The sequence below is a fragment of the Cucumis melo genome, chromosome 10 (assembly GCF_025177605.1).
Source record: "Cucumis melo cultivar AY chromosome 10, USDA_Cmelo_AY_1.0, whole genome shotgun sequence".
NCBI classification, from domain to species: domain Eukaryota; kingdom Viridiplantae; phylum Streptophyta; class Magnoliopsida; order Cucurbitales; family Cucurbitaceae; genus Cucumis; species Cucumis melo.
The window spans coordinates 17,963,609-18,107,787 of NC_066866.1; the positions used below are offsets into that span (position 1 = coordinate 17,963,609).

The 144,179-nt window shown below is 34.2% G+C and overlaps 2 protein-coding genes, 3 long non-coding RNA genes and 7 other non-coding genes across 16 annotated transcripts; 1 reads left to right on the forward strand and 11 right to left on the reverse strand.

Moving 5' to 3' along the window:
• Positions 1-13,128: 13,128 nt before the first annotated feature.
• Positions 13,129-40,987, forward strand: LOC103495102 (uncharacterized). 4 transcript variants are annotated; one of them, XM_008456561.3, is made up of 26 exons: positions 13,129-13,652; positions 14,638-14,750; positions 14,862-14,988; positions 15,224-15,322; positions 15,398-15,466; positions 15,814-15,948; positions 16,024-16,092; positions 16,774-16,829; positions 16,913-17,072; positions 18,311-18,475; positions 19,282-19,366; positions 19,617-19,844; positions 19,943-20,037; positions 20,126-20,168; positions 25,705-25,862; positions 26,162-26,272; positions 32,453-32,521; positions 32,679-32,822; positions 33,371-33,445; positions 33,523-33,699; positions 33,807-33,892; positions 38,244-38,298; positions 38,826-38,951; positions 39,445-39,555; positions 40,308-40,427; positions 40,514-40,987. In XM_008456561.3, exons 1-26 carry the CDS (start codon positions 13,539-13,541, stop codon positions 40,577-40,579), a joined length of 2,856 nt encoding a protein of 951 aa, XP_008454783.1. In that variant the 5' UTR covers positions 13,129-13,538; the 3' UTR covers positions 40,580-40,987. The 4 variants fall into 4 exon arrangements, with proteins under 4 accessions (XP_008454783.1, XP_050946573.1, XP_050946574.1 ...); XM_051090616.1 differs by having other exon boundaries at positions 13,506-13,652; positions 14,560-14,750; XM_051090617.1 differs by having other exon boundaries at positions 13,634-13,652; positions 14,867-14,988.
• Positions 40,988-61,324: 20,337 nt separating this feature from the next.
• LOC103495101 (SEC12-like protein 2) lies at positions 61,325-84,614 on the reverse strand. Of its 2 annotated transcripts, none has more exons than XM_008456560.3 (10): positions 84,201-84,614; positions 82,528-82,622; positions 81,749-81,899; positions 81,194-81,285; positions 80,964-81,057; positions 63,602-63,677; positions 63,407-63,527; positions 62,682-62,798; positions 62,529-62,596; positions 61,325-61,665 (listed from the first exon to the last, which is right to left on the reverse strand). In XM_008456560.3, exons 1-10 carry the CDS (start codon positions 84,492-84,494, stop codon positions 61,553-61,555), a joined length of 1,221 nt encoding a protein of 406 aa, XP_008454782.2. In that variant the 5' UTR covers positions 84,495-84,614; the 3' UTR covers positions 61,325-61,552. The 2 variants fall into 2 exon arrangements, with proteins under 2 accessions (XP_008454782.2, XP_050946576.1); XM_051090619.1 differs by lacking the exon at positions 61,325-61,665 and adding an exon at positions 61,837-62,243 and having other exon boundaries at positions 84,201-84,603.
• A 6,814-nt stretch (positions 84,615-91,428) lies between these two features.
• On the reverse strand, positions 91,429-92,455 carry LOC127151195 (uncharacterized). The gene is made up of 5 exons (XR_007823917.1): positions 92,312-92,455; positions 92,088-92,148; positions 91,936-92,007; positions 91,712-91,772; positions 91,429-91,619 (listed from the first exon to the last, which is right to left on the reverse strand). It is a non-coding gene; the product is annotated as an uncharacterized LOC127151195 (long non-coding RNA).
• Positions 91,691-91,772, reverse strand: TRNAS-AGA (transfer RNA serine (anticodon AGA)). The gene has a single exon. It is a non-coding gene; the product is annotated as a tRNA-Ser (tRNA).
• Positions 92,291-92,372, reverse strand: TRNAS-AGA (transfer RNA serine (anticodon AGA)). The gene has a single exon. It is a non-coding gene; the product is annotated as a tRNA-Ser (tRNA).
• A 377-nt stretch (positions 92,456-92,832) lies between the features above and the next one.
• TRNAS-AGA (transfer RNA serine (anticodon AGA)) lies at positions 92,833-92,914 on the reverse strand. Its single transcript has one exon. It is a non-coding gene; the product is annotated as a tRNA-Ser (tRNA).
• Positions 92,915-93,104: 190 nt separating this feature from the next.
• Positions 93,105-93,186, reverse strand: TRNAS-AGA (transfer RNA serine (anticodon AGA)). The gene has a single exon. It is a non-coding gene; the product is annotated as a tRNA-Ser (tRNA).
• A 459-nt stretch (positions 93,187-93,645) lies between these two features.
• TRNAS-AGA (transfer RNA serine (anticodon AGA)) lies at positions 93,646-93,727 on the reverse strand. The gene has a single exon. It is a non-coding gene; the product is annotated as a tRNA-Ser (tRNA).
• A 238-nt stretch (positions 93,728-93,965) lies between these two features.
• TRNAS-AGA (transfer RNA serine (anticodon AGA)) lies at positions 93,966-94,047 on the reverse strand. The gene has a single exon. It is a non-coding gene; the product is annotated as a tRNA-Ser (tRNA).
• Positions 94,048-94,506: 459 nt separating this feature from the next.
• Positions 94,507-94,588, reverse strand: TRNAS-AGA (transfer RNA serine (anticodon AGA)). Its single transcript has one exon. It is a non-coding gene; the product is annotated as a tRNA-Ser (tRNA).
• Positions 94,589-113,486: 18,898 nt separating this feature from the next.
• LOC127151196 (uncharacterized) lies at positions 113,487-113,821 on the reverse strand. The gene is made up of 3 exons (XR_007823918.1): positions 113,775-113,821; positions 113,598-113,669; positions 113,487-113,518 (listed from the first exon to the last, which is right to left on the reverse strand). It is a non-coding gene; the product is annotated as an uncharacterized LOC127151196 (long non-coding RNA).
• An 11,822-nt stretch (positions 113,822-125,643) lies between these two features.
• Positions 125,644-134,487, reverse strand: LOC127151197 (uncharacterized). The gene is made up of 4 exons (XR_007823919.1): positions 129,326-134,487; positions 127,438-127,518; positions 127,292-127,351; positions 125,644-126,124 (listed from the first exon to the last, which is right to left on the reverse strand). It is a non-coding gene; the product is annotated as an uncharacterized LOC127151197 (long non-coding RNA).
• Positions 134,488-144,179: the final 9,692 nt, after the last annotated feature.

Genomic DNA, 144,179 nt, shown 5'->3' on the forward strand with positions numbered 1-144,179 from the left:
ATTAAAGGGATTTAATAATACTATAAAAAAATGTCGGTTTTATACTAGTAGGGTCATAGCATGAACCAAACCAAGAGACGGCTTGATGTCGAGAAATGACATGATAAAGTTGCTTAGTCTACATGAACCAAACTGAAACCATGATGCAGGTGTCACTTTATATGTGTTTGTGTGGGACCTTCAAGAGATAGCTAAAAGAAAGTCAAAAGTCAAAGTCAAGTTATGAATAAGAAAAATTATTATAAGATAAATAAAAAAACAATTGTAAAAAAAGAAAATCATTGAAAAAGAATTAGATTGAAAGAAAAGGTAGGACAAAATGGTTAAGAAAATAAAATGAAAAAATAAAAAAGAATGACATGAAGAAGGAAAATAAAAAGAAAAAGGAAAAAAAAGAAAAGGGAAAGAAAGAAAAGAAAATTTTAAGAATTAAAAAAACAAACAAAATTTATATAAAAAAAAGTCGGGATATGGATGTGGGCCCAAGTCCCATCACATTTCACATCCTTTGCCCAAGGAGACAAAGAATCAAAAAATAAATAAATAAACAAATATATATATATAAAAAAAAAAACTTTCCCCTTCTTCAAACAATATTTCTCTCTCTCCGTCGTTCGTTTCCCTCTCACTCTCCGGCGACCATTTTAAAAAAATAGAAACCGTCGACAAAGCCATCGACCACCACCCCAACTGGAATTTTCTCATGAATTTCATCCGCCGCTGCCAGCTTCCTTTTATTATTCCAAATATGAAAAAAAATCAGTTTGAAGAGACAAACCCAGAAAGAATTGTGAAGTAAAATCAAGTTTGCTATAAATTTTTCAACCTCTTCTGATCAAATCAAGCTTCTCAACAAACATTCAATTATTTAGGGAGACTGAGTTGAGATTGAGTTAAATCGAGAGAGCTCCAACCCTTTTCCTTTTCCTATTCTTTTTCTTTATTAAAAAAAATAGACTATATATCTATATATATGTTATGAAATAAAGAATAATGAAACAAACAAAGAGAAGAATAGAGGAAGAAGAGAAGACAATTGAACTCAATTGCGGTGTGTCTTACAAATGCACTACACTCCTCTATTTATAGAACATATTATGATATAGGTTACATTATGGAATTCAATGGGATGAATGTTACAATATGGAATTGAATGTGAGAGTTATATGAAAATTGTAACCTATGTAGGTTATAGATATCTACATTTATAATATATCATTATATTTACAATACTCTCCCTTAGATATCCATATTAAATAAAAATAAATGTCTCGTTAAAACCTTACTAAGAAAAAATCCGATGAGAAAAAATCCTAGTGAAGGAAAAAGAGTACATCATTTTTTATACATTAATAATTGCCTCATTAAAAACCTTGCTAGGAAAACCCAATGAGAAAAATCATAGTCAAGGGAAAAATAGTGCAGTATTCCTATTTCTTGAGGGCAATATTTCTACTCCCCCTTATGGATACCTCACTTAAGTTCTCTAAGTCGTCGCATTCCAATATTGTGCACTAGCTTTTCAAATGTTGATGTGGGTAATGCTTTTGTGAATAAGTTCGCCAAGTTGTCTTTTGAAGAAATTTGTTTAACACTGATGTCACCATTTACTTCAAGGTCATGCGTATAGAAGAGTTTTGGTGAGATATGTTTTGTTCTATCTCCTTTTATATACCCTCCTTTGATTTGTGTTATACATGCGATATTATCTTCAAATAATATTGTTGGTAAATTTTTACTAAAAGACAAACCACATGTTTCTCGAATATGATGAGTCATTGACCTCAACCATACACATTCTCTACGAGCTTCATGAATTGCAAGAATTTCTGCTTGATTCGATGAAGTGGTCGTCATGGTTTGCTTTACAGACCGCCAAGATATAGCAGTTCCTCCACATGTAAACAAATAACTTGTTTGAGATATTGCTTTGTGTGGATCAGATAAATATCCAACATCCGCATAACCAACTAGATCAAAGTTTGATTTATTTGAATAAAACAAACTCATATCAATTGTCACTCGAAGATAACGAAGTACATGCTTAACTCCATTCCAATGTCTTTTTGTTGGAGAAGAACTATATCTTGCTAACAAATTTACTGAAAATACTATATCTGGTCTTGTGTTATTAGCAAGATACATTAGTGCACCTATTGCACTAAGGTACGGTACTTCAGGACCAAGTAATTCTTCATTATCTTCTCGAGGTCGAAAGATATCCTTTTTTACATCTAGTGATCGAACCACCATTGGAATGTTCAATGGGTGTGCTTTATCCATGTAGAATCTTTTTAAAATCTTTTCCATATATGTCGATTGATGAATAAAAATTCCATCGGCTAAATGCTCGATTTGTAAGCCAAGGCAAAATTTTGTCTTACCAAGATCTTTCATTTCAAATTCGTTTTTGAGATATTCTAATGCCTATGAAAGCTCTTCAGGAGTTCCAATTATATTTAAATCATCAACATATAATCGCAAATCCTGACCGTGATTTCTCAATAAAAACACATGAACAAATTGGATTATTTTGATAATCTTCTTTCAATAAATATTCACTTTAAGCGATTGTACCACATTCGTCCTGATTGTTTCAATCCATATAATGATTTTTGTAATTTGATTGAACATAATTCTCTAGAGTTTGAATTATATGATTCAGGTATCTTAAATCCTTCAGGGAATTTCATATAGATTTTATTTTCCAAAGATCCATACAAGTATGTTGTAACTACATCCATAAGATGCATATCAAGATTTTCACATACAGTCAGACTAAATAAATATCTTAATGTAATAGCATCCACCACAGAAGAATATGTTTCCTCATAATCAATGTCTGGTCTTTGAGAAAATACTTGTGCAACAAATCGTGTTTTATATCTAATGACCTCATTATTTTCATTTCGTTTATGCACAAATACTCATTTAAATCCCACAGGTTTTACACCTTTAGGTGTATGAACTACAGGTCCAAAAACTTCACGTTTCGCGAGTGAGTTTAGTTCTGCTTGGATGGCTTCTTTCCGCTTGGGCCAATCCTTTCTATTACGACATTCGTCAACAGATTTAGGTTCATAATCCTCATTTTCATGAATGATATTATGTGCAACATTATACGCAAAAATGTTGTCCACAACTACATTAATTATGTTCCACCTTTTTCCTGTCATGCTATAATTTATCGAGATCTCATTGTTATCTTCATATACTTGAGTCTCTTCTACATTTTTACCACTAGTCGTGTTTGTGACTTTTTCTTCAATGTTTCTATTGTCAATTAAGTCATTTCGACTATTGGTCACTTTTCTTTTTCGAGGATTTTTATCCTTTGAACCCATCGGTCTACCACGCTTTTGGTGCAGCGTTGATTCATTAATTGTATCAATTTGCTGAGTTGGGATTTCAATTCTAGAGGGAGCATTTGCAGCTGGAATATATGACTTGGTCGCTTTCTTAGTATCTGTAAATGCATCTGGCATTTGGTTTGCTATACTTTGTAAATGAATTATCTTTTGAACTTCTAGTTCACATTACTTTGTACGAGAATCTAAATGAGACAATAACGATACATTCCAGGCAATTTCATTTTCCAACTTCTTAATTCCTCCTCCTAATGTTGGAAAATTTGTCTCATTAAAATGATAATCAGCAAATCGTGCAGTAAATACATCTCCCGTCAAGGGTTCAAGATATCTAATAATTGATGATGATTCAAATCCGACATATATTCCTAACCTTCTTTGAGGTCCCATTTTAGTACATTGTGGTGAGGAAATTAGAACATATACTGCACAACCAAAAATTCGCAAATCAGAAATATATGGTTCTTGGCCAGAAGCTAATTGTGTTGGCGAATACTTATGATAAGATGTCGGTCTTATGCGTATAAGTGACGCTGCATGCAAAATAGCATGGCCCCATATAGATAATGGAAGTTTGCTCTCATAAGTAATGGTCTGGCAATCAATTGTAAACGCTTGATAAATGATTCTGCCAAACCATTTTCTGTATGAACATGAGCTACAGGATGTTCAATATTTATCCCAGTTGACATGCAATAGTTATTAAATGCTTGGGATGTAAATTCACCAGCATTATCAAGTCAAATATTTTTTATTGTATAATCCGGAAACTGTGCTCTTAATTTGATTATTTGAGCAAGTAATTGTGTAAATGCAAGGTTTCGACTTGATAATAAACAAACATGTGATCATCTACTTGATGCGTCAATTAAAACCATGAAATATCTAAATGGTCCACATATGTCACCATGAATTCGTTCTAAAAATGTAGGTGACTCAACTCCCACTTTGGTTGGTGATGGCCTAATAATTAATTTTCCTTGAGAGCAAGCAATACATGATAATTCATTGGATTGAAGAATCTTCTGGTTCTTTAGTGGATGTCCGTGAGAATTTTCAATAATTCTTCTCATCATTATTGATCCGGGATGACCCAATCAATCATGCCAAATAGTAAACGTATTTAAATTCATGAACTTCGGATTCATGGTGGCATATATTTCAATTACTTGTATATGAGTATAATATAATCCAGAAGAAAAGGCAGACAATGTTTTCAATATACGCTTCTCATGTGAAACAATAAATGTAACATAAAGATATTCTATATTATTTTTTATTGTTAGTTTCAACATGATAACCATTTTGACGTATATCTTTGAAACTCAATAAGTTTCATTAACATCATTTTTCTCTTTAGGAGACTTAAAGAAGTCCGCCACATCCAAATGGGTCATGTTGGAAGGGTCAAATACATCATCTTGATAAGTAAAGTTTACTTCCACATTCTTCCCTTTTTCCTTCAATGAGGCTTGATAGAGGTCGACTAAGTGCTTGGATGTACGACAAGTACGAGTTCAATGACCATTCATACCACAACGGAAGCATTGATTTTCACCACTTTTAATTTTCTTATTTTGTGGAGTCTTCCTTCTATGATCATCATTTGTGATTTTCTTGAAATCTAAATGATTATTACCACGTAAAGTATAATTACTTCTTCCTCCACCACGGTCACGACCTCGGCCACGATTACGACCACGACCTCGACCTCGACCATTAATATTATTTAAAAATACAACATTCGCTTCAGGGAATGGTGTTGCTCCAGTTGGTCGAGATTCATAGTTTTGCATAATAACTCATTATTTTGTTCAGTCACAAGAAGACATAATATGAGTTCCAAATACTTTTTAAAACCTTTTTCTCGATATTGCTGCTGCAGGAGCATATTCGAGACATGAAATATTGAAAATTTTTTCTCTATCATATCTTCATCAGTAACTTTTTCTCTGCATAACAATAATTTTGAACAAATTTAAATAATGTGGAATTATAATCACTTACTGATTTAAAATCTTGCAACCTTAAGTGCATCCAATCATATCGAGCTTTAGGAAGAACCACACTTTTTTTATGATCATACCTTTCTTTTAAACTTTGCCATAGTTCATAGGGATCTTTTATCGTAAGATATTCAATCTTTAGTCCCTCATTAAGATGATGTCGAAGGAAAATCATGACTTTCGTTTTTTCTTGACTTAAAGTCGTGTTTCTTTCTTTAATCGTTTCTCCAAGATTCATGGCATCCAAATGAATTTCAGCATCAAGCACTCATGATAAATAATTATCACCATTGATATCAAGAGCTAGAAATTCTAATTTGGTAAGACTTGACATGGTAAAACTTTTGCAAATAATAAAATTGTAGAGTGTCGTGCTGATAACGTGTTATGAAATAAACGATAATTAAACAAACAAAGAGAAGAATAAAGAAGAGAGGAAGAAGATAAATAATTGAACTCAATTGTGGTGTGTCTTACAGAGGCACCACACTCCTCTATTTATAGAATATATTATGATATAGGTTACATTACGGAATTCAATGGAATGAATGTTACAATATGGAATTGAATGTGAGAGTTATATGAAAATTGTAACTTATGTAGGTTATAGATATCTACATTTATAATATATCATTATATTTACAATATATATATATATATATATATATATATATATAGGAAAATTGTATTGGGTGGCACAATAAAAATCCAATTTAGCAATATTAGCACTAACATTTTCAATTTTGCAAATATAACAACTTTTTAATTTTGGTTTATATTTCTTATTTTATTCTTTTTATTATTCCAAAATTGCCCTTCTTTGGTGTTTTCTCTTCCTCTTTCATTTTTCTTTATTGCTCTCCTTCATTTTTCGTTTTCTTCTTCTCTTCTCTATTGTTCTTCTTCACCATTTCTCCTATTCACCTACTTCTCTTCTTCTCGTCTTCTTCTGCCTCTTCTCCACTGTTCTTCTCCACCTTTCTTCTCTTCTCTCTTCAGTTTCATTCTTTTAGATTTCTCCCTCTTCGTCGGCTTCTCTTTTTTTATCATCTTCTCCTCGTCGTCTTCTTCTATTCTCCTCATTTTTTCTTCAGGGAAAACAAGAATTATGTATGTATTTCTTCCCCTTTTTTGAAGCTCTAATTTTATTTCTGTAAATTGCTCATATATTATTTATTAAAATTAGGGCTACGATTAATTCTTCCTCATCTCTTTTATTTGTTCATAATATCTTTTATCGAAAGGAACTTTGTAGATCAGTTTGGTTTTATTTAGTAACGTTCGGTTCTTTTTTTTTTTTAATTTGTATCAGTTTTTTATATCAACGATATGATATACTTATATTATATGTATTAGTTGACTGATATACTTACAACGTGTTTTTTATTTTTCCAAAATTCTTGCAGTTCATTGTAGTTATGGTTAAATTGGCAGTAATTGTTTTTCAAAGTGATCAATGGGATGAGCAACATTACTACGTGGATTACAAAACAAATTGTGTTTTGGTTGATGGAGCGATATCATCATTTGATTCTTTTGTGAACTTGATTCATACTGAAATTCAGGTTGAGTCATGTATTGAACTTTCAATTTTAATTTGTTGACTATAGGTGACAATGATGTTCAACGTGTTATTAAGATTGTAAACATATCATAACAACTATATCGACAATACATAAAGTGTATCATGCTTAGTGCATCAGGTGTATTGAATTAATTGAGTGTATCAACAGTGTGTATCAACAACATATCAAGTGTTTCAAACTAATAATATGTATCAATGAAGTTTTGCAAGTGATTAAGTGTATTACATCTATCAAATGTATTAACAAACAAACAAGTGTATCAACGATATATAAAGTGTATCATTCTTAGCGCATCAAGTGTATTTAATTGATTAAGTGTATCAATAGTTAAGCAAGTGTATCAACAACATATCAAGTGTTTCAAACTAATAATATGTATCAACGAAGTTTAGCAAGTGATTAAGTGTATTAAATCTATCAAGTGTATCAGCAAACAATAACAAGTATATCAACGATATATAACATGTATCAATGATATATAAAGTGTATAATTCTTAGTGCATCAAAGTGTATTTAATTGATTGAGTATATCAACAATTGATCAACTGTATCAACAACATATCAAGTGTATCAAACTAATAATATGTATCAATAAAGTTTAGCAAGTGATTAAGTGTATTAAATCTATCGAGTGTATCAAGAAACAATAACAAGTGTATCAACGATATATAAAGTGTATCATTTTTAGTGTTTCAAGTGTATTTAATTGATTGAGTGTATCAACAACATATCAAGTGTTTTAAACTAATAATATGTATCAGTGAAGTATTAGAGAGTAAAAAAAAGTGTACAAGCAGTACATAAAATCAGGTGTATCGACGGTATATATTGGTGTATCAACAGTATATATTGGTGTATCAGCCGTATATATTGGTGTATCAACCGTATATATTGGTGTATCAACCGTATATATTGGTGTTTCAGTAATGACTGAAGGGTAACTTCGTAATTTCGTAATTTTAAAATACGGGCTGTGCTTCAATTTTGCTATTTTTGCAAATGTAAAAATAATGTGCTATGGGCCTAATTTATGATACTATAATTGTCATATTTGCAAGAGCCCCATATATATATATACCTCAAAATTAAGTCCTCGATTGAAGGGAAAAAAAACTTCTCAATTCTTGGAGAATTTTTTAAAAATATTGATGCAAAATTTTAAGAAAATCATTTAATTCTCGATTACTTTTTTTTCTTCTCTTTAATAAATTTTTAATTTATCCCGCGTCACAATTTATTTCAAATTAAGTAAAAAAATTGACAATTTATTGATTTTCTCAATTTTAAGTCTCAATTCTCCAATTAAATTCATTAAAAAAATCAATTTTATTTAAATTTATTTCTTGACCGTACTTTAAATGATTTTTATTTTTGAAAAAATAATTGTAAATTAAGTTTAAAATTCACTACAAATTAACATTGAGTTGTATTCCCAAGTTTCATTTAACATTTTGATCAAACTTTTATCAAAATGCACAATGTGATTATTTTGACATATTAACTAAGAATAGAAAATAGAAAAACAGCAAACTGTTTTTTTTATTATTATTATTTATGGCAAAACTAACTGCCTTAAATATTTTCTCACTTTTTTGGGCCAAAATTACCCCTCCACGGATGAGAACTGTCCATATACAACTACAGTGTATTTCATGAGATCGAAATATCAAATAAAATATCACATATCCGATTACAGTATATTTGTAAACACACCCACTTATGATAATTATTAACTAAATCAAAAAATTATTATATTCTTTCATAGATCCCTAAACATATTCAGTTGGTTTCAATATCCTCTAATTATTCCGATTTTTACCTTCAAAGTAATGAAAAATAACTTCAAATATTTAATTTTTTAATGCAATAATTATAGATTCAAAACTATATAATGCAGTAGTAAGAAATTAACGAAAAAGATATTCAAATCTTTATTTTTGAAATTTTGGAATTATACATTCGAAAGTGTATAAGTCCTAAAATAATGGCAAAGATAATGCAATAATTAATTATTAACAAAAACATTAAAAAAAGTAACGAAAAATCATTTAAAATATTCAAATTTCAAAGGGCACGTAAATATCAATCATTCCCTAAAATTATGGCAAATATAATGCAAATAGTTAAGTTTAGATTCAAATCTCAACCCTCCTAAAATCATGCCAAATACAATGCAAATATTAATTATCTAGGGAAAAATGCGAAATTAAGGGAAACAAAATTAAAAGATTCGCCGGAAGACTATATTGACAATCAACCGGAACGCTCATGACCTCAGAAACGTAAATTTGAACGAAGAACGTAGCAAGGATATTGTTTTCGAAATTTTAACTATAGAAATCCAACGGAAGGTTGAAGAACGAACACAATGGTACAAACGATCAGAAGGTTGAAGATCGGTGGAAAGAGATCTGGGAACGGTTCTGGTGAAAAGCAATCGGTGGTGCAAACCGATTAAAAAAGGAAGGTCGCTCATATCTGGAGCGACGATGGAAAACATTTAAAAAACAGAATAGAAAGCGATTGTATTTTAAGAAGGAAAAGGGAAGGAAAATGTAGGGTTCTCTTGGAGAAGTGGAGTGGTTGCATGTAGAAGATGTGATGTTTTACAGAAGATGATTTCTTTTTTTGGGGGAAAAAATTAAAAGATTGAAGGGAGTGCATAATATGTATTAATTATAGGGTATTTGTGTTTTTTCTAATCTATATTGTCAATTAGGTAAGAGTATTTAAGGCATAGTTGTCTCATTTATTATGTGGAAATTAATTGTTTTGCTATTTTGATAATTTAAAAATAAAATTGTCATTAATTCAAAGTAAACCTTATATTTTGTTATTTTCCTTGTCTAAGTTTTCTCATATCCAATTCAATTCAAGTCCCATATAGAAAAATTGGGCCAAAGAAGATAATAAGCCTAGTCGAAATATGGACCCAAGTCTAAGTCCAACAAGTACATGGGTCCAAGCCCAAACCCAATAAGCAAATGGGCCTAAGCCCACCTAGAGTCCATAAAAATTTTCTATAAATGAGATCTTGTCATTCATTTGAGAGATCTTTGGGTTGAAGGAATAATTGAAGATTCAAACTTCTAAAGCTTTCAATGAAAAGTTCTTACCGATCTCGAGATTACCATCTTCTAAAAGATTAAACATTCCTTGAATTCCAGAATATTAGAGTTCAAATTAATTTGCAACCACAATTTTCTGAAGATCGAAGAATAAGAAGTTCTAAGTTTCAAATATCCACTATATTATAAATCAATATACAAAAGTTGAATTTCACAAATTAGATTTATCTGAAAATCTAGAATTGATTTTAATTTAAGAAATCAAACTTCTTTCAATATTATTAAATTTTACTTCTCAAATAGAAATAGGAATCACTCCTAATTTTAGGTTAGAGTCATAATAAAATCTATATACAAATTTTTTCCAATCAACAAAAATTGAAGCTATCATGATTAAAATTAAAATCGAATATTTCACAAAATGATGAAATTAAATGCTTGGATATGGAATACTTAGCAATCTCAAAAGTTTCTTCCAACAAAAATTAAAATATATATATATTTCTTTTATTGTAAAGGGAATTATCTTCTTACCTCACTAGATGAGCACAACCCACCCTTTATCCAGGTAAAAGAGGTTGAAGGGCAGCATAACATCAATTGTGAAAGCAGTAGCAGAGGGCGGTGTCCACATTTTAAAAAAAGTCTTCAAATCCCTTCTTAAGTACAAATAATTCCAGGTATGAGAAACAGACCCATTAACATAAATAAACCATCATGTACCATAGTAAGAGTGTATAGCATTGGAATTCTTGTGTAATTTTTGAGATGTCCGAGTTTTCTTTTGCTTCACGAAGGAAGGTTTTCACAGGAATCTCCACTCCTCCGTTAAAATAAAATTTGCTTTCAAATTGTTAGAACCGAATGTCCATAGTGTTGTATCATGACAAACCACCGTCTTAAAAGTGAAATTCGGTTTGACTTACTAAATCCCATATGTTGTTGTTTTCCAAAGTTAATACAACTTTCCAACTCAAGCCTATGCCCACCAGGTAAAGAACGGGATCAAAGAAAATATTGCTAAAAAAAAGATCAAAAGTTTTGAAAAGTTTCTTCTCCCACACCAAATTTTTTTTCTCAAATTTATAGAAAAAAAAATAACAGATCTATAACGATTAGCATATTTAAAACATAACATTATAATCATAAAAATGATTACAATCTTTAGAGCCATCAAAACAACAATAATAATTATTAAGCTATTTTCAATTGTAACACCGAGTACAAGGATGACCATTCCTAATATTAAGTATGTCCAAGATTTCATTGAGAAAGCCCAAATATATAGAATTTCGTTGTTATTTTGGCTAAGACTAACAATGAGATTCATATAATTTTTTCAAATAAGAAATTTTACTTAGTGAAGGGTCGTTGTAACCATGGAATTTGCAAGAATTCTTTTTTTTTTTTTTTTGGGTGAAACAAAGGGACAAAAGTTGAAAAATTAACATCGTAGTGTGTGGTTGGATGTCGTTTGTAGTGTGACCGAATTTAGGATTTAAAAAACTTTTAAATTAGGAAGAATATTTTAAAAAATTGTAAAATTTTGATAAAAAATTTGACAGAGATAATTGTTCACACAAGATTTCAGGAGAAATGTAATTCGTGGAATTAAACTTTGTATATTGATTGATATAGAAGATACAATAATCTATAATATTTACTCCTTAGATGCTTTCTCTTGAATACAAAATAAAACTTAGATTTCTTGGTCTTCGATCTTTCAAAAGATGATGATCTCGAGATTAATAAAAAATTGCACGTCTTGAGAGCTTTTAGAAGTTTGAGTCTTCAATGCTTCAAAACTTTAGTTCTCCCTTCAATTCAAAGATCCCAACATGAATGACAAAGGTCTCCATTTCCATGTTGAGCTTGGGCTTGGGCCCATTTGCATATTGGGCTGAGGCTTGGACTCATTTACTTGGCGGCTCGGCCTCATTATTTCTTTTGCTCGACTTTTATATTTAGGGCATAAATTGAATTGGGTAGAAGAAAACTTAATTATCCAAACTCAATCAAATTATAAGTATAATTTCTTTCTCAACAATAACCAGATTCAAATAAGATTTGAAAAAATATTTAAAATTTAGGTTAATTTTCATAAATATAACAAACCACCAAAATATTTATACGTATAATAAAATCAAAAAGGCCATGAAGTCTATAAATTTTTTATAAATTCCAAATTTAGCCTTGATATTGTGGAAGATTCGTCACTTCTCTTTCTTCTTATTTTTTGTGATTTATTTATCTTCTCCTACATATTTCTTCAGCATTTTCTTCTTTTATTTTTATTATAGATTTCTTCAGCTCATCTGTTCATCTTCTTTTGGATAAATAAAATACAGGTTTCTTCCAAGATTTTTTTTCTTCTATTCTTCTTTTTCTTTCTTCATCTTCTCTTCCCTTCTTACAACTCATCTTCTAGAATATTAAGCTTTGATATGATCTAAACGATCGTTTAGATTTAAAGGACTTTCTTCACAATTGTGTATCATTTTCTAGACGATTGTGCATCATTTCCTACAAGATCATGTATCATGATCGTTTAGAAGAACTACACGAAGCAATTTTTCCATCATTAAAAAGAACTACACGATCGTGTATCATTTTCTACACGGTCGCGTATCACGATCATTTAGAAGAAGAGTTACATGAAACATTTTTTCTATCGTTTAAAAGGACTACATGACCGTGTATCATTTTCTAGATGATCGTGTATCATTTCCTATACAATTGCATATCATGATCGTTTAGAAGAAGAATTACACGCGTGCGTGTAGCCGATTAATCACATGTAGATTGGGGCCTTTTTGGTATTTCCTATTGCGGGCTTTTTTCGTTTTCAAATTTATTCTACGGTGCAAGTATTTTTGTCGATTTGTTATATTTTTTAAAAAACTCCTTAAAATTTAATATATAATTCGAAATAATTTATAAAATTACAAAGAAAGAACCTATGGATAATATTGAAAAAGTTAAAATTGAGATGTACCAAAAACAACCATTATAACGAGTTTAAAAAAGAGTGTTAGTTTTTATTTTTTTTTGAGATTGGAGTATTCCTCTAAACATCGTACTCGCTCAAGTGAATATGATAAAATTATAAATTTTGGTTGATTGTAATGACAGGGGGGGGGGGGTGTGTCTTGTTATCACGCGAAGTTTGTAAACAAAGTGGGATAAAATTGGACACTTTACCGCTTCCAAAAAGTTGATGATCATACAATAGAGGCAATATGTGCGGAAGCAAAACCCAGAATCAGAGGCGTATTCTTCCAAATGGTTTCGTAGAAAAACTGCAACTTCAAGGTGTAAAAGCTTGAAGATCATGACAAACACAGATCCCTTTTTCGTCTCTACGGTTATCCATTTCATCTTTTCTTGTCTCTCCTATTCATTCCTGTTCTTCAATTTGATTGGCTTCTTCTGCACGCAAACTCCCCTCCTATAGTCAATTGCAGACGATTTGAGAATCGGGGGTTCTTTTTTCTTTTCTTCCCTACCAAAATGGATGATGAGGTGGTTCAGCGAGTTCTCCAGGAAGGCAGAGACTTTTACCAAAAACAGCCCTCCACTTCCACCTCTTCCTCCTCCATACTTCAATCACTGCCTCTTCATGTGGTATGTTTAATTAATCCACCGAATTCTGTTTTCTTGGTTTCTTGTTTTTATATTCACTCCAACGGATTGGTTTTGAATTTTCGCGTTGCGTCTTCTTCTTCATCTCTTGAATTTCGGTATTTTTTTTTTTTTTTATGTGGGTTTTTGTACAATGGTTTAGTGATGTATTGGATTCTTGAACTGACGCTGTTTCTTATTCAAAATTTTTGTCATGCAGAAGCACATTGTGATCTTATAGCTTTGGTCTTTTTCTTTTTCTTTTTTTTCGTTCACTTGAAATGTTGTGTTTTATTTATTTGTTTGTTTTTGTTTTGAATTGAAGAATTTTGAACCTTAACGTTATTTGATAGTATAGGTTTCATCTCAAACCTAATTGGAATGATAGGTGTAGTCCATCTATTTTAATAAGGAGTCTTAATCTCTTAGGTTTTTTCATAGTGGGATTCTCATCTTCTCAACAAACGATTTAGTTGAGATATAAGATAATAGCAATTTTATCTTTTAAGGTTAGGCTTGTTTTCTTACATCTTGTTACTATGAATTTCATCTTTCATAACTGAGAACAAGTTTTTAAAAACCAAAGCTTTTTAGTTTTCAGAACTTGGATTGGTTTTTGAAAACGCTTAAAAGTGATAACAAAACAAAGAATGGAATAAATGAAAGTAATGTGTATAAGCATAATTGTCAAAGTCCAAAAACAAAAAAACTGGATGTTATCAAATGGAGCCATAGTTAATTGAGTTAGAGTTTTACTCTGTTAACATTCTGTTGAGGATTCTACATTGGAAAAATCAAGGAACGTCACAATCTTTAAAGACCGATGTGCTACTTTTCTCATTGCCAATTGGTTTTGAGATCGAACCTTGTGTTATCAAATACATTCATTTGATTTGTTCTTTGGATTTAGGCTCGAGCGTCTGTATGTGATACACTAAGAAAAAAGCTTGCGAATAAGGCTAATCATTTCCGAAATTGACATATGCAGTCTTTCGATCATGGATATTATCTATTAGTGAAATCCATTCAAGAACTTAGAGAGAAAAAATATGGTCTTGTAACGGTTGGCATTGGTGGTCCAAGCGGCTCGGGTAAAACCAGGTATAACATACATATATATTTTCTTTTTCTTCTTGATAAGAAGCAGTGGTCAGAATTTACTTGCATCCCTTTATTTGCTCTGATATATCATGCTATGTGGTTTTGTTGAAGCTTAGCAGAGAAAGTGGCCTCTGTAATTGGCTGTAATGTTGTATCAATGGAAAACTATCGTGATGGAGTTGATGAGGGGAATGATTTGGATTCAATAGACTTTGATCTTCTAATTCAGAATCTTGAGGTTATTTTAGCTGCTCCACTTGGCTTTTTAAGAGACCTTTACTTTTTTCTACTGTCAGAACTTTAAATTTCATTTCACCATCAATATCTCGGACTGTCCGTTCTTAATTTGTAAAAGCTTGCAAAGAAACACAAGCATTGATTTGGTTGAGTTGATTTTTAGTTGTAGTTCCAGTGAAACTTAATGTTTTAAAATGGCCCTTCTTTTCCACTCATTATTTATGACTGGCTTGCAGGATTTGATAAATGGAAGGGACACCATGATCCCAGTTTTTGACTTTCATCTAAAGAAACGGGTCAGTTCAAAAATAATAAAGAGTGCTTCATCTGGGGTGGTAAGTAGTGATTAATGTAGCTTCTGTGATCATTTGTGGGTTTGTGGACTGATTTCTTTGCATTTTTTTTTATAGGTAATCATTGATGGAACCTATGCATTACATGCAAAATTACGTTCTTTGCTAGATATTCGGGTGGCAGTGGTAACTTGTTATTCTGTTCTTCATGTCTAAAGTATGAGGCACATTGAATTATTGTGTGTGAGAAGTTTCCAACCTATTGGTTGTATGGTTGGATCTTATTGTCCACATGGATCTTTAATAAGAACTTTTAAATTTAAAGATGAAGTTAAGATATTAGATTCGCCAACAACAGTTTAGTTCGACTTGCATATATATGTGCTCATGACCAAGAGGTCCGTGGTTCAAGTAAAATTTAAGACGTCAAATTCACTATTTGTGCTCTAGGAATGATTGTAGCCTTTTTGTTGTTTCTTTTGCTAGGAAGATGTTGAAATAATACTTTTATTTAGTTATTTTTTGCAAATTAGGTTGGTGGGGTTCATTTTAACCTTCTTTCCAAAGTTCGACATGATATTGGAGATTCCTGTTCATTGGATTATCTTATTGATAGCATCTTTCCGTTGTTTAGAAAGCACATAGAGCCGGACCTTCATCATGCTCAGGTTGGTTTATCCCCTTATCTCTGTTTTTGTACCTGAAACTTCAGATTTACCCTTTCATGTGTTTGAATATTGCAGATAAGAATTAATAACAGCTTTGTCTCATCATTTAGGGAGGCAATATACAAGCTGAAATGTAGAAGTGAGGTCTGCACTAATTTTTTATTTGCTATCTATTTTTGTATATTAGAAACGATGTCCGAAGATTTATGTATTTATTTTTTATATATACATACAAATTAAAAGATCACTTATGGCTTGAGGCATGTCTTTCTTATAAAAGCCTTATCATGTTATTTCTCCTTACTGGTGTACCCTTTGCAAGGAAAGGCAACAACTCAAGTCAACTCTTTCACAATTGGTCCTTTGCTCGTGGTTTTTGAAAATTTGGAATATCATCCTTTACATCTTCAATTCTCATGTGGTCTTTGATAGAATAGCTTTGGCTTTCAACTTAATAAAGTTTTTTTTTTCCTTTTGGAAGATGATATAATGGAAGACCACGATGAATGTGGTAGAACTTTGAATTGTCTAGAAAAATACTCCATTTTTAAAAAATAAATTTATAATTTATCATTCTTATTTTTCTAACTTCACATGGTTGATGAAATTGTTTAGTTTTGGGTAAAATAGATTTCTTTTTCGAATTCTTCATGCTTTCTAATATCCAATAGAAAATAACACATTGAGTATTTTCTTATACCCTTTACAAGAAAATAGTTGTTAGTCATGTTTAACTCACTTGCCGTGATTTGAAGTTCTTCAATGTGGGTAACCTAACAACTAGCACATGTATGTTTACACTAAAAATGTCGTGTTTTCTGACAGTTCCCAGATGTAGATTCTGCCCATGCTTTTCAAGGAAATAAAACACATATAGACAAGTAGGTATCAGTAAATAACTATTTCAAGTAGCTACTTGTCAATATTGGGTTGGTCTCAATGGTCAATTTTGTTCAAATTTCAGTTTTATCGAGATGTATCTTAGGCCTCCATCTGCAAGTGAAGAAGCACGTATAAATGACTGGATTAAAGTGCGACAATCGGGTATTAAGTACTACCTAGCACTTGGTGACCAGAGGATAGTTGACAAAAATTTTATTATCAGACCTAAAGCTGAATTTGAGGTAATGTCTGATTTCTATTTTATGAAGCACTAGCTTATTCGTTTCAGTTCCTGATGAAGTACTAGATTGTTGGTCTAGGAATTGATGGAAGCGAGCAAATTTGTGCTACTTCAGTACATTAATATTGTTGGGAATTATTAGTGGCCATGACAATTTTAATGTAAGTCTTTTGTAATAGATATACACGGAATTTAGTACATTTTTAGGGGACTTCCTAGGTTGGGATATTTTATACAAGGAGTTGGAGGTTTGACCTTTAGGAGATTTTTGAACTCAACATCTTCCATTGGAGATGATCAGCTTTGGTGTCTCCTCTTTGAGTTTTCCACGATTCTTTTTCTTTGATTGTCAAAGATGGTCAAACTCTTTCCTTTGGTTGAACCATCTAAAAAATGCAATATGCTCTTGAAGTATTTCAAGAGTTTTGAAATACTCTTCTCTGAACAGCTTCCTTTTTGTTTCAAAGTAGTTTTTGAAAAAGGCAATTCTTTCAGTACTGTTTGCTTTAGACATAAATTCTTTTTGAAGGGATTCTTTGTCAAGCTCATACTTTGATTATGAAATAATTACATTTAATTGAGAACTAGTATCCATTTCTGTTTGGGTTGGAGAATTTGGAAGATTTTCTTCCTAAATAATAATTGGCATTTCTTGATCTAATCTAACAGATTTAATTTTTAGATTAGGTATTGTCTCACTTCTAATACTAGATGTACTTGGTCTTGAACTCATGAATTCTGGAGATCTCATGTTTTCTTTAACGACAGGGAACCTAGGCTGTTCGTTTTCAAATTTGATTTCTACTTTCCCATTAGGATGGTCAATGATATGGGAAACCTCTTTTTCTTTCTTTTGAGGGATAAAAGCATTGTCTAAAATCCAACGACGATTTTTTGTAACTTCTTTCCAAGAAAGGAGTTTTGGAACACTAACAAAGTTTGGGCGTGTTTGTTAGACCACGGTTTTGGATTTTGAGAGTTGCTAGTTCTTAAAAAGGTCCAAATAAAAGTTTGCCAAGAAATTCTTTTCTTCCTTGTAATGATGAGCTTGTAAAATGCAGATCCCTTCCTATAACTTAGTGTCATATAGTGTTTACAGTTTAGCATTTCGTTGTTTTAAAGTTATGTTATTTGACTTTGTTTTAAAGTTATCATCTTTCGATTTGCTATTTTTCTGTTATCCATTGATGGCTTTCAACTTCAGTTGATTTTACTTGTTTCCTATCTTACATGGAGCAGGTTGGACGGATGACTTTAGGTGGATTGCTGGACTTGGGCTATACAGTAGTGGTTGGTTATAAAAGGGCATCTATATCGGTAAATAAGGGCAATGTCTCTGTGTCACTTGAAACAATTGATTCTCTTGGTGAGACATTCATGGTGCTGCGAAGCTCAAATAGAAAAGTAGGCACTGATTTATCCTTCAAGTTCTATCTATTTTTTCCTTGAAGGCTATTAATTTTGGTATGCTCCCTCATTTTCCTGTGATTTTGACTGTTCCTACACTTTTCAAATTAGAACCTTGGTCTCTCTCTCTCTCTCTCGCTCTCCCTTCCTCTCCCTCAGCTCTCCCTCTACCCCTCTCTTCCAGAATAGGAAGCTCCAATAGCTCTTTGTGGCAGTGAAAGATCTTCTGTTAACAAAATATGTACAAGTCTTTTTTGTTGAGTTGATTTTTTTTTTTGTATTTTTCATTTCATATCATAAATGAAATACAAAAATTTTCTTTGTTGAGTTTATATTCTTGTCATGAACTTATTTGCTTCTTGAAGTACTTGATCTAGTGACAATGTGGTTTTTTCTTGATGGATGGGATTCGTTTCATGTTATCTTACCCTTTCCAGGCTAGTTTCTAATTGTTATCCCAAATTTCCTTTTTACAAATTCTTTTCTCACCTGTGTGTGTTCTTTCTATTTGGAAATTTTTATTTTTATTTCTTTTATTTTCTTTTCAGTTGATGCTTTCATTTCACCTTAGTCTTCTCACCTTGAATGCCTATTTTGTATTTTCTTTAAGTTGAATGCGTTTGCTAGAAATTTCATCTATCTCATTCCGTTTTCATGGCAAAATATTTTTTTGCTACATTTGTTAACTTGCTTTCTGTGGGCTGCTCTACGAAGGATTAGAGGTGGCAAGTTTACTTGTTCAATGATGGTGAACATGTTTTTCATTTCATCCCTGCTCCTTTGTCTTTTCCTTTCCTTTTTAGACAGTTGGAGAAGAAGTGTTGAGGATGGGTATCACAGGGTCTTGGATTACAAAGTCTTATCTGGAGATGATTCTGGAAAGAAAAGGTTGGGCGTCGAGCTTCAACTTTGGATCCTAGTATTTCCTTGCTCTGGTGTCCTTTTCTTTTATTTCTTCTTCTCTCTCTTTCCATCTCTTCATTTTCATATTTATCCTGCTTTCTCTGGATATTTACTTTGTGGGGCGGGGGGTTTTCTATTGGCTTGGTACTTCTTCATCTCTTTAAAATTGATTGTTTCTTGTAGTTTTCTAAATTTTGGCTCGTTGTTTACTTATAAATAGTAACCTCACCTACAGGTGTACCACGATTAAATACACCTCCACTTCTACCAAACACACCTCTGGCTAATAACCAAGAAAAGGTTGTCATTGCTCCCAGGCCCATCCGTGTTACTTCAAATCTTGTTTCCCGACTTGAGGATCTTTCTCAGCCGTGGACCAGATCTCCAACAAAATCTCAAATGGAACCAGTAGTTGCAACGTGGCAATTTATTAGCGCTCCCCAATCTGATAATTTAGCGACTGGTATATTTCCATAAGTTCTAGCATTTATATAACCAATTTTGTATGTGTGTTCTATTAGAATGTTACATTTTTAGACTACTCTCATGAAGCAACCACAGATCCCGCCTCTTTCAGGGACTCTATGAGGCTTGCTCCAATGCCTGATTCATGTGACCTGGACAGAGGTTTACTTTTAGCTGTTCAAGCGATTCAGGTAGTAATGCTATGTGAATTGATAGAGAACAGTCTGGGAATTCTGCATATAATTCTCCATAGTAAGTGCAGCTTTGTTATTGTTTCAGGCCTTATTGGAGAACAAAGGTCTTCCTATTATTGTTGGAATTGGTATGGCATGTTTACTATCTTGGTATATCTTTCATCATTCCCTTTAAATGTTTAGGCTTTGTAAGGCCGTTTCTTTTGATTATGGTTGTGTTTTTGGTCATTAGTAGTGATGTGTTATGTGCTATAACGCCCATTGAATTTTTGAAATTTATGTGAAACTCAACATACTACCTTGGGGTTTATCTTCCTTGTGGTGCTCTCTCCAAAGAGTTTAAGAATTACTCGGTGCAAGATATAAGTCTGAATTGGTTGTCGTTCTTTTTGATGGATTAGAGTTTCTCTTTGTTTTTTGTTTTTTTTCTTTATTGTTCTTTGGGCTGTTCTATGTTAGCTTAGTGGTGGTCTACTTTTGTTTGAATGTTTTGCTCTCAGACTCTGATTGTACAACTGACAAGCTACTATCTTCTTAACTTTTTTTGTATTTTGGGATGTAACGAGGGTGCTAAAGGGGTGTTAACCTTGTTGAGATGCCTGGGTGCACTACTGATCCTTACTTTTTCATTGTACCGTGTACCATCTTTTTATTATATCAATGAAATTCTTGCTTCCGCTTTTTTAAAAAAAAAACGTACTACCTTTGGGTATGGCACCATGCCCCATTTCTCTCACCACCCTTCCCTAGCCCCAACCTTAACCACCTCGGGCAGCCAACCAACCCAGTGGGTTCTACAATAGTAGACAACATTCCCTTGAAACCAACCACATGTCAAGGAGAGAGAACAAAGCTCACAGAAGTGACCAAAAGCCATTCATCCTTTATCCTAAGAACCGTACTCTTGATGATAGACTGTTTCATGGAACTTTAGCACACACCCTTGAATCAATGGTACACACAAGAATTCAAACAGAAAGTTAGGACGATGGGGAAGATATTCAATAGGAAGGGACTTATTGGCTGAAGTAGCCAAGTTTTACAGCATTGGGAGTGCCCCTTTATTAGCTAGAGAGTTTACCCAATTAGTTAGCGAGAGAGTTTACCTTCTCTTCAGCCTTCATCTACCCTAAAACCCAGCAACAACCGACTTAGATGATCTCCTTCTTAAATCTCTTAACCAATTACATAGATGATCTAATGAACCAAGGATTGAAAAAAGTTTGTGTCACGCCCCACCCCGCTACGCGTCCTAAACCTCGTGATGCAGCATGCGACATGGCTTGAGCAGCCCTGATGTCTAAAAGGAAATGCCAAACCGCTCAAATTAAGTCCTTTGATCTTGGCTTTATCGCCTAGTTTAATCTTAAGTCCTTTACCTACTAGGCGATACAGAAACATAGTACACCAGATAATTATAACAACTTCATTTTATTAATCGACAATATGCATTCCAAATACATTTTATATGCTCTCTTTACAACAATGCTTAAAACAAAACTTTTAAAACACCCACCGCAGCTTCAACGCATAGCAGCTCTACTTCCTTTTCTCAACTTGGCCTTAACGCATGGCTACCTTGGAAGGAAACTAGAACCGTAAGTCAAAACTTAGTGAGTGATATTTTGGAAAACCTTTTTGGGCATACAATAACTAAAATCATTTTCATAAACATGGCTTCAACGCTTCATTCAATAAATCACAAAACATACATTAGTCTTTCATACTCCTTTCGCCAAGAACATGAATCATTCTCATGCATAGACTACTGTAATGTCCTTTTCATCAACAGCACCCCTTGGAGAATTTCTTGGTTCATTTTCCGTTGCTCAGGCTGCTAAGCTCAATACGCTCCTTTTACGCATTGGTCAGCTTCACTTCACCATGAAGTCCTTTTCTACATAGCTGCCTTTACTCCTTATGTGCACATAATAGTTAGCTTATTGATAAGAATAAGACTAATGATTTATTCACAACATAGCATACATTCAACATGCATATCACTTAACTTAAAACATAAAACAAAAGCTTTCTTTAAGAAATCATTCTTCTCATAGCATTAATGTATAGAACAACAATACAAATTAACAAAAATTTAGAAGAAAGCTTTAGAGTCTTTAAACAACTTTAGGAAAATCATTCACTATACTAATTCCTTTCTTCAAAACGCATAGTCCCATAAAGATCTTCTCGCCTAGTGTTTCTTCTTTTTGACAGAGAAATTCTAAGAATTTCAGCATCAACTTACTTTCTATTGACTTTCACTCCTATTTATACTATTCCAAAGTCATCCATAATTTCCCTTAAGCTTGCCGGCTCCTGCTTGATGTATTACACGTGCAAGCTTATTAACTTTTCAAACCATGCTTAGCTTAAACTCTTACACGTGGCCTATTAATTAAACCCAATTAGGAAATTTTCCAACATTTTCCTTTCTCTCGACGCCTGGCCTCTTCTTGCCTTACACCTTCCTCGCGTCGCTTAGTTCTAACGCAATACCTCGGGGCTTAACTTTTGAAAACACTCTCTTAGAACGTTTTCTTCAAAACCCTTCACTCAAACTCTTCTTTTCAGATACAGGTCTCACAGTTTGAAACTCCCAATAACTCTAGATCTTCAAAGTACTCCACAAGCAAGGCAGATTACTCCGCACTTGAATGCTCCAAATAGTCATGGACTCTGTTACAAGGACACAAGATGTAGCTTAAAAGCGTTCAACGTTTGAAACCCAATATTAAAGACTTCTCACAGCTTTGAATTCCAAAAGTCTCTCTTTTATTACTCTAGGAAAATTACCCTAGTGGAATCAGTGATATAGTAAATCATGCTATTGGCCCTGATTTTCTAGATGAAATTTGTGTTCAATTATCGATTCGTGCCGAAGAACTCCTTGGAAAAACGTCCAAAATTTTTCTGTCTTTTAAGCAACAATCTTCTTTCTCCATCAAAGGCTCGAAAGTTACTTCATAAAAGAATATGTGGAACGGGTAATTGAGCATTTTTCCTATGTTCTGATATTTATGACGATGGTTCTGATAGTGTAAACAGTGATTATTATGTTGATCCTATATTGGATTTAGTGGTTGAAGAACTCCCTCGGAGGCCTATTTTGGAGAAGCGTAGAAGGTTTTATTTCAGCAACAAGAGTTAAGACTCCGGTGGCAGATAGAATTTCTACTTTATCTCCTCAAATTCCCTCAAAATTTTCCTCTTTACTCAATACCTTTGAACCTTTGGATTTCAATTTCATTAAGTTTATTCCCCTTTCGTTCTGAAGGCCAATTGGAATTTCTTATACATGAAGTTTTGAAGGTCATCTCTTGGATGACATGGGAGTTGGGAGATAGGTTTTATCATCTCATGAACTTTACTTCACTTTTCATCATAGTTTTCCTGCATTCAAGAGTAACAAGGCATCTTCACCTGATGATACTTGAAGGCATCCATGAACTCCATGTCTGAGTAACAAGGCATCTTCACCTGATGATGTAATTGGCACTTTGGCTTTGAGAAGTGTTGTTGCTAGTGTAAGGTAGAGAACCCGTCATTATCAAATGTCATTTTCCATTTAGAAGTTGGCCGCTTGGTTGCAGTTGTTGGAGGTAATGGAGAAGGAAAAACCGTCACTTATAATGGCAACACATGGGAGCTGCCTCCATTGGCAGTGACAACCGTTGAAACCAGAGGGACAGTTGCTTATGTTCCTCAGATGTCATGTGTTTTCTATGCCACTGTGCATGACAACATATTTTTTGTATAAGAGTTTAGATTGAACCGTTACTGGAAGGCCATTGAAGTCGTTTCGTTGCAGCATGATTTTGAATTGCTTCCTGGCTGTGTTTTCTCTAAGATTGGTTGAAAAGTTGTAAACATAAGTGGCGGTCAAAGACAATGAGTTTCTATGGGTAGGACTGTATATTAAATGGTTGTATACAAGAAGAGTTTCTAAGAAAACCAGGGCGCTTTGGACAAATCCATTACATTTTCTTCCCCAGGTCGACAAAATTATTCTGATTTCCAATGGTATTGTTATAGAGGAAGGATCCTCTGAGGAGCTCTTGAGAAACAACAAACATTTCAAGAAGCTAATGGAAAATGCTGGGAATTGAAAGAAAAAATGGTAGAAAATCAATACAACAAGAATCATTAACGAGGAAACCCTATGCCTGCTGAAGGTGAACTTGAGAATAAATTTCCAAAAGATGCAAGTTATGCAAGAAAAGGGAAAGGGTACTAATCAAACGAGCAAAGGGAAATATGATTCATAAGTTGGAAGGTTTTAATTAGTGTTGGCTTTGTAGTTTGAATAAAATTAGAGAATTTTTTATAAAAAATATCTTTCTTTGGATGATCAGTTTGGCTCTTCTCGTCTAAAGGCCTCTTCGTGGTGTTCTCTTTCTGAAAGCTTTGCAAGATATACCATTCAGAATGTTTGCCTCAACTGGTACTGATGTAGTCTAAGTAGCCTCAAGAAGTGATCTTCCAAGAATCAAGATTGTGAACCTTTTATGTGTTTTATACAAGAGAGAAATACTCCTTTGGAAGAGTTGTTAGAATAGGTAAAAAGGGAATTAACCTAGAATATACCTAATTACCCAATTAACCCCTATTCTTCTATTCTATCCCTTCAAAAAGAAAACTTGTTTTAAAAAGAAAAAAAAAATGGAACAATCAAGGAATAAAATAAACTCATTCAGTTGCATACGACCAAACCATCCTCCTACATTTTGAACAAAACTATTTCGATTAAAGACGTAAGTCCGATACAAAAAATCCAATATTGCCACCTAAAGATGAACTTCTCCATTGGCGATAAACTCAAAACAGATGTTTCCATGAAGCTCGTTAAAAACCATTGTCAGAGGACCAATCACAAAAGAATTAACTTCCCCTTCAAGAATCTCATCTTCATGATTTGCTTAAGTTCTTTGACGTTGTTGTAATCAATTTCAATCACAATCATTGTGTCATAAATCTCCACCTAGTGTTTTCAAAACGCACCCTCATGCTTTCTAAATTTCAAATGCACCCTAAAGGCGATGGGTGACAAGAATATGTCGTCTGAGGGAAGTGAAGCACACTCAATAAAATAATTTTAAAAAGTATTATATATAGCATTAAAATTTAAATATAATATTATATATATATTTGAATTTCTGATACATAAAATTATTAACAGAACTATTGAATAGTTTAAAGAAAAACTGAAATCTATCTTAGATATGTTAAAAATTAGCAAAGTGAGTACTAAACAATCTTATCATCAATTAGCAGAGTGCATTGTCAGTAACCACCTTGCAATAGAAACTCTAGAGAGTAAATTAATCCAGAAATGAGGTTGATAGCTTTTTGAGGGAGCTATCACCCTCGTGGATTTGAAACTTAAATATTGCCCCTTCAGTGCCCCTTTATATATAATCGTTGGCCACTACCTCCCTCTGGTAACTTTTAGTAAATGCTAACCATCTCATATAAATGACTAATTCTTATGCCAACTAAACTTCATTTTTTTGGCACTACTTCCCGCCTATAAATCACTGCTTGTTGATGGTAAATAACCCAGGGTTTAGGTTATACTATTTTCATAGAGCTTGATTTACTATTTAATCTTGTACTTTCCATAAGCCGTTTGACCACTATTGATTCTCTATGCTACTGTTGCAGGTGGTCCAAGTGGGTCAGGGAAGACTAGTTTAGCTCATAAAATGGCTAATATTGTTGGATGTGAAGTAATTTCGCTTGAAAGTTATTACAGATCAGAGCAAGTGAAGGATTTCAAGTATGATGATTTCAGCACACTTGATCTGTTGCTGCTATCCAAGGTTGAAGATGCGTGTGTTTTCAGCTTTTGTTCACAATGCTCATTTTATTTCTATTTACATCTTTTAAACAGCCAGAACTTTGTAGTCTTTTTGTCAAGGTCACATTTCTTATCCCTCCTCAAATGCATCTTTCAAAGATTGAATAAATAACTAATGGCTAGAAAAGGAAAACCTCACTGACTTTTCTCCAGGAAGAGCATTATGAGTTAGGCATGACTAAATTACATATAAAAGAGAATACGATCACAAATAATTTTGGTAGTTGTCTTACACTTTTTATTTCTATTATGCATCTTCAGAATATTGATGACATGAGAAATGGTCGAAGAACAAAAGTACCGCTTTTTGACTTGGAGACTGGTGCTCGAAGTGGTTTTAAGGAGCTTGAAGTTTCTGAAGACTGTGGAGTGGTCTGTTATTGCAGTCATTTGTTATATTTTGCTTCAACTTTAAACATATATAAAAAGTTAGAAAAACTGATGTTGTCCATACAGGGTGGGTTCCTGAGTATGGGCTTCCATTATCATGAATTTTGAGGCGTAAAAGGATAAAATAATAAAAAACAATATTTATTTATTTATTCTTTCAAGAGTGCATAGCAACTACAGAGAATTGTTATCATGAATTGTTTTTATGCTTAGTTAGTTTACCTTAATTATTTGCCTACTTCATGGATTGTTGCTTTTAAGGAAAATAAGTGTTGAAAATAAGGGGCTTTGTTGATAGTTTATAGCTTGGAGGGTATTTTAGTAATTTACTTTACTCTAAGTTTATTTCCTTTTCTGCATTAGGGCTAGCTAGAGCCTATAAAGTTGTCTTCTTTTGTATCTTTCATTGTGTGTGAAAATAATAAAAAGAGACTATCGTGGTTTTTTCTCCCTGTTCTAGGGTTTTCCACGTAAATCTTATGCTCTCTTTTTTACCTTTTAACATGGAGAGCGTGGCGTCGAAACCCTAGCCGCCATTGGCAATAACCAACCGGTGCAAGATAACTTTAGTTCTGCACCAATTGAAGGGGTTGATTTTTCCACTGTTGTCATTGCCACTGTTGTCCAAGCCATTGTTGATTGTGATCTCCAGTCCTTGCATATTCGTCCAATTCTAGTGCTGCCATAATCCTTTGGTGGAAACCATAGCCGGAACATACACCATGCAACCAAGATTAGTGAGTCCATCTACCACAGAGGTAAGTTTTTTGTTGCGGCAATGACATTCTCGCAGCAACCGAGTCTTCCTCATCATGTGTCGCCTAGTTATGAACATGAAGGTTCGGTTTGTTTATCCTCGTTAGTGGTACAACAATAGTTGGCCAATCATTAGACAAGTTTTCAGCAACGAAAGGTTGCTCTTGGAGCAGCCTTAGGTGCTTCCACAAACCTAAATTCCAGTACCAATACAGTGAATTATGACATTTCTTTTCCGATGTATAAAGAGGATCTGGTAACCTCTTTCCCTACTTCAATTATTTGCCTGGCTCCCTGGAAAATTCCATAAGGTTAATTGCAAGAGAAAAGTTGAATGGTCAGAATTATTTCTCCTAGTAGAGATCCATTAAAATGGTCCTTGAAGGTCGTCATAAATTTAGGTATCTAACTGGTGAGATACCAGGACCTAGTCCAAGGGATCCTTAAGAGCGCATTTGGAAACCTGCTGCAATCATTGCTGATTAGTAGTATGGAACCTGAGATAGGGAGACCATTGTATGCTGCGACTGCTCAAGATATCTAAGATGCAGTTCAGAAAGTATATCCTAAAAGATAGAACGTCTCATCTTTACACTGCATAAATAGGCTCATGAGTGCAAACAGAGACGATGGATGCCACTTCGTACTTAACAAATTGTCCTTAATCTGACAGAAGATGGATTTCTGTTGTGAAATTATCTGAGATTGTTTGTGTGGAGATGTCCAGTATTCCAAGATTAAGGAAAGCTAATTGTGCTTATGATTTCCTAGCTGGTTTGAACTCCAAGTTCAATGTAGTGCAGAGCCATATATTGAGAGATGCATATACCTTCTCTTATGGAAGTTTGTTCCGAGGAAGATAGAGCATCATGACTCTATTTGCTACAGATTCTGCTGCTTTCAATGCAAAATTATCTGGTTTTGAAGTGACAAGGAAGATGGGAAACAAACCCTAGTGTGTGAACATTGCAAGAAATCCTATCGTACAAAAAATAGCGTTGGAAGTTACATGGTGGATCACCAAATGGCAGAAGACGTCCTCCAAATTACAAGCCTAACCCTGGTCGGGCTCTTATAAATGAATCGATGAGTGCCCCCTAGTTACAATCTAGGTGAATTGTTTGAGAGACAATTGTTCAATAAGATACCTCTCAATCCTTAGGTCTCCTCAGCATAAATGGTAAGAAACCATAAATACTTAATTCACAAGCTATAGATCATTTGACGGGATCTCTCTATAATTTTCTATCATATCTTCCAAGTGCTAGTAATGAAAAGATTCGGATTGTAAATGGGTTCTTTGCTCCTATTGTGGGCAACATAGTTCTCCCTTTGATGATTTAACTTTACAAAATGTGTTGCACGTACCCAAGTATCTTACAATTTAATCTATTAGTAAGATAGAAATTTGAATTGCCAAGTTGCCTTCTCACTACATAATGTTTTTTTTTAGGACTTGAGCTCAGGGAAGGCAATTGACACTGCCCGACAAAATAGGGGGTCTCTTTCTCCTTGACAATGATGCTCCATCTAGGAATTGTTATAGGACTAGTTTATTGTCATCTTATTTTTTCAATTTCAGAAAAAGATTGGTTATGGCATTTTTGCCTTGGTCATCCAAATTTCTGATATATGAAATATTTATTTCCTCATCTATGTAATAAAGTTGATGTCTCTTCTTTGTCTTGTGATGTGTGCATTTGTGCAAAATAATATAGAGTTAGTCACCTTTCTGTCTCAACCTTATAAACCTTTGCGACTCTTCACCCTTATTCATAGTGATGTTTGGGGTACCTCGAGTATTACCCTTTTCAGGGAAAAGATGGTTTGTGACCTTTATTGATGATTATACCCATCTAACATGGGTTTTCCTCCCCACTAATAAACTTGAGGTTTCATCAATATTCAATAATTTACTACTATTGAGACTCAAGCTCAATACCAAAATTGCTATCTTTTGTAGTGATAATGGTCATGAGTTCCTTAATAATACCCTTTGTGTCTTTATATCTTTTAAAGACATTGTCCACCAAAGCTTGTGTGCCTATATCCCTCAACAGATTGGAGTGGTTGAAAGAAAAAACCATCACCTCCTTGAGGTTGCACGTCTGATGCTATCTACTTCACTTCCATCGTACATTCGTACTTATGGGGGGATTTAGTTCTCATTGCAACTCATCTTATTAATCAAATGTCTTCCCATGTCCTTCAACTCTAAACCTCTTTTGAATGCCTCAAGGAGTCATACTCTACCATGCAACTTATTCCTGTTGTCACTCTGGGTTTTTAGGTGCACTGCCTTTGTCCATAGTCATGGCCCTAACCAAACTAAGTTTACCCCTCGTGCTCTGGAATGTGTCTTTGATGGGTATCCCTTTTACTAGTGAGGTTATAAATGCTTCCACCCTTCTTCTTGAAAATACCTTATCTCCATGGATCAATCTTTCTTCCCCTTTAGTCATCTTTAGGGTGGAGAGTACAAGTGAAGAGACTACCTAGTCCATATCTTCAGTCCTTACTGACCTTCTTGAACCCATTCTGAGTGCCATGACACTGTTCGACCCATCGAACAAGTACTTTGGATAACTTACTACAAGAAGAATCTCAGAAAGGAAATGGTGACCCCTACTGCTCCACCAACAATGGTCCATGGATCAGAACCAACACAAGCTCGAGGTACTATTGGCCTTGATAATACTAACTTGTGTGTTGAGGGTGATATTGTTGATTTGACCGAGAATGGCAGGATTGATATGTTAGTTCCTGAGAATAATGGGGTTGCAAGCAGTGATGAAACTTTGATAGAAACACAAGCATGTGATACTCTTCCTTAGGCTGGAAAAGATAATAAAAAACCCGTTACAAATGAAGAATCAGACAAATCAAGGGATTATGATATCTATCTTAACATGCCTATTGCATTGAGAAAAGGCACTAGGTCCTGCACCAAGTACCCCATGTATAGCTTTCTATCTTACAGTAATCTATCTTCTGAGTCCAAGGCATTCACTGCCTGCCTTGATTCAGCAATAATACCAAAATACACACACATGGCTATGGAAATTCCGAGTGGGAAGACTGCCATCATGGAAGAAATGGGAACTCTTGAAAAGAATAATATGTCGGATTTTTGTGCTCTTCTTAAAGGACATAAAATAGTTGAGTGCAAGTGGATGTTTACTCTGAAGTATAAATCAGATGGAATTCTAGACAGGTACAAGGCTTAATTTGTAGCAAAAGGGTTTACTCAAACTTATGGGATAGATCATTATGAGATTTTCTCCCCTTCAACGAAGTTAGACCCTAAATTTGTAGCAAAAAGGTTTACTCAAACTTATGGGATAGATCATTCTGAGACTTTCTCCCCTTAAACGAAGTTAGACTCAACTTGGGTCCTTTCTGTTGCAGTTAATGAAGGCTGACCTCCCCATCAGCTTAACTTAGATATACACCAGTTGTGCTTCTTTTCTTGTAACCCATTGGTTTGTGGGGATATCTCATATCCCTTCCTTTTGTGTTTTTATCTTTCGACTACGGAGTTCATGTTCTTTTAAAAAAGTAATAAGTCAGTAACTGAAACAAATAACCACTTAATTACTCGTCTATAACCAACTAGTAAGTTGTTTACATGAAACTAACAACTATAGCCATATTTGGTTAATAAAAGATTAACAAGAGAAACTTTCAAACTTAATAGCCTTTGCATCGGATGTAAACTACAATCTTTGTGTTGCTCAATTTTCGTGCCATTATCGAATTGTTCTTCCAATGACCTGTATTATACATGTCATAGTTATTAATTTTGTCTTCATAAAGTACAATCTTGCGTGGGATCTAAACTACAATCTTATTTTCATAAAGTCTTTGTGGAGCTTGAAGGAATTTGATTGATCTTTTGTGCAATCTATTGGAATCTCTTGCAGTTCTTTAGTTTTGGGGATGAGAGAGTAGGAAAGACATCTTCCGTGGCTGACTTTGTCGTCTTTTTAATAAAATTGAGCAGAGCCTTGGTGCTTTGGAGGAGACCTTAATAACTTGTTGTTCTCCTGAAAGGGCATGCGGAAGTTCAACAATTTTATTGAAAAATTGGGTATTCTGGAGGTGCCACTTTCTAATGGTCGTTTTTCTTTATGGTCTTGGGGTGAAATGACTCTTCACATTCACTTCTTGAAAGAATTTTGGTTTACAAACTGTGGATATCTTGTTTGAAGATACTCAGGTTTCATGAGAAGCTTGGTTTTTCTTTTTCACCTTCTTTCATCGGTAGAAGCAGGGGTTGTCCATGTATGTGGCCTAATATGATAACTACGAAAGCTACTTTGGAAGCCCGGCACTCGACTTATAAAGAAACAAGAAAAAGAAAGGAAAAGAGTTTGCTTGCTAGTCTGGATTTCTTGATGTCAAAGCTGAAGGTTTTGATTTTTTTTATAAGATGATATATAGTTAAATTAAATTCTCCTTCACCCATCAACTTAAGCTTTGAGTCAGTCGGTGATTTAAGATGGTATTTGGGCAGGTGGTAGTCCAAGGAGACCCTGTGTTCAAGCTCTTGCATTATTTCTTCTCCAATTAATATTCATTTTCATTTGTTGAATTTTCTTAATATAACGATCCCACAAGTGAGGGAGACTGTTAGATGATATATAATTAAATTCGGTTTCACCCATCAATATAAGTTTTTGGGTCAACAGGTGATTTAAGATTCTTTACTTGAGGTTGATATCCGGTTTTTTTGCGGCTAAAAAGAGAAATTTTGTTATCAAGGGGTTTACATTGCTCCTTCTGAGATATTGAAAAGGCAATCATTGAAGGCTTGTGGTAAGATTAAAGTGTTTCATGTAGATTCACTTTTGAATTCTTTCTCAATGTTTGAGAGTATTTTTTAGAGGCTTTTCAAGGATGAGGGAATGAATCAAGAGAGTTTTTCAAGACATGTTTTTGCCTGTCAAATCGATTTGAAGTTAGGATTAATCTTCCACTTGGAGTTCTCTTCGCTCTACGCTGATTGAAATGTTTTTGTTTTTCCAGCCTAGTTTTAAGTCATTTGTCTTACCTTTGAGTATTTGTTAGACCTCCTATCAACTTCGTTTATAAAAGAAGAAATAAGAAGAAATAATTGGCATGTGTAAAATGCGGGAGGAGAGAGTCGGTGAGCTGCTTAGTATAAATAGTAGGTTTGGGCGGGAAAGTGAGTTAGTTTTTCATGTAATTTTGGTGATTGCATCTTGAGAGAAAGATCAATCAAGTGTAGCACTGCATTGATATTTCATCAATTCAGTTTGTAAATCGTTTTTACTATGAAGGTTCCCTAGACCATAAACCCTAAACCCTAATAATTTTTGCTTACTACTTTCAATTTTGGGTTCTTTTGAATGGGCGTGACTTACTTTTATTTTCTTTGTACAGATAATTTTCGAAGGAGTATATGCTTTACATCCAGACATCAGGAAATCACTTGACTTATGGATTGCTGTTGTAAGAATGGGAAACTACGTTTTTATGGTTTAGTATGATAGTTTTCATCAGCTGATTTTATTTCTACTGATTGTTGCTGCTGCTTGAAATATTCCTTTAGGCTTTAGATACACATTATATTAGTTTCCATCTCATTTTGTTTGTTTATGTGAAACAGGTTGGAGGTGTTCATTCACATCTAATTTCTCGAGTCCAAAGAGATAAATGTAAAGCAGGGTGTTTCATGTCACAAAATGACATAATGATGACAGTTTTCCCTATGTTCCAGCAGCACATCGAACCACATCTTGTCCATGCACATGTTAGTAGACGTGAATTGCCTAAGATTAATTTAATTACCGATGTTAACAATAATTTTGATGCGTCTTGCCTATTATGTTCTTCAAGTTTTTGCAACTTAAAGAAAATTGATTCCTTTTTAGATTTGAGCTGCTTTGAACAACTTTAACAAATAGATAAAAGCTAATTGTGTTGGTTAGCTTTTGGATAATAACAACTACCAAATAGGTTCTTAACCGGTTAACTTTTGCATAATAACAACTACCAAATAGGTTCTTAACTAATTGTAAACCTTACTATATTTCTTATAAGTACTAAATTGGGAGCCTCATTGGGTTTTCTTATGGGGACTTGACCTCTTGTGTCATAGAAACATTTTGCACCGGTCAGCGTTTCTGTAAAAATTCCTCTAAGATTGTAATGAATATTGTGCTGATTATGCAGCTAATATGTTCCCTTTATGAAAATACATCTGATGCAATAAGCATCTTTACGTGACATTAAAAGCATACTATTTAGTGGTGATTCATTATCTCTATAATGCCCCATTGTTAACTTGCCTTCATACAGCTGAAAATACGTAATGACTTTGATCCTGTGCTTTCACCTGAGAGCTCATTATTTGTCCTGAAGAGTAACAAGCAGGTCAGAGCTTTTCTTGACATAGATTTTGTATTTGTGAAACTTCCACCTTGATGATCGTTGTTCCTATTTAAATGCAGGTTGCTTATCAAGATATACTCAAACTTCTTGAATCATCAAAGGCTTGCAGTTCTATACAAAATTTCATTGATATATATTTGAGGCTTCCGGGAATTCCTACAAATGGACAGTTGACAGAGAGTGATTGTATACGAGTTAGAATTTGTGAAGGCCGATTTGCATTGTTAATACGGGAGGTTTGTTAGATTTTACATAATTTTCTTTTACTTAACCATTCTTTGCTCATTTATGATTTGACCTGATCTAAGTTTTTCTTTTGTCTCTTTCCTGAATATTAATGTAGCCTATAAGAGAAGGGAATTTCATTATTCAACCTAAGGTGGACTTTGACATTAGTATTAGTACAGTCGCTGGCCTTCTCAATCTTGGGTAAGCTAGAGAACCATGAGTCATACTCTTAAATTCTTGCACCAAATCTTTAAATTAGGATGTTATTAGATTGATTTCATGTGAAGATCTTATGCATACAGCATATTGCATTTAAGAATATTTTGATTTTCATGCAGTAGTTTGTTTTTCACTTTGTTTAACGAATTGGTTGACCTTTTATTTGAAGGGCTAAAGTTGGGTCTGGTTTCTACCGTTATCCCGTTCTTGTCTCACAAAATAATTTTTAGGTTTGTGAGTGTATATTAGATCCTTATGAATCAGTTATTGGAAAATAGCAAATGACAATATTGCACTTTTGTAGGTGTGCTAAATCCTAATTGTTCATTTTGTCTTTATACTTTGAAATTTGGAAATAACTTTTGTTGTGGTACGACAAAATGTTGTTGATATTATGCATGATGCTTATGTTCTACACGATTGGGTCTTTAACGGTGTTTTTAAAGGCTCAAGGCGCAATGGTCCTCTGGAGCCTAGGTGCAAGGCGCACAAAACGGCGTGGACTTTTTTTCATGAGGCGCACTATATATAAAAAAGAAATATATATATATATATATATATATATATACAAAATTGAAAGGAGCAACAATGTATAAAATATAAGTAAATAACCAATGTGGAAATAAGAATTAACTCTAATGTATAAAATATTATAATATTAGTTTTCTGCCCACAAAAACAAAACACAACAGAAAACTAGTCAGAATTCAACACGTAATAGGTTCAGTTTAAAAAACAAATATAATAACTTTTTTTTTAAAATTAAAGCCCAGCCCAAATATTATACAAAAGCCCGCGCCTATTGCGCTTGGAGGAAGGCGTGCGCCTCAGCAGTGCCTCATCATCAGCACCTCGCCTCTCCATAAATAATCCCGAGCTGTGTGCCTTGCGCCTAGGCGCGTGCCTTGGAGCGCCTTTTAAAACACTGGTCTTTAATTTATTCTAATTTGCTCAATCATGTCCAGTTCAAGATCCTCACCTTAGACATAGTGGCTTGCTTATTTATTTATTTCTTTTAAAATTAAATTTATTTTATGGATACCAAACTTTACATTAATCAAGGGGGTGACTGCTCTCACGAAAAGGAAGGTCTTGAAACACACTCCCAATGTTGGAACCCTAGTCTTTTCTCCTCCACTCCCCCCGGACTCCTCCAATCTGTTTCCTTCGTCCTTCCCTCTCCTTTTTGGTCCCTTCATTTGTGATTGTTTCTCACTGTATGTTTTTTCAGCCTTAATCACTTAAGTCACATGTTATATGGAGGTTCAAAGTTGTTGCATCAGTAGTACTTTCATATTTGGTACGATGAAAGTGGATTTTTTGTGGAAGGCATGAGCTACAAAGAGAGGATATCTTTTTCTCTTTTCCTTTTTCGGTGGTTTGAAGTAGTTTTGTGTTAGGATACTAACAAGTAAGGACTATTCTATTCAACTATAATGGCAAAAATAGAAGCAGCACTATGTAACTTATATATTTATAATGCCAAAAGATACATCCACAGACTTAACAAGAAGGAAAAAGAACAATATCCCAAACAAACAAGTAAAAAGAAAACATACCACCCTTGCACCCTATAGCTAGGGTATGTCTACGGCTACAGCAGCCGCCCTACCAAGTAATACCCAAATTTAACCTACTTCTCCCATTCCCAATACATCCTATATATAGGCCCTCCAACATTCTCTTCTGTGGGCCCCACAGTGCACGATCATTCTCTTCCTTTTTCTTTATCCTTGCTGTCATGTTTGTTTACCATTCTGCCCCTTGTTTTATATGTATGTATTATGGGAGGCCTCACGTTTTGTTGAGGTTTTGCATCATTCAAATCAGTCATTTTTTCATAAGACCGAGGAGATTCAGGTGTCACTCCATTATGTAAGTTTAGATCTTCTTTTGGTTGGTTTTCTGAATATGTAGTTTGGCCTAGCACTGGAGAAAGAATGAATATTCATGTTCCAGCTGGTTTTAGCAAGAAAGGATTGTTAGACTGTTGGGAAATGGTTAGACTCATTAACTTTGATGAGTTGAATCCGAATGCAGCAGCTGTGGTTGAACCAATTTATCAGTTAGGAAAATTTAGGATGAAAGGAACAGTCAAGAGTTATGTGGAGGCCTTGGTGCAAAATCAGGATGATCCTTTCTCTGTTCTTGGAAAGATAATTTTAGACTCAGAGTAATGCTTAGAACTCTTATTAGGTCAGAAAAGTGCATGAGATGTTTCAATCTGATTTCATCTATTTATGGGTGATTTCAAGACTCATGCATAATAATTGGATGAAAATTCCAGTGGTTTTAGAAGATCGTTTCAAAACCAATGTTCTAACCAATCTGTTCTCGGAAGACAAAATGCTAACTAATTAAAACTTTCATGGGAGATTTAGCCAACTTAATTGTTTCTTCAGGGAAGTAGACATCATTTGAGGATTTTCATTTGCATTTTGAAAAATGGAATAGCACAAGCCATAGTCAGTCGAGATTTATGAAGGGTTTCAGAGGTTGGATTTCAATTAAAATTCTACTCTTAGATTTCAATTAAAGAAAATTGCCAGACCATTATTTGTCTCCATCCATTTGTCCTTTGTGCAAGGTTGATAGTGAAGACCTACAGCACCTATTCTTTGATTGCAGCTACTCCTTAGCATGCTGGCAGAAGCTAATGTCCATCTTTCATTTTAATTGGGTCTTCTGCAACTCCTTCAAATGTAATGTCCAAGTTCTTTATGGACTATCCTTCAAGAAGAAGTCCCAACAGCTTATTAATGGAGTTGAAGCTCTACTTGTTGACTTATGGTTTGAAAGAAATCAGAGAGTTTTCCATGAAAAGCATCTTCAGAGGTCTTATGTTTTGAAGTAGCAAGGTTCAACATTTCCAATTGGTGTTTGTTTTTTTCATTTGAAACTAAAAAGAGCCTCTTTATTAATATTTTTGACTTCGTGTTCTCTATCTAAATATTTTCGAATTTTTCCATTCAAGATATTCATTTGAACTGGGGAGCTTTTACTTTTTCAGATTGACCTGTCTTTGCATCATATTGCTAGATGCTTTTGTGCTATTTTTGTTTTTTTTTCATCCCTTTTATACTTTCTTTCACTGAACTTTTTAGCATTAGGCTTTTTTCACTATATCAATTAAAAGTTTTCTTTTCTTTAAAGAACTAACTCTTAGATTTCTGGTGCTATGAGACTCTCAGGCTATTGGGTTGGTTGTCTTGTTAGCATTGCAGTCGATACTCTGAATATGATAAATTGCTCAGTGGCTCCTTTTGAAGTCAAACTTAGTCTGTGTGGTTTCATGCCAATAACAGTTGAAATTCTAAACTGACTCCAGAGGAAATATCTCCTCATTTTTTGTGATGTTGAAGTTTTGGATCCTCCAATTATAGTACATTCCACTTTATTCTTGAGTGACTTTTTTCGATGTAGTTGTTCTTTTTCGCTTAAAGCATGTTATGGAAGGTGAATGCTGAATCAACTCAAGTTCCAAAACTTAACTTTTATGAATCAATTTATTTAGAAACTTCTATTAATTTTATGGGATCCCTATGAACCATCAAAGAATTTGATTCTCTCCAAGAGTTATTCGGTTGATGATGAAATTGTGATATCAGATTCGTTTTTGCAAACAACTTACATTTTGGCCTTCATGTTTTTGGCATTTTGTTTGGTTTATTATTTTTGGTTTTTCACGAGGAGGTTTTAACTTGGTTTAATTTCTTCTTTTTCTTGCTGTATTTTTTTAGCATGAGCCTCTTTTCAGCATTTCAATGAAATTTTCTTGTTTCTTGTTTCGGAAGGGAACACGCTAGGAACAATTATATGTTCGATATGATCTATATATATATTGAACATACGTTTATGTATTGTTATTTTAATATTTCATAATCAGTAAAAAATGTAAATTTAACATAATATATATTACACATTTCACTGATAACCTGGGAAGTTAAGTAAATTAACCATTTGGAGAGCTTGACGTTATAAAAGGGTTTATGGTGTAACCCAAGAGATTGAAGGAGAATTTTTTCCGTGAAGTCTACCTAAATTCTTTATTATTAATCAAAGGTTGAGTACACGAGAGACTATTTATAGAGAATTTAAAGCAAAGGAAAACGAATGAATTAACCAATGCTACCAAGAGTAACCACTAATCCTACTTCATGAAATACTATTGAACTCTGGAATGTCTATTTACTATTTCATGGGTTTCTTCTTTGATAGTTTGTTACGATAGCAGTTGCTATTGTTGTTTCTTACAAAGTTTTGCAACTGTTTATGAAAAATGAATTCTATTATCGATAGAATAATTCTGTGAGTGTATTCTTTTTGCGGCTAGGTATCAAGCCATGGCTTATATTGAAGCATCTGCGTATATTTACCAAGATGGAAAGGTAATCTTGTTTATTGATTTTCTTTTTCTTTATAGATTTTTCATACATGTTTATTTTTTATTTTTTTCATTCTTAACTTATTTTACAAGTCCCTCAACAGTAATATTTTAATTTTATTCGAAATATAATTTTTTTCCTTTCAAATTTGTATTAGAAATAATTTGACTTTCCAGTAAATTTTGTTTAATCATTTAACAAAACTTTGAATTCCTTTCCAAACTTGTTGACCTCTGACCTGTTGCCATGTCGCTTGAAATACTTGTTTGCCATAGAAATCCACATATCAAATATATAAATAATGTTTAATAGGATGACATTTTATGAAAGGTTCAAAAACCAACAAATATTTGATAGTTTAGAGATCAAAATAGATGAATTCAAAAGTTCATAGACTATGTGATAGAGTTTCTTAATTCTTACAAAAGATGCAGTTGAGTATCATGATTGATTACTTCTGTCTTTTAAGATATAATGTCTGCAAACCATTTCCAATTTTATCGTAAATTTGACCTTTTTGTCCTTTTTAGATCTTAATTGAGGTTGACCATTTACAAGATGCTCCTTGTCCCTATCTCCAAATAAAAGGGGTTGATAAAGAAGCTGTTGCAGCAGCTGGTTCCATGCTCGAACTGAATGATTCTTACACTACAAAGGTTATCCTTTACTACTTGAATACGACATTGTTCCTTTATTTAGAGGATTCCTTCATTTGTCGTAACTTGATTTTCTAATTTTAGGAAGATCGTAGAATTATAACTAATATTTGTTTTTGGTTTCCATGAAAGTACTTTATAGAAAGTTACATTTACTAATAAGTTCCGGAATTTGCCAGTGTGGTGTTAAAGAATAATAAGAGATCTTAATCCAGTGCTATGCCAAATAATAAAATTATGTTGATATCTATTGGATCTACTTAGACTATAGGTTTAGAGAGTTTAAAAGGGAGAAGTTAAGCTGGGAATCCTTCTAGGATCATGTTTGGTTTTTATCTACATGGTGTACAATCACTATTGCCATCTATAATTATGATTTTGTGCAAATCTGTTTTCTTACAAATCATGTATTTAAGTTCCAATGAATTCAAGTATGAAAATGGAACATTCTTCTTTGTACTTCTAATTGACATTTGGCCTTCTTTATTTGTAGAGCTATCTTCAAATAATTTTGGAAAGTTTGCCACCAAATCGGAGTTCTGGCCTAATCCATAATCATCAAGCTGCAAGGCTGCAAGAACTTGTGGAATTTATTCAATCTCAGGTATGTTGAATTTAATGGATAAATTCAATCCTTAATATACCCAGAAAATTAAAACACTACGATGGTTATTTAGTAAATTTCAGTATGAATGATGTTCTTTAGAAATGTTGTATTTTTTTGGTGTGTTCTCCTTGGGTACTTGTTAACTTCTGTAATCTCTTTGTGGTTGAGCTCTGAGTGTTTATTGTCCTTTTTAAATTTTTTCGTGTCATTGTTAAACAATGAAGAACACTTCGTTTCCTGATGAAGGGTTTGTTTGCAAATGTTGATTTATTTTAGATGATATTGTATTAAATTTACGCTGCTTAAGTTTTTCTTCGATCAATGAACATGATATTTATCCTTAACGTGAGCTTAGTTGAATGGTAATTGACTTGGCCTTTCTCCCTAGGAATATAAGTTTGATTCTCATCCCTATAGCTAGCAATTAGCCCAACTAGAGAAGGACCCAGAAGAGAAAGAAGAAGAACAATAGTTAGTTCTAGATTCAGATGCTCCAAAAATGCTTCGAAAAAAGGATGTACCTACAAAAAAAAAAAAAAAAGGGAAAAGAATCTACTTGTTTGGAGATCCTATGTTCAAATGACTGCTATGCTATTTCCTCTACAATTAATATTGACATCCACTTGTTAGGTTTTTTACATATTTTAAGCCAACAAGTGTGGGGGAGTCTTAGACTTCATAATATTAAATTTATCTTTATCCATCAACTCAAGATTTTGGGTCAATTTATGGAAACATGATTGAAACAGGGAAGTAGTACAGCTTCAGAATCCTCCCCTAGTAGAGAAGCATCATCTCCATTGGAAGGGATCATTGAAGACATGCAGTCCAGAATTAGAAGACTTGAACGATGGCTTGCAATTAATACAGTGAGGACCCTTCCATTTCTCCCAATATTTTCATTTACACCAACACTACTATTCCTTTCTTTAGCCTAACTTTATGCTTTTGGTAGATTTTGTGGACCTTTTTTGTTTCCGCCTTTGTTGGTTATTCACTCTACCGGACCAAGCGTCAGTGATTGTGTCATCTGCTGAGTGACTCACTCGTCAAGCTTACTTCCTCCTTTTTTATGCACGGTTCTGGTGAAGCTTCCGACCTGCGTATACAGAAGTAACAAAAGAAAATAGATGATAGAAACAAAGCTAACCACAACTATTGGAAGGGTTTTATCATTTGAAGCATAAAATATATGCTATCCATTGAAGATAGTGTATAATATTTTTCATTTGTGATATAAATGAGGCACCATTGAGTTCAGCCAGTGCCACATTTAACCTACATCATTCTTTACTTCCCCATTATATCGATGTGATTTTGTTTATACTTGTTGGCTCGATCATTCTACCAACATCTCTAGTCACATCTTTTCATCAAGTGATTTCATGATTTGAGATGAACTATGTGAATGCCAAAGGTCTATTAATGAGCTTTTTTTTTTTTTTTTTTTTTTTTTTTTTTTTTTTATAATTATTATTATTTCAAGTTAGTGCACGCTCTTCCCCGGCGATTTGATTATCAAGGATACACAATTTCAAGAGGCGTGGCTTCCAGGTAGACTCGTCCTCCTTCCACCTCAATTGGAGTTCATTCCTTTTCTTCTTTTACCGCAATTGAAGTTCAAACAAGTGAACAAGTACCTTTCTGTATTCAATTTACAAATAGTAATACAAAAAAAAAAAAAAAAAAAAAAAAATCTTAATAATCAATACTGTGTAATAAACTATTTTGTTTATTGTTATTGTTTTCTATCTCTATCTTTGATAGATGTTGATAGAATTCTTTCGGTGTTTATCATTGTCTAATAACAAATACCAAAACTATGTAAAATCAACAAAAAATGTCATAAACTCTCTAAAAGAAAAAAAAATACCAACAAAATGATTTTCTATTAACAGACAAGCGATAGTAGAATGTCTATCTATGATAGATAGTGATAACAATGTCTGTTCACAATAATCTTAAATCATAAAAAATTTCAAATTCTATAACAATAATGTCTATTATATAGTTGATAACAAAATTTCAACAAAATCATTATCTATTGATGATAGAAAGTGATAGAAAACTATCGATGTCTATCACTTGGTCTACCAATTGTCATTCCATTGTTTAGGATTATTATTTTAACTATTATTTTGGTAACAATGAAACTATCAATTACTAACATTTATCATACTATCACTTTGTCTATCACGGTAGTGATAAGTGTATAACTTTCTATTGTTCATAGACAATAAGAATTCAGGGCGTGGAGTGAGCATTAAAAAAAAAAATCACATAAGAAAAGAAAAGGAGGGATTTTCAAGTGGTGGCCTTGGTTGTGGTTGTGTAAGACTTGTGCCTAAATAGAAGGTTTTGAAAAGCATTTTGCTAAACAATCATGTAAGAAAGAAAACGATTGTGTAGGTAGTTAAACGATTGTGTAAGAAATTAACAATAATATAAGAAGTAAACGATCATTTGAAAAGCAAAACGATCGTATAAAAAAGGTTAAATTATTGTGTAAGAGATTGAATGATTGGAGAAAAGCTCTAAACAAAGAAGAGAACTTAATACAGTGAGTGATTTTTCTAAATGATTATAGTTTTCAAAAAAAATTTCTCTAAGACTCATGTTTCATGTGTCATGTAATGCATGTTTATGTTTATAGAAAAGCATGATTTGAAATAAAGCTTTAGTGTCATGTTTTCAAGTTAAAGTCCCATGTTGATCTATTGTATTGTATGCTTGATTGAATGAGGCAGGATAACAAGGAATGAACCGAAAAATTCTTAGGGATGCTGTTGATGAAAAGGACATCACCATGCATGGGAATGGTTCATGTCCTTGGTGGAAAGGAATGTGGATGACCAATGTGTGTTTTATTGATTGTTATTTTTTAAAATGAAGCATTGTGCTTGTGTTTAATTGAAAATAATTTATTGAATTGTATTCCCAAAAGGTTTTAAAAGCATCATTCTAAGTCCTTTGACTTACATTTTAAGTTTTTCCTTTCCAAGTTGTAAGAGGTAAGCGATCGTTTAGAAGGTAAGCGATCATTTGGGATGTTAAGCGATCGTGTTTGAAAGGATAGACGATCAGGACTAAGTGATCGGTCAAGGATCTAAATGATCGGATTGGAAGCCTAAATGTTCTTTGAAAGTTGAAGACTTTGAAGACTTTGACATTTCTTTGTTTTACTTTTGTTATGAGCAATTATATCATGTCCAGTACTATAGTTGAAACTTTCGGGTTTGAGTTAATAAGAGAAGATTTCTGATGTTATTTTCGCTGCATGGTTTTTACTTAAGTATAATTTAAGGTGTGATAAGTAATTTGGTACAAGGCGTGACAGGTTGTTTCAGTTTTATTTTCTTTTATTTATCTAACAAAAGTTCGTGTTGTTGTTTTACTACCCTTTAAGTAAAATAGAAAGAAGGCTGAGTGATGAAAAACTCGGAAGGTTTAAGGCATCACCTTTCGGTGCTTTCTTAGAACTTAAAATCACAAAATTTGCAAGCCAGCTCCTTTACCATATAATGGAAAGGCAATGCAACATAACAAAAGAAGTAAACTTTGGTTTAATTTTGATGGAAAGATAGTACACCTTGAGTTTCAGAGAATAACATGGTTAAATTGTGGGCCATTACCAACTTTAGACATGGACAGTCTTAGGGGTAGGTTCTTAAATATATAATTTAATACTAAAGATTCTATACCAAGGTCCATTGTGTCTTTCTCATTTAAACTTTTTTCAGGATAACAAGTAATGACAGGGGTAGATATAGATCATATTAAACTATTGGATTATGAAGAACAATTTGATAAATTATCTCATCACATTACTATACAGGGATCATTTCGTTTCATCATTTTAGTTAATATCAAAACTTTTACATTTCTAAATCACATGCATATGAAAAGCATAATAGAAATCATATATTCTAATGTTTAAGTGGAAACATATTGAAGTATTTAAACACATTGAAAACCATTTTTGGTTTTGAAAACAATTTTAAAAAAAATCACCCATAATCACAATCAACTAGCTTCTTCACCTAGGTCTTTAACCAAGAACTTCTTTGTCAGATTCAAGCATGTTTTGGATTTTTAAAAATCTTGGAAATTTCTTAATTCTTTCTTATGTAAGCTTAGGGTATAAGTAGCTTCAAATTGATCGGATTTCATCTATTTATAGGCCTCTCTGGTGAAGTCCTCCATGCCAAAATGATTATTTCTATCCGGTGGTGAGAATGGTCTAATACCATAATGCTATGTGTCATTACCACTTCCTTACCCTAAATTTTGATTGGGCAGCAAAGTCAAATCAATCGTTGATTTACTTACATAAGGATGACATCACTATTTCCATGTGAAGTAAGCTTAAAACGCTTAACAAGTCCTCGTGTAGTCTCCATCATATAAATGTGTTATCGCTTAGTTAGTTCTTTCTCGTGTGCATTCTTATTGCATAAGGCAGAATGTGATCAAGGCCTCACATTCCTCAACGTCCAAGCAGATTTTTTCCTTCTTCTGGACCTTCTTGTTCTTTGGTCCAAATAGGAACTTCCATAGTTGCTTACGTTTATAATCTTTCTCAACTGTTACATCGAATGACCAAAAACCATAAAAATAAACAATCATCCTAAAAACATTGATTATAGAATATTTTAGTAATGTGCACGGTCATTTAGAAAACCCTAAACCATAAAAGTGATGAAAAAAACAAAGCATTAGAAACATGCAGCAGCGGAATTTAAAGGATCATGCTTTACTCTATATGCATCTTAAACGATTTAGAAGTTAACATGCATCTACCATGCGATGAACCTAAACGAAGAGAGAGGAGGGTAAACGATACACTTACCTCTGTAGTTCTCAACTTCTTCTTTGGTCCAAAACTTCTTCTTTTCCTATAAAATCACGAGCAAGGACAACCACCAAGCTGACCTACTATGCTCAGGACCAAGAACGGAGTTGTGGGACTTGGTTATGCGAAGAGAATTTTGGAGAGAGATGGGAGTCAATCGTTTAGGTGTTTTTTCAGAGAAAACCTCATCCTTTTCTCATTCGGTAATGTAAATTATTTCATATCTTATTAACACCTAATAAATTCATTAACTCTTTAATGAAATTAGTGGCTTCAAATTCATAATAATTTGTCACATTTTCCATTAACCGTTAATTAATAAAGTAATCAGCCAAAGAGGCATTTTGGTCATTTGACCAACTTAAGTCAAAGTCAAACTTTGACTTTTCTTAGTCAAAAGTCAACTTGTTGACTTTTTACTATTTTTCCTGTCTTGACTAATTCTAACCTCCCGAGTATAAATCCGTATTAATTTTTATAAAATTCAAATCATATTTGAATATAAATTCGGTCAAAGTTCAAAATCAACATGTTGACCTTTGACCTTTTTCTAAACTCTTCAAGCTTTTAAATATGAATCTATATTCATATTTATTTAAATCATATTTAAATACAGGACTTAAAGTTTATTTCTACCGACTTATATCTTATATAATTGTCGGTTTCTCTCTCTTATCTTTATTCGAACAATTCGAATTACTTCAACATACTTGTTTTTAGTTGAATCCATATGAACTAGTAAGGGAACCTAATGGACCTATAGATCATGGGCTCCAATGGTTCGAGATTAACTGACTAAACTCTTTTAGACCAAAGTTAATCAACATTCGTTAACTAAAGAGTCATTCCACTAAAGACTCTTAGCTACACTTCCCTCACTATAGACATATTTCTATCCACCTGATATAACCATAATGGGTAAGTCGATCCTTCACAAGTTGTTCGTAATCTTGGCTAGGTCAAAATACCGTTTTACCCTCGATATTACATCTTGCTCCTTAAGACCCACTGATCCACTATTGAACAATTGGTTTAAGATCCAACCTATAAACCAGAATCTTTCTCGGGCCAATGAGAAGGTGGGACCCCTTGTTCAAGACTTGGATTCAGTCCTTAAGGGAACAACCTATCTACTATCTCAGAAGTGGGTAGGAGCGAATTCCATCTTGCACCCTATGTTCCTAGCTATCCACTCAGTCTTACCCCTGAAATGGGAGGCTTATTGGACCAGCGATGTTGAGCTGCCCTCACCTATGCAGATCTAAGGATACTACCGAATGAATAAAAATTCATAGTTAGATCAGGATTAAGATCAAGTTACCTAGGTCATCATAAATGAAATAATCAATTTATAGCTTACGATGTTATAACTAAAAGTGACTACTCCGTGATTCCAGTCTTATGCAAACCATTTACATAGGATGCCCCCACTTCCATGTCTCTACATCAACGATTCAGGATTACATCCTTTGTACTAACTACGGAGCGGGCCGCATCCATAGTGTTTATCCGGAATAAGGCGCCCAACCTTATTCATACACTATAGACAATTTGGGCTATTAACTTGAACTTAATCCATGTTTATGTCTCCACATAAAGTTCAAGTATATATGACAAACTAGTAAATAGCCTCGGGACCTTAAAAATATTGGTTTTAAGATTATAGCATTCAATAATAAATTTTATTGAATCAAAACAAAGTATGAGTTTTAGGACTCAAATTCCAACAAAAAGTACACTGTAAATCTCAAACCCTAGAATATGTGCAAGATTGTTTATAGGCACATCTAAACGATCGCTTAGTCTAGGTTAAGATATTGTTTACGTGGGATAACAGATCGTTTTATCCAAACAGTAACCACATGTGACATATATTTAAACATACATGCGCAGATAAGAAGTCAACGAAAAAAATCTATTTTTAGCTTATTTTAACACGAAAATGAAGAAAACGAAGATATAAATGTTTAATATATAAAAAAGACAAAAAATCAACGTTGCACAAACATACCTTTAATATTGAAGAAAGAAAAGGAAACATTTATGAATTTGAGAGGAAAAATTTAAGGGAATTGGGAACCTAAACCCTATATGTTTGAGAGTACGGGTTTGAAATAAAGTGAGCAAAAATGAAAAAAATTGTAAGAATTTGGGTCTTTTATATCAAAGAGGGAAAATGGTCAATTCTCGTGTTTTTAAACTATCAAATCACTTTCATTAACTTGTCAGTGTGTTTTTATAAACGATTAGTGTAGATGAACTTTTAATAACCTAAAGAATAATTTAATATATGTTAAATGATCGTGTAGTTAAGTCAAAACGATCTTTGATTACATCTAAACGATCTTGTCATTACATGTGAACAATCTTTGAATAACATCTAAACAATCGTGTAGTTAATTCAAAACGATCTTATAATGACATCTTAACAATCTTCTAATTAAATCTAAATGATCTTCCAACCAAATCTAAACAATCATGTTATTAAATCTAAACGATCTTGTTATACATTCTACACGATCCTGTAAGATATCAAAGGATAGACAATGATAGTATTCTATCTCTGTGCATCTGAGACTCTAAAATTAAAATTGGAAATAGTTTGTAAGCATAAAAATCATATTTAATAAGAAACTTACAAACTAGAGTAGAAAGAAACTTACAAATTACTAAAGTAGAAAACAAAAGAAATGTTCAAAAGTTAAAATTTAAGCTTTACAAACACTACAGATTGTTTCTACAACTATTGAGAAATGTGTAAGTCAAATAATGGAGCAGTATCAAAGTATTCTTGAGTTGAAATTCTTCTTTGTTTCTTCTTGTTGGTTTTTTCATCTTTTGATATTGGTTGTCTCCATAGAGTGTTTGAAACTTTTGGCTTTTTTCGGTCCCCCATTTTTTTCCTTTTGCTTTTCCTTTATTTTTCTTTTGTTTCCTTTGTTTCCATTTCTTGTTTTGCATCATTTTCACTACTATCACTATCAATCTCTTCTTCAGTTTCATTATCATCATCATCAATAACTTGTTTCACTTTTTGTCTTCTTTTTGTTGTAAACAAAAATTTTCACTATCAGAATTTGTAACTTCTTGATTTTACCCTTCGGTAGAGGTTATTTTGAACCTTTGAATTATCATTGCAAAACATAAAAAAAAAGATCAGTACTTTATTAAGTTTTGCTTAAAAGATTAGTTTTTCAGCATGAATAGCTCGATAGTTCAATTTTTAGCTTCTGAAAAACTTAACGGCGATAATTATGCGGCATGGAAATCAAATCTTAACATAATACTAGTGGTTGATGATTTAAGATTTGTCTTAACTGAGGAATGTCCTCAAATCCATGCCTCAAATGCAAACCGAACTAGTCGGAAAGCATACGATCGATGGATAAAAGCAAATGAGAAAGCCCGTGTCTACACCCTTGCTAGCATGTCTGATGTTTTAGCAAAGAAACATGAATCCTTAGCCACGGCTAAAGAGATAATGGATTCATTAAAAGGAATGTTTGGGAAACCAGAATGGTCTCTAAGACACGAGGCAATTAAATACATTTACACTAAGTGAATGAAGGAGGGGACCTCTATTAGAGAACATGTCCTGGACATGATGATGCATTTCAATATTGGTGAAGTAAATGGTGGTGCCATCGATGAGGCTAATCAGGTTAGCTTTATCTTAGAGTCTCTTCCAAAGAGCTTCATACCATTTCAAACAAATGCGTCTCTAAACAAGATAGAATTTAACTTGACAATCCTTCTAAATGAGCTCTAGTGTTTCCAGAATCTTACCAAAGGTAAAGGAAAAGAAGTAGAAGCAAATGTTGCTACTACAAAAAGAAAATTCAAAAGAGGATCATACTTTAAAATCTAAAGTTGGACCCACAAAATCCAATCGTAAGATAGAAAAGAAGGAAAAGGGGAAACTCCCAAACATAACAAGGAAAAGAAGACTATAGAAAAAGGTAAGTGTTACCATTGTGGTGAAAATGGGCATTGGTTGAGAAACTGCCCAAAATACCGTGCTCAAAAAAAAGGCAGAGAAAAAAGCACAATGTAAATATGATTTACTTGTTCTTGATACATGTTTAGTGGAAAATGAAAATTTTACCTGGATATTAGATTCAAGAGCCATTAATCATATTTGTTTCTCATTTCAGGAAAATAGTTCTTGGAAAATGTTTTCTCAGGGCGAGATCACTCTCAAAGTTGGAACATGGTTTTAGCTAAAGCAGTGGGAGACTTGAAGTTTTTTTTTTAATGATAGATATATCATGCTCAAGAATGTCTTGTATGCACCTCAAATGAAGAGAAATTTAATATCTATCTCTTGTATGTTAGAACATATGTACAAAATATCTTTTGAAATTAATGAAGCGTTCATTTTTCGAAAAGGTATTCATGTTTGTTCTACTATACTTGAAAACAACTTATATAAGTTAAGACCAACATGAGCAAATTTTGTCTTAAATACTGAAATGTTTAGAACAGCTGAAACTCAGAATAAAAGACAAAAAGTTTCTTCCAATGCCTTCTTATGGCACTTAAGACTTGGACACATAAATCTCAATAGGATTGGGAGATTGGTTAAGAGTGGACTTCTAAGTCAGTTAGAAGATAACTTCTTACTTCCATGTGATTCCTGTCTTGAAGGAAAAATGACCAAAAGATCTTTTACTGGAAAAGGTCTTAGAGCCAAAACATCCTTAGAGCTCGTACATTCGGACCTTTGTGGACCAATAAATGTCAAAGCTCGGAGAGGATATGAATATTTCATTAGTTTTATTGATGATTATTCAAGGTATGGTCATGTTTACCTAATTCAGAACAAGTCTGATTCTTTTAAAAAGTTCAAAGAATATAAGGCTGAAAGTTGAAAATGAATCAGGTAAAACAATAAAGATACTTCGATCAGATCGAGGTGGAGAGTATATGAACTTGCGATTCCAAGACTATTTGATAGAACATGGAATCAATCACAACTCTCTGCACCTAGTACGCCTCAGCAGAACGATGTATCAGAAAGAGAAACCGAACTTTGTTAGACATGGTTCGCTCTATGATGAGTTTTGTTTAGTTGCCGGATTCTTTTTGGGGATATGCTTTAGAAACAGCTATCTATATTTTAAACAACGTTCCCTCTAAAAGTGTTTCTGAAACACCTTATGAGCTATGGAAAGGGTGTAAAGGTAGTTTACGTCACTTTAGGGTTTGGGGATGTCCAGCACACGTGTTGGTGCAAAATTCTAAAAAGTTGGAACGTCGTTCAAAATTATGCCTATTTGTAGGTTATCCAAAAGAATCAAGAGGTGGTTTATTTTATGATCCCAAGAAAATAAAGTATTTGTATCGACAAATGCTACATTCTTAAAGGAAGACCACATAAGAAATTATCAAATTCGCAGTAAACTAGTATTAGAAGAAATTTCCAAAAATACTACAGATAAACCTAGTTCATCCACTAAAGTAGTTGATAAAACTAGGAATATTGGTCAAACATATACTTCTCAAGAGTTGGTAGAACCTCGACGTAGTGGGAGGGTTGTACGACAACCTGATTGCTATTTGGGTTTAAGTGAAACTCAAAACGTCATACCTGATGATGGGATAGAGGATCCATTGACCTATAAACAGGCAATGAATGATGTGGATTGTGACCAACGGACCAAAGCCATGGACCTCGAAATGGAATCCATGTATTCCAATTCTTTCTGGACTCTAGTAGATCAACCAAATGATGTAAAACCTGTTGGTTGTAAATGGATCTACAAGAGAAAACGAGACCAAGCTGGTAAAGTACAGACTTTCAAAGCTCGATTAGTGGCAAAAGGTTATACACAAAAGGAGGGAATAGATTATGAAGAATGACATGCTAAAATCGATTAGAATACTCTTATCCATCGCCACTTTTTTTATTATGAAATTTGGCAGATGAATGTCAAGACGGCTTTTTTGAATGGAAATCTTGAGGAGAGTATCTATATGGTCCAACCAGAGGGGTTTATACAAAATGGTCAAGAACAAAAAGTTTGTAAGCTTCAAAAATCCATATATGGATTAAAACAAGCATCTAGATCCTGGAATATAAGATTTGATACTGTGATCAAATCTTATGGTTTTGAACAAAATGTTGATGAACCTTGTGTTTACAAAAGGATCATCAATTCTATTGTAGCATTCTTAGTTCTGTATGTAGATGACATTCTACTTATTGAGAATGATGTAGGTCATCTAACTGATATTAAGAAATGGCTAGCTACGCAATTCCAAATGAAAGATTTGGGAAATGCACAATACGTTATTGGTATCCAAATAGTTCGGAACCGAAAGAACAAAACACTAGCCATGTCTCAAACATCTTATATAGACAAAATGTTGTCAAGATATAAGATGCAGAATTCCAAAAAAGGCCTGTTGCCATACAGATATGGAATTCATCTATCAAAAGAACAATGTCCAAAAACACCTCAAGAAGTTGAGGATATGAGTAACATTCCATATGTTTCTGCTGTTGGGAGCCTGATGTATGCAATGTTATGTACAAGACCTAACATTTGCTATTTAGTAGGGATAGTTAGTAGATATCAGTCCAATTCTGGACATGATCATTGGACAACCGTTGAGAATATTTTAAAATATCTTAGAAGAATAAAAGACTACATGCTTGTGTATGGTTCAAAGGATCTAATCCTTACTGGACACAGTGACTATGATTTTCAAACTGATAAAGATGCTAGAAAGTCTACATCAAGATCGGTTTTCACTCTAAATGGAGGAGCAGTAGTGTGGAGAAGCATAAAGCAATCATGTATTGTCGACTCCACTATGGAAGCTGAATATGTAGCTGCGCAGAAAAAGAAGCAGTATGGCTTAAAAAGTTCTTAACAGATTTCGAAGTTGTTCTAAATATGCATCTGTCAATTACCTTATACTATGACAACAGCGGTGCAGTTGCAAATTCACGAGAATCTAGAAGTCATAAACGAGGAAAGCACATTAAACGAAAGTACCATCTTATCAGGGAAATCGTACATCGAGGAGATGTTACAGTAACAAAAATCTCCTCCGAGCAAAACATGGCTAATCCGTTTACAAAAGCTCTTACGACTAAAGTGTTTGAGAGCCACCTATAAGGTTTAGGTCTACGTGGTTTGTAAACTAGGACAAGTGGGAGACTTATTGGGATTATGCCCTAGTTTATATATATATGTTTATTGTACTCGTATATATACTCTTCTCTCATTATAAAATTCTAACTTACTTGCAACTTTAGTCCAAGTAGGAGTTTGTTGGAATTTATGTCCTAAAACTCGTACTTTGTTATTTGATTCAATAAAGTTTATTATTGAATGCTATAATCTTAAAACCAATAAGTATTAAGGTCCCAAGGCTATTTTACCGAGATTGTCAATATACTAGAACTTTATGTAGAGACATAAACATGGATTAAGTTCGAGTTAATAGCCCAAATAGTCTATAGTGTATGAATAAGCTTGGGCGCCTTATTCTGGAAAAACACTATGGATGTTGCCCGCTCCGTAATTAGTTCAAACGATGTAATCCTGAATCGTTCATGTAAAGACATGGGAGTGGGGACATCCTATGTAAATGGTTTGCATAAGACTGGAATCACGAAATAGTCACTTTTAGTTATAACACTGTAAACTATAAACTGACTATTTCAATTATGATGACCTAGGTAACTTGATCTTAATCCTGAGCTAACTATGAACTTTTGTTCATTCGGTAGTATCCTTAGATCTTCATAGGTGAGGGTAGCTCATCATTGTTAGCCCAATAAGCCTCCCATTTCAGGAATAAGACCGAGTAGATAGTTAGGGACATAGGGTGCAAGACATAATTCACTCCTACCCACTTCTGGGATAGTAGATAGGTTGTTCCCTTAAGGACTGAATCCAAGTCTTGAACAAGGGGCCCCACCTTCTCATTGGTCCGAGAAGGATTCAGGTTTATAGGTTAGACCTTAAACCAATTGTTCAATAGTGGATCAATGGATCTTAAAGAGCAAGATGTAATCTCGGGGGTAAAACGGTTTGGACCCAGCCAAGATTACAGATAACCTGTGAATGATCAACTTACTCATCATGGTTATATCAGGTGGACAGAAATATATCTATAGTGAAGAGGGTGCAATTAAGAGTCTTTAGTGGAATGACTCTTTAGTTAACGAATGTTGATTAAGCTTGGTCAAACAGAGTTTGACCAGTTAATCTCAAATCGTTGGAGTTCATGATCTATAGGTCCATTAGGTTCCCCTACTAGCTCATATGGATTCAACTAAGAACAAGAATGTTGAAGTAACTCGAATTGTTCGAACTAAGAAAAGAGAGAGAAATCGACAAATATATAAGATATAAGTCGGTAGATATAAACTTTAAGCTTTGTGCTTAAATATGATTTAAATAAATATGAATATAGATTCATATTTAGAAGCTTGGAAAGTTTTGAAACGGTCAAAGTTGTAAAAGTCAACATGTTGATTTTTTACTTTAAAAAACAAAACTTTGACCAGATTTATATTCAAATATGATTTGAATTTTAGAAAAATGAATGCGGATTCATACTCGGGAGGTTAGAATTAGTCAAGACGGGTAAAATAGCAAAAAGTCAAAAAGTTGACTTTTTACTAAGAAAAGTCAAAGTTTGACTTTGACTTAAATTGGTCAAAATGACCAAATTGTCCTTTGACTAAATATATTTTCTACTAAATGTTAGTGGGAAATGTGGTAGATTGTAAAGCAATTAGAAGCCACTAATTCCATTAATAGTTAATGGATTAATTAGGCGTTGAGTTTATATAAAATAAATTGCATGCAAATTGCATGTAATTTTTCTATTTAAACTTCTCATTTAAGAATGAGAAATGATGATGGTTCTCATATAAAAAACTCTAAACGATTCACCTACAGCCTTCCTTTTCTCTAAACGATTTCCTTCACAAAAATGAGTCCCACAACTCGGTTCTTGGTCCTGAGATTAGTAGGTCAACTTAGTGGTTGTCCGTTGCTCGTGATCTTCAGGCAAAGAAGTTTTTTTGTAACGACCCAACTTTCCGGACTAAGCAGAGGTCACTACCAAACACCAAAACTCGACCATTCAACATAAAATTTAAAACGGACCAGTTACGATTCATTAAAAACATTAAAAATCTTACAAAAGACAGTTTCGGGCCCTATTTTAAATAATCAAAAAGTCACAAAATAAAAATATCAAGTCACCAGTTCAAAATCACAAGTCAAAATATTCTGACAAAATACATAGCGGAAGCGAAAAGAAAACCAGACGCGTCCATATGGCCTTCACGCATCCTTCCTGCCTCTCGTCGGTCTGCCCCTCGCTGTACCCCTACCTGAAAAGTTAAAGAAGAGAAAGGGTGAGTATGAACATACCCAGTAAGGGACCCACTACTGGACCCGTTAGGGGACAACAGTTAACTTCCTATTCGGGGGTACCCTACATAACAGTCTAGTGCTCCCGAAGGATGCACATATCAGTCGAGTGCTCCCGAAGGATGCACATATCAGTCTAGTGCTCCCGAAGGATCCACATATCAGTCTAGTGCCCCCGAAGGATGCACATATCAGTCTAGTGCTCCCGAAGGACGCACATATCAGTCTAGTGCTCCCGAAGGATGCACATATCAGTCTAGTGCTCCCGAAGGACGCACATATCCGTAAGGCACACTACCCCATAGATGAAGCTAACCGTTACCCCTCAGTCCAAATTAAACTGTCTACATCAGTCACACCCCAACGGCATTCATATCACAGTCCCGCCATCGGCTTTGTCAGTCAGATAGTATAGGTTTAAACATCTACACCCTCAGTTGCTATATGCATTACCAACTCGCACACCATTAGGGGAAAATCCTAGCTCCAATCGACTAACCAGCCCAAAACCGGACTCACTGTCCTTCCCCGTCCAAACTCCATGAACCACATCCAGACCAGTGTTTTACTACATACTGAACCTTAACTTTAAGGTCCATCAACATAAAATCTCAATCCACAAATAGCAGTCACAGTATATTTACATCAGACAAAATATAATATCAGTACTTAACAGTCAACACGCATACAGATATTCAGTACAGTCACTAACGTGTAAACCCCTGTGGATTACTACGTTTTCAGTCTGGATTCAGGGTCCAATAGTAGGAAAACCCTTACCTGATACTCGGTTATGCCCCTCGAACGAAATCTACGCTCGACAGATCCACCTAACGAAACACGAAAGTTTTAGTTGATGACTTTAGTAGAAGTCGTTTAAAAAGGTCGGAAGCGACATCCGTTGACTTACCCAAGGAAAGGAAGCTATCTCCAACCAGGCCTGCCGCGGAACCCGAGAACTTAAGCGTCAACTCTGTACTACCTTCAAGGGAGAAAAGTAGGGCCATATCTTAATCCAACATTCAAACTCGAATCGGACGAGGTAATATTAGGGAATTCATCAAAACAATCCTTACCGAAGACTCACCGTGAACCGAAGTGGAGGAAGGAAGGCTTAGGTGGCTCGGCTCGGCTCGGCTTGGTTCTCGGCTCGGCTCGGCTCGGCTCGGCTCGGCTCGGCTCGGCTTGGTTCGGCTCGCGGCTCGGCTCACTCGGCTCGCGGCTCGGCTTGGTTCACGCGGCTCGCTCGGCTCGGCTGGAAGCGGTTTCGGGTCGGGTCAGCTTGGAACCGGGTCGGGTTGGCTTGGAACCGGGTCGGGTTGGCTTGGAACCGGGTCGGGTTGGCTTGGAACCGGGTCGGGTTGGCTTGGAACGGGCAGCACGGTTTTTGGAGGGCTTTCTCTCTTCCGGCGAACGACGGCGGTGGCGAACGACACTGGGAGGCGTTACGGGAGATGGAGACGGAGAGAAGGAGAGATATGGTGGCGGAGACGAAGGCGGAAGAGAGAAAAAGACCGGAGAGCTGCGGCGGCGTCGGGCGAGTTGAAGCCGAGAGGAGATCCGAATGGATGGAGGCCGCGGCAGACGACGGTGGCTGGCGGCTACCCCACGGATGAAGACGGAGAGGAAAAGAGATGGTGGCGGAGACGACGGACGAAGAAGAAGAAGAAGCAGCGGCGGCGGCGCGAGGGAGAGGAAACGAAAACGGAGGGGGAGGGGGGCGTGCGCGCGCGGCTTAGGGTTCTCTTCTCTTTTTTTTTTTTTAAAATATATATATATATATATATATATATATATATATATATATATACATAAATAATAATAATAAATATATATTTAATAAAAATGAATAATAATAATAATAATAATAATATTAATTATAATAAAAGTAAATAATGATACATGTATATATATATTGAATAAAATTGATATAATTTATAATGGAACATTAATATTAATTTATTATAATAATATTAAATAAGAATATTAATATTTATTTTAAATAAATAAAAAGAAAATATTAACATTAACAATTGAAATAATAAAAAAAATTCCGATAGTAATAATCTAATCAATATTATATTATTATTTTATCGTTTTACCGAAACTCAAATTTCCGAACAATTTACTTAAAATGCTAAAATTTTACCTCGAACTTCGGGGCGTTACATTTTTAGAACGAAAAAGAAGTTGTGAACTACAAAGGCAACTCATCGTTTACCTTTTATACTCTTCGTTTAGGTCTATCGTGTAGTAATTGCATGTTAATTTCTAAATCGTAGAGTAAAGCATGATCCTTAGTCTTCCGCTGCATGCTTCTCTGATGTTTTTTTCCATCATCATAATCAGGAAGAAAGAATTTTTCAAAAAGATTGAAGAAAACACATGGATACTAGAAGAATGTTGTAAATGATCACTAGCGATAGTAAACGATCGTTTGATTTTTTTTGTAGACCATGGATTTGTTATTGTACCACATGCAGAATAAAATGTTGCATAGGAAGCATCTTTACAAATATATTTTTATAGTGCTAGATTCGTCATTGATGGTAAGTTATTATTCTTTAATTTTTTTTTTTTTTGTATAGAAGTTAAACTGCATAATTATATTTTGACTAAATGTTTTTATTTGTTATTCAAGACTGGAATCAACAAAGAACCCATAATTAGACAACGGCTTTTTGATAATCATGTGCTGACAGCAGATAATAAAGAGGTTAAATGGATGTCGAACAACACAGTTAGCACTATGGTCAAAACTAGATTTAGATTACTATTTTATTTCAGCTATTGGTGCAATACAAGATAAAGTAGGGTGGAAAGATATCAACTACGTGATTGGATGCATCAACATAAAAGAACACTGGTTAGCTATTGCAGCTGATATGAAGAAATGCAAGATCTATGTGTTTGACTCAATACCAAAAGATGTTGAAGAAAAACTTGTTGATGCAGCTCTAGCAAAACCTGCACAATGCATCCCCTTACTGGTAATTTCTCTTAGAATACATGTGTATTGAAAACGTTTCACGTATGGCCCTTGGCCAGTACTAAGATCGAATACCACATTACAAAAAGGCGCTTCATTAGATTGTGAGATTTTTTTGTCAAATTTGTTGAATGCCTTGTAACTAATGCAGACCGTGATTGTCTAGTTATGTATAATTACAATTGGAACATCTGGTTGAATACAATTGATTGAATACCACATTACAAAAAACCTTGCTTACAAGTCCTACTATTATGTCCTTTACAATTACAATTGGAACATCTGGTTGAACTACTAAATTTACCAACAGATGGAATTCTTTGTTTTCTTGGTCTCCTAGCTTGTCGTTTACAGATTGGAGGTAATATTATCATGACAAAATCAACAACTCTCCAATCAAAATAAGATCCAACAGGCTGAATACAACCATTGTATGTTGCTGATAGTGTTTCTCTATAATAAAACTCAGATACATAAGAATAGGTATCTAAATTAAGCATTCGTAGAACAGCAAGAGCATGCACACAAGGATTTTTTTCAACATCCCATACTTAGCAACTACAACATCCCATATTTAACTTCACAATAAACTGTTGATTTCCATCTGTTACTTGTATTCAATCGTACTAATTGGATCAACCTAATACATAAGATAAATAAGGACAATTAATAAAATAATAACAAATAGATTTCAATCTCTGTATACATCAAATATATATAGATAGCAATCTATTTGCGCTTATTTGGGACAGGAATAGAAAAATTGCTATCTTTATCTATCAGATAAACAAAGATAGCAATTTATTTCTAACTGTCCAAGATAAAAAAAATCTTACCAATAATCTTCTCGACTTTTTATGTTCTAAACGCAAAATGTTCTCAGCCCAAGAAGTAAAACGACTCTTCATTGTAGAAGCAACTTTACTTCGTTCATAAAACCACTTTTGCAATACATCCCTAATTAAACTAAGCATCATAGCCACAGGTAGTTCTTTAAGATCTTTAAACACCGAATTTACACTTTCTGCACAATTTGATGTCATCATTCTATACCTTCGTCTACGTGAATATGTTTGATAATGTCTTATATTTGGACAAACGGACTTCATGCATCTCATGTGGTACTCAAATTCATTAACAGTGTAGGCTTAAGCACAACTAAAGAAATATTTATCAAGTAGTGGATCATTAAAATGGAGTTTCAAGTTACTTAAAAAATGTTTTGTGCACACACAATACTCAACATCAGAAAACACTCTTAAAACTCCTTTAGGGATGCTAAGATGTCTATTACAAACAATGACTAAATTAACCCGCTCTGAAAAACTAACCCGTATCTTCTCAAAAAACCATGTCCACGATACATAATTTTCAGAATCTACAATGCAAAAGTAAGAGGGAAGATCTGATTGTTACCATCTTGTAATGAGACTGTTAATAGGATGCCACCAAACTTACACTTCAAAATGTCCCATCAACAGAAATAATAAGTCTACAATATTTCCATCCCTCAATTGAAGCACCAAAAGCCATAAAGCAAAACTTGAAATGACCACTCATCCATTTCTAAAGCAGTTCATGTACCTATAATAATTACAAACACATTTCTATCAGCACAAACAAAAAAGAATAGAAAAAATGTGATAGATGCTAATATTGGTCTATCTGGATAGACTGTGATATTAGTCTATCCACGTCTATCTACAAATGAATTTAAATTTGATATACAAAACTAATCATTCATGGTTTAGATTCAACCAATTTATCAAAGAATCTTGGAATCAATGCATACGATTCAACTGTGTCACCAAGTAATATCTTTACCATATGTTCTTTCGCCCTCCAAGCTTTTTGGTAACTTATATTAACTCCAAGATTTGTACGAGTCTTATGCACAATCTCTTTAGGAATGGGACGATCAGTAGACATGAATCTAAAATCATCTAAAATCATCTATCAAACAACTGTCAATTACTGTTGAAGAAGCTTGCAAGTGAGAACTTTGAGCAGTACTCAATGAACAATCATTGTTAGAAGTGTATTTTCGTAGCATCCACAAATCACTCTTCTTATAACGAGATGCCCGAACATACCATTTGCAGCCTTCCAGACATCTAAATTCAAGAGACTTTAAATTTGACATTGTAGTCCTAAATTGAAAGTTGGTCTCCACTATCATTATGCAAAACACTTTGAAAGCATTTCTTTACTTTCAAATAAACATTTTTCCTTCAAATCAAAATAATAACATATATCTCTTATAACTTCATCATTTGAAACAGAAGAAGAACCTATATTCAGTGACATATCAACATTCTTCTGTATACTACTAGATGAAGAAGACATTCCCAAACAATTAACAGTTACATGGGCAACTAATGGATGTCTACTAGTTGCATCTTTAGCAAAAGCTAAATACCAAGCAACATCATTTTCTTTCTTTATTGGCACCACAGTTTGAACATTGGTTTTACCAAATCAAGTAAAACAGATAATTTTACTGATTCATCCAATTCAATTTATTCATATGTCAAAGCAATCAAAGAATTAAAGCTAACTCGCATATCTACCAAAATTTCGAACACTAAGTATTTCTTGTAAATATTGTAGTTATTCCATTGACCTCCATAAAAAAACAACAATAGGAATAGACATTTTAATCTGGAAAAAAAAAAAGAAAATATAACGGTGAAAGGAAGAATTAGATAGATATCTATCACAGAATAAGAGATAAAATATAATAAACAATAAAAATAAACACAATGCAAAAAATAAATAAAAAATTGTGCAAAAAAGATAATAAATACTAAACAATCATTTAACAACAATAGACGACCGTATAGAATAAATTAAATCATCGTATACAACAAACTAAACAATAGTGTTGACTTAGATACACGATCGTTTAAAGACATTTATCATACAAAATATTGAAAAATTTCGTGTTCATAAAGATAGACGATCGAATAGACGATCGTGTTCATATAGCAAAACAATCGTCTCTATATAGATAAACGATGATGCTGATAGAGGTAAACAATCAAGTAATTCAATAAAAGTTATCATAAAAAACTTCAAACTATCGATCTTCATAATGAAATACATAATTATTACAGTAATTCTTAAAAATTCTAAACAAAAAAAAAACTTTAAATTCTTACAAACAACAAAAGAACAAAAACAACATTCATACTGAAATATAAATCCTTAGTTCGACATAAACAATCATCAAAATCTTCAACGATCTTCATAACGAAATACAGGATGTCTTACATTAATACCTACATATTCTAAACATTCTATTTTGACGCCAAAATATATAATTTTGAACGAAATTTTATAATCAACTAAATAATTGAAACAAAAAACAATATTTAGAATACGCATCGAAACCAAAATCACTGAGACGATATTAACATAGCAATATAAACGATCTTGATTGTCCAAGATGACAAGAAGAGAAACAACGTTATGAAAGATGATGAATATGAGAAAGAATGTTGTACAAAATTACGAACAAAAGAAAGAATGATCAAGATGAAATATATATAAAAGACAAAATGAATAACTCGAAAAAGACGATCGTGAAAAAATCGAAAAGTTGAAAGATCATTATAAAAGAGTAAGGACAAATAAGAAATTCTAAAAAAATAATTTGTTTTAATAGACTTATTATACGAGCCGTAAATAATTTACAGTTTCGTTATATCCATGAAATTTTCCCTAGATTAAATTTGTTTACACAATAACATATACTTTTGGCTATTTCAATCAATTATTAAAATTGACTTAAATGAGGATTATTGCAGCTTTTTCCGTAAATTTAACTTGTTTTATAGATCTGTTTTACAGAAGATGGAGGGAAACCAATTACATGCATAGTCAATTTTCACATGCAAATGAAAAGTTCAAATAGATATACATCATTCTTTAGTTTAAAATTTCATACAAAAAAAGGTGTGTTTAATTAGAAAAAATAAATATGATAGAGAGATATCCATTTGTCTTAAGAACCTTTGTGACAGAATCGTGATTTTTAGGAGTTCAATCATCAAATATGATGAATGAAATTGTTATCAATAAATATGATATTCAAGCATTCTCTTCTTTTTTTTTCTGTTTTTTCTTTCATCACTCCAGATGCTCGCAACCATACAAGGTGCATCAGTCAAATCAGAGGTTCAGACTCTGCTCATGTCCCATGGTGGGATCGGCCATGGTCAATCAATGGACGATCATCCTGGAACATGTTGCTTAAAGATATGCTCAAACTTTATGAACCAAAAGTTTATTTTACTCATTTTCAAATATTTTTACTCATCAAAAGGAATCTCTAAAATCTGTTGTCAGGCTGTTCATAAAAAGTGACCAATAGAAAACAGACTATCTTTCTAGACTTCTTCAAGTGCTTGTAACCCACTTTCATTTTCTTGGTCATTGTATCCAACTAATCACATTCATAGGAGTTGTAAACAATACTTTGACATTCACAATTATTCTTTAATGTTAGAGAGGGAAAAATAAGAAATCCAACTAAATTACAAAGTAAAAGCCAGAAGATTTCAATTTTGAACAATAACAAAAATGTGGGAATTTTACATATAACATAGAATTGGGATTCTACTTATTTGAATTTGAATATAACTAATTTCAAGGGAAAGTTAAAAGGAAAAAGAAAAAAAAAAAGAAAAAGAAACAGTTTCAATTCAAACTGTTAGGCTCCGAGTTCCTCTATATTCCACCTTCATTTCATCCATTAAAGAAGGTGGGAACCTCAAACTTATGAAATTCAGGATTGTTGATGAAATAATAAGCAGCAATGGAAATTAATAAGATGAATATGACGATCCACAAGTTCATTCCTGCACCCAAATCCATGTTAATTTAGTGATAACCAAAGGGTTCCATTGGCTAAAAAGACTTGTAAAGTTAAATAACGGTAACCAATTTTTTATTCTGATAAAACAAGTCTTTATACTACATGTATAAAATATCAACTAATTATATTTTAAAAGAACAAAAGGCATTAAACGAGTCCCTAAACAGCATATCATTGATCTTTAAAAAGATAATAATAATGATAACAATAATGTCCCTTCAAGTATGAATGTCAAAAGAATTGTTCTAATCAGGTTGCATCAAGCACATCACATTTTCCACCATTAACAACCATGACACAAAACAATCAACATATTCTCCGGTTAAAATCCCAGAGTAATATTATGCTGTTTTCTATCAAAGTCAAAGCATCATGCTGTTTTAAACCTAAGCTCACTATTAGTGATGGTGGAGTATCGGTACATCTTCACCCTTAACTTCGTTGTTTGTTTCAAAAATATCCCTATACTTTCAAGAGTGTCAACTTCACCAATTACCACTGAATTTACTGTAGATATTTTAGAATTTTAGACAGATGTAAGACGTGTGGTGCACCAATGACCTGGATTGAAAATTTGAATCACTGGATAAATTTTAGGTCTCCACAACACAATTTAATTCCCAACACCTGTTTGGAATTCCAAATCGGGTGGGTTTTGAAACATTTACGAAATTCAGAAAGTATAGGGGTAATTTTGAAATGAATGACAAAGTGTAAAGAGTATTTGTTATAATTTATCTTTATCTCGTTTTTATAGGTCAAGCGCATTGTGGTGAAAATTGACAACTGATGGCATGTGACCATATAAGTTTGAATTATTAGACAAAAAAGCAAGGATACGAGTACCTTTTTTCTGCTCCTCCTCAATTACAGTCACCCTAGCACTGGAGTCCATTGATGCAGAAACCAAAGCTCTGGATTCAAAAGATAATATTGTTCATAATCAATATTTTATTACGGTGATATCAAATTATGCCAACAAAGATGCACTATTAAAACCTTGAATCGGGGGAAAAGCTCAATGCCGTTACAAAACCAAGGTGTGCCTTTTTAACTATCTTTAGAACTCGCAAGCTGGTTGAATTCATGATCAGAACATCTCCCTGAGTTGTACCACTACACCAATAATGAAGCAGAAACCATTATTAAATGTATTTAAGTACTAAAACCATTCAGACACAAAAAGAATGCATATTGAAGACTAGCCTAGAAAGCAAGGTAGCAAAAAGAAAATGTCATCTCGTTATTTTGAATAAAATAATTAATAGCAAAGGCATAAGTTGAAAGGACCATGGGAACAATGTTTTCTAGTCTTCAACTACATCTCACTTGCAAAATATCCTTTGCAAATGAGATAATTATCCTCATGGAGAAACGGTTATAGATAATTAACCCTGAGCTAAACAAAAAAGGTGAGATGAGATAAGTTGGCATGAACCTATTGAAAGCCTACAAGTGAAGTCCACAGTTTTCTTCCAAATACCTAATACATCTTCTCTCAATTATTGGGTTCGGTTAAGAAATCTCACAATGCACCCAACAATGGCCTAAGTAACATCATGACAGATAAGAGCCTAAAACATTAGAACACCAAAGTAGCTGGAATTTCACCTCCCATTAAATGGTAATTGACATTTTCTAAGCATGGGCGGCGTACTACAAAGTTCAAGTGTCAAAATAATAGCAGATCCTTGCAAGAGGAAAAAATTCACATATTTTAGTACCAGGCAAGAAGTCTTCCACTAGCCGAAACATTGAATGCAGTAATATTATCACGAGTTATGAGCTTTGAGGCTACGCTCCTCCAAGTGGTTGCATTCCAAGATACAATGCTTCCACCTTTGCCTATCACAATCCTCGACAAAATCAGATAACACTATAATTATAGAGCAAACACAAGTCAGAAGAAATATCTTTACCAGTCACTGCAGCAGTGTACAAAACCATATCCCCGTTGTTGGTCAAAGAAAATTTGCATGAGATAAAAACCTCATCCTGCAAGCCACAAGGTTTTTTTTTTTTTTTTTTTTAACAAAAAATTATTGGTTAGTGAAAAGAAAATGAGTTTTCAAAATCTCCAAACACCTAATGATAAGTTCTTTCTTTTTCGGCAGAGAACAACTTGAAATTGGTATATCAAAAGGAATAAATGTTCAAGGGATACTGACACCCAAAGGGAGTGCAAATAAAGAAACAATTAAAAACAAAAATTAGCAACTACAATCAAGTAGTGATTGACCATGAAAACATTTAAAGAACAATACAATCCCAAATCCTGGCCACCTGAGAACCAAAATAACACACCGACACTATGTATTAACGACATCCACGAAGTGCCCGACTTCTCACAAAACCATTATCCTCTGATTGGTTGGTAAATTTTCTACTAATAATACTTTTGGAACCCAATAGAAGATAACCAAGTTATCAAACATTTGCATGTTGGCTGCATCATGGCATATGAGACAGCCCAAAATATCCCTATCGATCTATCATCCGTGCTCACGTAATCCATTGTGCGGTAAACTTTACTTGCCTCTCCACCAGATATCAATTTGTTTCCTTTTCTCAAAGGGCTCATTATTCAAACATGTAGTTTTAGGAGAAAAATAATAATCTATTACTCAAAGACAAAGTCAGAAGAAGTTATATTACACATAACATAGAAAAGGAAACTAACAAATGTAATGCTTTTTTTTTAAACAAGAAAACATATTTTTTTTTTTTTTAAACAGAGACAAGCCTCTTAAATTATCATTAATAAAGGAGCCTTAAGCTCAAAGTACAAAAGTATTATACGAAGAGTAAGAAAAAAAGAAAAAATCAGTCTACAGCTACAACAAAAGCTAAAAAACAAATTCCAAACAGAAGAAATCAAGCTAAACAAAACCATAACCGTAAAAACCTAAGTATAAAGCATAATGGAAAATTATCTCATAAATAACTAATTTGAAACTAAAAACTTGCAAAAAGATGCAATCGACTGCCTCGAATCTACCTTGCCATATTATTCTAGAATCTAGAGGAAGCTCGAAAAAGTCTTCCACTATTTCAGCATTGGGGTGAAGGATTTACTTCCCACCCACATGAAGGGAAATCCAAGCAAGACTGAAGTTGGTCCAACATTGAGGAGGAATACATTAAACGACTGAAGAATCAAATTAGAAGAATTCCACAATTAGCAACTATTAATTTTAAATGATCGAGTATTTCGCAAGACTGGAGACAAGAACGAGTTGCAGAAGGCAAATTTGCAAATTTGGGCTCTTCCTCGCTTTGAAAGCGGGCCTTGAGATTTGTTTCTAGAGGTTCAAAATATTCATGACTTTCAAGCTCAGTTGACCTATCCAAATGCTCCAATTCCTCACTACTAACGCTGAAAGGGGAGTCGAAAAAAAGGCTATTGGATTGATTGCGAAGGATTTTACTTAGAGAGCCCATCAGAAATTTTACCTTGGAGTTGGGTAAAGAGAACTCAGAGTACTTAAACTGGGTAGAGTGAGGATGATGAGAAATTGATTTAGAAAGAACGGGTTGAGGCTTGAATTTGGGTGCAACTAACCTCCAATAAATCTGGATTAAAACAACTTGGAGCTACTGGAATAAGCTAATGAAAGAGAGTGAGCACTATTTTCCTCAAGCACTTGATCTTAAAATATCTGGGCTTTTAAGGAACATTTCACCAAAATCTTCTTTGATTTTTTCTTCCAGATAGAGTACTTCAAAAAGGGTGAGGTAATATGAAGATCTTAGCATATTTCTGTAAGACCTCCTATTATTAATGTGTATAAGAGGAAGGGCAAGAAAGGAATTACACAAGACAGCATGGAGGAAAGAAAGAATTGAAATGGGATAGTGGGATAGTGGGATAGTGGGATAGTGGAACAGCAAGTGGGCCCTACAAGATAGTATCATTTGTCCTATTCGGACACTTGTCTTATAAATAGTAAGGGGAGGGTAGTAAGGTAGGTATGAGAAATACATGGAGAATGTATTGGTAAGGAGGGGCATTGGCGGCTGAGGGAGCCTGCCCTAGCCTAGAGAAAGAGGTTGGTTTGTTCTTTGTTGTTTTTTCCTTGTTATTTCTATTCTAAATCTTGTAGCTACTGTTTTGGCAATATAAATATATAAATACAGAGTGCTGCCTCTGTTTCTGCCATTGATATAGTAGAAATAGTATATAAAAAGGTGAGAAACCTCACAATTGGTATCAGGACTTTGTCAAACTGGGAGCAATCACGAGACTAATGGCGCAGCGACAAATGGAAGAAAGGTTGGAAGGAACGGAAAAGGAGGTGTTGAGCCTCAAGGAAATGATGCTTGAAATGAAGAAAAGCATGGACAGGCTGGCTGATGAGTTGAGAGAAAACCAATCATATAAGATGAAGGAAGAATCCGGCACGTCCGACAGGTCCATCATGAAAATGAAAGGAAAAATGGAAGAGACAGAAATAACCAGGGAAGTGAACACCCACCTAGTCAATCGAAGTAAGTATAAAAAGTTGGAAATGCCCATGTTTTTGGGAGAAAATCCAGAATCTTGGGTTTACCGTGCAGAGCACTTCTTTGAGATCAATAACTTGCCGGAAGCTGAAAAGGTTAAGGTGGCTGTGGTGAGCTTTGGACAAGATGAAGTGGACTGATACCGGTGGAGCCACAACAGGAAAAAGGTAGAATCGTGGGAGGATTTGAAGACCCGAATGTTTGAGTTTTTTAGAGACACCGGACAGAAAAGTTTGGGGGCCAGACTTATACGCATTCAGCAAGGAGGTTCCTACAATGATTATGTCAAGAAATTCATGAACTACTCGGCACCTCTCCCACACATGGCAGAAAGCGTACTTCGTGATGCCTTCTTGACTGGCTTAGAACCGGCGCTGCAAGCTGAAGTGATGAGTCGCCACCCTCAAACGCTAGAAGAATGTATGATGGCAGCCCAGTTGGTTAACGACCGTAACTTAGCCCTCAAATTGACACAGGCAGAGATGGGGTTATGGAGCCGAAGAGAAACGAAGCCACTACTACTAAGGTTCCATGGAACAACGATAAAGGAAGTATGAGGAAAAATGAGTTTCAAATGAAACAAATAACGATACCCCTCAAAGGAAGTTATCACAAAGGAGAACCTCCTGTTAAAAGACTCTCTGACGCCGAGTTTAGAGCACGTTTAGACAAGGGTCCTTATTTTAGGAGTAATGAGAAATATTCTCATGGACATCGCTGCAAAATCAAAGAGAAAAGGGAGCTCATGCTCTTTATCTTAAATGAAGAAGAAAGTACCAAGGAAGGGGAAAGTTCAGATACGCAAAAAATAGAGCCATTGGAGATCAATCAGTTGGAGGTGTTAGAGGAAGCTGTGATAGAATACCGGGCCATTACCAACCTGACAACCAAGGGAACTATGAAACTAAGAGGAGTAGTCAAGGGGAAGGAGATCATCGTCTTAATTGACAGTGGGGCAACCCACAATTTCATTCACTGTGAGCTGGTCATAGAGAGGAAAATCCCTATAGACAGAAACACTCAGTTTGGGGTTACCATTGGGGATGGCACCAGTTGTAAAGGAAAGGGCATCTGCAGCCAAGTGGAAATCCAGCTTGAAGGGCTAAAAGTTGTGACTGACCTGTTGGTAGTGGAACTAGGGAAAGTAGACGTGGTATTGGGAATGCAATGGTTGGATACGACAGGGACCATGAAGATACATTGGCCATCTTTGACAATGGTTTTCTGGAAGGAAGGAAATAAGGTAGTTCTAAAGGGAGACCCGGCCTTGATACGAGCAGAATGTTCACTAAAGACTTTATAGAAGACATGGGAAGCGGAAGATCAAGGTTTTCTGATTGACTGGCAAGATTATGAGATCGAAAATGATTACAAAGAAAGCAAGAAAACAGGTCAGCAAGGCGATGAGGAGGGATTACCAATGATTCAGTTCTTACTTAATCAGTATTCGGATGTGTTTGACATCCCTACCACTTTGCCACCAAAGAGAGTTGTCGATCATCGCATATTCACCATGCCAGGGCAGAAGCCAATCAATGTCCGGCCATATAAATACGGCCATCAACAGAAGGAAAAGATAGAGAAACTGGTCACCGAAATGCTGCAGACCGAAATCATTAGACCAAGTCACAGCCCTTTCTCAAGTCCAGTGTTGTTAGTCAAGAAAAAAGATGGGGGCTGGAGGTTTTGCGTGGATTACGGGAAGCTGAACAAAATTACAATAGCCGATAAATTCCCCATTCCAGTTATTGAAGAACTCTTAGATGAATTACATGGGGCAACGGTGTTCTCCAAGCTAGACTTAAAATCAGGCTACCATCAAATCCGAATGAAAGAAGAAGATATCGAGAAGACTGCGTTTAGGACACATGAAGGCCATTATGAATTCATGGTAATGCCATTTGGATTAACAAACGCACCCGCCACCTTCCAATCCCTCATGAATCAGGTATTTAAGCCTTTCCTCCGACGTTGTGTATTGATTTTCTTTGATGATATACTGGTTTATAGTTCGGACATAACGGAGCATGAGAGACACTTAGGGATGGTGTTTGCAATACTAAGAGATAACCAATTATATGCTAATCGCAAGAAATGTGTTTTCGCTCATTCGCAAATACAATACTTGGGCCATATTATTTCAAAACATGGGGTAGAAGCAGACCAAGATAAGGTTAGAAGTATGCTACAATGGCCACAACCTCAAGATATAATAGGCTTAAGAGGGTTTTTAGGGCTGACGGGCTATTATAGACGCTTTGTCAAAAGTTATGGTGAGATTGCAGCACCCTTGACCAAACTACTGCAGAAGAATGCTTTCAAATGGGATGAGAACGCCACCCTTGCATTTGAAAGTCTGAAATTAGCTATGACTACCATACCCGTACTCGTACTACCCTATTGGTCTTTGCCTTTTATGATAGAGACTGATGCCTCAAGCAGTGGATTGGGAGCAGTACTGTCTCAGAACGGCCATCCCATCGCATTCTTCAGCCAGAAGTTGTCTCCAAGGGCCCAATCCAAATCCATCTACGAAAGAGAATTGATGGCTGTAGTACTATCAGTGCAGAAGTGGCGGCATTATCTCTTAAGAAGAAGGTTTACCATTATATCGGACCAAAAAGCTCTAAAGTTTCTATCGGAGCAGAGAGAGGTTCAACCACAGTTCCAAAAGTGGTTAACCAAGCTGTTGGGATATGACTTTGAGATTCTATATCAACCGGGACTCCAAAATAAAGCAGCTGATGCACTTTCAAGAATGGATCACCAATTGGAATTGAAAGCAATGTCCACAGCAGGAATTGTAGACATGGAAACAGTTACAAAGGAAGTTGATAAGGATGAAGAACTTCAACTCATAGCACAACAGCTGCAGACTGACCGTCACTGGAGGGGAAATATTCCTTGCTGAATGGCAAGTTAATGTATAAAGGAAGAGTGGTACTGTCCAAATCCTCTTCACTTATACCCAGCCTCTTACACACCTTTCACGACTCTATATTTGAAGGACATTCAGGTTTTTTGAGGACCTACAAGCGGATGAGTGGTGAGCTGTTTTGGAAGGGTATGAAGACAGATATTAAGAAATATGTCGAACAGTGTGAAATCTGCCAAAGAAATAAAAATGAAGCAACCAAACCGGCAGGAGTTCTTCAACCATTACCCATACCCGACCGCATATTAGAAGATTGGACTATGGACTTCATAGAAGGGTTGCCTAAAGCAGAGGGTATGAATGTGATTATGGTTGTGGTTGACCGGCTGAGCAAATATGCTTACTTTGTCACCATGAAACACCCGTTCTCAGCAAAGCAAGTAGCAATAGAATTCATCGATAAGATAGTTCGAAGACATGGCATCCCTAAGTCCATCATATCAGATAGGGATAAAATCTTTCTAAGCAACTTTTGGAAGGAATTATTCTATGCTATGGATACTATTCTTAAACGAAGCACCGCCTTTCATCCTCGAACAGACGGCCAGACAGAAAGGGTCAACCAGTGTTTAGAAACCTACTTAAGATGTTTCTGTAACGAGCAACCGAACAAATGGCATCAGTTCATACCATGGGCGGAGTTATGGTACAATACCACCTTCCATTCTTCAACACGCACGACCCCCTTCAAAGCCGTGTATGGTAGACCTCCACCACCCTTAATATCCTACGGAGATAAGAAGACAATGCTGAAACAATGCTGAAAGAGAGGGACTTGGCCATTAGTGCGCTCAAGGAAAACCTTACTATTGCTCAAAACAGAATGAAGAAGTTTGCGGACTCAAAGAGGAGAGAACTTAAGTTTAAAGTGGGAGATGAAGTCTATCTCAAGCTGAGGCCTTACCGTCAATGCTCCTTAGCAAAGAAAAGGGCCGAGAAACTAGCTCCTAAGTATTATGGCCCATATCGCATCACTGAGACCATAGGGGAGGTGGCCTATCGACTTGATCTGCCCCCAGAAGCCTCAATTCACAACGTTTTCCATATTTCGCAACTCAAACTTAAACTTGGCAAACAGCACACAATTCAAACCCAACAGCCAAAGCTCACAGCCGAATTTGAGTTACAACTTTGGCCGGAAACAGTACTAGGCATCCGTTGGAGTCCAGAGTTGGGAGCAAATGAATGGCTGGTGAAATGGAAAGGATTACCCGACAGTGAAGCCACCTGGGAATCCGTTTACTCAATGAACCAACAGTTTCCCTCATTCCACCTTGAGGACAAGGTAATTTTGGAACCCCGGAGTATTGTAAGACCTCCTATTATTAATGTGTATAAGAGGAAGGGCAAGAAAGGAATTACACAAGACAGCATGGAGGAAAGAAAGAATTGAAATGGGATAGTGGGATAGTGGAACAGCAAGTGGGCCCTACAAGATAGTATCATTTGTCCTATTCGAACACTTGTCTTATAAATAGTAAGGGGAGGGTAGTAAGGTAGGTATGAGAAATACATGGAGAATGTATTGGTAAGGAGGGACATTGGCGGCTGAGGGAGCCTGCCCTAGCCTAGAGAAAGAGGTTGGTTTGTTCTTTGTTGTTTTTTCCTTGTTATTTCTATTCTAAATCTTGTAGCTACTGTTTTGCCAATATAAATATATAAATACAGAGTGCTGCCTCTGTTTCTGCCATTGATATAGTAGAAATAGTATATAAAAAGGTGAGAAACCTCACAATTTCTTTCTTTTCAAATTTGCTCTGGATCTTGACTTTGTTTAGAAATAAAGAGAAGAAGAGGAAAGGGAAACGGAAGATGAAGGGTTGAAAGGAGGAGCATCCGTTGAAATGGGAACCACATTGTCTTTCTTTAGGAAAATATCAGCTGAATCAATTTGAGATTTTAACTTCTTGTTCAAAGAATCGGAGGAAAGAAGATCACAAAAAGGTGATCAAAGCTTCCCTGGAGTCCAAATTCAAATTCAACATTGTTGCAGGGGAGGTATTCGTTGCAGGGGAGGTATTTGGCGCCGGCGCTAGTGAGGCTAAATTCTGGCGCGCTCCCTGTTCCAAAACTTCAAAAGGATTTCTTGCATATGAAGGAAATTTTTGGATTGATCTTAAATATTCCACCCCCTCTAGGAAAAATGAATCATCAACAACTCCTTTATCTTTCAAAGTCTGGTTTAATCTTTGTAAGTCAAATGGGTTTGAAAAATCATCAAATGATAAACGACCCTTAGTTAATGGAGGAGGCTCAATCGGTTCAAAATCACCGAAGTGTAAGAAAAAATCCCTCAATTGAAGTCTGTTATTTCTAATGTAGCTGGTACAGACCACATTGGTTTCTTTTTACTTGAATCTTTGCTTCGGAAATATTTAGTAGGTTAAGCATTTCAGAAGCGATATTTTCCAAACCTCCAAAATGATCTCTTATAACTTTGAACATCTGGTTGCTCCAATAATCAAGAGGGAGGTTTTTTATTTTAATCCATCCTCCATAGCCTTCAATAATCAATGGTCTGCTATGTTTTCTTTTGCTCCATTTCTCAAACTTTAAATGAAAATGACCCATCACTGGCCATAACTATTCTTTTCCAACTAACTCTTCTAGAAATCCTTCAGCCAATTTAATCAAAGCATTCTCTGCGAATAATGGATTAATGATTATTTTTTATTGAAAAAGATCCTCCAAGGTTATTCTAATTTCCTTCCAAGCATCAAACGCAAATAATCTTGAAATAATCCATAGATTATCGAAGTCTTCTTTTAAAACTTCCGGATTTTTAATCACCCAGTGTTGAGTTGCACTTTGAATTTCTAAGGTCGGAATGGGGGAAGGGCTTTGTCTTACCAATTCTTGAACAAAGGATTAAGTAAGCATCACCTTTTCAGCTAACTTGCCCTTAGTTACTCGGAAGGAAGCTGCAAGGAGGTATAGAGATGTTTTCTTTACCAAATGGAACAATCGTGCTTCATCAAGAATCTTTCCAATATTTTGTGAAAGGATTTCCAACCCTGTCGAGAGATACCAAAACAAATATGGATGAAGGATAGTTTCTTGTTCCTCTTCCAAGCTACAAACCTCACAACCCAACCTACTTTTGACCTAAATTTTAAGAGCAAAACCATTCTCAGGGCCACGCAAGAATTTTGAAGTCTCCTTCAAGAACCATCTGATTTGAGTGTTTGATATTGTCAAGTTCTTTCGAGCTTCCAAATCTTCTATATGGAAGTATCCTTTGTCAAACCAAATACAATAAAGGGCGTTTGCTACTTTGCATCTTTCTACTTTCATTATCACCACAACCAAACTGCCACTTAAACAGGAATGGACAAGAAAAATAGGCTCTAGAAGACATACCAAAGAAGGATAGAAAGACCGAAGGAGAAAAGGGCTGGAGTGTGGTTAGGGACGAAAGGAAGGAAGGGAGAGGAGAGGAGAGAGAAAGATCATTTCCCTCATCGTGTCAAGCCTCTTCATTAAGATAATGATATGAGACTAACAAATGTAAACTATACTAATAAAGATAAAATATTTCACAGAATGCTCGAGGATTGTTAGGATCAACACTTCTATTGCCATCCTTCCTTGCATCTAAATTCAAGGCACTTACCACAAGTTCAATCCAAATCATTTGTGCAATGAGATTATTTGTACTAAAAGCTTGGAGACTTCAATTTTTTTTTTTTGGAAAAAAAATTAATCTTTTCATTGATATAATGAAAAGATTGAATACAAGTATACATAAGAAAGCAAATATAAGACCAAATAAAGGGATCAATAGGTGCACCTGACCATTTCAACTAGTTCAAATTGCACCACCTTAGCACCCTCATCATATCCCAAAAGATACAAAATGAAGATAACAAAGTGTAACATAAAGGAAAAATAATACAATCCGTAACCTCTTTAAACTAAGAAATAAAGTAGCCTCTAATCTAGGTAAGTAAAAGCTTTCCAATTGAGGCAAATGTCTTGCACCAAGAAGAATGAGAATGCCTTGGAAAGGGAGCTCTAGGTGGATGCATCAAGTCTTGCAGCTTCAAACGATTTATCCACGATAAGGATTATCAGAAGAACTCTTTGGTTCCTTTTGAACCAAATTCCAGCAAGGAAACACTTCACTGCATTTATCCAAAGTATATAGGCTTGCTTTCTCAACTTACGACCCCCAATATTCGAACAGCATTATCTTTGAAGGAGGCAACAAATACCCATTGAAGATTGAAAATGCCAATAAGCTTCTGCCAGCATGCCCTTGAGTTGAAGCTTTTAAAAATGTTTTCCATTTCAAATCATGGGAGAAATTTCACACATCTCAAAGACCAAAAATTAAAATAAAAAAAAATAAAAAAAAAAAAAAACTTCACAAGACACTAAGGAGGGAGGAAGAATGACTTTACACAATGCTATTCAAGCTAATTTTAGATTCCACATCAGAGTCATCATAACAACCCAAAGGAGATTGAGATGGTTAGATGTCTTTTGTCAAATGGATGACTGTAATGAAGGCAAAATTAGGATCTGCAAAGAGTCCTAATCTGGTTGGAAGAAGATGGGAGATAGAGACTGAAAATTCCTTGCTTGTAACCAAAACCTTCAATTTGGAATCAAGATCCAAATGTACTGACGCAAGAGTCATTCACCAGCTGTAAAGTTATAAGCAATAGAAAATGGGAGAGACTAGCCCATTTTCAATCACCTCCAAATCACTAGGATTACAACGGTTTAACCGTAGCAATCCCCCAAGTGAACCAAGGGTTATGCCAAAAGGATGAATGGCGACCATGTTTTAGACATCTTTGAGCACAGTCAGCAACTAGATCAGTGGTAGAACAAATAAGTACCAAATACCAACAACATTTGTAAGGACCCCTCGAGGTATGCTTTGGCCAAAAAGAATTAGCCTCTAAATGATACTACTTACCAACAACGGTACTCTCTTCTAAAGGTCCACCCCAAAACAAGTTTCTAAAAGGAGTTAGATCAATCAGAGAAGGAGAAGAAGAAGAAAATTAGAGGAAGAAGTAAGAAGATAAACAAAAAAAAAACTGGGATTTATGAAGGTAAGTCCTCTCTCCTCTCTCTCTTCCGTTCTCCCTCCAGCCTTCTTTCTTCCTCCGTCCTGTAACTTCAGCATCCGTTCCATCATCCTTTCTCCATTCAGCCTGCATTCTTTTGCATCAGAAAAATTGCTCAGTCCTCCTTTTCTTCTTCCTTTCTCCATTCAGCCTGCTGTTAACTCCATTCCTGGTTTCTAGATCATGGAAGTTGAAAGTTGCAAAGTTGTTCACTCTTCTTATTGTATCTGGTTCGACAAAGATTTTTTCTTATTGAAGGCATGGAAGCACGGAAGATTCTTTCTTTATCAGAGATAAAACTAAGATGGTTCTTGAAAGAGATCTCAAATTCCTTGCATGGCCCAGGGAATGTTTTCCTTCTTCGAAACGGTTATGATGAGAATGGAAGCACAAGGCTCTTAACATTTATGTCAAATACAGGTTGGGTGATGGGTGTGTAGCTTGGAAAAAGAACAGCGAACAATCCTACATTCATATTCGTTCGGCTGACTCACAACAAGGCTGGAAATCCTTCTATAAAATGTTGGAAATTTTTTTGATGAAGCATGATTATTTGAACTGGTACCGGAACAATTCCCAAGAAACAAATTACCTCAGCCATCATCTTCAGAATTCCAAACAGCTCCCCTCCGAGTCGCATAGGGCAAGTTATGCTAATATGGTGAAGGTTAAATGTAATATTGGTTCTGCCGTTCAGTAGCTGGCAGAACAGAGCATCCCTTCTCCTGTTCCGGTTTCAGCAAAACAAAGTGCAATTCAGCGCTTACTTATAAAAATCTGAAAGTTACCAAAGAAGAGTTTGATAACCTATGAATCATTTCAAGATTATTTGCATTTGATGATTGGAAGAAAATTAGAAGTTTAGAGGATCTTCAAACAAAAATAATCATTAATCCTTTGTTTGCAGAGAATGCTCTAATTAAATTGGCTGAAGGATCTTTAGAAGAGTTTGTCGGTAAGGAAGAGTCATGGAAATTTATGGGCCCTTTTCATATAAAGTTCAAAAAATGGAGCACAAGTAAACATAGCCGACCTTCGGTTATTGAAGGATACGGAGGATGAATTAAAATTAAAATCCTCCCTCTATATTATTGGAGGAAAAAGACGTTTGAAGCTAGAAGGGGTTTGGAGAATATCACAACTGAAACAATTAACCTCCTAAATGTCTTTGAAGCAAAAGATTCAAGTAAAATGAAACCCATGTGGTTTCATGCTAGCTACATTAGAAATAACTCACTTCAACAAAGGAAATTTTTTCTTAAGCTTTGGAGATATTGAGTCGATAGATCCTCCTTCAATAACCAAGGGCTATTTATCACTTGAGAATTTCTCGAACTCATTCAACTTGCCTATTAAACCAGCTTATGAAAGATGGAAGAGTATTGAAGGTTTTTTCTTTCCGGAGAGCATGGAATTTCTAAAATCAATACAAAAAACCCATTCTTTCACAAGAAATCCTTTTGAAGTGGTAGAACAGGGTGTTTGTCAAAAGCATATTGCGCCGACACTAGAAGAAGAGTCCTACATTCATTTGACGGTGATACCTAAACCAGCTTCCTCTGAAATTAGTGTGAACACAAGCAAAGAAAATGAAGATTCACAGCTAAGGAGGAGAAAGAGTCCAATGGCAAGTCTCTTCCCATAGCTCCCTTCTCTAATGCCCATTCAGTGCCCTCTAAAACTTCTTCCAAAATGAGTCCCAAATTCTAAATGTTCCTCCATTTTGCATTCATCTTCTTCCATTTCTTCCTGGGACAAATCCAGATTAAGAGATAAGTCGAAAAAACATTCAAAACCAAAGAATCTCCCGCTTCTCTTCAAGACATTCCCAAAGCACTTTGTTAGAAGAAAGAGATTGAAGGAGGCCTAAAAAAAGGCTTTAAAAGCAAGGTTTGTTAGACTAGAATCCGGATTTGTTAGAGGCGAAGTGTGCCTTTTTTCAAGCCCCATCTCACCCAAACAAATCAGACCCTCAGAGCTCTACTCTTTCTTTACCTAACTCAAAGGTTAAAATTTTTAGAAGCTCTCCTAGTCAAACTCCATTCCCTTTGTCTAGAAAGAAGCGTGCTTCAGCTTTTGAAGCTCCCTTTAGTGTAAGCAGTGAGGAAGATGACCATTTGTTAAAGACAGCTGAGAAAGAGGATCAATCGCTAAAGGACCCTTTAGATTCTGATTTAAATGCCCTATTCCAGATTGAGGAAGTTGTAAATTTTGAAAAGCTGGTCCCTGTATAATTCCCTCTCAAGCTCAACATTGCGAAGTTCCAGAGCATCTGAAGTCGTTCGTTGAAGAATGCAGAATAATTTTGGGTTGAGCTCACAAAAGTAGATATGTTCTCTGCTTCATCAGTCATTTATCTATGAGTTCTGTTTAGATCACAAGGTTTTCGTCGGATACAAGTTTAGCCATATACAGCTTCTTGGTTATCTTAATACAGATCTAGACTTTCTTTCAAGTTTTAAAGGCTCTTTAGGAGGCATGTTGAAGCAAGGTTCCTGTTCGGCTCAGTTCTTTTTTTTCATAAAAGTTGTTATTGGCAGTTCGGAGCTTTGGTTTCTTGTTTCATCATTTCTCATCGAGCACAACAACGGTTTCTTGAAAGAGAAAATTTATTTTGTTGTTTGTTGGGTTGAAAGTTAGTAAGACTTCTCGGGCTCAAGATTGCTTTTTGCCTTTTCTTGTTGTCTTCTCCCCTTTGTTTTGAAGCTATTAGTGTGGAAGCCTGCTGCTAAATCTGGGTCTTTTATTGAAAATCCACTACTTTTGCTTCGTAGTTTCTCTCTCCTTTTTGGCTTGAGATCTAAAGGAGTTTGGCTTGTTTGTACTGTTGTTTTTATTGATATTTTAGTCATTTTCTCCTTTTTGGTCCTATTATAATTCTCATGTACTTTAAGCATTAATCTCATTTATTATCATTAATGAAGAGGATCATTTCTGTTTCAAAAAAAAAAGTCTCTAAAAACTTAATTCACAGATTTAGCAACCTTAGTTGGAAGATGATAATGATATAATGAAAGGTAGTAAATTGGCATACTTGATAGAATAGCTTGAACCAACACCTTTTGAGATGGAAGGCAAATTTCCAACTATGAAGTTCATGTTGGATTTGCTCGATAAGAGAATGCCAAAACAAGGCAATTTTGCATTTGCCCCCAATGGAGCACCAAGATATGTAGTGAGCCAAGAACCTTGTCTACAACGAAAATCATTGTCAACCAAGCCCAATTTGATTCACTAATATGGATCCTAGAAGCTCACAATCGTTAAAGTTTACTTTCAGTCAGAAAGTCAATTAAAAATTTTTGATAATATCACCAATGCTATTGAATTAGGGAAAAAAATTAATGAAGTGTCATCAGAAAATTGCAAATGATTCAACCAACAAGAAGAATTACCAATAGGATGAGCCACAATTTTACTCAAATGAGCGCCGTATGTAAATAAATATCTAAGGTAAAACGAGAGTGGGTTTCCTTGCCTAAAACCCTGCGATGATGGAATGATCATCTCGATGTTTACCATTAATGTCTTTTCTCAAGGCTTACCATTAATGATTGTTGAGTAACTAACACTAGAGAGACAACCACAAACCCAAAAGCCTTAAAATTGCATCCAAAAAGATTCAATCAACTTCATCAAAAGTTTTTTCCAAATCAAGTTGAAGGAGCACACCTTTCTTCTGAAACACTTTTTTAAAAAAAAAATAAGGAAACGGCCTCATATATTGATAAATAATAAGACAAAAGCTCATAGCACAAGAGGATTAGACAATGAGCAAAAACGAAAACCAAAAAGGATCATGAGGTGCACCGGACATCTCAACTAGGTTGACACCCCATAGCACCCTCATCACATCCATAATAAAAAAAATAACGATACTAGAGAGAAAAATCTGGCAGAAAGGAGCTGCAAAAAGGAGAATCTATGAAGGACAATGCTCCAATCTGGATCTTCAATCAAGGAAGCTGGATGAAGGCCTGCTAATTAAGTACTATGTCTTGCATTGAGAAGTTGTTGAACTTTTGCTTAGAGAGCACCACGAAGAAGCATTCAGCCGTGCCAACTCGTACCTGTCCTACCAAGAGGAAGATTTATTGTTGAAGACCTGTTGGTTTCACTCAAACCAGATTTCTGCCAAGATTGCTCGACAGCATTGCACCAGAGGAAGGATGCAATTTTCCCCATAGGCGGACCAATTAGTAGCCGTCTAACATTTGCAGACTTTATCAAGGGATCAGCAGAGATTAAAGGTGTGAAAGCGCTTACTCCAACACTTGGCAGCATAAACGTAAGGAATAATATATGCTGTAGGTCCTCATGAGGTCTAAGACAAAATGGACAAATATGTGGCAAAATATAATGAGTGGGAAGTTTCTTTTGCACAATTCAAACTTCTGAACAGCAAAACCCATATGGTTATACTCACCCTCCTCAGACTTTTAGATTTCCAAAGGCATTTTGCCAGCTGAGGGTCCAAAGGGGAGGTGGGAGCTAATTGTCTTCCGAAACACTGTTAAATTATCTATCACCTCATTTGCAATTCAAAGAAGCGTCCAAAATTTGCCTATTAGCCACAAAGGCTATTTAGTTTTCACCAATAGTAAAAGGTAGAAAATTCTTCAATCAATTATGTTTGAAAATGATACCACACATTTCATTAAGAGAAGATACAAGAACACTCTTCAATGATTAGACATAACTCTAACAAGAATCTTTTATAAGCACGAGCAATGAGGCTAATACGGCAACAGTCATAAACCCATTTGGTGTCCCGTTTCATTATCAAGAAAATACAGTTTTCATTTAAGGCACATTTATATCATTTGTGTTTTCTGTTCAGAGTAGAGTATTAAAGTTTTCTTCTTGATCATGGTGTGTTGTGGGAAGAAGTGATTATTGTTCAATTTCAAGCAAGTGCTGCATTCTGAGATTCCACTAGCTATGGCTGCTCAACTTACAAAAGGGGCTAGTATTGCTATTATTGCATCTGAGGAGGTTATATTTTTTATGTCTGATAAATCAGTCTATTCATGAGTTTAGGAGGTCATTGGAATACCTAAAGTCATTCTCCAAAAGGGCAAACATTGTTGGACAATGTCTTGCTGCCATTTTGCTTATGTCAGTTTGTTTTGAGTTCTTTTTAAAACTTGTCTTGCCAAAGCTCTAAATCACCTTAGAGTTCCGAAATTTGCCTTTGATGGATGTTTTTTCAGATAAAAGGATTTTTTTGTCTCAAGGTTTTTTATGCAATGTTGAATCCTCGGCTGGTTTTTGAAGTTTTGATCTTTGATCTTTGATCACTACTTTGCATTATCCTTGCTACACATTGTTGTTCTCATAGTTTCGGATTGAGTGGTTTTCATTCAAGGGGCAATTTATTCTGATATTGGTTGTATTTGCTTTTCTTTTATGGTTTTGTCCAGTTAACTTCATCCTATTTTTGTTATTTTGCTTACTCTGTTTCCTTTTATTTAGAGCATTAGACTCTTCATTTCATCGATGAAAAGTGTTGTTCCATTTAAAAAAAACTTAACACCAGAAATAAATAAGTCATTAAACATGGTCATGTTGTTGGATTTTATCATGGTCCAAAAGTGGCAGTCAAACCATCAATCTAAGAAACTTGTCCCAACGAATTGACACCATGGTCATAATGTTGGATTTTATCATGGTCCATAAGTGTTGAAAAAGTTGCAAAAGTTGCAATCAAACCATCGTCTAAGAAACTTGAATTGACAGCAGGAAGAGGAGACTTCCTCCTAAGGAAACTCCTTTTCCAAATCACCAGCAAATGTCTCATTGATTGTCCCTAATCTAATTTTGTAGAAAGAAAACGTGGGCTACTGACCTTCGGAAATAAGGCCTTATAAAAGGACAATGAATTTGTTTTCAACATTTGTGGATGCAAACTATGCCCCTCACGAGAAAGTACTTTAGCAAATGGAGTCCATCCTACTGGCTGCCAGCCAAAAGCCTATGGAAGAAAGTAGCATTTTTGTATCTCAAATCATTATAACTTACATTATTGCCGCCAATAAGGATAATCTTTCACAGTCAAATCTTCGATCTTTCCTTCTAACCGAAACCTTGAGACTTCAACACATTCTAATCAAACTTTGAGAAACCCTGTCTTCAACGCTGCCAAATTCCTCAATACCAAGACGACCGAAAGGAGTTGAGATGCTATAGCGGTGTGTTCCAATTTCAAAGAAGAAATTCTGGTCCCTTAAGTTTCATCTTAAAACCATATCCCAGCCATCCCCGACGAGGATTTTGAGCCCACCAATGGTCTACCGCATCACAAAGGGAACTATTCTGCAACAAGTTTTCAAACCTAATAGGGCTGATGTACCCAAGAAATGTTTCCAAAAACTATAGTCAGTAGGTCAGTTAGAAATCAGTCAGTCAAGTCTACAGAGATGTGCACAAAATCACGTCATAAGAATGGAAAGAAATATGAATTGTAGAAATTGGCATGGTGGTTAGGGTTGAGATGACATCAAGATGGAAAGGTGGTCATGTTTTCAACGAGTGACAACATGAGAAAAAGTTTTCTTGATGTAACTTGAAAAAAAGGAAGTGGACCATGCTTCTTTCTCTCATGGAATACTAGGGTAGAACTCAGCCATAATCAAGCCAAGTAACAAATTAAAAAAGTTCACTTTACCATGCACTCAGTCAGTATGAAGAACCTAGGTCAAGCCCAAGGAAATACTCCATTACAACTAAAAACGACACCAACAAATAAAACTATTTGCTCACATTTTCTTTCGGAAGAGAGGTTACTAAAGTTGATGAAGTTATATCCCACACTCTACAAGGGCCACCTAAGGAGACAAGATATTTGCCATCAGGACTGCAAAAATAAAATGACAGCTATCACAATAAACTTCATTACACAACGGAGTTGAGATAAACAAACAACATACACGTATCATATTGTCTAACATATGCAGGAGCTATCAAGAAAAATAATTTATAACATTGCAGACCTGAAATCCAAGTCCTTGACCGTAGAATGGGAACTGGGCTCATTGAGAACAATGTCCAAGCTAGGCCACTTTAAGACCCTTAAATTGCCATCCTGTACTGCATTCAAATCAGAAAATAATAATGCAAGCTAATTCGCGATAATAATCGAACATCCTATAGTATTTAAGCAATGTGTTAAATCACCATTCAACCCAAAAACAAAAACAAAAAAAAAAAAGAAGGAAAACTTAAGTCATATTATATTAATATTTGAACACTCCATCACTTAAGGGCTTGGAAATTTGTAGAAAGTTCAATAAGTAGAAATTGATATTAATTTCGAGAGAAAATGACATTATAGGTCTAGGGTTGGAAACGGCGAGTAAGTTGAGAAATGCATTGGCAATAAACACTCTAGTTTGTAAAGATTGAATTTGTAAGCTCCTTTATCTTTTTGGGAGAGTACCTTGCCTTCACCCTTCTCATAGTTTAAATTATGTGTGGACAGAAAATTGTGTTCCTATCCAAAAAAAAATAATAGTAATAGTAAGCAATCAAATCTTCAAAATTCCTACCTCACCACCAGTGGCAAGCAAAGAGCCCTCTTTGTTAAATGCCAATGATAACTGCTGTCCAACATCTTCCAAGGGGCTGAGCACCTCCTGAGAGAGTTTTAGTCCAAGTTTCCCATCTCCAGCATCCTTCTCAGTATCCACTTTAAACAGGCTGAATAAAGTGAGCAGAATATTAATTAAAAATCAACACTTCTCAAGTTATAAAGTGGTATAATAGATGGCTCAATCAAATTAACCACACGATATGACTCTACATTGCAGTTAAATACTCTTTACTTTTTTAAAAAGAAATAATAAAATAATAAAAAAAGACAATACTTTTCATTGATAGAATGAAAAGAGACCAAGGAACGTGCAGACTTATTTCAAGATTTAAAATACTATACTCCAATCTTATTTCTCAATTGACAACTTAACCTGTCATATTTAATCCTCATAAAATGGCACCTATTGGAGGACCTTAATGTGAAAAATATGGATATAACACATCAAATTATTGGAATTTCTTATTCTATGTCATAGCATATCAAACAGGTGGGAGGGGCTTTAACCCCCCTGCCCTTAGGCTGTTTGCCTACTTCCTTCTTTTTTTCTTTTTCTTTTTTTTTTTTTCACTTTTCATGAATATAAATCACATTTCTTACATGTATAACCATATGTGCCAACCTAAAACAGTTATTAGCATATTGAGACTAGAAGGTTCATCCACGAAAGAACTATGATCCTCATCTTCAGTTCATATTGATTTGCTGTGGAGTTAACAAAGGAAATGGTAATACCAGCAATTTTTTGGCAGAGAACAGATAATTCCATCTCCAGCTGGATGAATAGCCATTCTGTAAGGTAAATCAGAACCAGTTCCATATTTTGCAACCTGGAACGATAGATGGACTAATTAGTGCACACAAGAAATAAAATAAAGTAAGGGAAAAAAAGAGTAAAATGATAACAAAAGAGATCACGGAATAGCAAAAAATATACTTAAAAAAATGTCCATGCATATGAGCTACCATTGAGAGTGAAAATAACAAACAAGCTAATGAGGGATAAGAAAGCCCCCCAGTATCGCAATTTGTAGAAAGATCACTTTTAGTATAAGAACCCTGACATTATAAATAAATAAATAAAACTAAATAAAAACAGAGAGAGAAATAACCGAAGCCGTGAGGGAAAGCGAGCCCCTCGTAATAACTAACAATGAAATTTTATACAAATATCATTAAAAGAGTCGTTTGAAAATAAAGGAGAAAGAGAACACCAATGAGAAGTTTAATCTTGACACAAGCTAAATGCTCATCTTAACAAGATCTCTGGTTTTGTTCAAACTAATCCTTGGAAATGATAGCCTTGATGGCCTTAATCCAAAACCTCCATCGTTTTAGCCAAGCATGATGGATTTCATGGAAATAGCCAATTGTATTGTTAACTTCATTCATTTGCAAAAGAATGTATCGGCTGGTGGAAGAATAGAAGGAAATAAGCAAACGGTTTGACTATAATTATTTTCTACGCTAATGCGCAAATTAGAAAGGCACTATAAGCATAGAAAGTAAGCAGAACCAAACCATAGACAAAACAACAACAAAATAAAGTACCATGGTGGGAAAATAGAATACGAGATGTTTACCCTCCAAGACAAATTATATATTAGCAAACAAAAGATGTTGGACTGAACTATAGAACTCAAGAACACAATTGTACAACCTATACAACAAATCCTGTTCAAGTAACATCGTATGATCTCTTGAACATTTTAACTAGTCAGATAGTGATTCACATAAAGAATTGAACATACATCTCCCAAATGATTCTTGACCATTCTTTCAGAGATAAATTCAAGATACTTCTAATGCTTGCTTGGCTATTTCATAGTTGTGTATGTCAGAGAGGAATACGAGAGTTTTCAAAAGAACCAAGGATGTATAACCTTTTGCTAAATCATAAAATGTAACAAAGATCTTATTAATCCTATTGCTTCTTCTTGATGTACCAAAGCCAATTTCAAATCAGAGAGAACCTTTGTTGTCTTCGGGGCTACACTACGAAGATATCTTAACTTCATAATTTGTAAAGTTCCATTTCCTCTTGAAAAAAAAACAAAAATAACATCAAAATGTAGTGTAAAATCACAGGGTCAACCACCAGCACTGCAACACAGTGTGGGACAATTATGCTGCCGGAAGGTTTGAGATGGCAAGATCAACGTAGGCAAGCAACACCCTAGATTTTCAGATTTTCACCCGATTCAAGCTTCGATACACATGTGAAAAAGAAATCACCAAAACAAACAGGATAATAAATTTAAAGACACCTTCTGGTAATCGAGAGAATCAACAATCGAAAGACAAAATTATAACCCGTCCCCATTTCTACTTCACTCAATAACATAGACAAAATGATAAAGAAACGCCAATCATAGAAATAATCAGCGAAGAACAGAGAGAGAGTTTACAGGGTGATCAGAGAGCGAGCGGGAATCAAAATCGAAATGAGCGAGTATGAGGGCATTGGAAATCCCACTCCGACCTTCTCCGCCACCGCCAGCGGCAGCTACGTAGTAACTGGCGAGATGAGATGGAACTGATTTGTTGTCGGCGGCGGAAATGTCAGCATCAGCGGATTGATGAGGAGGATCTTCAGATTGTGAAGGTTGGTGTTCGGATTTGAGAGAAGTTGAAGGGAACCAAGCGGCAGCATAAAAAGGAACGCCATACTTGCGGGAATTGGAAGGTTCGGGAGTTTCCATTCGTTTTCTCTTGAAGCCTTTTTGTCTCTGCTTCCCTTATGGTTTTGTGTCTGAATTTTGGTGCAAATTAAGCGAGAATCTAGTCTACTCCTTCGGGCCTTTCTCTCTCTCTCTTGCCTCAAGCTTTATTTCGTAAATTTTAATTCCTATTTCATACTCATGTTGACAGTTGACTTTTCCTTTTTCTTTTTTTCTTTTCTTTTTTTTTCTTTTTTCTTGTTAACAATTATGTAGGGTCGGTCATCAAACGTTCATGTTTCTTGTTTACAATTTATGTTTCTCATTGTTTAAGAAATCGACGTGATGGATGACTATTTGCGGTTTTTTAATTTAAGAAATGTTTTAAAAATTGGACAAAATAGGAAAGTATAAAAAATAGTTTCTCCAAATTATATTCCCATTTCATCTGATTTTATTTGTATTTTGTCATACAACTATAGTTCATGCTTATATTTACTTTTGGCCTTTTCTGTCTTTTTTATATTTCTTAAATTGTTTTTTTCTTCTTTTTTAATTTTTCATATGGTTAATTAACGTAACAAAACCAAAAAATATTTACGGCCCGTATAACAAAAAATAAAAACTCATAAAACCGGTAAAATATTTTCATAATATCCAGATTTGTTCTTGAATATTGCGGATGATTTATTACTTCTCTTTATTCTTTTTCTTTGCGACTTATTCATCTTCTCTTCCAGATTTCTTCAACTTTTTTTCCATATTTTTCTTCTATGTTTAAATGATTTATTCTTCTATTTAAATCTCATATTTTATCTTCACCATTTTCAATAAGATTCTATGAAGCTACTTCATATTCCTCATATTCGAGAATATCAATATCGTTTAAATATCATTTTGACATGATTTAAACGATCATTTACCATAGTTAACATGATCGTTTAAATTTAAAGCCTTTTTCTCATCATTTAAAACAAACTATGCGATCGTGTTGGCATGATCTAAACGATCGTTTACCATAGATAACATGATTGTTTACCATTGTCAACATGCTCGTTTACGTTTGAAGTTTTTTTCCTATCGTTTAAAACGAACTATACAATTGTGTTAGTATTATCTAAACGATCATAACAATCGCTTAACATAGTTAACACAATCGTTTGATTTGAAGTTTTTAACAATCATTTACATTGGACTATATGATCGCTTACCATAATTAACACGATAATTATCCATGATCAACATGATCGTTTCGTGTGATTAACACGATCGTTTAGCATGGTTAACACGATCGTTTAAATTTGAAATCTTTTCTCCATCGTTAAAAATAACTACACGACCGTGTATCATGATCTAAATGATAGTAAATCATTTATTTAGACTGTAATGCACGATCATTTAGAAGTAGATTACTCGCATGTGTGTGGTCGATTAATCACGTGTTGAATAGGATATTTTTTGTATTTTCCATTATGGGTTTGTGGTCTTCTTCCATTTTCAGAAATGTTCTATATAGTGTAAATATTTTACCGGTTTGTTATATCTTTTAAGAAAAACTCTTTCCATATTTATACGTTCAATATTTCCTAATTTATATTTTCCCTTTTTTTATTAATTTTTCATATATGTTTAATATTTTTTAATTTGTTTTATTTTTTTTTCTTCTCTTAATTTTTCATATTTATATGCTTCTTTTAACTTTGAATTTTAAATTTTTAATATTTTAGATTAATGTATTATTTGATTTTAAAATTTCAGATTTAATTTTAAAATAAGGATTTTTTAAAACTAGAACAAAGCACGAAAATATTTACACCATATATAAACAACCTTGAAAAAGGGAAAAGCTCACAAGGCCACGATGCGAAATAACAAAAATACCCCTCGATTAATCAATCACCCAAACATGAAAAATAATTCTATACCCAGTCTAGACGATGTTGTACCAAGTACCAAGTCTAAACAATCTTGTACCATTGTACCAAGTCCAAACGATCTTGATCCGTTTAAACAATCTTGTACCAAATCTAAATGATTTTTATATCCTTGTAAACCAGTTTAAATGATCTTGTACCAAATTTGAACGATCTTTTACCAAATCTCCAGTAAAAAACTCAGTAATCTTCTTTCTTTTTCTTCCTCCTTAGGTTCTCTCCCAAAATGGATCTGGAAATTGGATGGAAAGAATGAGAAGTAAATTTTGGATGGTGGATCTAAAGCACTCGAATAAATGCAACAAAAGCCTTAAATTCTCTCTACCTTCTTAGGTTCCTTTATTTATTTATTTTCATTTCTTTTCTCAATTCTTTTTTCTTTGCTTTGATTTTCAAGTACATCTTTGCCATGCTAACCACTACAGAATAATCATCAACAATAAACTTACTACTCGTGTTTAAGTGAACCAAAATGAGTTGGAAGATTTTGGGTTTACATCTCAACCCATTTCAAAAATTCTTTTCTGACGTGGAAGGTTAAACAATTCTACAACCATAGAGCATACTCAGAAATTCAAGAAACTACAAACCCAAAGTTCTGATACCAATTGTTAAGATAAAACATCCTAAATCTACAGTAGGAATAAGTAGAAAAATAGTAGAGAAATTAAAGAAATCAATAAAAGCTGAAAACACAAGAATTTTCGTAAAACTCCTAAACTAGAGAAAAACCACGGACCAAAAAAATACCACTATTGTAATCCGACACTGCATTTTTCACTCCCCATCCCCAATTACAAAACAAACTCTCTTAAAAAAAATTGCTACTCACACCCCTTTTCACTCTCAAATTAGAAAATACAAAAGGAATTTAGTTTGAGTCAATGCACAAAAGCTTAAAGCGTATTAGATTGGAACATTTGTAAATAAAGGAGGTGGGCACCTTTTACAGGCTTGGAGCCACCCACCTTCCTAGAAAATAACCAATGTGAGATTTTCACATCCCACATCTTGCCAAATGATACAATGCACCTAACATATCTCCACACGTTAAAACCTACCAAAAAGCATACAATGCATTATCTGTCAACCAATGCATCCATCATCATTAGAGTTCACGAACTTCACAATAAAAGATTGACTAGTGTGATGTCACACCTTAAGATGGTAAAACTTGGTTCAGTAACAATGAAGGATGGACTAGTGCAATGTCATAACCTAATTTGGTAAACAATGATTTAGTAACAACAAAAGGATAGACTAGTGCAATGACACACCCTAAGTTGGTAAAGGCATGTTCATTAGAAATAAAGGATGGACTAGTGTGATGTCACACTCTAAGTTTGTAAAAGTTGGTTCAGTAACAATGAAAGATGAACTAGTGTAATGTCACACTCTATGTTGGTAAAAGTTGTTTAGTAAAAACAAATGACGAACAAATGTAATGTCAAACCCTATATTAATTGGTAAAAGTTGGTTTAGTATCAACAAATGATGAACTAATGTAATGTCACACCTTAAGTTGGTAAAAGTTGGTTTAGTAAAAACAAATGACAGACAAGTGTAATGTCAAACCCTACATTGGTAAAAGTTGGTTTAGTAACAACAAATGATGAACTAATGTAATGTCACACCTTATGTTGGTAAAAGTTGGTCTAGAACCAACAAAGGATGGACTAGTCTAACTAACTTTCTTTGCAATCACACAATAATCTCCTTCCCCTAATTTGGATACACAAAAGGAATTTGTATTCAAAGCAAAGAGAAACACTAGTGCTCCTTATGGATCAATGATAACTTATAGAAATACAAGTTATTGTTCTTATTTATTAAAAAAAAAGTGGGGAAATTAGTAGGAAACACATCAAATACAATTAGAAATTATGCATTGTGCTCGTTATGCGTTCACATGCTTTCAATGTGTTGATATTTGAAATTATGACCTTTTGGTGTTTTTCATTGCAATATTTGACTAAAGATGTGAACATTTAGGCCAAAGTTGTAACACCTAAAAATTTTTAAGGAAATTTTAAATTTAATTATATTAGTTTGATTTATTTATGTTGGAATCTTTTGGGTGTTATTTGAGATATTGTTGGAATGTGATGACTGAGATGGTTTGACTATTCTATGTAGTTTAGAAAGTATTGATGGTTTACACTGTTTATTGAATTGAGATGTTTTAACTGTTCTGTGTAATTTAGAAAGTATTTATGGTTTACACTGTTGACTGAACTGAGATGGTTTGAATGTTATGCGTAGTTAAAAATGTATTAATGGCTTATACTGTTGACTGAACTATGATATGCATTAGCGCGTTTATTTTGACTGGCTATGTGTAGAGAATGAGCTGATAGTTTTAATATTGCTTTGATGTGATTGTAATGGACTGTTTAGACTGGATTGGGAGAAACTGTTAACTTTAGCTATGGGGTAGTGTACCTTATAGCCACGGTGTCCTACGAGATCACCACATGTTGTGCATCATTCGAGATTACTAAACTGATATTGTGTATATCCTATGGAATCACTAAACTGTTGACGTGCATCTTACGGGATCACAAGACTATTATAATGCAAGGTACCTCCTAATAGGAAGTTAACGGTTTTACCCCTAACGAGACCGATAGTGAGTCTCTTACTGGGTATATTTTTATACTCACCCTTTTCATGTTTACTTTTTCAGGCAAAGGTAATTCAAGAGGTTAACCAACGAGGGAAAAGAAGAACTCGTGAACGCCATATGAGAATATTTAAAAATGCTTTCGTGTAACGGGTTTAGTGTTTTTAAGTTTTGACTATTGTAATAAGTTTCATGTTTAGAACGACTGTATGTTTCATTGTGTCTTAAAAACCCAATACTTTTATACTTTTATTTTGTTTGAAATAGGGCCTGAATTAAGCTTTTCCTTGATATTATTTTTGAAATAGATTTTGTTTTATAAAATCTTTCGTGTCTAAGCGATTTATTTTGGGTTGAACCTTAAAGCAATGATCTCAACTTAGTTTAAGAAGTTGGGTCATTACAAAAGTATATTTCTAAGAATTCTCAACACATACTTACATGGGATGCTACGATGCTAAAGAAGAAAACCTCTTAGAGCACAACAAGAAGTCTAAAAGGCGTCCAAATTACATATTTCTCACCATCGCCATGAAGAACTAAGCGCCGAGAATCAAATGCATTGCATAATTTCTAGATCATGGTTGAGACACACTAAGCACAAAAATAGTCACCGAAGGACACAGAACATGCTTAGTAGGCAGTTAGTGTCGGAAGCCTATAAATATCCTTAATGAAGAGCTAGAAGACACTTAAACACACATATGCACTTAGAAGTTAAAACTCTACTCAGATTCCCAGATAACTCCATTCTTCATTCTTCCCCATGTCTAGAAGCTTCTATAGAGAGTAACTACAAAGACTAAGAAATTGTGATATTTAGTTATCGTTTCATTGTGTTGTTTTCATTTACATTTCATTCCATGTAGCGATTGTACTTTATAACTTGATATTATAAGAATGTCATTTCATCAATTTGATCATTTCAAGTTTCATCCTATCCATGTCTTTCATCTTCCCTACCTATATAAGTGGCTAAATTCCCCGAGGGGTTAAGAAGTTAGATTTAATCTAGTAGAATAAGTAAGATATGTTCATTAGATTTAATCCAGTAGAATGAGTAAGATATGTTCATTTTGTTTAATCTATGTGACAATCTCATGTTTGAACGCATCAAAAGAGTAAATTAAGTAAAACTAGTTAACTGCTGGAAAGAGTAGGTGACTAAGACTATGTCAAATGAAGATAGAAGATAGCTTAGAAGTAAGCACGAACCTATCACATCTCGTTACATCATTTACATCTAGAAACATAGTATTTGTGGCATGTGGGTATCAGGAGGATACTTGCCTTAATTAGTAAATGAGTGCATGAGTAGTATCTTTGTCTATTAAAGGATTTGTGGAAACTTCTTAACCCTGCTGCATCATATATTTGTAATCAACAACACTTGCATAGCTTTAAGACATACACTATCAAGCCATCCACCACATACCACTTAGGTATATAGTTTAGTATAGTACATAACCAATTTCACATATTTAGTTGTCATTCATTTAACGAGAGTGTAAAAACAATTTTCCTTCTGGTCAACCCTAGAAACACAAGGAACCTACTGTAGTTTATACTTGGATTAGAATAAGAAAACTTATAGCACATAACCAATTTTAACACCTAACACATCCATTTCATCGCACCGCATCATAATTATACACTACAACAATCAACCCGACCAACTAATTTCCTTATGTACATCATGAATTTTATGTAGTATGTCAGATAGGGGTAAACGAGTAGGGTTGGATTGTAAGATTATTTTAGACTTACTGAAAAACTTAGGTTGGTTAGATTGACAACCAAAAGACTCAAATTGGATTTCGTACCCATTTTAATAAAAATTGTAAAAATTTAACCCCATAAAACATGTTAAATTTATCGAGGATGAAATAGACGAAATTGAATCTTCAAGCACTTGTTTGATATTTTTAAAGTTTAAGAACATAAAATTGAAAGTCTAAAACCTAGCAGAGACAAATATAGAATTAAGTTTCACAATTAACCTTCTAATTTAACTTATTGATTATGAATCCCATTGAAACATTGGAATGCCACTAGAACAAAGAAAAAAAATGAACATAAAAAGGAAATAAAACAACATTTTTGTTTAGAACAAATTCTTAGTCTATAAAAAAATGAAGAGGATATTTCTAGTACTTGCACATAGTATTTACTTCATATGTTTATATTAGAACTCTTTGTTTTATGAAATTCTATTTTAACGTTGCATGACAATACATAAATTACTAAAAGATGCGTACATGACAATGAATCGTTGAAAATAGTATCTCGTATAGAACTTTTTTTTTTCCAAAAATATCTAAATAATGTCGCTACTTGTATAGTCATTGAAATTCTATTTCAATGTTGCAGGACAATACATAAAATACTAAAAGATGCATACATGACAATGAATCGTTGAAAATAGTATCTAGTATAGAATTTTTTTAAAAAAAAAACATGTGAATAATGTCGTTACTTGCATAGTCATTAATTTCCATAAAAGTGATTGACACTCGATACTTAACCTCGTTACCCTTCCATTATATATGTGTATATATATTTTGGTTGGAAGCTTTTGTTAACCATAAATTATTCCTCTGTCTTCCATTGCTTTAGAAGAAAGACAATATAAAAAGAAAAGCAAAATTAATGGTGAAAAAAAGAAAAGAAGAAGAAAAAACCGTGAGCGGCAGGATTCGAACCTGCGCGGGCAAAGCCCACATGATTTCTAGTCATGCCCGATAACCACTCCGGCATGCCCACCTTTAATTTGAAAGAATCACATTAGTCAAAAGCTTTTGTTAACCATAAATTATTCCTCTTCCTTCTATTGCTTTAGAAGAAAGACAATATAAAAAGAAAAGCAAAAATTAATGGTGAAAAAAAGAAAAGAAGAAGAAAAAACCATGAGCGGCAGGATTCGAACCTGCGCGGGCAGAGCCCACATAATTTCTAGTCATGCCGATAACAACTCCAGCACGCCCACTGCCTTTAATTGCTTTAGAAGAAAAAAAAGCAAAAATTAATGGTGAAGAAAAGAAAAGAAGAAGAAAAAACCGTGAGCAACAGGATTCGAACATGCACGGGTAGAGCCCACATGATTTCTAGTCATGCTCGATAACCACTCTGGCACACCCACCTTTAATTTGAAAGAATCACATTAGTCAAAAACTTTTGTTAACCATAAATTATTCCTCTTCCTTCTATTGCTTTAGAAGAAAGACAATATAAAAAGAAAAGCAAAAATTAATGGTGAAAAAAAGAAAAGAAGAAGAAAAAATCGTGAGCGGCAGGATTCGAACCTGCGCGGGCAGAGCCCACATGATTTCTAGTCATGCCCGATAACCACTCCGGCACGCCCACCTTCAATTTGAAAGAATCACATTAGTCAAAAGCTTTTGTTAACCATAAATTATTCCTCTGCCTTTTATTGCTTTAGAAGAAAGACAATATAAAAAGAAAAGCAAAAATTAATGGTGAAAAAAAGAAAAGAGAAGAAGAAAGAAAAGCAAAAATTAATGGTGAAAAAAAGAAAAGAAAAGAAGAAGAAAGAAAAGCAAAAATTAATGGTGAAGGAAAGAAAAGAAGAAGAAAAAACCGTGAGCGGTTGGATTCAAACATGCACGGGCAGAGCCCACATGATTTCTAGTCATGCCCGATAACCACTCCGGCACGCCCACCTTTAATTTAAAAGAATCACATTAGTCAAAAGCTTTTGTTAACCATAAATTATTCCTCTTCCTTCTATTGCTTTAGAAGAAAGACAATATAAAAAGAAAAGCAAAAATTAATGGTGAAAAAAAAGAAAAGAAGAAGAAAAAACCGTGAGCGGCAGGATTCGAACCTGCGCGGGCAGAGCCCACATGATTTCTAGTCATGCCCGATAACCACTCCGGCACACCCACCTTTGTTTTCAAAGAATCACATTAGTCAAAACCTTTTGTTAACCATAAATTATTCCTCTGCCTTCTATTGCTTTAGAAGAAAGACAGTACAAAAAGAAAAGAAAAAATTAATGGTGAAAAAAAGAAAAGAAAAGAAGAAGAAAGAAAAGCAAAAATTAATGGTGAAAAAAAGAAAAGAAGAAGAAAAAACCGTGAGCGGCAGGATTCGAACCTGCGCGAGCAGAGCCCACATGATTTCTAGTCATGCCCGATAACCACTCCGGCACGCCCACCTTCAATTTGAAAGAATCACATTAGTCAAAAGCTTTTGTTAACCATAAATTATTCCTCTGCCTTTTATTGCTTTAGAAGAAAGACAATATAAAAAGAAAAGCAAAAATTAATGGTGAAAAAAAGAAAAGAGAAGAAGAAAGAAAAGCAAAAATTAATGGTGAAAAAAAGAAAAGAAAAGAAGAAGAAAGAAAAGCAAAAATTAATGGTGAAGAAAAGAAAAGAAGAAGAAAAAACCGTGAGCGGCAGAATTCAAACATGCACGGGCAGAGCCCACATGATTTCTAGTCATGCCCGATAACCACTCCGGCACGCCCACCTTTAATTTAAAAGAATCACATTAGTCAAAAGCTTTTGTTAACCATAAATTATTCCTCTTCCTTCTATTGCTTTAGAAGAAAGACAATATAAAAAGAAAAGCAAAAATTAATGGTGAAAAAAAGAAAAGAAGAAGAAAAAACCATGAGCGGCAGGATTCGAACCTGCGCGGGCAGAGCCCACATGATTTCTAGTCATGCCCGATAACCACTCCGACACACCCACCTTTGTTTTCAAAGAATCACATTAGTCAAAACCTTTTGTTAACCATAAATTATTCCTCTGCCTTCTATTGCTTTAGAAGAAAGACAGTACAAAAAGAAAAGAAAAAATTAATGGTGAAAAAAAGAAAAGAAAAGAAGAAGAAAGAAAAGCAAAAATTAATGGTGAAAAAAAGAAAAGAAGAGAAGAAGAAAGAAAAGCAAAAATTAATGGTGAAAAAAAGAAAAGAAGAAGAAAAAACCGTGAGCGGCAGGATTCGAACCTGCGCGGGCAGAGCCCACATGATTTCTAGTCATGCCCGATAACCACTCCGGCATGCCCACCTTCAATTTGAAAGAATCACATTAGTCAAAAGCTTTTGTTAACCATAAATTATTCCTCTGCCTTTTATTGCTTTAGAAGAAAGACAATATAAAAAGAAAAGCAAAAATTAATGGTGAAAAAAAGAAAAGAGAAGAAGAAAGAAAAACAAAAATTAATGGTGAAAAAAAGAAAAGAAAAGAAGAAGAAAGAAAAGCAAAAATTAATGGTGAGGAAAAGAAAAGAAGAAGAAAAAACGGTGAGCGGTAGGATTCGAACATGCACAGGTAGAGCCCACATGATTTCTAGTCATGCCCGATAACCACTCCGACACGCCCACCTTTAATTTGAAAGAATCACATTAGTCAAAAGCTTTTGTTAACCATAAATTATTCCTCTTCCTTCTATTGCTTTAGAAGAAAGACAATATAAAAAGAAAAGCAAAAATTAATGGTGAAAAAAAGAAAAGAAGAAGAAAAAACTGTGAGCGGCAGGATTCAAACCTGCGCGGGCAGAGCCCACATGATTTCTAGTCATGCCCGATAACCACTCCGGCACGCCCACCTTTGTTTTCAAAGAATCACATTAGTCAAAACCTTTTGTTAACCATAAATTATTCCTCTGCCTTCTATTGCTTTAGAAGAAAGACAGTACATTAATGGTGAAAAAAAGAAAAGAAAAGAAGAAGAAAGAAAAGCAAAAATTAATGGTGAAAAAAAGAAAAGAAGAAGAAAGAAAAGCAAAAATTAATGGTGAAAAAAAGAAAAGAAGAAGAAAAAACCGTGAGCGGCAGGGTTCGAAAATGCGCGAGCAAAGTCCACATGATTTCTAGTCATACCCAATAACCACTCCGGCACACCCACCTTTGTTTTCAAAGAATCACATTAGTCAAAACCTTTTGTTAACCATAAATTATTCCTCTGCCTTGTATTGCTTTAGAAGAAAGATAGTACAAAAAGAAAAGCAAAAATTTATATATAAAATCAAGTCCGTATTTTTATTAGGATTATTATATTTTTATAGAAAATCTGTAATTCTCTTTCCACGAAAAACTCTACTAACAATTCTCTACCTTAAATTTTCATTGTTCAGAACCAAAATAAAACAAAATATTTCATATTTCTACATATTGGAGGCGTACTTATGAGTTTAATTCTAAAGTATTTTTTTTATCTGGAATAATGAAAATATAATTATTTATACTTTTAGTAATTTTTTAGGATAATTTATATAAATGTAACAAAAACAAAAAAATATTTATAGCTCGTATAACAAAAAATAAAAGTCTATGAGGTTAAAATATTTTCATATTTTCTAGATTTACCCTTGAATATTGCGGACGATTTGTCACGTTTCTTTCTTCTTCTTCTTTGTGATTTATTCATCTTCGACTCTTCCTCTACATTTTTTCATCTCCTCTTCCAGATTTTCTTTCTTCTATTCTTAAACGATTTATTCTTATGTTTAAATCTCCTATTTCATATTCACCATTTTTGACAAGATTCTCTTAAGTTACTTCATGTTTCTCATATTCGAGAATATCAATATCGTTTAAATATCATTTTGACATGATCTAAACGATCGTTTACCATTGTCAACACGATCGTTTACCATGGTTTACACGAATGTTTGAATTTGGATCATTTTTTCATTGTTTAAAACGAACTACACGATTGTGTTGGCATGATCTAAATGATCGTTTACTATAGTTAACATAATTTCTAGATTGGTAATTTCACGATCTTGTAAATTACCAAATACATAAACGATCAACTATAAATGCTAAACGATAACAAAATACTTTAACGATTATCTTTTACGATCGCATAAATTATCTTTAACGATTATCTTATATGTGTGTTTGATCACGTTTGAAAATATAAATGATAATCATACACGAGTCTGTACATTATATAAACGATAATTATATATATAAACGATAAGGTAATAAATAGTAAAAGATGATGAAAAAGTTTAAGTATACATGATCATGTAGAGAAATTTCAACGATCGTTTAGATAAGTATAAACGAACATTTACAGAAACTCCAATAACTCGTAATTACAAAAATACCATCAAAATGAAGGGGCTATAAAAAGGTGAAGGAACTTGCTTAGATTTTTTCGTTCATCGTCTTCCTCGTCAATCGTTTATATCCCGGTAACTACTTCAACAGAACTATCGTGATCGACGATCTGGCTTGCATACAAAAAGGTTTGAATCTATATTCATTTCCATCTATCGCCATCATCTACATATATCTACCACAATCTATATCACATACAAAAAGGTCTGAGTCTATATTCATTTTGATTTATCTCCATCATCTACATATATCTACCATGATCTATATCACATACAAAAAGGTCTGAGTCTATATTCATTTTGATCTATCTCCATCATCCACATATATCTAGCACAATTTATATCGCATACAAAGAGGTCTTAATCTATATTCATTTCGATTCAATCTATATCTATCACGATCTATCAAACATACAAACACGTCTGTTTCTATACTGATTGTATATATTTCATTGAATATAATTTATATTAGTCTTTTTTTTACAAATAGATGGTGAGCAAGAATCAACAAGCATCGTGTAGCAAAACAATAAGGTGTAAAGCAAAGACAGAAGAAAGAAAAATAAAGAAAGAAAAAGGAATAAAGGTAACAAACTAGAATGTGAATATCTGTCTGTATAGCATTGTATATTTGTGTATCTTTTTCTTTATAGTGCTCTACATTTGTAAATTTGTTTAAACTTTTCCTTGTTGTTTGAAACATACTATTTATTATGTCATTCAATAGGTGAAACACTATCCAAATGACATTATTATAGAAGATGAACAAAAAAACCTTAGAATTACTGTATACTATAGTTTAGAAACATTAAATCAAATCAAGTCAAAAATAGACAAAAGAATTCTTTCTTGAGTTTTGACAAACAGTCCTCTTGGCTAGTTCCTTAACATTAAAATGACCAAAATATCAACACAATTCCTAAATTTTCTATTAAGAAAACAATGCCATTACAAAAAACCTAATGTCCTTGCTTTCAATTTCAATGGACATATAAGAGAATTTAGGCTGAAAGACTTGTGTTTTGTGACTAGACTAAAAGGTCACAAATTTCCTGAGTTAAATCTAGGAGAAAGAAAAGAAAATGGTCTGAAAAATGCACTTTTCCATCATGATGGCTTTATAACAAGAAGAGATATAGAAAGAACTTTCAAAGCGTTGTGCAGCGAGAAAGACTCATTGAAAGAAAAACTAGTTAATCTCTATATCTTAGAAACATATTTAATTCTCAAGTAGCAACACAACCACATAAATCTCCTACATCTAGACATATTGGATAATGAAGAAATCTTCAAAGGCTATCCATGGGGAAGGTTATCATACATCCTAACATATCAGTTCTTGAAAAAAGCATCCTACAGTGACAAAGATATTGTATACCTTCAAGGGTTTCCCCTAGCTTTAGTCTATTGGGCTTTTGAGAAAATACCAAGACTTTCCAATTTAGATGTTGGGTTTGGAAGAAAGCTTGCAACGTAAGGGTCACCAATTATAACATGGAAATGTTTGGAAACAAGTGACTGGAGGACTCTAAACATCGACATTTTTGAATCTGAGAATGTAAGTAAACTTAGAGCATGCTTTATATATATCTATCTAGATAGACAATGAAAGATTTTCTATCCATGTCTATCTTGAATAGATGATGATATAAATCTACCACTGTTTATCAATACCTTTGCTACTTTTTCACTAATAATCTAATATCATTTTATTTGTAGTTCTCTATGACACCTCTAGACTCATTAGAAGAAGAGTATCAAACAATTTTGAGATATTTCAAAAATATTGAGAAACAGGAAAGAAAAGAAAAGGCAAAGCAACAGGAAAAAAAAGAAAGAAATGGAAAAAAAAAACAACGAAACAAATAAAATCTTAAATGAAATAAGTGAAATCAGAAAAAAATCAAGAAAAAATAGAAACAGAACAAATATTATTAAGACAAGGAATAAAAGAAATAAAAAGCATGTTGACAATGGTTATGACAAACTTGAATGTTCCACTACCATTAACCAAACTTCAACAACAACAGAATGAGAAAGAAATTGCTTAAAAAAAAGTTGTGGAGAAAAATAGAGCACCTACTTGTAGCCTTGATCTTCTTGACGAAGATGAACAAGTTAATATAATGGTGAAGTATGCAACAACACATTACCCTACGGTTAGTGCCTTATTCATTATGTACTCCTTTGTTTTTGTTTAATGTTCCTCAATTTCCAAATAAAACACGATTATTTTGTTTCTTTTTCTTTATAGAAAACTGTCGTTTTAGAAACACAAAGTAGTTTGAAAACAATAGCAACTACAAATTTAGAAACACGAAAAACACAAATATTGCTGCAGGTTTAATTCTTTTCCAAACAATAAATATAACTCGTATAGACAGATATAATTTATCTGTCTGAATGTGTTTTCTTCATGATTTCTCTGAACATTCTTACTTTATGTGCTTGCATATAGATTAAGAAGACAAAAAGAACAACTAGTTTATTCATTTAGGAACACCAAAAACACATATATTGACACAGGTTTTAATTTGTTTAATATACAATAACTGGTTTCACAATCATTTAAATATATTAAACGATCGTTTAATATAACTAAACAATCATTTAAAATAACTAAACGATCGTTTATATATTTCACACGACTGTTCGTTTAGTTTGTAATTTTTTAATTTATATATTTTTTAATTCTTTGCTACTCAATTGGTTTCATGATCGTATATACATCTTTAAACGATCTTTATATTGCATGGCTGTCTACATTTTCTTGCACAATCATTTTGACAACACATTCTCTTTTTACATTCAGATAATTGAATTTAAAGATGGAAAAAAAGAAGAAGAAGTTGAAAATAGGAGCCAGGAAGAAAAAAAAAACGAAGCCAGATTCAATTGGGAAATATTGTAATCGCTGAAGAAAAAAAATAGAAAAATAAAGAGAAGAAAATGCAAAAGATACAACAAAAGGAAAATAAAAGTCGATTGAAGAAGATGACGTTGATAATAACGAAACTGAAACTGAAGAAGAAATTGACACTGATAGTAGTCAAGAACCACAAGAAGTTGAAACAAAAGGAAACAAGAGAGAAATTAAAGAAATGCAAAAGGAAAATAATGTTCGTCAGAAAAAAAAGAGACAAAAGTCTCAACACAAGAAGAAAGCAGTAAGAGAAACGAAAGAAGAATGTCAACTCAAGAATAAATTGATATTGCTCCATCATTCGACCTAGAAATTTCTCAATATTTTATAGATGATTTATAGTGTTTGTAAAGCTTCAAATCTTTAAATTTAACTTTCGAAAATTTCTCTATTTTATACTTGAGAAATTTGTATTCCATTTCACTCTTTATATCCTACACTATCTTGTAAAACATATAAAGGGATCAATTACATTTATTACCATGATCGTTTATATTCAACGATACCATTGTTTAATCGTATAAATACAGTCGCTTAAATAATATACTCCACGATCGTGTAAATTGTACAACATCATCGTTTAACAACATCTTATAAATAATATCATACACGATCGTTTAGTTGTACAACATCATCGTTTAACATTATATGTTTTTCCCATCGTTTAATAATGCGATCACTTACATTTTTTTACTTAATTACACGATCGTTTATATATATATTAAAGAGTAAGGAATGTGATTCAACATTTTAAAAAAATACGCGAATTTACAATATTTCCCCTTTGGTAAAAACAACTAATATATACGTACCGCCTTCTTCGTTTTCCATCATTTCGCAGTACACAAACGCATTGATCACTCAGCATTTTGTCTCAAAGATTTCCTATTTCATTTTTCTCTCAGTCCATTTTTCTCTTCAACGTCAAAAGGTATTTTGCTGAACTTTTCATACTATAACGTTATGCTTCGTCTTCTTTATATTTCAAACGTTTCCATTTCTGTCTTGAAAACTATCATTCTGTTCTTAAATTCTTATTCTCAAGCATTTAGGTTTTTGAATTCGTTTAAATTTCTATTTTAGAGATTGTTAAATGTTTCAATTTATCATTACTTGCTGATTAATTATATTACAAATGTTTTTCTTTTTGGATTAAACGATCTGTTACATCAAGTAAACGATAGTTTAATTTTAGGGTTTATGGTTTAGTGTTTTATAAACGATCGTGTACATAGCAAAAGTATATTATAATCATTATTTTTAGGATGGCTGTACTTAGCGACAAGTACTTCCATGCCACTGTCTCATGCCAAGTGCACAAGATTAGCAGTTTTATTGAGGATAAACTAACCAAGGAACAACTGCAGATGTTCGAAAAAACAATTTTTGGTCCATTGCTGAATGTCAATATGGTCTTCAACGGCCAATTGATCCATCATTTCTTGCTGAGGCAGATACCTAAAGAAGCCAACGTAGATGGAATTTGTTTTTCAGTTTTGAGGAAAAACCTCCGTTTCACCCAAAAGTAATTCAACATCATAACTGGATTGTGGCCAATAAATGTAACATTGGAGAAAGATTATGATAATAAGCGCCTACAAAGCCTTCTATTCGGATCAGAAAACAAGAAAATAATAACATGATTGGAAGTTGAGAAAATTTTCAAGAATTTTGAGTTTACAAATGATCATGATGCTGTGAAGGTCGCTTTGGCCGTCTTTATTGAAACTGTGATGGTCGGGAAGGATAAAAAAACACAGTTTGACATGGATATTTTGGGAAGAGTTGATGATGATGAAGTAATTAAGAACTTTGATTGGTCAACTTTCTTTTACACTCGTTTGCTCAACAGTTTAAAGACAAGTCTACAAGGAAAAAAAAGAAGCATATGAGTTAAAGAAGACAAAAAGCTACAAAGCAGTGGCATACTACAACATCAAAGGCTACGTGCTTGCTTTTCAGGTGATTTTTATTTGTTTATACATTTAAATTAAATACAAATTAAACATAAAATTTTAACATATTTGTTTAAATGTTTTAGGTGTGGGTTTATGAAGTACTCTCAACTGTAAGTGAACACCTGACCACAAAAAACAGTAAGGGATCAATCCCTAGGATATTGAGATGGAATTGTACACAAGCTTCATCTTACAAAATGCTACAGAAGAACATACTCAACAACAAAAATGTAAGTAAAACTTGTCAGCAGTCGTTTAATACAATTACACGATCATTTAATACGATTACACGATCGTTCAATACGATTACACGATCATTTAGCTTAATGCAATATTGTTTATATTGAATACCATATGTAGTATCATATTATTTTATAAACGATAGTTTATATTAACAATTCTTTTATTGTAACATTGCAGACTGTTGTTAAACCTAAACTGAAGTTATCACCTCAAGAGAAAGCTTTCATGGAGAGTCGAATTCGAGGGGATGATAACATGGAAATGGAGGATGATGAATCCATTCCAGATATTAACAACAGTGATACCAATACTCCTGATCATGCAATGAACAATCAATCATTGGAGCAATCAGACTCATCTCCACAACTGTCACCATGAAGGAAACAAAGTCAAACAGTTGCTGACCAGTCTGAAATGCATCAAATCACCAATAAGAAACGTTGCAAATCAAAGAAGTCCAATGAAAAAGAATAACAAAGTCATTCGAAATCCTACAAAAAATTGAAGAAGGAAATAAAAGAAATTCGTAAGGATTTATCCATACTGATTTCTATAATCTCTAGGATGAATGACACAATCAGAAAGCAGTCATTAGAGCTATCTGAAATAAACGAGGTGCGTACGCACATTATTCTACACCTTCGGTTCTAAAATTGGTATAAAAATAACTAAGTTTAGTACATAATCATATATTGCAAAAACTTAAGAATAATAGAGACATATACGTACCGCAGAGCTAGGGATCATGTGGTGGTCCCTGTTGTGCACGAGTTAGTTCTTCTATCATCTTTTTCATACTTTCCACTTGTGAAGCTAATGCTTGGTGATTTCTATCTTGTACTTCAATCCGTTCCAAAGCTTCATAAAGTTTAGCTTGTAATTCAATCTCTTTTTCTGTGGACTGCGAACAAGATGTCGACGAACTGCTTGCACTCGTCGTTCTGCGGGCCTTCGGCTTGGGTCTCCAACCAAGGCCTTTTGAGTAGCATGGTCGTCTACCCAACACCTGATCGCATATCTCATCCTCAGAGAGTGGCTGACTACCCTCTGGGGTAGGCTGGGATTGGAGTTTCAGCATTTGATCCTGCAACAAATTTAAAAACTATGTTAGGTAACGCGCAGAAATATATAATGAAAGTGGATAATTAATAAGTGCATAACTTACATGTGCATCCTCGGCGGCCTGCGACACGAATGTCCCAGCTCGAACGTGTGTTTCCCGGAACAATTCCACACGATCGACCGACTTCCCTCTTCTTTCAGCAAGCTCATACTGTTGTTGTAGAAACGACTTGGACCCGCTACTATGATTGTAAGGCTGCTTCTGTCTAGCAGCCTTGTTCGTCCGTGATTGCTCCTGCATTAAAACAATTATATTGTTTATTTCTTATACATATTAAAACTTGTTATCATAATTAATCATGACAAATACCTGGAATGCACGGCTGATATAATGGTCGCAGAGGAAGTGCCAATCCTCATCACGTCCAACCAATGCGTTTGGTGGGTTGGCATGAGCCTCCTCTGGGTCGCTGTACTTTTTGAAATGTCTATGACAGTCGACCCGGAACTCTTTAAAGGTCGTGAGCATCTGATGCTCAACAAACCTGTTCATTGCTTGATCATTGAAATCAAGCACAAACAATTGCTACACATTACAATTATAACACATTAGATTGGTTAAAGTTAGTTATGTTTCAAATGAAATCATATATAAATGTGTAGTTCATTTAATTACCTGGAGGTCGCCCTTGACGACCTCAATGTATTGTCTCCCAACGTCTGCCCACTTAAGACAGCGGAGGGGAGATATCTTTCACACGCACACACCTATCGCCTGGCTGAAGTGAACGGCGTGTGGAGAAATAGGCTTCTCCTCTCCAGGGGCGATCGTCATCGGAATGCGCCCATTTATTGCAACGTGGCGCTCTAACTCCAAGAGTCGAGATTGCGCACGTCTCCTAGGAGTCAGAGTCGTTTGTTGAGAAGAAGACCTTACTCAATAAATAGACAATAACATATAAAGTTAAAAACCCCTACATGAAATATTTGTAAGTTAAAATGAAGAAAATTCTTATACTCACCCGTATTGTCGCCCACAAATGACGATCCTCCCGCAATGTTATCTAAATTATCCTCAAACTAGAGGAACATATCGTTCGTCTCCATAAAATTTGATTGTCGATATGACATAATGACTATGGACATAGAAAACAAACATTCAATAACCAAATACGAACACATAGCTAGAATCAAAATATATAAACTAGATATAAATATGTGTGTACGTGGTTTAATTTGTCACTATAATTCCTCATCGCTTGCATGTGACAAGTGTTCATCCACATCGTCGATGAAGTCGTCAGTGACATGACGCACAACCGATCTTTCAACGATTGTGGGATCAACGTCATTTCTGCATAGAGTGTCATCCTCGATGTGGTCATCCACTTGGTGGCTTACAACAACTTCTAGTATATTAATATGGTCATTCTGAACATCCTCCACTTCTGGCACGTCCCAAATACGCTTATTTTGGATGACTTGCACAACTTTCCAATTGCTACCATTTTTTGGATCATCTACGTAAAAAACTTGATGTGCTTGAGTTGCAAGAATTACAGGTTCCTCCGCGTACCAAAAATGGGATGTGTTGAGAGATTTGTACCCTACTTCAATGTGTGTTCTTTGACTTTTGTTTATGTTCGTGTCATACCACCGACACTTAAATAGTCATACATTTCTTCCCAACGGATATTGTACGTGCAACACTTCGTCCAGAACACCGTAGAAATTATTGTCGCTAGTTCCACTTGCATCGCTTTCACCAATGATCATTATTCCACTATTTTTAGTAGTACGTCGGGAATCAAGTTCAATAGTGCGAAATCTTACACCACCTACGATGCATCCATTGTAACAACGAACGTTAAAGGATGGTCCCATCGCTAGTGAGAAGAAATCATCAGATAGGTTTGTAGACTGACGCAGTTCTAACACCTGTGCTCGAAACCATTCAGGGAATTCCCGTCCATGTATTTTATACAAATCCATAGAATTTTGAGCATGTCGACGTTGGAGCCTCAAATGTTTCCTAATAGGGATGAGTTTAATTTCTGTAAGAACAATATATAACAAATATTTAAAAATTACAAAGATGAGGAATATGCTTACTTGATACTCCGATATTTCGTCAGCATTATTCAGTATGTACCAATGGAAGAGTCGTTTCTCTTCCTCTGATATAGCACGAACACTTGATGCACCTAAGGGTCGTACTTTCTGCTTGAAAAATTTCAAAGTCACCAATTACCTCGCTCTCTACAATGGTATCATCATTTCGCTCATCTCTTATGAATCGAGTCTCTATACCACGTAGGTAACGTGAACAAAAGGTGCTAGATTTATTCATGACATAGGCTTCTGCAATTGACCCCTCAGGACGTGCTTTGTTTCTAACATACTGCTTTAACGTGCGTAGACTTCTTTCAATCGGATACATCCAACTATAAGAAACCGGACCAGTAATCTTTGTTTCATATGGTAAATGAACGACAAGGTGTACCATAACGCTAAAAAAGGCAGGTGGAAATATTCTTTCCAACTTACAAAGTATGATTATGATATCTGCTTGCAATCTGTCTAAAGCACTTACTCTTATCGTTCGGGCGCACAAGTCACAAAAAAATTACATAATTCGGTTATAGCAGTGTATACGTTCTTCAGTAAGAATGCTCGAATACCAATTGGTAGCAGTCGATGTAATAAAACATAACAATCATGCATTTTTATTCCTGATATTTTCCCCTCTCTTTCATGCACACATCTCTATATATTGGAAACAAATCCATCGGGAAACTTAACTGATTTTAGAAACTTACAAAACTCTACTCGTTCATTGGTAGTCAACGTGTAGCTCGCATGTGGCTTCACCAATCGGTTACCCACTTCTACAAGATGTAAATCCTTTCTTATCTTCAGATCTTGTAGGTCCAACCGAGCATTCGTGGTACCCTTCGTTTTTCCTTTGATGTTCAATAACGTACCAACCAAATTGTCACAAACATTCTTCTCAATGTGCATTACATCAAGTTTGTGACGTAACAAAAGTCTCGACCAGCAAGGAAGATCGAAAAAAATATTTTTCTTCGTCCAATTAAGAGCTCTCTTTCTTTTCTTATCCTGTATTGAAGGATGTTTACTCATAACTGGAAACTCCAACTGATCTAGTTGTTCTAATATTTCATGCCCATTCAGCACCACAGGAGGAGCCTTACGCTCTACCTTTCCATCTGTAGCCTACTTCTATGCCACACGTGATTCTGTGGAAGATAGCGTCTATGTCCCATGAAAGATATTATACCTCGTATTCCAAAGGACGATCTATCATCCATGCATATAGGACATGCCTGATACCTCTTCGTACTCCACCCTAATAGGTCACCATACGCCGGGAAGTCATTAATCGTCCACAAAAGTCCATAACTCTTTCAATTCTTCAATCAATGGTTGGAGATACACATCAATTTCCCTACCAGGAGATTGAGGACCGAGTATGAGCAGTGACATAAAGAAATTTGTCTCTTTCATGCATTTCCATGGTGGCAAATTGTAAGAAAGTAACACAACAGGCCACATACTGTACGAGGTACTCATTTGACCAAATGGGTTAAACCCATCTGAAGCCAAGCCCAAACGCACGTTTTGTGGATCAGAAGCAAAATCAGAAAATTCAAAATCAAAGTGCTTCCACCCTCTGCATCAGCTGAATGTCTCAAGACATCATCTGTTTCAACACGTTTGTCCCTATGCCATCTTATGTCAGCAGACCCTTCCTGCGATACAAACAAGCGCTGTAATCTAGGTACCAAAGGAAAGTGGCACAATACCTTATGCGAATTTTTTTTCCCTCTATTATGATTAACCTTGTACCTAGCCACGCCACATGTAGGACAATGTTGCAAATCAGCAAACTCTTTCTAATACAATACATAGTCATACTTGCACGCGTGAATAGTCTCGTATCCTAAGCCCAAGTCACGAAGTTTTCATTTTGCTTCATAAAATGAACTAGGAATAGTACTATTACACATTGGAAACGCTGCTCGTAAGAGTTCTAACATGTCGAACGACTTGTTACTCCAACCATTTAGAACTTTCACATGCATCAACTTAACCAAAAAATTCAACGACGAAAATTCAGAACAACTGGGGTACAACTCATTACGTGCTTGATTCAATAAGTCCTAAAATATATTATTTGTTGTATCTTCATCTATATTTACCCCAACATTCATCAGCATTTCATCTTCCAAACGAAATTCCTCTATTTCCTCTTCATGTTCAATAGGGGCTTGTAAATCATTTAACATACCAAAGATATCACCTTCTTCATTAAATTGTGTACTACTAGTTCCTTCATTAAAAGGATTACTACTAGTTCCTTCCTCAAAGTTTTCTGTACCTCTATAGCTTAATGTCTCTCCATGATACACCCATTCTGTGTAGTAGGGGGATATTCCAATAGTCAACAGATGTCGTTCCACACCCGTTAATGAGCTCTAATTTAAATTCAAACATCTCTTGCATGGACACCTTAATCGTCCGTAAGCATCAACGTGACATTTGGCAAATTATAAAAATTGGGTCACTCCATGTCTATACACAAGGATAACTTATTTCTAAGTTTCATCCAACCCTTATCCATCGTTTAAGTCCCTAAAACATAAATAGGTTTGATTAGAAACATATGTCTCTCACTCTCTCACATTCATAACTTACTCCCTTGAATTTTCACTATTTTTCAATAACTAACTTCAAACTATAGAGGCTACCATAACTGCAGGATAGCCATCCCAAACATAAAGAAATTCAAAACAAAAAAGCTACCATAACTGCAGGATAGTCATCTCAAATCAACAATAAAAATATTCAACACATATAGGCTACCATAACTGCAGGATAGCCAAAACAAATCTTAACACACATATTACATTCCCAATTCAATTTAACTATTAATCCCCCCTCACCTCCAATTTTAATTTTTAATTCAACTATAAATCCCCTCCACCCCCCCCATATCAATTTTAAATTTAACTATACATCTCCCCCCCAATTCAATTTAACTATTAACCCCCCCCCCCCCTCCAATTTCAATTTTCAATTTAACAATAAACCCCCTCCCCCAATTCAACCTCCATTCAATTTTCATTTAACTATAAAATCCCCCCTCAATTCAATTTTCTAAATAACCCTAAACCCTAAACCATTCAAATTTCAATTCAACCACAAATTACACACACTCTATACAAAAATACATTTAACAAACAAAAATCTATTCCAAAAGAAAATCCTAAAATAATTTTCATTAAAAAAACCCTAAAACATAAATTTAAACTAAATAAATTTTCATTTTCCACTTATCTAAAGTGGCAGACGGCGGCGAGGGAGGGTGCGACAGATGGCAGCGGAACAGCGGCAGAAGGGCGACAAAAATAGCGACGACGCTCTCGGCTTCTCCTCTCTTTTCCCCTCTCGGTTTCGGTTCTATAAATTACAAAACTGAAACGATTTAAAAGGGGATTTCCCGACACAGTGATGTGGCGTTGGGAAATCCCCCAAAAAGCATCGGGAAAAGGGGAATTCCTGACGATCATTAAACGTTTTTCCCGACGTTTGATGTTGCGTCGAAAAAAACCCCTATTCCCGATGCCGCTCCCAACGCACTGTTCACGACGTCGGGAATAGTTCGTTTTTAAAATTAATTTATCCTTTTCCTGACTTATACTTGCCGACGCCTTCGTGATGCGTCGGAAAAGAGTGTTTTCTCGACGCATCTCCCGACGCGTTGTTGACAACGTCAGGAAAGCCCTTATTCCCGATGTTCTTTATGCCGACGTCCTTTTCTGCGTCGGGAATGCTCTATTTTCTTGTAGTGATACTAGGAGATGCAAGTACTCTTTCCAAAAATATATTACACGATCACTTAGTAAGGAAAAGAATGTTTTAAACGATCACTTGTATTTGCTAAACGATTGCTTAAACTATCGCTTCTATTCACTAAACGATCGTTTATATATATCACATGATCGCTTAGCAAGGAAAAGAATGTTGTAAACGATCACTTGTATTTGCTAAACGATCACTTAAACTATCGTTTCTATTCACTAAATGATCGTTTATTTTTTTTATAGACCATAGATTTGCTATTATCCCACTTGCAAAAAAAATGTTGCATATCAAGCAACTTTGCAAGTATACTTTTAAAGTAATAGATTTTGCGTTTATAGTAAGTTGAAATTCTTTAATTTTTTTTCTATAGAAGTTATATCGTATAATTATGTTTTGACTAAATTTTTTTACTTGTTCTTCAAGACTGAAATCAATAAACCACACTACATAGTTTTGCAATGACTTTTTGATACTCATGTGCTGACAGCAGACAATAAAAAAGTTGAATGGACAGACACAACAATACACTTAAATCTATGGACAGAATCAAATTTGGAATACTATTTTAATACAGCTCTTGGTGATTTCCAAGATAAACAAGGGTGGGGAGATGTCAACTACGTGATTGGCTGCATCAACATAAGAGAACATTGGTTGGGTATTGCAGCTGATATGAGGACATGCAAGATCTACATGTTCGACTCAATGCCAAAATATGTTGAGAAAAAACTTGTTGATGAAGCTCTTGAAATATCTGCACGATGCATCCCCTCACTCGCAATTACAATTGGAATGAATCTCCATTCAAAATGTTTCAAATATAGCCCTTGGCTAGTAGTCAGATCAAATACCACATTACGAAAAGGGCGTTCATTAGATTGTGGCATTTTTTGTTCAAAATTTATTGAATGCCTTGTAACAAATGCTAACCATGATTGTCTATCTGTGGAAAATATGAAACTGTTTAGACAAGAGTATGTACTGGAACTTTGGGCAAATAAATACTTTTGGTAAATAAATATACATTTGGTTCTTGTACTTTTAACTAAATGCTTGTATTCGTTTAGATAGATATCACAAAACAATTGAATAAAGATATAAAAACATTCGTGTAGAGAAATGTTCATCGTGGATATATCTTTAAACGATCGTTTAGTAAAGTCTAAAAAATCTTCTTAATACACATAAAAAATATTAAGCGATTGTTTATATAAACCATACTAATATCTAAAAGAATATTAAGTAATTTCTTAAACGTACATGTGAAGAGTATTAAGCGACCGTTTATATGTTTCACACTAATTTAAAAGATCGTGGATATATCTTTAAGCGATCTTTTAGTAAAATCTAAACGATCAACTTAATACACATAAAAAATATTAAGCGCTCGTTTATAAACCACATTAATATCGAAAAGAATATTAAACAATTTCCTAAGCGTGCAGATATAGAATATTAAGCGATCGTTTATATGTATCACACTAATGTAAAAGATTGTGGATATATCTTTAAGCAACCGTTTAGTAAAGTCTAAACAATCTTCATAATACACATAAAAAATATTAAGCGATCGTTTATAAACCACACTAATATCTAAAAGAATATTAAGCGATTTCCTAAACGTGCATGTCAACATTAAGCGATCGTTTATATGTATCACACTAATGTAAAAGATCGTGCACATATCTTTAAGCGGTCGTTTAGTAAAGTTTAAACGATCTTCTTAATACACATTAACAATATTAAGCGATCGTTTATATACCTAATGTCTAAAGGATATCAACTCTCCATCAAATTTAATATCAAACGTGTATACATAATAATGAAAGATAGAGAGTACACATTTTCATTAATTATTCAAACATTGCGTTGCTTACAAGTCCTACTTACGATTACAATTGGAACATCTGGTTGAACTACTAAATTCGCCAACATATTGAATTCTTTGTTTTCTTGGTCTTCCAGCCCGCCGTTTAAAGACTGGAGGTAATATTTTAATGACAAAATCTATAACTCTCCAATCAAAATAAGATCCAACAGGTTGAATACAATCATTGTATGTTGCTGATAGTGTTTCTCTATAATAAAAACTCAGATACATAAGAATAGATATTTAAATTAAGCATTCGTAAAACAGCAAGAGCATGTGCACAAGAAATTTCTTCAACATCCCATACTCGACAACTACAACATCCCACGTTTAACTTCACAATAAACTGTTGATTTCCATCCGTTACTCGGTATTCAATTGTCTTATTGGATCAGCCTAATACATAACACAAATAAGGACAATTAATAAAATAAGAAGAAATAGATTTCAATCTCTATATACATCAGATATATATAGATATCAATCTATCAGTACCTACCTGAGACATGAACAGATAAATTGCTATCTTTATTTATTGGATAGACAAAGATAGCAATCTATCTCTAACTGTTCGAGATAAAAAAAATCTTACCAATAATCTTCTCGACTTTTCATGTTCTAAACGCAGAACGTTATCAGCCCAAGAAGTCAAATGACTCTTCATTGTAGAAGCAGTTTTACTTCGTTCATAAAACCACTTTTACAATACATCCTTAATGGAACAAAGCATCGTTGCAACAGGTAGTTCTCTAAGATCTTTAAACACTGAATTTACACTTTCTGCACAATTTGATGTCATCATTCTATACCTTCGTCTACGTGAATATGTCCGAGACCACTTCTCAAAACCAACACTATTAAGATAATCTTTAATATTTGAACAAACAGACTCCATGCATCTCATTTGGTACTTAAATACAGTATAGGTATAAGCACAACTAAAGAAATACTTATCAAGTAGTGGATCCTTAAAATGAAGTTTCAAGTTGCTTAAAAGATGTTTTGTGCACACACAATACTCAACATCAGGAAACACTCTTAAAACTTCTTTGCGGATGCTAAGATGCCTATCAGAAACAATGACTAAATTAGCCCGCTCTGAAAAACTACCTCGTATCTTCTCAAAAAACTCTGTCCATGATACATCATTTTCATAATCTACAATAGCAAAAGCAAAAGAGAAGATTTGATTGTTACCATCTTGTGATGAGGCTGTTAATAGGATGCCACCAAACTTACATTTCAAAAATATCCCATCAACATAAATAATAGGTTTACAATGTTTCCACCCCTCAATTGATGCACCAAAAGCCATAAAGCAAAACTTGAAATGACCACTATCATCCATTTCTAAAGCAGTGCATGTACCTATAATAATTAAAAACACATTTCTATCATCCCAAATAAAAAATAACATAAAGAATATGAAAGATGCTAATATTGGTGTATCTAAATAGACTATGATATTAGTCTATCCACATCTATCTGCAAATTAATTTAAATTTGATAGAAAAACTGATCATACCTGGGTTAGATTCAACCAATTTATTAAAGAATCTTGGAATCAATGCATACGATTCAACTATGTAACCATGTAATATCTTTACCATATGTTCTTTTGCCCTCCAAGCTTTCTGGTAACTTATATTAACTCCAAGATTTGTACGAGCCTTATGCACAATCTCTTTAGGAATGGCACGATCAGTAGACATGAATCTAAAATCATCTCATTAGTACAAATTTGGGTTTTAATGACACTAATAATCAAAATATGTGTCGTTAAAAATAACAAATGCGGAATTTTTAATGACACTGTTTTTGCATCGTTATTTAATTTTTCTTGACATAAATTTTGCGTCGTAAGAATAAACTCAAGTAATTTTTTTTTGATTTAATGGAAGGGTAATCTTTTAAAAGGTAAAAGGGCAATGGGTAATCAATTTATTTGAGAGTTTCTTCCCTTTATTTCTACTTTTTGTTTGTAAATTAAATTTGCATGTAAAAACAACTTGTTTTAATTCTTGTTACAAATTATCTTAATATTTCCTACATATTCTTTTATGTTTTATTTTTTCTACTAACCACTTCCCTTTCTAAATTCATCAATCCAACTCCAATTTTTACTAAAATTCTCTCTAAATTTCATTTTGGCGAAACTCTTCCCTCTCCATTATGCCATTTTTCTCCCCAAAACTTCGGCAATCTTTTTTGATCCAGTGAGGAGGTAATCTTCAAAGAGGTATTAGATACAACATGTAACGACCCAACTTTTCCGGACTAAGCTGAGGTCACTACCAAATACCAAAACTCGACCATTCAACATGAAATTTAAAACGGACCAGATACGATTCATTAAAACGTTATAAACCTTACAAAAGACAGTTTCGGGCCCTATTTTAAATAATTCAAAAAAATCACAAAATAAAATGTCAAGTCACCAGTCCAAAATCACAGTCAAAATATTCTGACAAAATACATAGCGGAAGCGAAAGAAAATCAGACGCGTCCATATGGCCTTCACGCATCCTTCCTGCCTCTCGTCGGTCTGCCCCTTGCTGTACCCCTACCTGAAAAGTTAAAGAAGAGAAAGGGTGAGTATAAACATACCCAGTAAGGGACCCACTACTGGGCCCGTTAGGGAACAACAGTTAACTTCCTATTCGGGGGTACCCTACATAACAGTCTAGTGGTTCCGTAGAACGCACATATCAGTCTAGTGCTCCCGAAGGATGCACATATCAGTCTAGTGCTCCCGAAGGATGCACATATCAGTCTAGTGCTCCCGAAGGATGCACGTATCAGTCTAGTGCTCCCGAAGGATGCACGTATCAGTCTAGTGCTCCCGAAGGATGCACGTATCAGTCTGGTGCTCCCGAAGGATGCACGTATCAGTCTAGTGCTCCCGAAGGATGCACGTATCCGTAAGGCACACTACCCCATAGATGAAGCTAACCGTTACCCCTCAGCCCTTACCAAACTGTCTACATCAGTCACATCTCAACGGCATTCATATTACAGCCCCGCCATAGGCTTTGTCAGTCAGATAGTATAGGATTAAACATCTACACCCACAGTTGCTTTATGCATTACCGATTCGCACACCAATAGGGAAACCCTAGGGCCAATCGACTAACCAACCAAAACCGGACTCACTGTCCTTCCCCGTCCAAACTCCATGAACCACATCCAGACCAGTGTTTAGTACATACTAAACCGTAACTTTAAGGTCCATCAACATATAATTTCAATCCACAGATAGCAGTCACAGTATATTTTCATCAGACAAAAATATAATATCAGTACTTAACAGTCAACACGCATACAGATATTCAGTACAGTCACTAACGTGTAATCCCCTGTGGATTACTACGGCTTTAGTCTGGACTCGGGGTCCAGTAGTAGGAAAACCCTTACCTGAAACTCGGTTATGCCCCTCGATCGAAATCTACGCTCAACAGATCCACCTAACGAAACACGAGGTTTTAGTTGATGACTTTAGTAGCAGTTGTTTTAAAAGGTCAGAAGCGCTAACCGTTGACTTACCCAAGGAAAGGAAACTATCTCCAACCAGGCCTGCCGCGGAACCCGAGAACTTAAGCGTCAACTCTGTACTACCTTCAAGGGAGAAAAGTAGGGCCACATCTTAATCCAACATTCAAACTCGAATCGGACAAGGTAACATTAGGGAATTCATCAAAACAATCCTTACCGAAGACTCACCGTGAACCGAAGTGGAGGAAAGAAGGCTTAGGTGGCTCGGCTCGGCTCGGCTTAGCTCGGCTCGGCTCGGCTCGGCTCGGCTCGGCTTGGTTCGGCTCGCGGCTCGGCTCACTCGGCTTGCGGCTCGGCTTGGTTCGGCTCGTGGCTCGGCTCACGGCTCGGCTTGGTTCGGCTCGCGGCTCGGCTCACTCGGCTCACGGCTCGGCTTGGTTCGGCTCGTGGCTCGGCTCACGGCTCGGCTTGGTTCGGCTCGCGGCTCGGCTCACTCGGCTCGTGGCTCGGCTTGGTTCGGCTGGCGGCTCGGCTCACTCGGCTCGCGGCTCGGCTTGGTTCGGCTCACGGCTCGGCTCACTCGGCTCGCGGCTCGGCTTGGTTCGGCTGGCGGCTCGGCTCACTCGGCTCGCGGCTTGCTCGGCTCGCTCGGCTCGCTCGGCTCGGCTCACTCGAATCGGATCCGTGGCTCGGGTCGGGTTGCTCGAATCGGATCCGTGGCTTGGGTCTGGTTTCACGACCACCTTGGCTGCGCGCGACGACGGACAACTTCAACACGGTGATGGCGGCGACGGCGCTCCCCTCTGTGTTCTGCCGGCGTCGGAAACAAGAGATGAGAACGGAGAGGCTGCCGACGGTTGGAAGCGAGTCGGGATTGGATGGAGGCCGCGGCGAACGTCGGTGGCTGGCGGCTACCCCACGGATGAAGACGGAGACGACGACGGAGATGGGGACGGAGATGAAGAGAAAAACGGAGATGGAAGAGAAAGAGAAAAACGGAGGCGGACGAGAGACGGTGGGGCGCGGCGTCGGGGAGGAAGAAGAAATGGATGGCGGCGGCTGCGGGAGAACGCGAAACGGAGGGGGAGGGGCGTGCGCGCATTAGGGTTTTGATTTTTTAAAAAATTTATTATATATATATATATATAAATCTTAATAAATATATAATATTAATAATTTAAATTAAATAATAATATATATATAAAAATATAAATAATAATAATAATAATAAAGTAATAATAATAATATATTTATAATATTAATATTAAATAAATAATAATTTATTTTATTGTTTTAGAAATATCAATATTTCTATAATATTTATAATGTTAATATTATAACAATTAAAATAAATATTAATAATAATAATAACATCAATATTATATCATTATTATATCAATTTGCACTTTAAATAAAACGAGAAAAATTTTACCTTAAAAATTTCGGAACGTTACACAACATTTTATCCTTTATTTATTTTTATTTTTTATTTTTATTTACTTTTTTATTTTATTCCTTTACTTTATATTTATTTTATTTTGAAAGTTGGATTTGAATTTAACTTTTTTTTTTTTTTAAAAAAAGAATATCAGTCTTCTCCCTCAATTTTCTCTCCCACGATTTTTTCCCTCTCCCTCTTCACGACTCTTCCATCTTCTTCACTCTCAAAACACGATCCTGCCCTCATTGCCCTATAAAAACAGAGGATTTTTTTAGAGGATATGTTAGATTGAGATCAATTGGAAGTGTTGAAAAAAAGCTAAGGAAACTATTCTGTCAAATTGGTCTTCAAATGTAACTTTTTTTTTAATTTCCTTTCTTTCCCTTGCTTTTGAGACTGTGAACGGTGTACTTTTTCAAATTTGTTTTTGTTGGAATTTGATTAATTGATTTTATGGTGACTTTAATTTTGTTATGGGTTAGGGTTAGGCCACTTGGGTTTATTGTGCTTTTATTGTTGTTTCAAATTTAACACCAATTAATTTCAATGTGCTTCAAATTTGTTATATTTAGGTCATTTAAGTTTACTCTACTTTAATTTTATTAGGTTAAAGCCAATTGAATTTATTGTTGCATCAAATTTAGCAGATTTAGGCCAATTGATTTCAATGTGTTCAAATGTGTTAGATTTTGGTCATTTGAGTTTACTTTTGCTTTAATTTTATTAGATTTAAGCCAATTGAATTTATCATTGCTTCAAATTTAGGTAATTTGAGTTTATTCTGCTTCTTTTTTAAAATTTTTAGGTTTAAGCCAATTGATTTAAATTTGGTTTAAATTTGTTAGATTTAGGATTTAATTTAAATTTGATTTAAGTTTGTTAGATTTATGGTTTAATTTGAATTTATTAGATTTAGAGTTTAATTTAGCTGTTATTAATTTTTTTGTTTACTGTTTATTAAATATGTTGCATGTTTCAAATTAATTGATTAGACTTGTGAAAGACAGAATAGTTTGTTAGGTTTGATATTTATTTCACGATCGGCATATTACATTTTGTATTTATTTTCCAAACATATATTATTTCTCAACGTATATATTATTTTATATTATTTCAAATATATTTTTCTCAATCTGTATATTATTTCCCAACTTGTATATTATTTCCAACCTGTATTATTTGTCAATTGTATTGTTGCTGTATTATTTGACAAATCATTTATCAATTGTTTTATATGCCAACCTGCATTTGTCATATTTCACATTGTTTTGCTATTATTATTATTTATTTTTCAATTTCTATAATTGCAAAATGTATGAAAAAATTCATTTTTTTTGCCGTATGGATATAAAAGTTTGAAACAGGAAAGAAATTAATGTTCATTTATAGATTTTATGATTTAAATTTCATAAATACATGAAATTTCTGATTTTGAAATGTTTCGTTCATAAATTGTTTATAAACAAAATATATCAACAATTTTATATTTTAAAATGGGATTGAGTAGTGTTTTCTTTGGAATTTATTAATTCTTTAGATATATGAAATTTCTCATTAAATGCCTATGATGGAGATCAAAATATCAAAGTTCGATATTTTGGTATTCTTGAGGTGAATAAAAAAAATCTTTTGAAACAAAAAGAATAAATTCTATTTTTCCAATTGTTCTCATGCCACCCATATAATTATCATTTCATGCTTAGCTTTTTTCCTTATATGTAAATTGATTACCATGGGATATTTAAAAAAAACCAAATAAAAAACTTTGTTTTGTGAATCTTAATTTAGTTTAAAAGATAAATTTTGGTAACCATTTTTATGGGTGTTGTAGGGTGCTAACACCTTCTCTACACACGATTGACTTCTGAACCTTGAATCTGAATTTAAGTAGACCAATGTTTTTTTTTGTGACCAATCACACCTTAATATGGTTGGTGGCGACTCCGAATCTACTATTTATTAAGATTAAATAAACGAGGATGTCGATCGCTTCGTGTCGCGAAAGAGGTAAGAGGGCAATGGATATTTAATTTCTTGGAGAGTTTCTTTCATTTATTTCTAATTTTTGTTTGTGAATTAAATTTGCATCTAAAAACAACTTGTTTTGATTCTTGTTACATATCCTCTTGATATTCCAAAAAACTCTAGCAATCTTGTTTACTCTTCCCTCTCCATTCTGCCATTTTTCTCCCAAAAACTCCATCAATTTTTTTTGATCTTTTGGAAAGGTAATCTCCTAAGGTAACAGGGCAATGGGTATTCAATTTGTTTGAGAGTTTTTTTTTCTACTTTTTGTTCGTGAATTAAATTGGTATGTAAAAAACAACTTGTTTTGATTCTTGTTTGTTACAGATTCTCTTGATATTCCCTACATATTCTTTTGTTTTTCTTTTTCTACTAACTACTTTCCTTTCGAGCTTTAGTTTCAAGAATTTTTATTAGCAATCATTCCCTTGGGCCCGACATCCTAACTTGCCACCAAGCTACTGTAGAAAGTAATAGTAAATCTTTTTTTTTTTGCAAGTTAAATTGGTGAGTTCCTTACCCTTTTTCTTGGCTCTTGGCTTGCAACTAGTATATTACATTTTCCAATTAGTAAAAAGTTTTCATTTTTCCTTACTTGGACGACTTTTTTTACTTTTTTAAACTTCTGCCAATCTATGAAGTATCATGCTATGTAAGTTTGATTATCATCTAATTTTAACATTTACGAATAGTGATAGACTAAATTAAAAACTATAAGAGGATAAGATACAAAACTAGGACTTATCAATTTAAGCCATTAAAGATTTGCTTATGTGTTGTATGTCAATGATGATGTTTTCTTGTGCTATGGTTTCCAGTGAAAAACAAGGATTATTTGGATCAATATATTGTCTACTTGATTTTTTGGGTTGAATTTGATAGAAGAGGAACTACAAGAGATCTTTGATAGCAACATTTCACAATCCTCATGGTAATAAAGTTTTGAAACTTACTTATTTTGCAACTGTATTTTATATATTATTTGGATTTTTGTAGTCACTTTTTGATGTAAATTTTTAGATTGTTTGTTATTTATTACATTGTTTGTTTTTTTCTCAAAACATTGGTTGCAACTTTTGTTCTTGGAATAACTTTGAGAATGATGTTAACTTAATTTATCATGAACTCCATTAGGGATCAAATAATGAATTAATATGTTGCATATGAAATAATAATTGTATAACTTACGGAGTTTGCTATTCATTATTAGGACTTCCAAACTTGCAAGAAAGAAGAAGCCTCTGGGGAGAGTAATCAAGATATGGGGTGGGGATTTAGTAAAAGAAAGAGGTAAGTGTGTTTTGTGTTTTGTAACGTAACTTAACTATTTTGTTTTAGGAATCATGTTAACATGTACTTAGGAATGTTGCTTTGACTATCCTGCAGTGGTAGCCAATGAAAAGCTATTTTGTACGATCCGCTTAGACGTATGTTTTAGGAATCATGTTGACATTTACTTAGGAACTTGATAATTTGTTGTGTTGACTATTCTGCAGTTATGGTAGTCATTAAAAAGCTATTTTGTTTAATACGCTTAGACATATGTTATAGGAATCGTGTTGTTTTGTAATTACTTTGGAGAAGGGGGCCAATGGTAAGTTTATGCTAAGTTTCAACTTGATGCAAACTAGATCTAGAACATTGCTTGGTCTGTAAAGATTGAATCGAAACTTACATTTGCAACATTTATATACTATGCTTATGTCTATGCTTATGTAGTCAGTGTTTTTTTTTTAATCTTTTGCATTCCTTATGGGTCTTTTTATTAAAAACCTTGGTTGTATGAAATTTGGGCGCTTAATTTGAAAAGTTTATTGGTAAACTTATTAAGAAGGTAATTTTTGTTTAGCATGTACTTAATGTTTATGCTTATGCTTATGCATTACGCTTTTGCTTATGCATTTTCCGTAATGAATGTTGACTAAGGTTCATTTTCTTCAAATTTGCAGGTAGTTGAAGAATCCATGGACCATGGTATCGATCAAGTTCTCATTTATGCATCAGTTTGATTAGATTAGGTCACACATACATGTAATATTACAGTAAATTTATCTTTTGGATTATTGTAAAATCTTTACCTATAATGTAAGTTATATTTTTTATTATCAATATAAATATATTTCCAAACATATGTGGGTAATGCTTAAATTTAGAATTTAATTTTTTTAAAAAAAGAAATATATGACAGAAAAATATGTGTTGTGGAAATGAAGAATAATGACACCAAACATGTGTCGACATATAATGTAAGTTATATTTTTTATTATCAATATAAATATATTTCCAAACATATGTGGGTAATGCTGAAATTTAGAATTTAATTTTTTTGAAAGAAGAAATATATGACAGAAAAACATGTGTTGTGGAAATGAAGAATAATGACACCAAACATGTGTCGACATATAAGCCTTTATTAAACAGAAACAGTGTCCTTAAAGCACATTTCTTGATAACAATTTTGTGTAACGAAACATTTACAACGACAATATATCAGTGTTGAGTTATATTGAAAGGTGACACACTTAAAGCGTCGTTATAAGAGTATTATTGGCAATATATTGGTGTCGAGTGATAGATAACAGTAACACATTTAAATTGTCAATGTAATAGTATTAATGACAATATATTTGTGTCGAGTGATAGATTACGGTGACACATTTAAAGTGTCAATGTAAGTGTATTAATGACAATATATTTGTGTCGAGTGACAGATTACAGTGACACATTTAAAGTGTCAATGTAAGTGTATTAATGACAATTTTGTGTCAAGGTATAGATAATGGTGACATATTTAAAGCGTCAATATAAGGTTATTAATGACAATATATTCGTGTCGAGTAATAGGTAACGGTGAGAAATTTAAAGTGTCAATGTAAGAGTATTATTGAAAATATATTAGTGTCAAGGTATAGATAACGATGACACAAGATTTGCGTCAATGTAAGGGTATTTATGACAATATATTGGTGTCGAGTTATAGATAACGATGGCATATTTATTGCATCAAGGTAAAGGTATTAATGACACAATTTTGGTGTCATCTAAGCATATTTAATAACAGGTTTTCCAAAGTATCGTTAAATAGCCTTTCTTGATAGTGGCTTCAATGACGCGAAAATTGTGTTGTTGAAAGTCTTTATGACACAAAATTTGCATCGTTAAAGCCCAAATTTGTAGTATTGTCAATCAAACAATTGCCAATTACTGTTGAAGAAGCTTGCATGTGAGAACTTTGGGCAGTACTCAATGAACAATCATGGTCAGAAGTGTATTTTTGTAGCATCCACAATCACTCTTCTTATAACGAGATGCCTTTACATACCATTTGCAGCCTTCTTGCAGACATCTAAATTCAAGAGACCTCAAATTTGATATTGTAATCATAAATGGAAAGTTGTTCTTCATTGCTATTATGCAAAAACACTTTGAAAGCACTTCTTTACTTTCAAATAAACTTTTTTCATTCAAATTAGAATAATAAGAGATGTCTCTTATAACTTCATCATTTGAAACAGAAGAAGAAAAACATATATTCAGTGACATATCAACATTCTCTCATACACTACTAGATGAAGAAGATGTTCCCAAACAATTAACACTTACATGGGCAACTAATGGATGTCTACTAGTTGCATCTTTAGCAAAAGCAAAATACCAAGAACTATCATTGTCCTTCTTTATCAACACCACAGTTTGAACATTACTTTTACCAAAATCAAGTAAAACAGATAATTCTACTAATTCATCTAATTCAAGTTGTTCACATGTCAAAGCAACTAAAAAATTAAAGCTGACTCGCATATCTACCAAAATTCCGGACAATGAGTAATTCTCATAAACATTGCAACCATTCCATTGACCTCCATAAAAAACAACAATAGGAATAGACATTCTAATCTGGAAAAGAAGAAACTATAATTAAGTATTTAGATGTAATAAGAGAATACTAAACGATCGTGCAAAGAAGTTAATAAATACTAAACAATCGTTTAACACCAATAGACGATCATATATAATAAATTAAATCATCGTATAAAATAAGTTACAGACGATTGTTTAAAGACACTGATCGTTTAAACCATTGTATTCAATTTGATACACTATCGTTAAGAGATACTGATCGTTTAAACCATCGTATTGAATTTGATACATGATCGTTTAAAGACGTTGATCATTTAAACAATCGTATTGAATTTGATACACGATTGTTTAAAGATGTTAATCATACAAAATATTGAAATTTTCAGGTTCATAAAGATGAACGATCGTGTTCATATAGCAAAACGATCGTGCGTATATTATTAAACGATCATGTTGATAGAGGTAAATGATCAAGTAATTACACAATGAAAATTATTCTAAAAAACTTCAAACTATCGATCTTCATAATGAAATACACAATTATTACAGTGATTCTTAAAAGTTCAAAACGAAAAAAAAAACCTTAAATTCTTACAAACAACAAAAAACTCGAACTACATTCATACTGAAATATAAATTCTTAAATCAACATAAACAATAATCAAAATCTTCAACGATCTTCATAATCAAATACAGAATGTCTTACAGTAATACCTACATATTCTAAACATTCTATCTTCACGCTAAAATATATAATTCTGAACGAAATTTTATAATCAACTAAATAGTTCAAAGAAAAAACAATATTTAGAATACTCACTGAAACCAAAATAACTGAGACGATATTAAAAGAGCAATATACACGATCTTGATTGTCCAAGATGACAAGAAGAGAAACAATGTTGTCGAAGATGTTGGATATGAGAGCGAATGTTGTTGAAAATTACGAAAAAGGCAAAAAACGATCAAGATGAAAGATGTATAAAAGACAAGATGAATAACTCGAAAATGACGATCGTGAAAAAATTTGGAAGAAGAAGAAAATCAGATTCGAAAGATCATTATAAAATATTAAGGGCAAATAAGGAATCCTGAAAAAATAATTTGCCTTAATGGGCTTGTTATACGGGGCCGTAAATAGTTTACAGTTTTGTTACATTTATGTAAGTTTCCCTTTAATAAATGAAAATGAGTGTTAAAGCTCAAATGTGAGCATTAGCTAATGCATGTGGATACTAGGCTCAAAATTCGAAAGTACTATAAATATAATATTTTGGAACCTAGTCGGTGGATCCAATAACTTTATACGAAACTTTACAAATGTAATTGAAATATTTTTATAAGAAAATGTAAAATGACATTATTCCTTCATCCATATCCATATGTTACTGTAATGACACAAACTCTTAAACTAAGCTTAGATCATTACTCAAAGACAAATAACAAAAGACAATTTCTTGAATAAAGGAACAAGAGAAAAAAACTAAATTTCTTATTAAAGCTGACAAAATCAATTAAAAGTACTGTAAAAACATGAGCTGCGAGTTCTAACAATTTTACATAAAATAAACTTAAATAATAAGATAAAACTTTAAATAAAATGTCTAAAAATCAAAATACTGAAACTAGTAAAGAAAAGGCGGAAGCAAATTGAGGTCCCTAGACTAAACATGGAAAAAAAAAAGTGAGTACATAAAAATAGACAAAAAAAAAGTGAGTACACAAAAGTAGAAGAAAAAAAAAGAAGCAAATTTTGTCATGGGTCATACCTGTCTCTTGCCATCTTTGCAAATCCTTTATCTTTTTCCTGAAATACTAAACATAGAAAAAAAAGTGAGTACATAAAAATATACCCAGTAAGCTGGGATCCACTACTGGTCCTATGAGGTGATTTGTTAACTTCCTGTTACAAACGTAATAATAATATCGTATGTCCAATGGAGCACACCAGGGCGAGTGAGACTATAGAACACCCCTAATCATATGAGTGATCCCATATGAACACGATATAACTGACCCCTAACCACGCCTGTGATCTGTAGGTATATCCTTAATCGTGCAAGTGGTCCTGTAGGAACGCTCCTAGTCGTGCGAGGGACCCTATAGGTAGGAACACAAAATATGGGGTAGAAAGCCTAACAACTAAAGTTAACAGACAAATCATAGTACAAAAGCATGCAACAATCGACATAAACATAACATGAATCATCAAGCATAACAATCCATAAAGTATAAACGTCCATAAAACATGGAATCCATAAATGATGCATAACCAACACGTAACATCAGCCAATATCTGCACAAATCAACTGTGCATTTTAGCTACAATCAATGCATAATCCATAAAAACACATACATAATCCATAAAAACACATAGTCTCTTAAATTTAGGTTCGAAGGTCCAGTAGTAGAATCTCTTACCCGAGAGACTGGCTAACATATATTCCCTAGCTAATGATCACAATTTTCCAATTGATCACCTCCTAAGGAGTAAAGGGAAATTTAATAACATAATTAATAAAAATAATAGTTGGCTATTGTCTCAAAATCCTCCCAAATCAACTTACCCAATGTTAAGATTAAAACCAATTTAACCTTGATTGGGAAAAATTCAAAGTTATTTCCTCCAAATTAGCCAATTGAATCTTCAAGAGAAAAACTCCAAATTAGATCCAAAATAAATTTATTTATAGCCAAAAAATTAACATTTGATGGGTGTACCAAAACCCATAAAAAACTCACCTGAACTTCTCAAAAGTGGCTTAAACAGTTGAAAGGATAGGGAAAAACTGTCGAGTGGATCGGACAGAGGCGAAGGCGTTTGCTCGTACACGACTTGGAAAGGAAGAAGGATGTACGACTCGTGTCTCGGAGAAGGAGTCACGACTTACACACAAGGAGAAAATAAACGACATGCAGAACGGGGTTGGTGCAAGGCAGTTGGCTTCGTTTGTGTGTAACAGTGCGTAGTGAACGGAGACAGTGAAGTGGCGGTCGTTAATGGAGAAAAGATGCGGAAGGGAAGGTCAACGTTTTGCTGGCACAGGTTTGGATTCATTTATAGCAAAGGTTTGGATTCATTTATAGCAAACGTTGATAGACACTGATATCCTTCTATTCGTGACATTGATAGACATTATTAGAAGGTTATCAGTTTCTATCATTGATAGAATCCAAACCTTTGCTATAAATGATAAAAAGTTTAGAAAAAACAACCCATAAACGTTTATCATTTATAGCAAAGGTTTGGATTCTATCAATGATAGAAACTGATAACCTTCTAATAATGTCTATCAATGTCACGAATAGAAGGATATCAGTGTCTATCAATGTGTATTATCAATAGAATATAAAATTTTGCTATATTTGGTAAATACTTTGTCAAATTTTCCATTTTTAAATTTCCTTAATAATAATAATAATATTATGGAGTCTTTTCAAAAATATAACAAACCGGTAAAATATTTACACTGTATAGAACAATTCTAAAAATGTAAACAGGCCACAGGCCTACTATGGAAAATACCAAAAACGCTTCGTCAACAACGCATGTAATATATTTGGTAACGTGTGTAATATATTTGCTACACGTGTGTAATATATTTGGTACACAATCATTTAGATTTGGTATTGTTTGGTACACGATTGTTTAGATTTGTTCGTTTAGATTTGGATAGCTAAATCTAAATGATTTATTTTTTCAATTCTATTGTTTAATTTGGTTACACGATTGTTTAATTAATTGGATTACACGACCGTTTATATTTGGTTACACAATCGTTTAGATTTGGTCGTTTAGATTTGTCTACACGACCGTTTAGATTTGGAGCAAATAATTTTTTTCAAAGTTTGGTACACGATCGTTTAGATTTGGTTAAACGATTTTTTTCAAGATTCTTTATACACGATCTTTTAGATTTGGTTACTCTAATCTAAACAACATAGAAAAAGACGAGGAAAAGAAGAAAGACGATGTATGTAGCGAACGAAAAAAGAGAAAAAAGAAGAAAAATGATAGAAAGAAATCAGATTTGGTTACCCAAATCTTAACGATGTAAAAAGAGAGAGAAAAAGAAGAAAGACAATGCACACAGCGTAAAAAAAATGAAAAAGAAGATAGACGAAAGAAATCAAATTTGTTTACCCAAATCTAAACGATGTAGAAAAAGAAAAGGAAAAGAAGAAAGATGGAAAGAAATCGCAGCGAAATAAAAGAAGAGTAAAGAAAGAAAGACGATAAAAATAGTAGAGAGGAGAAAAAAGATGGAAGGGCAAACCTAAAATATTTTAAAAATGGCTAATTTTATGGGCTTTGTTACACGGGCCGTAAATATTTTAGTAGTTTATTATATTTATGAAAAGTTCCGTAATATTATTATTATTTTCATTTTCCTTTTATTTATTTCAATAAATAAATAAAATCTTTCACTTTCCTCGTTTAATTTCTCCCATCCAATCAAGTTTTCTCTTCTCCCAAAATAATTATCCTTTTACTAATAATTATATTTTTTTCAGACATATAACTATTTTCCTTCTTCTTTTCCCACAATAATTAACATATATAAATACATATAATTAACCAAAAACTCTTAGAACCACAATCTTTATTAAAGCACGTAACATCTTCTAATTAGTTAAATATTCATTCAAAAAAATATTTAATTAATTCTAATTTTTACAAAAACAAATAATTCTCACTCAAATTTTCTAAAAAATAATATCCAATAAATTAAACATAATTAAATAAAACTAAAATAATTAACTCCACAATTATCTTAATTTTTTGGGCCATTACAATCTTCATTCCTTCAAAAAACTTTAGTCCTCAAAAGTTGTAATATCAAACAGCTTAGGATACTTGACTCTCTTGTCAGAAACAATCAAGATAGACACTTCATGCAGTCTCACTATTCGCGTCAAATACCATTGTGCCTACTTAACTTAATGGCAAAATCAAACTCTCTGTGAGGTGGTAAATCTGGAAACTCTTATGGGAAAACATCGAGATAGTTTCTCACCATTGGTTCAGATGTTAAAGAAACTTCAGCCTATGTAGCGCCTAAAAACACTTGCCAAGATACTCTAGGTACCCTGATCGAGCAACTTCCTGGCCTTCATGGCTGAGATGACTTTGGATAAGGCCACAATCCTCGTCCCCTTGTACTTGAATCTAGCTTCTGTAGGAGGATTAAAACTACCTCCTTGCAAGAATAATCTATACTTGCATGGTTTGCAAATAACCAATCCATGCCTATGATTGCATCAAAGTCACACATGTCAAGAAGTAACAGAGTACATCCAAAACACGATTTTCTATATCTATCTGACATGCTTTTATCTTTTCTTTCGACAACAGAAGTTCTCCGAACGAAGTAGATATAGACAGCACATAACCCAGATGCTTTACTTTTAGATACACATGTTGAGAAAGACTAAAGATATAAAAGAAGAAAAAAAGGCGAAGACCTAGAGTCAAACGATGTAACAACTCGAACTTTTAAACTAAATAAAGTCATTACTCAAAAGATAAATAGCAAGAGATATTTTCTTGAAAAGAGGAAAACTATATTTTTTTTATAAAATTAATATCAAATAAATTGAAATACATAAATTGACAAAAATAATTTGAAAACGTGACCCGCAGGTTCTAACATCTTAAAGAAAAACAAAAATAAATAAATAAGATAAATCTTTAAATAAAATGTCTAAAAATCAAAATACGAAAAAGCTGATAAATAGACATCAAAGCAAAATGAGGTCCCTATATGACATGTCACGGACCCTTCCTATCGCTCGCTAGCTTTTCAGATCCTTTACCCTTTACTTGAAATATTAAACATAGAAAAGAGTGAGTATATAAAATATACTCATTCAAAGACCCACTAATGATCCCTTTAGGTGATATGTTAACTTCTCGTTAGAAACGTAATAATAATGTCTTGTGTCCAATGAAGCACACCTAGGTGCATAAGACCGTACGAATACCTCTAATCGTGCGATTGATCCTATAGGAACACTTCTAGTTGTGCGAGTGATTGTAGGTACACACTCTTAAACATATTTGTGATACATAGGTACATCCCTAATCGTGCAAGTGATCCCATAAGAATACCCCTAGTTGTGCCATTGACCCCATATAGGTGGGGTAAAAAGCTTAACAACGAAAGTTAATAAACACACCATAGTCCAAAAGCATGTAATAATCGACATGAACATAACACGAATCATCAGTCATAACAGTCCATAAAATATAACAATCCGTAAAGTATGGAATCCATAAATCATGCTTAATCATCATGTAACAATAGTTAACATTTACACGAACCAACTATGCATTTTAGCTAACATCAATGCATAATCTATAAACACATGCAGTCTCTTAAATTTAATTCGAAGGTCAAATAGTATAATATCTTACCTCGAGATTAGCTAAAAGAAAGCCCCTAGCTGACAATCAAAACTCTACAATAAACCAAACCTAAACAATAGAGAAAAAAAACCAGTGACTTAATTAATATAATTAACAGTTGGTTAATGTTTCAAAATACTCCCAAATTAACTTACCCAAAGTTGAGATTGAAGCCAATTCAAACTTGATTGGAAAAAAATTCTACAGTTTAATTTCTCCAAATTAGCCAATTGAACCTTCAAGGAAAAAACTCCAATTTAGATAAAAAATTAATATACTTAGAGTCCAAAAATTAACACTTGATGGGTATATCCAAAACGCAATCAAAAGCTCACCAAAGGTGGCTGAAATCGGCTAGGAAAAGGTTAAGAAGTGGCTTTGTAGCTTAGTTAAGCAAAAGAGGAAGCAGAGGCAGCTTGGCTCAACAAAAGAGGTTTTGGCACGTGTGGCCATTTTTAAAATATTTCAGATTTTTTCTTCCATCTTTTTCTCCTCCTCGCTGCGGTTTCTTTCATCGCCTTCCTCTTTTTTTTCCACTACGATTTCTTTCAATGTCTTTCTTCTTTTCCTCTTCTTTTTTTACGTCGTTTAAATTTGGGTTACCAAATCTAAACGACGGCGTACAAAAAATAGCAAACTCTAAAAGATTGTGTATAAAAAATCTTCTTTTCCTCTTCTTTTTTTACAAAAATAGAAAAATCTAAATAGCAAAATCTAAAAGATTATGTATAAAGAATCTTCTTTTCCTTTTCTTTTTTTACGTCGTTTAAATTTGAGTAACCAAATCTAAACAAATGTGTACAAAAAATAGTAAAATTTAAAAGATCGTGTATAAAGAATCTTGAAAAAAGTCATTTAGATTGGAGTAGCAAAATGTAAACGATTGTGTATCAAAAGAATTAAAAAAATCGTTTAGCCAAATACAAACGATCATGTACTAAATTTTCAGCCAAATCTAAATGAATGTGTACCAAATTTTGAAAAAAATCATTTAGATTTGGGTCCAAATCTAAATGATCGTGTAACCAAATTTAAACGTAACCAAATTAAATGATCGTATAACAAAATTAAACAATAAAATTGAAAAGATAAATTATAGCCAAATCTAAACGACCAAAGTAAACGATTGTGTACCAAACAATAGCCAAATCTAAACGATTGTGTACCAAATATAATACGCGGGTATTGTTCACGATGTGGTTGACGAGGCATTTTTGGTATTTTTCACAGTGGGCCTGTGGACTTTTTCTGTTTTCAGAATTGTTTGGGGCATTTTTGGTATTTTCCACGGTGGGCCTGTGGGCTTTTTCCGTTTTTGGAATTGTTTTAATACAGTGTAAATATTTTGCCACTTTGTTATATTTTTTAAAAGATCCCTAATAATAATAATAATAATAATAATAATAATATTATTATTATTATTATTATTATTATTATTATTATTAATATAAACCCTTTTCCTTATTCATTTAAATAAATCCAACTTTTCTCTTCCTTCGTTAAATCCCATCAAATCAACTTTTATCTTTTCCTAAAAAATAAATATACTAATAATTATATTTTCCCATAGCATAATTATTTTCCTTTTTCTCTCTCAACAAATATCTTTTCTCCAAATAAGTATCCTTCAACAATTAATTAATTTTTATTATTTTCCCAAAATAAATATACAACTTCTCACAAAGTAATTATATTCTCAGCAATATAATTATTTTTACCTTCCATAAATTAATTGTATATATATACATATACATATAATTAACCATAACTCTTAAAATCCAGAGCTTTAATTTAGAACCACACAACATACATTTTAATCTAACTCTCAATCAATCAAAAAATTCAAATCCACCATTTAATTAAAAATTTCAACCAACAATATGTAGTTAATTCTAATTTCCACAAGACCAAATAATTTTCATTAAATGAATTCAAAATAACGACCAATAAGTTAAACCTAATCAAATAAAACTAAGAAATTATTTTAATTTTTGAGGCGTTACAAAGGGTATTAGTGCATAATGTCCAAAGTTAGAAGCATACCTATCACATTGTGCCAGCTTTTCGACCTCCCGTCAATTACTAGCAAAAACTCTCCCCTTGTTGCGAGGTAGAACCCTAGTTTGAAACAACCTCGAATGGTCTTTGAAGGCATTTGTCAGCAAAGTGCTCCTCTTGTTTGCATCTGAAGCAAACTTTTTTACAGGCCAGACAGTGACCTGAATGATGTTTCCTACAAACACAACAAGTAGGCAACTCCCTTGTGGTCCCTCGTACCTCAACGATCTCTTAGTGTTAACGATAGAAGGTGCCATTTGAACTCAGATCCCTCTGCAGAATTTCAGGAGACTGATGCTCTCTTCCCTGAAGCCCTTGGCAGGCCATCATCCTCATGGGCACTCATATCCACCTTTAGGAGTAGTGCTTCAGCTTGGGTAGCTGGCTTGACGGCTTAAACAAAATCTTGAAGATCCTTCCTCTAGCCTTTGACAAATCTCTTAGCTCTAGCAGCCTCAGTCTCGACTAACTCAGGGGCAACATGTCAAACTTCTGGTCATACTATTATACTGTCATCTAGCCTTGCTTCAGTTTTAAGAATTTTTGACACTTGGCATTTCCAGGTTGGCAGAGAGAAACTTGACATAAAAACTCTCCTTGAACCTCTCCCACGTGATTTGACTCACATCTCCACCAAGTATCCTCTCTATGGTCTGCCACTAGATTCTACCTGTCTTCCTAAGCAAGAACACAACACACTACACCTTCTGGTCTTAAAGGCATCTCATGTAGCTAAATATGGTATCCACATAAGTTAACCACATCTCCACCTTGGTGGGGTCCTCCAAAGATCCATCAAAAGTTTGTGGTTCATACTTCTTGAAATCCTACAAATGCTTTCCCTTAGCTGAAACTGGTTTGACAAGTTCGAAGATGCAATTGGTGTCTCAACAGGTAGGATGGTTAGAACTGTGCTAACGCCTCTGTTAAAATAATTTTAAACCTTTGCTCCATAGAAATAAGGTCAGCATGTGTGACAGGTGCAGTAGAGTTGGTAGATTGTACAGCAGGTTGACTACGCCTTGCTCGTCTGCCTCTCCAACCACCTCTTTGTATACCTTTGTGTAGTGACATTTTTTTTCAGTATTCCACCTCCAAAATCCTTCACAATTAAGTCATAACATTCAAGCTATTCTAACTTAATACAGGCAAAGTCATGTGCATAAACATAAACTTATATCATAAAACATACCTGATGAGTGATGAAGGACATAATAGCCATAGAGACAAAAATCAAAGATTCACATTGTATGTCAGTCTATAGAACGTAAAACTTAGACTCTGATATCAACTGTAACAACCCAAACTCTTCAATTAAGTTGAGGTAATTACTTAAAGACAAAAAAGAAAAGACACTTTCTTAAATAAAGGAAAAACTAAAATTCTTATTAAAGTAATATCAAATATATGTTTGAAAAACATAAAATTGACAAAATCAATTAAAAATACTGTGAAAGCATGAGTTTCCTGTTCTAACAATTTTTAAATAAAATAAAGATAAATAGATAAAATAAATTTTTAAATAAAATGTCTAAAAATCAAAATACTCAAACTAGTGAAGAAAAGGTGCAAGCAAAATAAGGTTCCCATATGGCATGTTATTAGTCCTTCCTATCACACGCCAGCTTTCCAAATCATTTACTTTTGCCTGAAATATTAAACATAGAAAAAAATTAAGTATATAAAAGTATACCTAGTAAAGGACCTCACTACTAGTCTCACTAGGTAATCTGTTAACTTCCCGTTAGAAACGTAATAATAATGTTACATGTCAAATGCAGCACACTTGGCAAGTGAGACCATACAAACATCCCTAATCATGTAAGTGATTCCGTAGAAACACCGTTAGTTGTGCGAGTGATTGTAGGTACACACTCCTGATCATGCCTACGATCCATAGGTACACCCCTAGTCGTGCAAGTGACCTTGTCTGAACATAGTGTAACTAACCCCTAATCGTGCATGTGATTTGTAGGTGCACCCTTAATCGTGCGAGTGGTCTTGTAGGAACACCTTGTTGGAATTTGGTGTCCTAAAACTCATAGTTTGTAGTTTAAAATTATATTCTATTCGATCAATAAAGTGATTATTGAGGCTTATTAGTGAAAATAGAAGACTACAATCTTGAGTCCAATAAACTAAGGTCCTGAGGCTATCTAGTGTAGACTTGAACTTTATGTAGAGATATAAACATGGATAAAGTTCGAGTTTATAGCCCAAACGATCCATAGTGCACGAATAAGGTTGGGTGCCTTGTTCTGGAGACACTATGGATGTGGTCCACTTTGTAGTTAGTACAAACGATGTGATTCTAAATCGTTCATGTAGAGACATAGTATTGGGGACATCATATGTAAAGAGTTTGAATAAGACTGGAACCATGAAATAGTCACTTTTAAGTTATAACACCGTTGTCTATATAAAACTGACTATTTCGATTATGATGGCCTAAGTAACTTAATTTTAATCTTGAGCTAACTATGAACTTCTGTTCACATGAAATTATCCTTAGATCTGCATAGGTGAGGGCAACTCAATGACACTGGCCCAACAAGCCTTCCATTTCAAGGGTAAGACCAGGTGGATAACTAGGGACATAGGATGCAAGACGAAGTTCACTTCTACCAACTTTAGGGTTAGTAGAAAGGTTGTTCCCTTAAGGACTGAATCCAAGTCTTGAACAGGAGACCCTATCCTCTTATTGGCCTAAGAGAGATTCGATTTATAGATTGAATCTTAAACCAATTGTTCAATAGTGAATCAGTGGAACTTAAGGAACAAGATGTTGCCTTAGGGGTAAAACGATATTTTGACCTAGCCAAGATTACAAACAACATGTGAAGAATTAACTTATTGATCATGGTTATATCAGATGGATAGAAATATATCTATAGTGAGGGGAGTGCAATTATGGTACTTTAGTGAAATGACCTGTTAGTTAACGAATGTTGATTAGCTCGGTCTATAAGAGTTAAGCTAGTTAATCTTGGATCGTTGGAGCCCATGATCTATAGGTCCATTAGGTTCCGCTACTAGCTCATATGGAATTAACTTAGAACAATATGTTGGAATAATTTGAATTGTTCAAATTAAGTAAAGAAAGAGAAACCGACGAATATATGTGATAAAATCATCGGTTATCAGTTTTAGATAAAGCTTTATGTTTAAATATGATTTAAATAATAAAAATATGAATATAGATTCATATGCGAAAGCTCGAAATACATGGAAATAGTCCAAGTTGTAAAAAGTCAAAATGTTAACTTTTTGACTTTGAAAAGTCAAACTTTGACAGACTTTATATTCAAATATGATTTGAATTTTGAAAAAAATTAAATGCAGGTTCATGCTCGAGTGGTCAAAATTAGTCAACACAGACAAAATGGTAAACAGCCAAAATGTTGGCTTTTTATTAGAAAAAGTTAAAGTTTGACTTTGACTTGAATGGTCAAATACCATATTGCCCTCGAACTAAAGTTAGTGAGAAAATCCAATATTTTGTTGGATAATCCCACTAACACTTAGTGGGATAGGTGGCTACATGAGATGTAAACACCTAGCTCACTAAGTTCCACTAATGATTAGTGGATTATTAGGTGTTGAGATTTAATAAACTAATTACATTCAGTTTTGCATGTCATTAGTCTATTTAAAGGACATTTTTCCTTTTGAACAAAAATTTTGGCCATTTATGTAATTTTGAATTACAAAAACTAAACCTAAAAAATATCTTTCTCTATGTCTCAACCCTTAAACTCTCCCTTAAATTTCCATCTATTTCTGAAATTCCTTTACCTAATCGGGTCCCATAACCTGGTTCTAAGACTAGAGAATAGCGAGTTACTATAGCGGTAGTCCTGATTCGAGTTTGTGAGGTGCTGATCGAGGATTCGCAAATTCTTCAAAGGTAAGTTCCTTTAACCCTAATTATTTTATTTAGGCGTTTTTTATGCATGTGAACTTCTAAAGTGTTTAGATTCAATTAGGGTCGAATTTCGATTCTTATTCCGATGTGCATGTTTCTTATTCCATTACACCTTTAGTCGTGTGAGTAACCCTATAGGTAGGAACACAATATAGGTGAGGTATAAAGCCTAACAGCTAAAGTTAACAAACACACACAATAGTCTAAAAACATGCAACAATTGACATAAACATAACATGAATCATAATGCATAACGGTCCATAAAAAATGGAATCCATAAATCATGCATAATAAAGACATAACATGAGTCAACATCTGCCCAAATCAACCATGCATTTTAGCTACCATTAATGAATAATCTATAAACGCATGTAGTCTCTTAAATTTAGGTTCGAAAGTTTAGTAGTAGAATCTCTTACCTGAGAGATTGGCTAATAGATATTCCCTAGCTGACAATCACAATTTTCAAATTGAACAACTCTTAAATAGTAAAGGCAAATTAAATAACTTAATTAATAAAATTAACAGTTGACTATTGTCTCAAAATCCTCCCAAATCAACTTTCCAGAGTTGAGGTTGAAACCAATTTAACCTTTGATTAGGAAAAATTCAAAGTTAATTTTTTCAAATTAGCCAATTGAACATTCAAATGAAAAACTCCAAATTAGATCTAAAATAAATTTATTTAGAGCAAAAAAATTAACATTTGATGGGTGTACTAAAACTCATAAAAAAACTCACCTAAAACTTTAAAAAATGGCTCAAACAGTTCAAAGGATGGGAAAAAACTACCGAGCGGCTCGTCTAGAGGAGGAGGCGTGAGCTCGCACATGGCTTGGCAAGGAAGAAGGATGCGCGGCTTGTGGCTCAAAGAGCGAGGCACGGACTTGGCTCACACAGAGGGAGAAAACAAACAGTGTGTTAATGGGACTGGTGCAGAGCGATTCGGTTTCGTCTAAGTTGAACAGTACGGGACAAACGAAGATGGTGAAGTGGCGGTTGTCAATGGAGAAGAGATGCGGAAGGGAAGCTCGATGTTTTGGCCGTGAACTATCATTGGATGACAGCTTGTGGCTTCATAACGAAGAAAACCGACGGAAGACGACTGATAAAGGTTGGAGCAATAGGGTGAAAATGGTTGGACGAAAAATGACTGGCGAAGGAGGTGGACTGTAGCTAGGGTTCTTTAACGTGAGGAAGAAGATGAGATTTAATAACTTTACACGGAACGAGGAGACCTATTTAAATAGATAATAATAATGATAATAGTAATAATATTTTTCTTTTCTTTTTTTGTTTTATTTTTTATTTATTTTTTGAAAATAAATCAAACCTTCTCTTTCCTCATTTAATTTCTCTCATCCAATCAACTTTTCTCTTCTCCCAAAATAATTATCCTTCTACTAATAATTATATTTTTTCACAAATATAATTATTTTTTTTTCATTTCCCACAATAATTATACATATATAAATACATATAATTAACCAAAACTCTTAAAATTCACGATTCTTATTAAGCCACATAACATATTCTAACCAATTAATAACAATCATCAAACAAATATTTAATTAATTTTAATTTCTACAAAAAAAAAAAAAAAAACAAATAGTTCTTACTTAAATTTAGTCCAAAATAACACCCAATAAATTAAAGGATAATTTACATAAATGTAACAAACCCAAAAATATTTACGGCCCGTGTAACAAAAAATTAAAGCTCATGAAGCCACCATTGTTTTTCATAAATTCCATATTTGCTCTTTATTGGTTTTGAATATTGCGGAACCATTATTCGCTTCACTTCTTTTTCTTCTTTTTTGTGATTTATTCTTCTTCTCGTCATTTTATTAATTTATCATATTATTACTTCTCATTTTTCATATTTCCACTTCTTCTTGTTTGTGATTTCTTCATTTTTCTCTTCCAGAATTTCTTCATTCTTCTTCATCTCTCGTCTTTTGTTTTTCTTTTTGATCCAAGATCTAAACGATATTGGTATAGTATCTAAACGATCATGTATCATAAACGATCAGTTGTCTATCCAATATAGATAGAGATTTGGTACAATATCGTTTAGACTAGGTAGAAGGGTACAAGATCGTTTAGACTGGGTATAAAATTATTTTTTCACACTTGTGCGACCCATTAATAATATCCAATATAGACTGGGTATTTTTGTTATTTTACGTTGTGGGATTGTAGGCTTTTTCCTTTTTTAAAATTGTTTTATATGGTGTAAATATTTTTGTGATTTGTTCTATTTTTGTGATTTGTTCTATTTTTGAAAAAATCCTTAAATTAAATAAAGAGAAATTTTCATGAATATAACAAACTACTAAAATATTTATGGCTCATGCAACAAAGCCCATAAAGTTAGTCATTTTTTTAATATTCCAAGTTTGTCATTCCATGTTTCTTCCCCTCTTTGCTGCGCTTTTTTTCTATCGTCTTTCTTCCTTTCTTCTTCTTTTTTTTTTCGTAAAGATTTCTTTCCATCATCTTTCTTCTTTTCCTCTTTTTTTTACGTCGTTTAGATTTGGGTAACCAAATCTAATTTCTTTCTATCATGTTTCTTCTTTTCTCTTATTTTTTTCGTTGCGATTTTTTTTCATCGTCTTTCTTCTTTTCCTCCTCTTTTTTACGTCGTTTAGATTATGGTAACCAAATCTAAAAGATCGTGTATAAAGAATCTTGAAACAAATCATTTAGATTGAAGTAGCCAAATCTAAACGATCGTGTAAAAAAACGATCGTGTACAAAAGAATTAAAAAAATCGTTTAGCCAAATATAAACGATCGTGTACCAAAAGAATCTTAAAAAAATTCGTTTAGTCAAATCTAGACGATTGTGTACCAAATTTTGAAAAAAAATCGTTTAGATTTAGGTAGCCAAATCTAATAAAACCGTGTAGTCAAATCTAAACGATCGTATAACCAAATTAAACGATAAAATTGAAAAAATAAATCGTTTAGATTTGGCTATCTAAATCTAAACGACCAAAGCTAAATGATCGCGTACCAAACAATAGCCAAATCTAAATGATCGTGTACCAAATATATTACGCGCATTGTTGACGAGGCATTTTTGGTATTTTCTATTGTGGGTGTGTGGGCTTTTTCTGTAATGCCCCAAAATCTTGAGGTAAATTTTCTCAAGATTTGTTTTCCTAAGTTATTAAGATTTTAATTTATTGGGTGTTATATTGTTTGAGTTTGGTGAGAAAGAGAAAAGAAAAAGAAAAAGAAAAATGTATTATTAATAATAGTATAATATAATATAATATTTATATTATTATTATTATTATTAAAAGTAGAAGCCCTCACGCGTGCCCTTCCCATAACCCTCTCAATCTTCTTCTTTTTCTTCAGCGTCTCTCGTCACCCCCATCTCCCTCTTCTTCTCCGTTCAACATCACAAGCCATCACGTTTTTGCTAGCCGCCGTCCCAGTCTCCTTCTCCCTGTGCACTGCGTCGCCGCTCTCCTTTCCCTCCATTCAGTTCTACAATCGTTGAGACCCTGCAAAGCTGTGCCTTTTCTGTTACACACTGTCGCACGAAGACGTGGTGTTTCTCACCGTCGAAGGATCCTCATCCACGTACAATCATTCTTCGTTGTTTCGGCTCTTCTTTTTTTCGTCCTAGTCCTAGCGGGAAGCAAGCTTGAGCCTCCTCCCACACCAAGCCGCCCTGAGTCATTTCCCTCACTTAGCCACGCGCGCTGAGTCGCCAACCATCTCTTCCCTTTGCTTGCTGTCGCTTCTACCTCGTTGTGAGTTTTGTGGTAAGGACGAAATTACGGGTTTTGTGGTTGTCTTCACAACTATTGCTTAAGTAATAATGTTGGATTAATTGGTTGATTTATCACTAGATCATTGAAGGTCTTGGAACTTAAGTTCTTGGACTATACAACAAGTTTGATTAGAATTTGACTCTCCACTACTTGAGTAAGTTTGTGGACGTTGCATTAGAGTGATTTGAATATGAGTTTCATTTATGAAAGTATTTTTGATTTTCTGTTTGATTATGTTAGGTTGGTTCATTGGACTTCTTTTAAGCAAGGATCTTAGCTCAGTGTAAGGTAAGAGATTTCTACTGCTGGACTCAATTTAGAATTGAAATGTATTGACCGATACAATTGTTATAAAATAATGAATGCACTGGTTCGACTGTTACGTATGGATATAAAGCATTGTTAGTTTACACTTTTGACTAAGTTTAGACGAGCTGACTGTTATATGTAACTTAGATATAATGATGGGTCGTGCTGTTGACTGAATATAGAGGATGATGATTTAACTGTCATGTGTAGTTTGGATATTGATGGGTTGTGTTGTTGATTGAATGTAGATGCTTTGACTGTTTGGGGTAGTTGCATATTAGTGGTTTGTACTATGGATTGGAGTTAGATGGTGTGATTGAAATGTATAGTTTAGATATATATTGTGGAACGGTATTATTTTCGGGACTTAGATTATTTGACTGGTTATGCATAAAGACTGAACTATTAGTTTGATTTATGTTTTGATACGACTGTCATGGAGTGTTTAAAATAGTAACTATTAGCTTTATCTATGGGATGGTATACCTTGCAAGCACGGTGTCCTACAGAATCACCACATGTTGTGTATCCTTCGGGATCACTAGACTGAGATGTGTATCCTACGAGATCACTAGACTCATATGTGTATCCGACAGTATCACTAGACTCACATGTGCATTCGACGGAATCACTAGACTGATATGTGCATCACACGGGATCATTAGACTGATGTGTATATCCTACGGTATCACTAGATTGTTATGTGTAGGGTACCCCTAATAGGAAGCTAACTGTTCTTACCCTTAACAAGACTAGTAGTAAGTCTCTTACTGGGTATATCTTATATTCACCCATTTTATGTTTAACTTTTTCACGTAAAGGTAACGCGAGACCGGCAAGAGGGGCAAGAAGGATTCGTGAACGCCATATGGGGACGTCTATTTTTAATGCTTCCACTTAATGTCTTTGTTATTTCTATTTTGAGGATTTTAAAATGAGTTATGGTTAGGACATATATTTAATTTGTTTTGTTTTGGTGATTTCATAGACGATGTTCTAAACTTTTGAAATTGTTTGAAATAGGGCACAAAGAAAGTTTCTTTATTTTTGGATGTTTAATGATTTTAAACAGGTTTTATGAAATCTTTATATTTTGATGAAGTGTTTTAATAGAAAAGTAATGACCTCAGCTTAGTTTGAAAAGTTTGGTTGTTACATTTTTTGTTTTTGAAATTGTTCTATACAGTGTAAAAGTTTTTCGTTTTGTTATAGTTTAGAAAAAACCTATTCACACGAGATTTTTGGAGAAATTTGGTTCGTGGAGTTGAACTTGTGTTGATGCTGTATTTATGTTGATTTGTTGTGATGTGATTCAATCTCTAGAATTTGACCCTTTGATTCTCTCTCAGTTGGATGTTTATGCTTGATTTGAGGAAACGAAGCACGTGATGTTCTTGAAGTTGGAGTCTTGGAAGAAAGCTTGTATCTTCAAAGAAACTTCAAACTTAGAGGGTGGTTGGCTTCAGGAGTTAAGGAGTCTTTCTGGCTTTTTGATGAATTCTCTCTAGACCTTCTAAAGTAAAAAATTTTCAACCTTTACAAATGAAGCTGAGAACTCCTCTATTTATAAAGTTCTCTGGTGTGCCTTTATGGACTTGGGCCTAGTTGATCCATGGACCAGACCCATGGAATCAACCATATGCCAATTTTAATTTGGGACAAATGCCAATTTTTAGTTAATCGCAAATGCAATTATTTTAGTAAATGACGTGATAATTTGTGATTGGTTCCAAAAAAATTTATTCAACAAATGTCCTATTTTTTAGATTTATGCACGTATATGGGTGGGTAAATCTCGAAAAAGATAAATTTGAAGTCCAAATATGAGCAATTGTTTTGCTCAATTCAACATATCAAATTAACCAAACTATGAATTATGAGTTGGATTTAAATTTGAAATAAGGGTTGGAACATGACAAATCCTTAATTTGAGAAAAGTTCAAGGTTTCATCAGCAACTTACTTTGATTTGAGAATAAAATTTAAATTTGATTTTTTTTTTGAATAAAACTTGGAACTAACCAAGTTTTAATTTTGAGATAAGGATGAGGTTTCTACTATACTCTAATTTTTTTAGGGTGCACAAGCATTTAGAATTACCAATTTTAATTTTAGAGTGGTCAATTTTAATTTTGAGATAAATAGGAGACCTCAACTTGGGATAAAATTAGATTTATGATTCCAATTTAAATTTGAAATAAAAACTAGAGGTGATATATTCAAGTTAACTTGACTTGGAATTTGAACTTAAATTTTAATTTTAAAATTGATGATAAAAATATAAATTTTGAAATATTTAAATATGCTTATTTATTCTAAAACGTAGAATTTGAGATTTTATTACAAAATAAAATAACATAAGATAATTAAAATTTTATTTTATTTTATTATTTGAAAAATATTTAAAATCATTCCAAATCCTATTAGGAATTGGACTTGTTAGCCTTATAAATAGACCTATACCTTGATCATTCTTTTCTCATCAAGCAAAATAAAGGTATGAGAGAGAAAAAAACTTCTCTTCTCCTTCTCTCTATTTTTTTTTCCCTTCTTTTCTCTCTTTTTTTATTTTTTAACTTTTAACTTTCTATCTTTTTTTATTTTTCTCTTTTTATAGGAACTAGAGTTGTCGTGTCTCTCTTTGCTTCCAAATGCGTCTTCAAAAGGTGAGGATTTTTTCTTCTTCTTTTCGCAATCGTTTGCAGAGGTGACTCCGTCTTCAAGGATCCAACTACTACTAGGGGACGATCGGACATTTTTCGTTAGATCCACCTTCTTAGTAGGAACAATTGAGCATCTTCATTCTACTTCATCGTCAGCGATATAACTTCTACTAAAGGCGATCAGACATTTGCTGTTAGATCCACCGTCCTAGTAAAAACGATCGGGTACCTTCGTTCTACTTTTTCCTCAGCACTCCAACTTCTACTAGGAGACGATTGGGCATTTTTCCTTAGATCCATCACCCTAGTAGAAACGATCAGACATCTTTGTTATGCTTCACCATCAGTGGTCTAACTTCTACTAGGGGACAATCGAGAACTTACCACCAGATCCACCTTCCTAGTAGGAACGATCAAACATCTTCGTTCTGCTTCACCATCAGCGATCCAACTTCTACTATGGGACAATCGGGTAATTTTCGTCAGATCAACCACCCTAGTATGAACGATCGTGAATCTTTGTTCTAATTTGCCGTCAGCGATCCAACTTTTACTAGGGGGCGATCAGGCATTTGCTGTCAGATCCATTGCCCACTAGGAACGATCAGACATCTTCGTTGTGTTTCGCCATCAGCGATCCAACTTTTACTAAGGGACGACCGGGCATTTGCCATCAGATCCACCACCCTAGTAGGAACGATCAGAAATCTTTGTTATACTTTCTCGTCAACGATCCAACTTCTATTAGGGGAAGATCGGGCATTAGACCTCAGATCCATCGACCTAGTAGGAGCAATTGAACATCTTTTTTGTGCTTCGCTATCAGCAATCCAACTTCTACTAAGGGACGATCGACATTTGTCGTTAGATATGCCTAATAGGAATGATCATACATCTTCTTTATGTTTCATCGTCAACATCCAACTTCTATTAAGGAACGATCGGGCATTTGCCGTCAGATCCACCGCCCTAATAAGAATGATCGAACATCTTTGTTGTGCTTTGCCATCAGTGATCCAGCTTTTATTAGAGGACGATCAAACATTTGCCATCAGATCCACTATCCTAGTAGGAATGATCGGGCATCTTCATTGTCAGCGTTCCAACTTCTTATAGGGGACGATCAGACATTTGCTGTTAGATCCACCGCCTTAGTACAAACAACCAGATATCTTCATTCTGCTTTGCCGTCAACGATCCAACTTCTACTAGGGGACGATTGGGCATTTACCGTCAGATCCACCTCCCTAGTAGAAACGATCAGACACATTCTCGTTACTCTATCATCATTCTCAAAAGGAAAAACTGCACTATCTTCATCTTAGAGAGGCGAGGTGGAGTTTTACCATCATCGTCATTTTAAAGAGACGGAGGCAAAGCTGCATTGTCGATGTCATCTTTGGAAAAGCGAAATCGGAGTTGCACCATCATCGTCATCTTAGAGAGGTGAAGGCAAAACTGCACTATTGTCGTCTTCTTAGATATGCGAGGCAGAGTTGCACTGTTTTCATCTTATTGGAGCGGCGGAGGTAGAGCTTCCCCATCGTAATCTCCTTGGAGCTGCACCATTATCCTTTTGGAGAGGCGGAGGCAAAGCTGCACCATCGTCTTCATCTTGGAGAGAGGGAGGTGAAGTTACACCACCATTGTCATCTTGGAGATGCAGAAGAAGAGTTGCACCATCGTCATCCTCTAGAATTGCACCATCATCATTTGGAGAGTTGGAGGCCGAGATGTACTATCATCATCATGCTCGGAGCTGCAACATATTGGATATGAATGATCCCCTCGATGGTCGATATTGGAGATGATGATTCTCTCGATGTAACATATTGGAGATGATGACTTTCTCAGCTACAACATATTTGAGATGACGATCTTCTCTCAACTGTAGCATATTTGAGATGACGACTTCTTGGCTGCAACATATTGGAGATGAAGGTCCTATCGACTCCAACGTATTGGAGATTCTCAGCTGCAACATATTGGAGATGAAGATCTTCTCGACTGCAACATATTGGAATGAAAATCTTCTTAGCTACAACATATTTGAGATGACGATCTTCTCGGCTGTAAAATATTGAGATGACAATCTTCTTGGTTGCAATCTATTGGAGATGAAGACCTTCTCAGTTGTAACATATTTGAGATGACGATTTTCTCGATTGCAACATATGTAAGATGAGGTAAAGTTTACTGCATCGACATTTTGGAGAGGAGGCGGAGTCGCATCTTCATTGATGAAGCATTCGAGCTTGTGCTTGAAAAAGCAACGATGACTTTTTTTTTAACTTGAGGAAGACAAAGCTTTTGAACTAGAATATTAGGAAGCGTGGATGAAGGCTTCGAGCTAGAATATGAGGAAGCATCGATGAAGCCTTTGAGCTTAAATATGAGGAAGTGTTGATGAAGCTTTCGAGCTTGAATATGAAGATGTATTGATGAAACCTTCAAACTTGGACATGGAAAAGTAACACTGCAATCTTTGAAGTCGATGAAACATTGATGAAGTCTCCTGTTTGGAATTTGAATGGACCTTGATGAAATATTTGAACTTAAGTTTACAGAAACATCAACAAAGCCTCAGAGTTTGATTATAAGGAACTTCTAAACTTGAAGATGAAGTGTTGAACTTCAGAGGAGTGATACCCCCTAAAACCATCTAACTTTTTACAGCATCTTACTCATAGTGTGACACCTCTTTGATTTGTTATATTGCCCCTAACAGTGCATCTTCAACTTTAAGTTGACATTCTTTAATGAGAATAAACACCATCAATTGCCTAGTGCCATGCTTTATGTGGTTATGGCACTGCTTTTATTTGTGTGCAACTGAATTTAAGATTTATTTTAAGTTAGTTATGTACCCTTATAGAGATCAAGTCATAATGTAGTTCAACTTGAGTTTCTTTTATTGGACTGAACTTAAAGTTTTCCTTAAGCTGCCTACATATCCTTTATAATATAAGGATGAAGTCATGACGTAGTTCAACTTGAGTTTTTTTTCTTATTGGAATGAACTTAAAGTTTTTCTTAAGCTGCCTACGTATCCTTTATAATATAAGGATCAAGTCATAACATAGTTCAACTTGGGTTTTCTTTTCTTACCAGGATGAACTTAAAGTTTCTCTTAAGCTACTTACGTATCCTTTATAATACAGGGATCGAGTCAAAACGTAGTTCAACTTGAGTTTTTTTTTACTGGACTGAACTTAAAGTTTTTCTTAAGCTACTTACGTACGCTTTATAATATAGGGATTAGGTTAAAACATAGTTCAACTTGAGTTTTTTTTTTTTTTTTGTCATTCACCTTTTAAGCTCTTGTGGGTCAGGAACAATATGCAATTTACGTATAGGCTCTTGTGATACGGAGCTTTGCATATTTAGTAACTCATATTTTAATCAAGGATTTGTTCACCTCCTTCGTTTTGTAGGATTGGTGAATATAATAATTCTTCACTTCACTTTCAAGAAGAACCTTTTGTATTTATGTCAACAGACAACTTCTTCTTCATGCGTGATGGGACATGACTATGAATCTTTTCGTTATTGTTTTTTTAATGAAATGATCTTGCCTTCAATATTTTCATCTTTCTTTCATGTTGATCGCTTATCATCTTTAAACGATCAAAAGCAGATATTGAATGTTGATCTTTCTTCGATGTGGAGATACTTAGCCTTTTGAAAGTTGAAGTTTGAGAGGAAGTAGAAGTTGGACATTGCTTTTCTTCTTCTTTCATAGTCATACTCAATTTTTGAAAGACTGAAGATCAAGTAGTTGAAGGTTTGATACGATCAAAGACAGAAGTTCTTTTCTTAGTTTCATTTGAATTGTTGACTTCTTTAGAAGATGCATAATTGTTGTCGACTTCTACTATGCTAACAGCATGACATGCATTGACTTCTAATACTTCTTCTAGATGACCATCAAGGAAATTTCTTGGAAGGAATTCTGTCAAAATTATTGACCTTCGAGGTCAGAGAAGATCATCGTCTTCCTCTTGCACAGGCTTAGGTTTCCACATCTTTTTGTTTCTTTTCCCCTTCTTTTTATGGAAGATACTTCCTTTTGAATGCTTTTAATGGAAGTGCGACTTTGTTTGAATGGAATTTGTTTGTCTCCCTTTTCGACGAGCCACAACTATCCATTC

Excerpts from the sequence above, each read along its gene's own strand:
- LOC103495102 (XM_008456561.3), top strand. The coding sequence starts at position 13,539 with ATGGATGATGAGGTGGTTCAGCGAGTTCTCCAGGAAGGCAGAGACTTT. Across the intron at positions 33,446-33,522 it reads TCCTGAAGAGTAACAAGCAG|GTTGCTTATCAAGATATACT; the intron begins GTCAGAGCTTTT and ends ATTTAAATGCAG. Across the intron at positions 38,299-38,825 it reads ATATTTACCAAGATGGAAAG|ATCTTAATTGAGGTTGACCA; the intron begins GTAATCTTGTTT and ends TGTCCTTTTTAG.
- LOC103495101 (XM_008456560.3), bottom strand. The coding sequence starts at position 84,494 with ATGGAAACTCCCGAACCTTCCAATTCCCGCAAGTATGGCGTTCCTTTT. Across the intron at positions 81,900-82,527 it reads TCTCTGCCAAAAAATTGCTG|CCTGTTTAAAGTGGATACTG; the intron begins GTATTACCATTT and ends CACTTTATTCAG. Across the intron at positions 81,058-81,193 it reads GTCAAGGACTTGGATTTCAG|TCCTGATGGCAAATATCTTG; the intron begins GTCTGCAATGTT and ends TTATTTTTGCAG.